Here is a 129,567-nt window from a genome sequence, read left to right as displayed (position 1 = left end):
AGATGTTTATTAGTTTTAGATAAGAAAACATCTATAATAGCTACATCATTCTGCCAAGTTCTAAAAAAAAAAAAAGAGCCAATGTGTTAACTTTTTTTGGTAATAATGTTTTGTTTTGTTATTCCTCACCCAAGGATATTTTTCCATTGGTTTTTAGGGAGAGTGGAAGAGAGAGGGGAAAAACAGAGAGAAATATTGATGTGAGAGAAACACATCGATTGGTTCCTCCTGCACACTCCCTGACCAGGGTCCTGGGTCAGCGATGAGCTTGATGTGCCCTTGACCAGAATTGAATCTGGGATCCTATGGTCTGCAGGACAACACTCTTATCCACTGTGCCAAACCTGCTAGGGCTGTAATAACTTTTAAGATAATCTTTTTTCCCCCCTACCAGACCTCCATGCCCCTTTGGAATTATAATTTAGAGGAAGGAAAACATATTAGCATTTTAATTTCATTTTATGTCTTTTGCTGAAAAAATGGATTAAGGTTCATTAGAACTCATTTAGCAACACCTTTATACCACTTGCCATCCACATGTCTTAAGTTAATAGGAAGAAGAGGTTTAGATATCTTGTTTGCCAACTTAGCTTGATTCCTCACTTTGTTCTATTATCACTTCTAGTATTTCCTTAGGTTTGGTTAAAATTAAGAGCAGGATGCTCCACTCTGCTAAAGCTCCCAATGCACCCCATGGTATCAGTAAGCTATTTCTCTCTTTTTTTTTCACTTCCAATTTTTTATTTTGAAAATTAAAAAAAACTTGAAAGTAAAGTACCATAAAATAATCATATATCTTTTTCTTGTACTCAACAATTGTTATTTTGTCATAATTTGTCTATATAAGCACACTTTTTATTTGAAAGTGGCATTGTACTTTACTCGTTACTCAGACAGCATGTAACGTAAAACATAAGGACATTTCCTACAGGGCCATAGTATCTTACCCAGGGATTTAACATTGATACACAATTGTTAAGTGCGGTGACTTTTAACCTTTTTCATTTCACAGCACACAAACTAAAATTCGGCACACCAAAAAAAGTTTTTTTTGCTGATCTGACCCCCAAAAAAAGATATTATTTTAATTTATTCACACCAGATGGCTTTTGTGTTAGCTGTTATTTTTTTCATTTGGCAACCTAAGGGAAAAGAAGTCAGTGACCCTGACTAAATAGTCAGATATTGCATGTTTTAAAAATTTCTTATGATACACCGGTTGGAAATCGTTGGGCTAATGTATCATACATATTCAATTGATTCTCAATTTCTTCCAAAATGTTCTTCAAAGTTCTTTTGTTTTTTTAATCCAGCATCCAGACCAATGGCATTCAGTTGTTATATATCTGTGGTCTTCTTTACTCTAGAGCAGTGTTTCTCAAACTTTTGACATATGTGTACCCCTTCTATAATTTTCATAATGCTAAGTACCCCTCATACTCATGAGAATGTAGAATTAGGCGCAGCTAAGCATGGTGCAGTGCATATCACCACCAAACTCCGGTGCAACCCGTACCCCCACCAAACTCTTCCCGTACTCCTGGAGGTATGCATACCACGCTTTGGGAAACACTGCTCTAGAGCAATCCCTCCCCCGCCTTTTTTTTTTTTTTTTTTTTAATGAAATTGACACTTGGAAAAAAGCAGGCCAGTTAGCTTGTAGAATTCTGTATTTCTCTTGTTTCTCATGAGTAGGTTCAAGATAAACATTTTGGCAGAAGACACCATAATTGCATATGGTATGTCTCATTCATTGCGTCATATCTCATTAGGAGGCACATAATATTGTCATATTTAATGCCAATACAAGTTTGTCACTTGGATTCTGTCAGATCTTTATATTTTAAAAATCAAAAACATCTTTTTTTAAAAAGCAAATAACTTGGGAGGAGATACTTGGAGACCATTTGGAGATCCTGTTCATGCAATGGTTTTATAGTGTTCATTGCAGAATCTATTATCTTATTGATTGCTGCAAATTTGAACTTTCCAAACCTAGTATTTCATCTGCATTATTAGCTGGCACTCTTTTACAAAGAAGCATTTTTCCTCCCTCTTATCCACTTTTTATTATTATTTTTAGTATCTTTGGGTTCATTGATTCTTTTTAAACATTCTATTTAAATTACTGGAATTCCAAATTTAGTCAGCAGGAACACCTTTAAGCTTAATTATGGTTATTTTGACTTGTGCCTAAAAGGCATAATACCGGGCCTTTTGCTATAGCGAGATATTTTTTGCCTGCCCCAGACTGGTATCTGGCTATTTCTTTAAGGGAAAGCCCACTTTCTTTTCTTGGGAAATCAAAATCTGGATGCTGGATACTGGGTATCATTGTTCCTAGGCCCTTTCAGGGAATGGAGCCAGGAAATGCATTGTTTACATGTCATGAGTTTCTTCACATACTTTATTTCAAATCTGACTTTCTCACCTTTCCCTGTTCCCTATCTGTATCTTCTCTGATGATGAGAACTTTGGTTTTGAACATCATCAGTAGATACTATTTGGTTGATTCTACAAGTTGTAAAATTATTTCAGAATGACTGTGTGAAGATCACTACCAACAATAAAGTTATTTAGTCCAAAATTTGTGATTCTTTTTATTCTTGAAACGTGTCATTAAGGGCGTGCAGGGTATTGGTTTAAAAAATATTTGAAGTAATTAATTTTGATCCTACTGTATGTTAAATTTCATAAACTGAGCTACTGTTTAACAATGAATGAGGTGAATATAGTAGGAGTAGCGAGGATAATTTAGTGATCTGGGAGTTAGAAATATTGGAACCATCTAAGATAGTATGATAAGATTCTGTCTGCATTTGATGGTGTTTGACTTCTCCCAGGCTCTCTAGCTACGACAGGAGCAAATTATACCACTTGTGGGTATGTGGCTTATTTTCCAATATAGTAGGGGGAAAATCTAGACAGTAATGTTTTAGGAACAAATTGTTTCACAGTGCAGGCTGCATTATGCTAAGAATTTAAAAGGTAATGTGTTTAGCTTTATTTAAAATATAAACATTTAAGGAAAGGTCAGCTTCGTAGCACAATGCCCCTCACATGGCAATTCTCCAGCCTCAGTGTCTGAACTCTGAGGTGCAAGCAGTCTTTGGTGGCAGCCTCCCCCTTACCTCTTCCTGTTGGTGTGAAGGATTACAATAAAAAACTGGTTTGCATTTGGTTATTTTGCAAAAGAGCATTGGCTCCCTGTCATCTGCCACCTTTCATGTTGGAGACTGGGTGAGCCACAACTGTCTAGACGGCAGTTCTGTGATTACATTAAATGTGTCAACACTTACATTTTACTAAAAGGTACCCCAAAAGTCAATATGTGGAATATACAGGAAGGCCTTCCTGGATTTTCACATCAGTATGTTTTTTTAAATGTATTTCTTATTGGTAGTATGAATATGTTTGTTATCATTCAAAGTATTTTAATATTTTCCTATCATCCGATTTTGACAATTGTAAAGCTTTTAGTGGAGTAATTGCTCCCATCTCCTGGGTGGTTAGTCCTTTTACTGTTATTACCCCACATGCTCATCCCACTCCCAACAGCAAACACATGCCAGTACTTCTCAAAACGTGTAGGCACATTGCATTGGCCCTATGATATCATGAGAAGGCACAAGACCAACAGTCAGGACACAAGGCTGTGATTTCCCGGATTCTTCCCCTGGTTGCATGGCTAGGAGGACAAGTGCCATACTTGATCTTTGTATAGGATGATACCACTACGTAGCAACTGTTGTATTTTAAATACTAGCGGCCTGATGGATGAAATTCGTGCAAGAGTAGGCCTTCCTTCCCCTGCTGCTGGCACCAGCTTCCCTCTGGCACCTGGTACTTGGGCTTCCCTCCGGGACCCGGGCCTCCCTCTGGCCACCAGCAGGCACCTGGGACCCGGGCTTCGTCCAGAAGGATGGAAAAACGGCCAAAGGACATCCGCTGTAATTAGCATATTACGCTTTTATTATATCGATAGATAGTATAACTATAAAGCAGATCTGCTTTAGTTTAGTAGCTGTGTCAGAATTCAACAGAAGATTCAGGCTAGAATTTTTAAAACTTGTTCAGTAATTCTGAGCCCTAGCTGACTTTGAGGAATCAAAGTAGCCAAGGATAAAAACTTTTAGTATGAAAATGTAGATTTGAAAAGAGATCAACATATTTTAATCCAAATTTCCACTGTTTTACCTTAACATAGCTTAATTATTTTTGGTATTTTAGTCCATTTCTAAATGAGGTAGTTCTAGGGTGGATTAATACTCCTTTCGTGGAAGGAGCATTTGCATGTTCACCTCACCTCAAGGGATTCTATCACAGTGTTCTGTTTGATAAAAGTCAATCTGCTTAAAAGCCCACCCCATCTGCTTTGTATCTGTAAAGAAAATGAAATTGGTATAGTGGAGGACTTGGAATACCCCTGTTCACTTTATGGTTATTTCTCTAAAGATATGGTTTCCTTGATATAGTTCTATGCATTTATTATCTAAATAGCTTTAAATAGACTTAATAAAATGTTTTCCAAATGTGTTTGCAGTGTACTTTTTCCTAAAAGTATTTGCTGACAGAGAATCTCTGATCTTGCGTGTTGACTGAAACAAAATTGAGTCCAAAGTTGGTATTTTTCCTGGGTCAGCAAAATGTTTCCAGGCCCAAAGTTACTTTCAGACTTTGATCATCAGCCTGCTTATAGGTTGGTAGCCAAGCAGAAAATGTTCTGAAGCATTCTATACATGCACAATTTGTCCCCATCCCCATCAAAACATTTTGAGAATTACATATCATTTGCATCCAAAATGGAGAAATAGGAGTAACATTATGTGTATGCTTTGGAGACATTTTTTGTTTGGTGTGAGTTTTACACACATTAACTTGCTCTATGACAGAATTTTGGACATAATGCAGTTTTCTCTCACCTCCAAAAAACAACACACCCATCATTCTATACATTCTTTTGTATATGTTGTTCTTTGTGCATGTAATAAATAACTTGTTCCAGCCTGGCCGGCCTGCCCAATGGTTGAGTGTCGACCTATGAACCAGGAGGTTAAAAGAACTTGTTCCAAATCAGACATACCTGTATATGGACAATTTTCAGTGAGCACCATTAAATGGATTAAGTAGAAAGCAGAAGAGCCTAACACTGAAAATGGAGAATGCAGATTTGAAAAAAGTTAGGTATGTGAAAATTTTTCAATAAAATATAAAAATTAAGTTGTTTGGAACCAAGATGGCAGCATAGGGTAGACACCTGAATGCAGCCTGCCACAACAAATTTGAATTTAGAACTGGAAAATGGGAAACATTGCCTTGAAGCGCCAGATGGCTGGCTGAGAGGAGGCTCTACATCTGGGAAGGAGAGAGAAGGCACGCTGAACCTCAGGAACTGTGAAGATGAGATGAACAGCGCGTGAAAAGGCAGCCGCAGACTTCGCTGCTGGCTTGCTTGCGGAGCGCGGAGAGGGTGGGCCGAGTTCGCTACTGGCTTACTCCCTGAGTGCAGAGGGCAGGCAGCTAATGCGTGGCTAGCTTTCTTGTTCGGGAGAAAAACAGAGCCACCCTAGTGCTCTGATAGACGGCCCCAGACAGGAAGAGGCCAGACTGTCAGGCAGTGGGCAGAGATCTCTCGGAAGAGTGTGAAGCCTGCGGCCATTACTGCAGGACTCAGAAACCAGACCCTCGTAAGGAGGGGCTGACCAAAGTTTGTACCACCCCAAGACTCCACCCCATCCAAGTGGAGCACAGAAGCCCTTCCAGTGGATAGCTTTCTCCTTCACTGAGGAATAGGACTCTCCTAGAGAGGGACAGATAGGAATCTAAAGCTTGTCTGCACCTATAACAAAGAGGTGCGTGCGCCTGCAATGTTGCAGGATTCACCAAGGCTTGTCTGTGCCACCCCAAGACTCCACCCCATCCAAATGGAATACAGAAACCCTCTTAGCTGAGACACTTCTGATCCTCATAGCCAATTGGCTTAGAGATCAATGCTTCCCAGTGATATCAACAACAAACAAGGCTTAACAAGTCTACACACACAGCTCACTAAGGGCTACACCAAGACTGTCCTCCTCAGGTAACTGGGAGGCTGACCCACTGAACCATATAGGACACCTTAGCACACAAAGCCACCCTACCAACTCAGGGAAGCTGTGAAAATGCCGAGACAAAGAAACAGATCACAAACAAAAGAAATGGAGGACAAGAAGGGACTGGATATAGAGTTCAAAACCACACATAAGGTTTTTCAAGAATTTCCTAGAAAAGGCCGATAAAGTAAACGAGACCTATGAGGATATGAAAAGGAATCAACTAGAAATAAAGAATACATTGTCTGAAATAAAAATATACAAAGTCCTAAAAACAGAATGGAAGATCGCAAGAATCAAGTCAAAGATTTGGAACACAAAGAGCCAGAGGACACTCCTCCATAGAAGCAAGAAGATAAGAGAATCCAGAAAGTTGAAGATAATGTAAGAAACCTCTGGGACAATTTCAAACGAACCAACATCGGAATTATGGGGGTCCCAGAAGAGAGCAAGATATTGAAAACATACTGGAAGAAATAGTGACAGAAAACTTCCCCCACCTGGGGAAAGAAATAGACTTACAAGTCCAGGAAGCACACAGAACTCCAAAGAAAAGGAATCCAAGGAGGACCACACCAAGACACATCATAATTAAAATTCCAAGAGCAAAAGACAAAGAGAATATTAAAAGCAGCAAGAGAAAAGCAGGTAGTTACCTATAAAGGACCACCCATTTGATTATCAGCTGATTTCTCAACAGAAACCATGCAGGCCAGACGGGAATGGTAAGAAATATTCAAGGTGATGAATAGCAAGAACCTACAGCCAAAAATACTCTACCCAGCAAAGCTATCACTCAGAATCGAAGGCCAGATAAAGAGCTTCACAAATAAAAAAAAGCTAAAGGAGTTCATCATCGCCAAACCAGAATTATATGAATTGCCGAAGGGGGTTCTTTAGGAAGAAGAATAATATAAAGATAAAAATTATGATCAACAAACAAGTAACTATCAACAAGTGAAACTAAAAGCCAAGGGAATTAAAAAACCTGATGAACAATATTAACTGTGAATATAATAAAATCAAAGGTATGGAAGGGGAGTGGACTGATGATTTTCAGGGAAAAGGGGAGTGCGGGGTGCGAGAAGAGCCTGAACAAAAACTGTGCACCTATGAATGAGGACAATGAGGGGTGGGGAAAGGGCAGAGGGTGGGGTGGGAACCTGGTGGAGGGATGCAATGGTGGGGGGTGGGGGTGGAAAGAGGAACATTTGTAATAATCTGAACAATAAAATTTATTTTAAAAAAAAGCTGTTTAAGGTCCTAAGTATTGTAATATTTTAGTTCCTTAAAAATACATTTTACTAGTTTTCATGAAATATACAGTGGAAGTTATAGCCATATATGCCTGGTGCATGAAGTTCATGTCCCTCAGCCTGGCCTGTACCCTCTCCAATCTGAGACCCCTCAGAGGATAACCAGCAATTGGATGTCCCTCTCACAATCCAAAAATGCTGGTTCCTAATTGCTTGCCTGCTTGCCTGATTGTCCCTAACTGCTCCCCTGCTGGCTTGATTGCCCCTCTCTCTGCTTCAGCTCTACATCTGGGACCCAGGATTCCCTCCTTCAGCTGACCATAGGCACTGGGATCCGGGCTTCCCTCCCTCTGGTCAGCCATAGGTGCCCAGGCCAGCTGCAGTTACAGGGAATGGTGGGCTGGTGGCTGTCTGGGCTGCAGGCGCAAGTGCTGGTGCCCAGGATCATGGGGGGGTGGCTTCTCTCTCCTGGGCCACAGCCAGCCACAGGAACTGGTGCCTGGGACTGTGGGGTGGGCGGCTTCTCCATCTACCAGGCTGTAGCCAGCCGCAGGTGCTGGTGCCTGGACCACAGGTGGATGGCTTCTCCATCTTCCCTGGGATGCAGTGTGGGCGACATCTCTGACTGGCTGCAGCCTGGGATCAGGGGGCAGGCGGCTTCTTCCAGGCCGCACCCAGCCTCAGGCGCTGGGGCCTGGTTTCTCTGTCTCCCCCAGGACATGGGGCAGGTGGATGTGAGGCCTCTGCTGCTGGTTGCAGCCTGGGATCTCGGGGCAGGTGGCTTCTTTGTCTCCCTGGCTTCAGCCAGCCTCAGGTGCTGGCACCCAACTTCTCTGACCGGAGCAGTTCCTGCTGCTGCCACCATGATTTCAGGTTAATTTGCATACCCACTCTGATTAGCTAGTAGCGTAGCGGAGTGATGATAATTTGCATGTTTCTCTTTTATTAGTGTAGATTATATACCTTTTGTCCAAGATACTTTTAAAAAATTTCCAACATTTCTAAGGTGGCAGAATCCTAATTTTGGACAACCAGGATAGATTTGCTGACATGCATATAGTGAATGGTTTTTAGTCCTGTGCTGAATCTATATTTTCCTCCAAAAACTTTGGTTCAGCAACATACATGACATTCTAGATGCCACCCAAGAGGTTGTATTAAAAGGATCTGAATAAGGAATACTTTATACCTATAGTCCCATGAACCAGGAATCCTTATAGTAGAAAATTGGAAATAAAAACTTTTAAAAAGAATTATTAGCTCTCCAATAGTACCCTATGTGCCCATTTTGTTATTGCAACTGCCCATGGCAATGTCATGCTTTGTCCTGGAAGGTTGGGCTAAACCAAACCGGATTAAACAATTTTCTACTGCAGGGGTAGAAGCTAGTTTTAATTTCCCCAAGATAATAAATATTTCAGGATCACTTGGGTCCCTACTGTCTCTCCAGCCCTCTGGCTCAATGAGAGGTAGGTTACACTGTCTAGGCCTTCACATGCACAAAGATCTAAAAAGAAGAACCCAGACCATACCTCTACTTTTCCACTTTTCCACTAAATTTGCTCAATCAGAAACACAACCTTTTGGGAGCAATTAATCCACATCAATCAAAAGTATGTCATGCATTGATATATCCTTTGGTTAGATTGGAACCATGGGTTGTTGTTTAATACTTTTTAAATTATATGCAACTTGGAAACCAAAAGAATGTGATTTTATTGCCTTGGTCTAACACTGAACTTATACCTCAGGGGTATACCTTGGCATATCCATAAACCCTCTGTCTCAGTCTGCAGCTTTAACTTTTCATTCATTGTATGTTTAGGCTGTAATTTTGTGCTTAATCTCTGTTGTGTATGAAGTTCTCATTCATTCATTACAATATCATGCAACAATCCTATATTACAATATCATGCAACAATCCTATATAATAAAAGTAATAAAAGTAATATGCAAATTGACCGCCACTCTAACAAGATGGCCACCCCCATGTGGACACAATATGGTCACCACAAGATGGCCAGCAGTGGAGGGCAGCTGTGGGTGATCAGGCCAGCAGGGGAGGACAGTTGGGGAGGACCAGGCCTGCAAGGGAGGGCAGTTGGGGGGGGGTGACCAGTCATCCCCGACTGCCCCCACTGCTGGCTGGATTCCCCACAACTGCCCTCCCCTGCCAGCCTGGTCACCCCTAATTGCCCTCCCCTGCTGGCTGGGCCCACCCTCCCCCAACTGCCCTCCCCTGTAGGTTGATCATCCACAACTGCCCTCCCTGCTGGCCATCTTGTGGTGACCATATTGTGTCCACATGGGGGTGGCCATCTTGAGTTGGAGTGATGGTCAATTTGCATATTACTTTTATTATATAGGATTGTAATTAATGAGAACTTCACATACAACAGAGATTAAGCACAAAATTACAGCCTAGTCATACAATGAATGAAAAGTTAAAGCTGCAGAATGAGACAGTATCAAGTTTAAAACATGCACAATACTGAAGAGAGGGTTTACCCCTGAGGTATAAGTTCAGTGTTAGACCAAGGCAATAAAATCACATTCTTTTGGTTTCCAAGTTGCATATAAGAGTTATGTTTACATTATACTGTAATCTATTAAGTACAATAGCATTATGTCTGAAAACACACACAATGTACATAATTAGAAGCATTGCTGAAAAATAACCACCATCTGAGCCTTCAGTGAATTGTAATCATTTTGCTGGTGGAGGGTCTTGCCTCACTGATGCCCACTGACTGACCAGGGTGGTGGTTGCTGAAGGTTGGGGTGGCTGTGGCAATTTCTTATAAGAACTGTGAAGCTTGACACATTGATGGACTCTTCCTTTCATAAATTCTCTATAGTACTGGATGCTGTTTGATGACATTTTACCTATAAAACTTCTTTCAAAATTGGAGCCAATCCTCTCAGTTCCTGCTGCTGCTTTATCAACTAGGCTTATGTAATATTCTAATTAATTTGTGGACATTTCAACAATATTCATAGCATCTTTGCCAGTAGTAGATGCCATCTTAAGACCACTTTCTTTGCTTATTCCTAGAAAGTAACTTATCTATTAGTTTTATCATGTGAGATTGCAATAATTGTCACATCTTCCAGTTCTCTTGCTAGTTCCACCACATCTGCAGTTACTTCCTCCAATGAAGTCTTCAACCCTCAAAGTCATCCATGAGGGTTGGAACCAACTTCTTCCAAACTCTTGTTTATGTTGCTATTTTGACCTCTTCACATGAGTCACGGGTGATCTTAATGGCATTTAGAGTGATGAATCTTTTCTAGGTTTTCAATGTACTTTGCCTAGATCCATTAGAGTAGGGGTGTCGAACTCAATCAGAGAATGGGCCAAAATCTAAAATCCAGCCTAAATCGCGGGCCGAATGGTTTACTGAACAGTCATAAACTGTCATTGTGATGGAAACGCAGCGGAGTGCAGTGATGACAGCGTGGTGCGGGCCACATTGCAAGGCCTGGCGGGACGGATTTGGCCCGCGGGCCTTGTGTTCGACACATGTGCATTAGAGGAATCACTATCTGAAATATTGTGAGAATTACCAAAATGTGACCTGAAGTGAGCAAACGCTGCTGATAGACTTGGTCGACACAGGGTTGCCACACAAACCTGTTTATAAAAAAAAAAAAAAAATGGAACCCATATCTGAGCAGCACAAGTGAGGTATAGCAGGTCCTTGAATAACCTAATTTTCTTCAACTTGATTTTGTTGTAATGTTGATGAGAAAGAAACAATTAATTCCCAGTTGAGACCACTGTCTGTGTGGAGTTGGTACTTTCTCCCCATGTCTGCGTCGGTGTGCAGGTGAGGTGAATGGCATGTTCACATTGTCCCAGTCCGAGTGCATGTACGTGTGAGTGTGGCAATTTCTTATAAGAACTGTGAAGCTTGACACATTGATGGACTCTTCCTGAGATGGGGGGGAGCTTGCTGTCCAGGGTGGGGGTCCCTCCTTGAGCCCTAAGCTGCAGAGATGCTATAGCCACCCATGACCCTGAACTGGGTTGGAGGAACATTATTATCTGATTTTTTTTTAAAAAATATATATTTTATTGATTTTGTACAGAGAAGAAGGAAGAGATAGAGAGTTAGAAACATCGATGAGAGAGAGTCATCAATCAGCTGCCTCTTGCACACCCCCTACTGGGGATGTGCCCGCAACCAAGGTACATGCCCTTGACCGGAATTGAACCCGGGACCCTTCAGTCCCCAAGCCGACGCTCTATCTATTGAGCCAAACCAGTCTTGGCTGATTTGTTTTTTATTAATCTTTCTTCAATGCATGTTTAGCTCACATTTATTTCAATGTTGAATCTTTAGTTTGGTGATGTTTTTGTGACCAGAAATATGCGGTAGGAACTTTGCTGTTGTTTCTATCAGTTAGCTTATGGGAAAGCTGGTTTGGTAATGTGTCCTTGTGCTTAAAGTTGCAGTTGTCAAGAGCCTATTGACATTAAGCAAGGACTTACTGTATACCCAGGGTAGTACAACACATAATGGGCAAGAGAGTGATAGACATCGAATTCTAGATGCTGCTTCCTCTGGAAGGGCAAGTGTCTGGCCAGATGTGAAGATCTGATCAAATAAGTGCCCAGAACTTGGACGTTCAGTACATAAATACCTAATTTTTAAAATATTGAAATAGTTTATAGCGCTAAGAACACACACACACACCCCTACTTAAGTACAGTAGTTTCAATGATGAGTTTCAGTGCTCATTGTGAGCTAGATAACATGCTAGGAACTGTGGATATGTAAGTTTGAACAAGGCACAGCTCCTGCCCTCAAGAAGATAACTAACAAAGGCCTTCTTGGGTTCTGATTAACTTTGTCACTGTGGCCAAGGAAATCTGTTCTTCAGGAAGTGGGCCTGAGACTCTTAAAAGTTAAGCCAAAGTTACTGAGCCAGCAGCAGACAAGGTTCATAAACTCACTATTGGCCTGCTTCCTCTATCTTTCCTTTAAAGAATAAAGATAGTGGGAAAAGAACCATGAACATAAATTTAGCATAGAACAGAGATAAACACTTATACAGAAATTACTTTTATTTTGTTAAAAAATTCCTTAATGAGCTAGTAATTATTCACAAGGATCATCCAGAAAACAGATTTATGACACTATTAGCCTTCCACTTGATTAGAGATATTAATTATACAGAAAACATTATTACATAGAGTAGGTTACCCAAAATCTAAGGGGCTGTGGACTTGTAAGAGCTTCTCCCAGCCTGCCTGGCTGCTCCAATCAGCTCACATGACTCAGTTCTAAGGATGGACATACTTTCTTTGTATTTAAAACTTCACAACAGTCCGGATGCTGTAAGAAAAACAATACATGTAGGTTTTGAATGGTATCTTTTCTTTTAAGAAGATTAAATTAATATATTTATCCTTTTTCCTCCATAAACTTCACATCACTCCTACATTCCATAATATACAACTAAAGGGACAGCTTACCTCTCCCCCGCATGCAGCAGTTCAAAGGCTTTGTTAATTTCACCAAAAGACAGATTGTGGGTCACAAATTCATCAACTTTTATCTTTTTGGACATATATTCAGACACCAACTTTGGGACACTTTCTACACTCTTCCATCCTAAAAGAAATCATACATTATTAATTTTTTTTTCAGCAAGTTTCTACAGTATGCTTATTACGTTGTGGGTTAAATAAAGACATTTAAGAGAATAAATGTTTTCATTACAGAGGAAGGAAAAACATCAAAATCAGCATAGAGAAAGAATTTAATGAACATCATTAATTAAGGAAAAAGTAAATGCCTTTCTAGTTCATTCCTCTTTCTATATTGATTTACTAAAATGTCATTAAGTTTCAATTGAGACTGTTAGACTACCCAGGATAGAACTCTGTAAGTCTTAGAATAAGCTTATTTTTTAAGTCCACAATAGCAGATTTCCATAATAATTAAATGCAAGGAAAAAAAATATTGATGTGCTACATGGCTCTTTGGTGTTAAATCAACAATGAATAGGGATAGCAACTCAGAATAGAAAACTGTGAAACTGAAAGCAACGTAGAAAATTAGATGCTTTAACTTTTCACTTGGTATTGAAAGAAGCAATAAATCAAAGCAGCCTTCCTACTTTTTAAAGCACAGATGGGTTGGATCATATTTCAAATCTCTTTTGAGCTTTTCCCCCCAAATCTCCCTCATTATATTCTCTACTAATTATTTTTCCCCCTACAAACTGAGACTTTTTCTTTCTCTTTTAAAACTGAGACATCTACAACTCTAGACCAAAACATCTATTTACATCTGTGGGTCATATTTTAGGACAGCGGTCACCAACCAGTGGTTTCAGAAGTCTGGCGACCGCTGTTTTAGGAACACCATTGGGCCCCAAATGCTCTTGCTTATTTCCCAATCAGCACTGTACTAGGATGAGGTTCAGTGAGAGGTTCCTACCACCTGTCCTGGCTCAGTCACCCAGGCTTAGAAGGCCTTTCAAATTCAGCTATGGATGCCAGAAACCGATCATTGTCACTAATAGAGAAATGTGAAAAGATAATCCAGAAATGTGAAAAGGGAATCCAGAAGGCTAGTCAACCTTAATTGCTCTGAATGGTCGGAGCTAATTACTCATTGTTTAGTTGAGACTTCATATGTAACTTCTTGCCGGTTGTCTATCATTGGAATTTCCTGCCTAAAATATATGGGTGTATCTGATAACCTTAATAAAAGGAATACCAAAGCCAGAGCAGTGGTAGTCCTCCCCCTAGAGGTGGACTCCCGCCTGGCCCCCCAATTTCCCAAATTAATTCTTTTCTAACCTCTCTCCCTCTCTCCATTTTGAGTGTGGCTTCTCCAGAACTTGAACCCCTGAACAGGAACCCTGAACCACGTGGGACGTGGAAGGGGTTCACACATATGGATCCTGAGAGGATGCCTCTGAGTTGCATGCGTAGCTTTAAGTCTGTTCTAAGATCCTCAAGTTCAGCATATTTCCAGGAAAGGAGAGTTCAGTCAGTGTGACATTTCTATAGCAAATTCTGTAGTATAAAGATGGAAAACTTTGGCCAAATTCTTCCTTTTAGCATATTTCCTGAATCTTTTCTTCTGACTTTTAAAAAAGCAGGCATAACACAAGGTAGAGGATGTTAACAGATACACAGATTATGCAAAACTCATGCTATATGATCTTATTCCTAAGAGGATTGTAAGAATATATTTCTTAAAAAGCCTGTTAACACTTAGGCAACCCTAACCAGTTAACTGCCATGCATCCAAAATGGAAACCATCCTTGCATCTTTAGACGCTTATGATGTACAAAGGGTTAACAACCATACACTTTTTAGAATCATACCTGGGAAAAATAACCCGTCTGGCAGCTTTTTAATTTTGTTATAGGGTTTTGTCTAATTTAACATTTTCCATTTAAGATTTAGTATTAGTTATGCTGAAATCAGTCCTCTTCAACCAGAGGTATGATTGACCACTGCACCCTCCAGAAAAATGAGCAAAATATGCCTGGAACTTATTAACTCCATAACATGACACAGTATGGATGACTGTCGTTTGCCTGCCCTACCCCAATGATGGCCTCATTAAGAGAATGTTAATTTCCTTCTTTTACTGAGTAAAATGTGGTTTTGAGCTTCATGAGAAAATACTGATTGCATGTGAAACTTTTCTATTAAGATAACTTTGTATATAACAACTCAGTATGAAAAGAAGCCCATGAAAATTGTTAAACCAAGAAAATTGGCCTGGAATTAAAACTCTGCAAATAGAAACGAGAGAGGAAACGTGCCATCCCATCCAACAATCACCTCCGAAGGCGGTGCCCTTCCACGTGCGTCCTGTGACGAGCTGGAAGGGCCGAGTGGCGATCTCTTCACCGGCACCAGCGACTCCCACCACCACGCTGACGCCCCAGCCTTTGTGGCAGGCCTCCAGCGCGGCTCTCTGCGGGCAGAGATGAACCAAATCACAGAAGTCAGTGCATTCTGCCGAGAATATCTGCTTCCCCAAAAACGCTGGGGGAGAGAGTGGTTTCACAAAGCTTTCCAAAAAATGGCAGCAAAATGGTCAAGTGGAATGCTTAGTGCATTTAATCTTATTGAACAATTTTACTTTCTTTAAGAAACTTACTAAGTTGGCTAAGTAGTGACACAAATGGGATGGATTTAAAGCTTTTACTTACTGTCCATTTTTAAAAGTAAATACCAACTCAAAATTCTAAAGACTTTAATAAAAGAAGTATGCAGAGAAGTAATTCTGATACTTTTGCTGAATGCCTACTTTGTATCAAAGTAGAGGCTTTACTGTCTGCCCTACCCCAATGATGGCCTCATTAAGAGAATGTTAATTTCCTTCTTTTACTGAGTAAAATGTATTTTACACAAGAGGAAACTGAGATTTAGAGACGTCATTGTTCAGGGTCACTGATTTAGCATGCGGGTGTTTATCTACTTTCACGCATGCTCTCTACAAAGGCACTATTCTGCCTCTTTACTTAAGCAGACATACTCTAAGATTCAGCATACATGGAAGGCAAAGAAAGATTTTTCTTCATCCTTCCGAGTCACTCATGTAATTTCCCATTTGTAGTTCAAATCATTATTTTTCCTTTCTTCTACTAGAATAATTCTTACTGAGACTTCTCCTTTATAAAAATAAAACAACTTTAAATCTTAAGAAAACTGCATTAAAAAAGCAGTTACAGCCCAGCGAGCATGGCTCAATGGTTGAGCACTGACTTATGAACCAGGTCACGATTTGATTCCTGGATGGGGCACATGCCCATTCGGGGGTGGCAGCAGGCAGTTGATCAATGATTCTCATAATTGATGTTTCTATCTCTCCCTTCCCCTTCCTCTCTGAAATAAGTAAAAATATATATTTTTCATAAAAGCAGCTAGTGAAAGAGAAAAGAGAGAGAGAGAGGGAGAGAGAGAAGGAGAAAAGAGAGAGAGAAATGAAGCCAACCAAGCATACTCACCATGACTTTCACATTACCAATACACTCAAAGGAATAGTCTACTCCCCCATCAGTCATCTCAACGAGCACTTCCTGGATGGGTTTACTGAAGTCCTGGGGGCTGATACATTCACAGGCTCCAAACTCCTTGGCCCTTGCAAATTTATTTTTATTGATATCCACACCAATGATCCGGGATGCACCAGCTACCTTGCAGCCCATGATAACCGCCAATCCAACTCCTCCAAGGCCAAAGATGGCACAAGTAGAGCCAGGCTCCACCTAACAGAAAGACAGCCTGTGAGGCACTGCTTCCACAAGAGTCAAGAAAGTCACTAGGTTTTTTACAGATCGGACCAATTTAATTATTTCAGCTTTGTTGTATCAAATTAGAAGGTGGAAGCTAAAAGCCAGGCCAACACTTACCTTGGCAGTGTTCACAGCAGCACCGTAGCCAGTGGAAATGCCACAACCCAGGAGGCAGACTTTATCCAAAGGTGCTGAAGGATCAATTTTAGCAACAGAGATGTCAGCCACAACTGTGTATTCAGAGAACGTACTGGTTCCCATGTAATGTAAAATTTTCTTTCCTTTGCAAGTAAATCTGCTAGTGCCATCTGGCATTAATCCTTTCCCTTGAGTGACTCTAAAAAAAACAGAAAAGGAAAAAGGCAGGATAGAATTAGGTTCCCTAAAACCTATAAGAAAAAGAATTATTAAAAAAACAACAACTAATAAATAGTTAGAAAAGTGTGCTAAGACAAAAAGTCCAATTCCTAATGTATGTATTAATCAGTTATCTTTCAACAATAGAGAAACTTGTAAGAGATTTATAATCTCATATGTTTTTCAACGTTCAGTATTTTTTTGGATCTTACTGTCAGAGTATTGAAATAATTTTTAACAGGTACAACTTATGGATCAGATAAAATTATTTTAAAATTCCATCATAACACTGTGAGCAAATGTAACTTCATAAAGCATAAAGCTAAACCCAGCATTTACACAAAGACCACATGCAATGAATAATCCATTCGGCTAAGGAAAACAGATGGCCAAACTGGCTAATTTAGACCTTTTAGCAGGCCTTTTCAGAAGTGTAACAATCCTCAAGGATTCAAGTTACTTTCTCTCTTCACTTAGTTTTCTGCCCATATAGTTGGTTACAATAATGGGGCTGGGGTGGGAGAGCAAACTTACAAAGGCAACTGATATAATACATGTTAGTAAAAATTAGTTTAGATATTCTAAATTTATAGGTGATATAGTGTCTCATTTAGGAGGATGAGCCCTAAAGTCAGGGACATACCTTGGTCTCAAATCCTGTGTAATGTTGGGCAAGTTAACCTATACTGGACTTTCAGTTTTCTCTCTAGAAAATACAGAGAACAGCCCTAACTGGTTTGGCTCAGTGGATAGAGCATCGGCCTGCAGACTGAAGGGTCCCAGGTTCAATTCCAGTCAAGGGTATATATACCTTGGTCTTGGTTGTGGGCACATTCCCAGTAGAGAGTGTACAGGAGGCAGCTGATTGATGTTTCTCTCTCATAGATGTTTCTAACTATTCCTCTCCCTTCCTCTCTGTAAAAATCAATAACATATATTTAAAAAAAAAAGAAAACACAGAGAATAAATCTTTCTCATAGAAAAAAAGAAAAGAAAAATATCAAATGAGATGTTATGTAACGCATTAGCAGAGTGCTTAATAAATATGTTATTTGTTAATAAAAATAAACACTATAATTTTTAAAGCAGGGTAGTAAGAAGCTAGGGAAGCAGAATATGGGAATCTGAGAGAAGATAATTAAACAAGGCAAAACAATCTGAGTTATTTACAGCCAGCTAATGAATCACAAGGTTTTACCTTCCCTAACCAAGGGCACTTAGGAGTAAATTGTTTACACCAAGCATGTCAAACTTGCAGCAAGTCTGACATGCTTGGTTTACACACTCCAGACTGCCTTGGGGAAGCCTGGCCTCATCCCAGTCCCTCGTTGATGAAATAGTTTTAAAATTAAACTAACCAGAAAATTATCCCTGATCCCTCCATACGCACATTTTGATGAATCAACATATTGAAGGACACACTGGGAAAGCTAATGAGTATTCTGTTAAGACCCTCCTCTGAAACCTCCACTTGGATTTCCACTGCCTCAAAACAAAGAAGCAACAGTGCACTCTCACTATAGCATGCCTGTGCCTTGCATCTCTGCTTTTTCTAACCCACAAGAGTTGCAACCAGGGGAGCAGCGGGCAGTGGCATTTCATCTTGGGCTTACCCCTGAACCTGCCTCCAAGGCTCCCTTTTCTCTGACTTTCCAGTGAGCTAACAGCAGCCCCTCCCTGGCTCACTTCTTTTCCTGGGACTTCTATTTCTCAGAGAGCCAAAGCCGCTCTGCCTACTCTCTCTCCTGTTGCTTCTTCTACCTTTAACTCTTCCCTTTTTTCACTGTCACCAGTTTTAATTAATGTAATCTCAAAATCACCTGGAATCCTTTCATGAAATCTTTCCTGCCTGAAGAACTCACATGCTACCAGCCGGCTCAAGGCAGACCCGCTCTGGGCCCAGACCCCACCAGGTAACAGTTTGATGTACACTCTTAGACAAACCCTTTGGGATACATATGAATAAACAAATACATAGATGAAGAGAAATAGATTGCCTTTGGATTCAAGAGTAAATACAAGTTCTTTGAGAGAAAAATAAAAATATTACCAGAAACAAAGAGCAAAAAGATACTAACCTTATCTTCTGGCAAAGGTTTGTTTTAGGATTTAGACAGAATTTGCATTCTCCACATTGAGGGATGTAAAGTGGGATGACAGTATCACCTGGAAAATGAATGCAAAGACATTATCCTGGATACGTGGCATCTATTCCTAATGAATGTATCAGCCCCTGCAAATGCCTATTCCTGTTAGCTCATTCGGCTTTGAAAGCTAAGCTCTTTAAGGCTTAGAACTTCACCTACATAACATCATTTAGACGAAGCCTGACTACAAAAAATACAAGTTTCAAAATTTCAACTAAAGGAAACTTTTAAAAACAAGAACTGGAGAACAAGGAGTCATGTGCCTCAAACTACTGACTCACTGATGAATCTTTAAAATTTCTTGTTTAGAAACTGACTTCCGAAATGTTTTTAACAGTTTCAGATGAACAGCAGTCTGCAAACTCAGAGGAAAAAAACCCATCAAATATGGGGTGGGCAAAAGTAGTTTTACAGTTGTGACTATGGGAAACATAGAGTTTAGTCTTGTATTATTATTTATTAGTTATTGTATTATTTTCCATACAAACAACTGCAACCTACTTTTGCCCACCCTCCATTTATGCTTCCTGGGTGAGGAATAAAATCAATCTTCACAACTTTCTTAGATGATAATTTGTTCATAAGTAAACAATGGGTAGCTGATCAGAAATGTTATTTCCCTATGGAGGTGTAAAATAAGTGGTTCAAATGCCCTCTTACCTGCTTTTAGCTTAGTAACTCCTACGCCAACACTTTCCACAATTCCAGCACCTTCGTGCCCTAAGATCACTGGAAAACTGCCTTCAGGATCAGCCCCACTCAGGGTGTAGGCATCAGTGTGGCACACTGCAGTGGCAATAATCTATCAGGATATTCGAATAAAGAGCATTTCAGTGTGTGTGCATGCAACTCAGAGTGAGGCATCAAAGGAAAGGCCCTTTTATTTTAATATATTCCACTTGTTCCACTTGTTCCAAAATACTTTTCTTTCACACTTTAACCTCTCTAAAACCAGTATATGCTTACAAATAGATGACATCTTAACAACTAGAATTGGCAGGCTTTTCTTCGTAGTACATTATAGTGTATTTATATTCAATAACAGATGGCACATCTATTCTCCTTTTCAGTGCATATTAGCAAGACAAAGCAAATAAGGTGAAGAGGAAGAGCATCTGTGTGCGAAGCCATTTCACCGCTGGGCTCTTCAGGCCTGTTGGGAAATGGTATTTCTACAAAGCTATGGATTATTTCTGAAATATGCCAGCCTGCTTGGTCTGCACTAAAACTCAGCTTTTAGTGGAACCAACTCCCTTTTAGCACACAAACAAATTTGTTTAAGTAAGTCCTTTATCCCTATCTCTTTTAATAATGTTATATTTCCAAACTACCAAAAAACACAAAGAGAAAGTCTTAGAATGTACTTACACTCCTCTGCTTCTCGCTTACATACCCACTTACAATGTAACATTATTTGCTATTTATTGGCAGTCCCAGGAAAGGCAGCTGAACTCAGTGTACCCCAAACAATACATTCAGGACAAAACATTTTCTTTTTCAGGGGCAAAATCACAATCAGGTTAGTTTCTGAATTTAACTACTAAAATATTTCAGATTTCTGGGTTTGGGTTGAAAAGGATCTTGAAAAGTTATTTGTGCTTCTTGACCTGATATGTGGGATCCCTGGGAGCATGAGTCAATATGTGTTTATGTGCTGTGTGTTTGGAAGTAGGACCAGGAACATTTACTCCAGTTTATAGCAAAAAAAAAAAAAAAAAAAAAAAAAGCTGATTTTTTTAGGATGTTAGTTTTATTTAATGATCACTATTTTATTTTTTAAAAATATTTTTATTGATTTTTTTTTTTTTTTTTTTTTTTTTTAGAGGGAGAGGAAGAGAGAAACACTGATGTGAAAGTCTAATATCGATCACACTCCCTACTGGGGATCAAGCTGGAAACCTGGGCATGTACCCTGATTGGGAATTGAACTGGTGACCTCCTGTGCATGGGATGATGCCCAACCAACCAAGCCACGTGGGCCAGGGCAAAGGTCACTACCTTAAACCATTAATTTTACATCAAAACAAAGAGAAGAATGCTAAGAACACCCAGCTGGTGGCTTTGTGAACTATGCCTTTCTCCTGGGATAGCTTCATTAAGCACTGGAATAATAAATGCATCCCTTGAACTCGGGCCCTGTCTGCAAGGGTCAGTATTTAAAGCTCTCTAATCAAGATGACTTTACTTGGTTGTTGCTTCAGTTGATCAGGAGCCTCTTCCCAAATCTTATTTGAAGTTTCACCTAACAAAACTAAAGGCCACTTCTTTTTCTTTTGTTTCTAATGTGTCACCATACATTTTAAGTTATGGGGTCAGCAGAAAGGGGAACATCTGGCAAAGTCACCTTAAACTTAGGCTACAGAAATAAACTGCAGTCATCCAGTGACCCCTGGAGCAGGCTGCTCAGCCCACCATCAAAACTACAAGATGGGAGGAGTGCAAAGGAGGATCAAATAAGAGGAGGATGTTGTGATTCTGTGGTTGGAAGACTACCAATACCTGTTCTCAACACTCTCCTTTGGGATTTATCCTTTGCAGCACTCAGGAGTATTAATCTATCCAGAGACCTAATTGTAAGTCATCTTTTCCACTGCCTTAGATGTAACATTACCTTAATTCGAACTTCATGAGCCTTTGGCGGTGCCACCTCTACCTCCTCAATGGAGAGAGGCTTCCCGGCCTCCCAGGCAACAGCTGCCTTGCACTTGATCACCTGAAATAGGGAAAAAAAAAAGAGCAAGTTGTTTATTCACCTGAATGAATAATGAACTGTTTATTAGTTAATTTAGATATTGATGAATGCTAATCTTAGGAAGTACTAGTATATCAAAGATTCACAAAGAAACATGCAATGCCCTAGCCGGTTTGGCTCAGTGAATAGAGCATTGGCCTTTGGACTGAAGGGTCCTGGGTTCGATTCCCGGGGTCAGGGCACATGCCTGGGTGGCGGACTCGATCCCTGGTAGGGGGTGTGCAGGAGGCAGCTGATAAATGACTATCTCTCATCATTGATGTTTCTATCTCTCCCTCCCTCTCCCTTCCTCTCTGAAATCAATAAAAATATATTAATAAAAGAAAAAGAAACATGTACTTCTAAGTGATACAGAGAATTGTTCTGTTTTTTAGATTTTGTATAAGTAAGTAATATTCATTAAAATATTTAACTTAGATGACCTTTGGTCAGATATAAAAGCCTCTTCTGGTTGAAAAGTTTTATTCACGGAATACTTACTGATATTCTACAGAAGCAGGCTAAGAATACAGGTCTAAGAGAATCTGATTCAGTAGGTCTGGCATAGGACCCAAGGAATCTGAATGTTTAACACGTACGGTGACATTCTTTTGTTCAGGTTGGTGTAACACTGCTGTAATACAAAACCATAGGATGGGAAGGAATGTACCAGTAAGGAGTACCAGAATGGGGGAAATTTAGAAAACCATTCCTATCACCCTGGTGTGACTCAGCTGGTTGGAGCACTGTCCTGTACACCAAAAGGTGGCAGGTTGATTCCCCATCAGGGCACACATCCAGGTGGTTCTACCATTGAGCAACACCAGCCGGTCAGGCTATTCCTATCCATTTTAAAAGTACTATCCAGTACATTATTCACTTGCCACCTGTGGCTACTGAGCACTTGAAAAGTGGCCAGTCTGAACTGAGTTAAGCTGTAAGATTTTGAAGACTTAGTACAAAAAAAATACTTCAATAATATTTTAAAAACAGTGATTACATGCTGAGATAGTATTTTCAATATGTTGGATAAAATATGAACATGATTTTAATGTTTTTTGATATGACTAATAGAAAAGTTAAAATTACATACTATGCCAATTGTATTATATTTCTATAGCATAATGTTGCCCTAGAGATTCCAGTACACCCTTCCGTTACCGGAGAATCAGATGTAACAGGGAAGATTTCGATCAGTTACATAATGGTTATGAAACAAGTTGGCAGGATAAAGGTTGAAAGCCACTGGGTTTATAGGAGACAGACTGGAAAGTCAATAATTACAAAAAGTGTGATTTAAAGGGAGAGGCACAAAGGGCTACAGAATTAAAAAAGTGGAGAGTGTGCCGAAACTGGTTTGGCTCAGTGGATAGAGCGCCGGCCTGCGGACTAAGGGGTCCCAGGTTCGATTCCGGTCAAGGGCATGTACCTTGGTTGCGGGAACATCCCCAGTAAAGGGTGTGTATGAGGCAGCTGGTAGATGTTTCTCCCTCATCGATGTTTCTAGCTCTCTGTCCCTCTCCTTTCCTCTCTGTAAAAAATTAATAAAATAACTTTGGCAGTGAGTTTGAGAACCATCACTTTTAACCGGGATACTGAGGAGAAGAGTTACAAATGGTGATAAAACACCTACAATCCGGGTAATTGTGAAGGGTGAATGAGAATGAATATGAAGTTCCTAATACAGTCTTTGGCACAGGGTAGCTTGGCAAAAATAATTTAGTAGTTATTAGTAGCAGTGAAACTGGAGGGGAGAGGAGAGTTAAACTGTATATAGAGACTAGAGGCCCCATGCATGTGCAAGGGGCTTGGCACCCCCCCCCCCCCCCCCCGCCTCCTGCCCCCCCCTAACACTGGTCGATCTGGAAGGTCGTCCTGGAAGGTAGTTCAGCAGTCTGTTCTAATTAACATATTAGCTCTTTATTATACAGGATTATATAGGGCACATGTGTCAAACACAAGGCCCTCGGGCCAAATCCGTCCCGCCAGGCCTTGCAATGTGGCCCGCACCGCGCTGTCATCACTGCACTCCGCTGCGTTTCCATCACAATGACAGTTTATGACTGTTCAGTAAACCATTCGGCCCGCGATTTAGGCTGGATTTTAGATTTTGGCCCCTTCTCTGATTGAGTTCGACACCCCTAATATAGGATGAAACTTGTGTAAGTTGGTGAGGTGATAAATTTTGCTTTTAAAGTTAAAATGTAGATATTAAATCTGATGGTAAAAAAAAAAAAAATAAATAAATCCAGACACTGCACTGGAATCCTTTTCACCTCCATGTACCCTAAACCTCAAAGGTCAAATTCAGAATAGTATCAATGAAGTCATATTGTACACTAGAGATGTGAAGCAACAAGAATAGCTCATCCATAAGTTTTATTCTACCCCTACCCCCGCCACTTTTGAAGAATGTTTTAGAGGAGTTTCAACTCTTCCTTTCAGTGACACTTCTAATCGAAACAAAGCCCCACTCTAAATCACGGGCAACTGCCTCACTTCAACACCTGAACTGTAATAGGAATTATAATTTTGCACCTGCAAGTATGATCCTGGGCAAGTCACAGTAAGTCCTGGATAGGCTCTGCAACTTAAGGCAAAGCGACGTTTTAGGAATCTAATCCTACCTTATGCTAATTAATACAAAGCAGAGTGAAGCTCCTACGGCATCTGATCACCTTTACGAACGAAATAACCGTGAACAAAAGAACATGCTGTACCCTTTGCACAGGCAAGGCGTGGCCCGTGAGCCATTTCACCGGGATGTAAACCGACCACCCTGGTCCCCCTCCCCCCCGTTCTCCGCGCTCCAGCTGCCCAGAAGCGCAAAACCCTCCCGAGTGAGGAGGCGAAACAAAGCTTCCTTCCCGCTGAACCGTCCCTCCGAGGCCCCGTTCCGGCTCCGGTGCCCAGCGGCCCGGTTCCAGGCGACGCTCCCCGTCCCCGGCATCCCCGGACTCGGGCCCGCGGCAGGCCCTACGCTACCTGGTTCGCCATGCCCTCGGGAGCCGGTCAGCGCGCGTGGGCATCCGGGGCGGGCCAAGCAGTCGGGATGTGGGCGGGGCGTGTGCCGGACGCGTGGGGCGTGGCGAGGCGTGGGTGGGGCTTGCGCGGTACAGCTGGGACGTAGGTGGGGCGCGTGCCGGACGCAGGGGGCGGGGCGGGGCGGGACGTGGGTGGGGCTTGCGTTCAGCGTAGTCCCGCCTCCTCCGGTGCCGGGGGGCGGGGCGGGGCGTGGGGCGGGGGTTGCGGCGCCGGGCGCACTCTGGCGGTAACGGGAGGTCTTGCCCCGGAGGCCGGCAGGGTGTGGGCGAAGCTGGGTTAGCGGCGGTGTCCTGGCTGTGCTCACGCCTGACCGCAAACCGGTCTGTGCCAGGAAGGGGTTTCCTCGTGTAACTGTAGCCGAGGCAGCGCAGATCAGTCTCACAAGGGAGAGAGGTGGAAGGTGAGGGGCCAGGAGTTTCACCGGAGGCACGTGAGGAACCGGGAGAGTCTGGTGCTCCCGGTACTTCGTGTGCGCTGCTATGTGTTGAGGATGCAAGATGAGTAAGATAAAGCCCTTCAAGATTCTCCAGCGAGAGGGGAAACTGAGCGGGAGAATGAGAAAAGGGACACCAAGAACGGGGGAACCCATTCAGGGAAACGTCCTAGGCTCCTATTCCAGCTGCCCCGGACATAAAATATATTTTTAAAAATTATAGACAGGAATTACTAGTAGATTTGTACATCCTATGAGAAGGATAAAATTGTTATAAAGTGAAAGTAGAGACTCTCAGTCCCTTTAGAGACTTTGCTAGTGTGGACTATATTGGAAATAACCTGACGAGGCCGGAGGCAGGTATTTTACAAATACACCTTACAAAATGAGCAGCATAGCAGCTTCAAATACAGAAGTGTGGGAGAACCTCAAACGCCAGGTATCGTTTGGAAGCAAGCTCTTTGTTAAATTCTTGACCTACCTTTCTCCATTTCAGCTAGCAGAAGACAGGAAACAATGAGAGACAGTGCTAACTTTTACTTAATTCTGACTCCTAAGAAAATAGGTCAGTATATTTTGAACTGACAGACTTATTAGGTGAAAGTGTGACCTGTCATTTTGGACTTTCTAACAGGCAAGAAAGTGTACAGTTGTCATAGTTAAGCAGATTTCAATAAAGTTGAAGCATATTTCTTAGTGCTCACAAGAAAGATAAATACTGAGCGAATTGAAGGGAGGAATTCATAAAGCCATAAATGTCTGCTACGTTTTGAAGGGAACTTCCCCTCCCCCTAGCTCTAGTAGGCATTGTTTGAGTACATACTTCCTTAGGGAGGCAAAGATAGCCCTTGCTGTAGCCCCCATGAATTGGAGCAGAAAACTGTCTGAACTGAAGAAAGCCCCGATGGGTTGAACAGGAGGGAGCCAGAAGTGGTTGGTACTAATTCTGTTCAATACAGAGGTTCCAAAGCTACCCATCAAATCCTTTCTCTCTCATACCCTTGGCATACAGAGAAGGTGGCCATCTAATTTGCAGCTGCAGATCCAAATTGTGTTGTGCAGTTTTTTTCCTGTTACTTTTTCAAAATAAACACATATTATAGAATTGGGAGTCAGAGACTCCCAATGATCCTCCAATTCACTTCTATAATCCTAAAGAAGTGAATTGTCCTTGTATTTTTTGTAGCCAATAACATATTGTGAGTTATCCATTCTTTTTAAAAAAAATATATATTTTATTGATTTTGTACAGAGAGGAAGGGAGAGAGATAGAGAGCTAGAAACATCGATGAGAGAGAGTCATCGATCAGCTGCCTCTTGCACACCCCCTACTGAGGATATGCCCGCAACCAAGGTACATGCCCTTGACCGGAATGGAACCCAGGACCTTTCAGTCCCCAAGCCGACACTCTATCCACTGAGCCAAACCGGTTTCGGCATGAGTTATCCATTCTTGTAAATAACCTAAGCATATCTTTTCCTAACAGGGACCCTGGAACCTCTGGAAAACCTGACAGGATGGAGAAGAGCAAGGTATTATTCCATGATTAAATTTAACAGGAAATTCAAAGATGACTTTTCATACTGCCTCAGTTTTGCCTAAAAATTCTAAGGCCAAGCAACATGGGTACCAAAATTGCCCCTACATTCTAAGGCCAGATACTGGATTACTTAATGTAGGACACAGAACCTTTCAACTGCCAGTATTAGCTCTTCTATTTGTAGGGGAGGGCAAAGGATTTGTGGCGAAGGGCAGAAATGGTCAGGAGGGAAGGTCTCTTTGGACAGAGTTGTCCACGTGTTGGATGTGCTCTTTCCACCTCCTGGTGAAGATGAGGGAAGCACTCCCCCTCATCCGAAGCCAAGAGAAGAAAACCACTCAAAAAGCTTCAGATCTTTTCTCTGGAAGCTGGAGGTCTCAAGGTCTGGTATCTGAAACAAAGAACTGTATGGCCAGAGGCACGCAGAACAGCCTGTCTGGGAATAGAATGAAGCAGAGCAGGGTTTAGTGGGGACAAGGACACAAGTGTATTTTCCATGGACCAAATGTGAACCCTGCACAGGGATACAGTTTTAGATAATCTTAAAGGGAGCTTTACCAAGAGATCTACCTGGAGAGGTAAGGTGACTGGTGAAAGCCCAGGGCTGAAGCCAGAGTCTTATTGCCCATTGTGGAAAGGATCATCCCAATAGAGAAATTGGAGGTAGGGGATTCCTAATGCGGCAGAGGGTTCTTCGTGAAACTTACAGAAATCCCCCAAATCACGAAGAACTCCAGTATTTCAAAGATGCTACACCCAAAGAACATCAATATCTGATTGCAACAGTACTGGTCATGTGAAGTGTAGTCTTTTTCTCTAAATTTCCTTTCCCTTCTAGGCTGGGCAATGGAAGGGGTATGAAGCAGTAGCTGGCAAAGAGTGGGAGAGATGGAGAACGGGAGGGAGAATAAGCAACACTGTCCTTCCTTCCTTCCTGCAGATTTAATTTCCTGGGGCAGCAATGGCAGCTATGCCAGCGGTGGTGTCCTATGCCCAGAGGTGGGATTGGTGGTTCAGTCTGCAGCATCTGAGGCCTGAGGGCCAGCAAAAAGGTGCCAAATCATTCGCTGCAAGGTTTAGACATAATAGCAAGCTGTTTATTTCTGAAAGTATTTTCTAGTCCTCCTGGTAACTCTATGAGCTACCCAATATCCTTTTAACACATTCTTTATTATTTTAAAGAATTAATTTAAACTAATTAGCAAGAATTGATTTCTATGACTACCAGGGGAATGGGTCAGTCTGGAATGAATTACCTGCCCTGGTTGAGGGTGAAAGCAGTGAACATTCAGTTGACTCCTAGCAGAGTATCTCCGGGCATTTAGGGGTGGAACAGTTAATAAAAAGTCAACTCTGATTTCCTGGCATGAAAATTACTGAAGGCAAAGTTTGGGGGACTACAAGGTTTTTCCACAAGCAGAGTATAAAGTGCATATTTCATTCAAAGCCTGTGGGGGTAGATGTTTGCTTCTAAAAGGGCTGGACAGTTAAATGAAAGAGAATGGTGAATTCTGCAGCTCAGTGATGCCCGCGCTCTAGTTCAGCTGCTCTGCCACCCTCTTGTCTTTCTCATCATAGTTGCAAGAGGGCACCTGAAGCTCCAGGCTGTCATATCCTTACATGACAACATGCAGAGACAAGAAGGAAGGGATCTTCTCATTATCCTCCTCCACGTTTTTTTTTGTTTTTTGTTTTTTTTTTAACTAAGAGGGAAATCACTCCCTCACTCCCTCTTCCTCAGGCAGACCCCCGCTAATGTCTCACTCACCAGAATGGAGTCAGATGTCAATCCCAAATCAGTCCCTAGCAAAGGGGAATGGGATTAGACTAATCATGGTGTGATTTATGGAGCTGAGGGAGAGTACCACCTACGCTGGGCTCATTATTGAGCATTACGTGGCTAAAATCGGAGTCTGTGTGTAAGGGAGAAGTGAGGACCAGCTAATGAGTAGGAAACCAGCACGGGCAACACCATCTCTGGGCAGCTTTCACTGGTGCATAGTGTGACCTAAAAAATCGGCTTTGAATAGAACCTAGAGCAAGAGAAGTCCACCTGGTCTCAATTGCTGTGAGAACTACTCTGATAATTTCCTTTTATGGGCTGGATGGTTTTTAAGTGTCCATGGCAGAATGTTCTATGGAGCCTGATGTAAGCTCCAATACTAGAATCATGGAAAACATAAAGTTTTAGAGCAAGCCATGCTCGCTTCATTCTTGGTTTTGATTAAAAATGTCTGGGCATGCCAGGCTCAGTTGTTTGAGTGTTGTCCCATGCACCAAAAAGTCACTGGTTCAATTTCAAGTTAGGGCACAAGCCCAGGTTGTGAGTTCAGTTCCTGGTCAGGGTACCTATCAGAGGCAACCGATTGATGTTTCTCTCTCTCTCTCTCTCTGTCTCTCTCTCTCTCTGTCTCTCTCTCTCTCTCTCTCTCTCTCTCTCTCTCAAATAAAAACACATTTTTAAGAAATGTCTGGGGATGACATACTAGATAATTATGCTATCAGAGTTTCTCACCATGAACTGGGTATTATTGGATCCACAGAATTATAAGGCTCGATATGCCCAGGAGGATAGCATTATCAAGTGGAAGTAATAGATGTGGAAGAAGATTCTGAAGGCACAGTAAATTCTTGAGCAATCGACTCATATTCCTACTGCACTTCCACCCTTCAGAGACATTTCCTATGATCCATTCGTAGAGGAGGAAGAGAATTTCAGATTGGTTTATAGAGCTCTACATAATATTCTAGCAGTTGTGCCCAGCTGGTGTGGCTTAATGGTTGAGCATCGGCCAATGAACCAAGAGGTTACAGTTCGATTCTTGGTCATGGGACATGCCTGGGTTGTGGGTTTAATCCCCAGTAGAGGGTGTGCAGGAGGCAGCTGTTTCTCTCTCATCAATATTTCTATCTCTCAATGCCTCTCCCTTCCTCTCTCTCTAAAAATCAATAAAAACATATTAAAAACCATATTCTGGCAGTTGGTGGGGGTAGACTTGAAAAATCCTGCCAGGGTACAGAACGTTAAGCATAACATCTCTTTGAACCCTCTTTGACAGGAATGAAATGCTCTGAAATATGGACCTACATTGATGAAGAGGCAGTAATTAGTGATTTGGTTAGGTGATAAGGGTCTTCAAAGGAATGAGGTTGTAACATTTGTTATAAGGAAGACTAGGAAAGATAATGGGGATGAAACTTTCAATAATAGGCACTGTGTGAGGAAATTTACGTTCCATGTGAATCTCACTAAAAGGTCTGATCCTGGAAGAGATTGTCAATCAGGTGAACAAGGTGACTGGCCTAGGGACTTTGCTCAGCAGCACCCCAAGGCCTCGCTTAGTGGTCTAATAATGTAGTGGCCATAGAGGTGAGGTTGGGCCCAAGAGCACACGTTCCTTACCAAGGCTGTCTTGGCTCTGCCGTGTTGAACACCCAGATTGATAGCAGCACCCACCCCTGGGTCCTCAATATGGTGCAGTACCTAAAGGGGACCAGATGGCAGCTCTGTGACTGATTATGTAAGTCCCCCTCATTATTCTCACTGGGGTGAATTCTTATTTGGGGTCTAGAATTATTTTCCCTATCTGTCATGCTTCCACTTGTATCATCATCCATGGATTTATTAATAGAAATGAAACACAGATTCAGATTCTCAGATTTAAAAAGTAATTATAGCAAAGGCATAGGCTTTTAATTATCCCATTATTATGGAACAGTTAATAATTCCACATGGGAGCATAGGAGAAAAGGAAAGTGCTAATGATTCTTTTATGATTTGTCAGTATAATTAAAAGACTGCTTAGGAATATAGAGATGTCATTTACAATATTATTGTCAGGTCAAAACCTTATCAATAAGGTAACCAGAATTGAAGATTCCTCTTGGCAGTTATTTTCACAGCACAGGCAACACTTCCTAAAGCATTTGGATCCTAAAAAGACCTTTTGGTTTTAAAAACAAGATAAACTGATGAACAAAATAGGTCCAGAGACATGGAGCATGTCACAGACTGATGAATTTCAGAGGGAAGGGGGAAGGGCTGAGAAGAGATTAACCAAAGAATTTATATGCATATTAGATGCACAAAATTTGTGCAAGAGTAGGCCTTCGCAGCCATGGCTGCTGCCTCGAACCCTCACAGCCTTGGAGGCTGCCTCAATCCCTCTCTTGCAGCCACTGTGGCTGCCTCAGTCCCACAGCTGCAGCCCCAGCTTCATCCAGAAGGCGGTTCAGATGGCCATTCAGTTAATTTGCATATTTCACTTTTATTATTATAGACTAGTGGCCCGGTGTATGAAATTTGTGCACATTAAAAGGAAATTAATTAGAGGAAATATTTTAATATTGCTATTTCCCCTTTCTCTACAATAGAAGTGTCAGAGTTGAAAAAATTAGTAAAATGTATATGAAAATACTATCTAATAAAAGAGTAATATGCAAATTGACTGTCACTCACAACACACAAGATGGCTGCCCCCCATGTGGACACAAGATGTCACCACAAGATGGCCAGCAGGGGAGGGCAGTTGGGAGGGACCAGGCCTGTAAGGGAGGGCAGTTGTGGGCAATCAGGCCAGCAGGGGAGGGCAGATAGGGGTGACCAGGCCTGCAGGAGAGGGCAGATAGGAGTGACCAGGTTGTCAGAGGAGGGAAGTTGGGGGAAATCAGGCTGGCAGGGAAGCAGTTAGGCATTAATCAGGCTGGCAGTGGAGTGGTTAGGGAGTGATCAGGCTGGCAGGCAGAAGTAGTTAGGGGCAATCAGGAAGGTAGGCAGGCGAGCAGTTGGGAGCCAGCAGTCCTGGATTGTGAGAGGGATCCCAGATTGGAGAGGGTGCAGGCTGGGCTGAGGGACACACCGCCCCATGCATGAATCTCATGCACTGGCCCTCTAGTAATATATAAATTTGTTAACAAATAATCACAACATGATATAACAACAACAAAGACATGATATGATATAAAAACAACAAAAACATGATATAAAAACAATACTGATTGATAAATTGATTAAACTTATTTTAATATCTCCCTATATACCACATTAAGAGTAAAAATACTTTCAGAGTGCTTGACTAATTTTCCTTATAATAAAGTATTTACAACTTTAACATCACACACTCTTCAAACTTAAGAGAAAGCAACATATAACACTATGTGGGAAAACCAGTTCAAGTAGGAATATTCCTACTCTGTCTAGAATTTACCCTTGTGATTTATTATTTAAAACATATATTTTATTAATTTTTTATAGAGAGGAAGGAAAAGGAATAGAGTCATAAACATAGATGCAAGAGAAACATTGACCAGCTGCCTCCTGCACACTTCCTACTGGATATGTACGCACAACCAAGGTACTTGCCCTTGACCAGAATCAAACCTGGGACCATTCAGTCTATAGGCTGATGCTCTATCTGAGCCAAACTGGCTAGGGTGGAACATTCTTTAAAAACATTTTTTAAAAAATTGATTTCAAAGAGGAAGGGAAAGGGAGATAGAAACACCAATGATGAGAGAGAATCATTGATTTGGCTACCTCCTGCATGTGCCATACTGGGGATTGAGCCCACAATCTGGGGATGTGCCCTGACTGGGAATTTGAACTGTGCCCTCCTGGTTCACAGATCGACATTCAACTACTGAGCTATGCTGGCTGGGTGGGAACATTGTTATTAAATCAGGTTTTTAAAAGTAGGTTATGATATAGAATTTTATTTCTCTTTTTATAGCTGCAAGAAGGGACATGTCTTTCATGTCTGTCTCAGACTCAGTTAATTATTAAGACTTTCATTTTTAAGGTCAGGTTCCACAGTTCATTAGCTATAATATAAGCAGCCCTTTAGAACAAAATTTTATTGGCAGAAATGGAGAAAGGGATAAAAATGTTTAATAACAATAAAGTAAAGAGGATATAATTTTTCTTTCATATTATTAAATGCCTTATTTTCTTATAATTTCCATTTCAAAAGACCTTGAAATTTCAGAGAAGACCAATGGTTTATTCTTGATTTAAAGTGGTAGAATAGGAGCATTCTGGATTAATAGCATTCCAGACAGGAAATATTTAGGTATTTTATACATCTCAATATTTGTCAACAATGAAGTTAGCTGACTAAAGAATTTATAAATATATAAATACTAGAGGCTCGGTGCATGAAAATTCATGTACGGGGGTGGGGGTGGGGTGGAGTCCCTCAGCCTGTCCTGCCCCCTCTCATAGTCTGGGAGCCTTCAGAGGACCAGGAATAAATTGATACCTGCGAGGAGGAGGGGGGGAGAGGAGCGGGCCTAATGCACAGTCTGGCCTCCCTCTGTAGGAGGTGACCGGGCCGATCAGGGGAAGGCACTGCCTCCATCACTCCACTGCTGCTGCCACTGCCAGCCCTCGCAGCAGCCACGGCTGCCAGCCCTCCTCTGCCCTCACAGCTGCTGCGGCTTTGCCCAGAAGGACCTCCGGAAGACATCTGGTCTATCAGATCAATTAGCATATTACCCTTTTATTAGTGTAGATTAGGGGTGACGAACTCAATCAGAGAAGGGGCCAAAATCTAAAATCCAGCCTAAATCGCGGGCCGAATGGTTTACTGAACAGTCATAAACTGTCATTGTGATGGAAACGCAGCGGAGTGCAGTGATGACAGCGCGGTGTGGGCCACATTGCAAGGCCTGGCGGGACGGATTTGGCCCGCGGGCCTTGTGTTTGACACATGTGGTGTAGATAGTCTACATTTTCTGGGCTATAATTCTGTATAGGTATATTTCTCAGACTGCATATGAAATATTGAGTTTAAGTATACTTAGAATTAAGTTACCTAGGAATAAACTTAACTAAAGAGGTAAAATACCTATATGTGGAAAACTATAGGACACTGAAAAAAGAGATAAAGGAAGACATAAACAGATGGAAGAACAAACCATGTTCATGGATTGAAAGAATCAACATCATTAGAATGTCTATACCACCCAAAGCAATCTATAGATTCAATGCACTCCCCATTAAAATACCAATGGCATATTTTGCAGACCTAGAACAAACTTTCCAAAAGTTCATCTGGAATAAAAAAAGACTCTGAATAGCTGCAGCAATCCTGAGAAAGAAGAACAAAATAGATGGAATCTCAATATCAGATATCAAGCTGTATTACAAATTCACTTTTCTCAAAACAGCCTGGTACTGGCACAAGAACTGACATAGAATAGAATAGAGAACCCAGAAATCCACCCAAGCCACTATGCTCAATTAATATTTGACAAAGGAGGCATGAACATATGATGGAATCAAGAGTCTCTTCAATAAATTGTGTTGGGTAAATTAAACAGATACATGCAAAAAAATGAAATTAGATCACCAACTTACATCATACACAAAAATAAACTCAAAATGGATAAAGGACTTAAACATAAGACGGGAAACCATAAAAATACTAGAGGAATCCATAGGCAGCAAAATCTCAGACATATGCCGAAACAATTTCTTCACTGATTCTGCTCCTAAGGCAATGGAAACTAAAGAGAAAAAGAACAAATGAGACTACATCAAAATAAAACACAAAAGAAACCATCTTCTGTACAGCAAAAGAAACCATCAACAAAACAACAAGAAAGCCCACTGCATGGGAGAACATATTTGCCAACTTTATCACCAATAAGGGCTTAATCTCCAACATCTACAGAGAACTCATACAACTTAACAAAAGGAAGATAAACAACCCAATCAAAAAATGGGCACTGGACCTAAATAGATACTTTTCAAAAGAAGACAGAAAGAAGACCAAGAGGCATATGGAAATATGCTCAAAATCACAATTCATCCGAGAGATGCAAATCAAAACAATAATGAGGTACCATCTCACACCTGTCAGAATGGCTATCATCAACAAATCAACAAACGACAAGTGCAAGAATGCTGAGGAAAAAGTATACTTAGAAATATTTCATTAGGAATAAACAAGACAGGTGGTGGGGAAAAGGGGACAAGCCTGCTGTCCTCACTTATCTGAGGGACTGTGCTTACTCTGTGATGCTCCAGAGAACAGATGAAGGGGGGACCCTTTAACCATTAGGAAAAAATTGACCTGTGAAGTTGTTTAATCCATGGCTGACTGATTACCTGTCCTATTTGAAAAAAAAAAAAAAGATTTATTTATTGAATTTGGGATTGGAAACCATCCATCTTTATTAACCCAACATTTTATTTTAAAAAGTTTCACAGTTTCAAAATTTGAAAAATCAGGACAATGAACACCTCTATGTTCTTCACCAGATGTATCAATTAAAATTTTTTGTCACATTTACTCTCTCTCTTTCACACACACACACACACACACACACACACACACACACACACTTTTGATGAGCTGTATGAAAGGAAGTTCAAATTTCATAAAATTCATCCTTAACTTCTTTAGCAATTATCTCCTAAGAACAGAGACATTTCCTAATTGTGACTATCCATCATAAAGATAATATTATTACATTTTATGAATCTTTAAGATTTTTCTGACTTGCTTATAAAAATATAAATAATGTCTGTTTTCTCTGTAACACAGGATTCATTCACTGAGATTAATTTGGCCTTGCCTACCTCATAAGTCTCATTGTTGGGATGCCTGCTATCTCCAGGGGACTCAAAGATTGTAAAAAATGTCCTTTCCCTCAAGAAGCAAAATAGTGCACATAAAGTACTTTTTAAAATATCAGTGCTCCAGCCATGAAGACAGAATAGAAACAGTCCAGAGATGGAAGACGCTGACAATGCCTTGCCATACTAGCAGTCAGTAGCTGTGTGTCCCTGAAGGATGCCCAGGACCAAACCAGAGACGGTCAGACCTGCATCACCACCATTTGTTCTGAAATACCGTGGCTAACATGTACACATAAGGAACTATTTGACATTGAAATTGGGACTCAAAAGAACTGTTGGCCCAGAGAGGAACTCACTACAGACTGATTCATTTGCCTCTCAGCATAACCATTATGGCTTGTCTCAGTTTCGGTTCTTATAAGGATATTTCTTGGTTCACATGATCTCACACATCTAGGGGAAATAATGAACAACATAAACTGATGAACAAAAACAGACCCAGAGACAGAGAAGCAGCGATCAGACTGTCAAACCTCAGAGGGAATGTAGGGGAGGGTGGGGGTAAGGAGGAGAGATCAACCAAAGGACCTGTGTACATGCATATAAGCCTAACCAGTAGTCATGGACAACAGGAGGGTGGGGGCATACGTGGGGAGGGGTTTGGGATGGGTATGAGGGATGAGGACAATTATGTGATACCATAATCAATAAATCAATAAAAAAAAAGCAAGATACTAAAAACAAAACAAAAAAAACAAAACCCAAAAGTCAACTATCTTACATAATAAAAGGCTAATATGCAAATCAACTAACGCTGGAATGACTAGTTGCTATGACACACACTGAGCACGAGGGGGCAGATGCTCAACACAGGCGCTGTCCCCTGGTGGTCAGTGCACTTCCACAGGGGGAGTGCCACTCAGCCAGAAGTCCTGAGCTGGGCTCATTGCTGGTGAGCACAGTGGCCATGGCAGGAGCCTCTCCCACCTTCGGGGCAGTGCTAAGGATGTCTGACTGAGAGCTTAGGCCCGTTCTGGGCCTTAGCTTCAGTTGGACATCCCCCGAGGGCTTCTGGACTGTGAGGGGGCACGAATGTTGTGCACTTAGGCCTCTAGTGATGTTAATAAAAGTTGTTACTCTTTCAGCATCACCATTATTGCTTGTCTCATTTTCACTTCTTATAAGTGTATTTCCAGTAGGACAAAATCTTACTCATCTAGGGGAAATGATGAACAACATAGACTGATGAACAAGAACAGTCTCAGAGACAAGGAGGCATGGATCAGACTGTTGGACCTCAGGGGGAGGGTGGCGATAAAAGGGAGAGATCCACTAAAGGACTTGTGTGCATACATATGAGCCTAATCAGTGGTCAAAGACAACAGGGGGGTGGGGGGGCTTGAATGGGAAGGGGTTGGGGATGAGAATGGGGGGATGAGGACAAATATGTGATACCTTAATCAATAAAGAAATTAAAAAAAAAAAGTTGTTACTCTCTCCCTGCATTCCTTTTTTCTAAGAAAATAGGATCTGAGATGGAAAAATGTTAAATAAAAAATCACCAGAGGGCGCTGTAGTAGCATTTAGAAAACAGTGACAGTCTAAGACAAGCATGCCAAACTCAAAGGCTAATGCAGGCCAAATAAATAAGATTTAAGTTTATGTGGGCCACAAAATAACAAAACCTTCAATTTTCATGGAAACATAGGTTTATTTCAATAGAGAAATGTTGAATACAAAGGGCTGAAATAAATAAGTAATCATTGACATAAAATAATAGAACATTTTATTTATTTTTAAATAAATCTTTATTTTTAGAATATTACAGTTGCTCCTCTCTCCCCCCATAGCTCCCCTCCACTCGGTTCCCACTCCTTAACCCTAGGCCTCCTCCCCCCCCCCCTCCCCCCGCCTCACTGTCCTCATCCATAGGTATATGATTTTTGTCCAGTCTCTTCCCACAACCTCCACACCTCTTTCCCCCCAGGATTGTCAGTCCACTCCCTTTCTATGCCCCTGATTCTATTATATTCACCAGTTTATTCTGTTCATCAGATTTTTTATTCACTTGATTTTTAGATTCACTTGTTGATAGATATGTATTTGTTGTTCATAATTTTTATCTTTACTTTTTTCTTCTTTTTCTTCTTCTTCCTCCTCTTCCTCTTCTTAAAGAATACCTTTCAGCATTTCATATAATACTGGTTTGGCAGTGATGAACTCCTTTAGCTTTTTCTTGTCTGTGAAGCTCTTTATCTGACCTTCAATTCTTAATGATAGCTTTCCTGGGTAGAGTAATTTTGGTTGTAGGTTCTTGCTATTCATTACTTTGAATATTTATTGCCACTCCCTTCTGGCCTGCATAGTTTCTGTTGAGAAATCAGCTGACAGTCATATGGGTGCTCCCTTTAAGTAACTAACTGTTTTTCTCTTGCTGCTTTTAATATTCTCTCTTTGTCTTTTGCTCTTGGCATTTTAATTATGATGTGTCTTGGTGTGGCCCTCTTTGGATTCCTTTTGTTTGGGGTTCTGTGCATTTCCTGGACTTATCAGTCTATTTCTTTCACCAGGTAGGGAAAGTTTTCTGTCTTTATTTCTTTCAATAGGCCTTCGATATCCTGCTCTCTCTCTTCTTCGGGCTCCCTCATAATTCGGATGTTGGTATGCTTGAAGTTGTCCCAGAGGCTCCTTACACTATCTTCATATTTTTGGATTCTTTTTGCTTTTTGCTTTTCCGATTTGGTATTTTTTGCTTCTTTGTATTTCAAATCTTTGACTTGATTCTTAAGATCCTCTAGTCTGCTCTTGGATCTCTGTATATTATTCTTTATTTCAGTCAGTGTATGCTTGATTTCTAGTTGGTCCTTTTTCATATCCTCGAGGATCTCACTAAATTTATCAGCCTTTTCTAGAAAATTCTTGAAAAACCTTATAACCGTGATTTTGAACTCTATATCCTCCATTTCTTTATCTGTGACCTGTTTCTTTGTCTTCGTATTTCGGCTGCTTCCCTGTGTTAATAGAGTGGTTTTGTGTGCTAGGTGTCCTATAGGGCCCAGTGGCTCAGCCTCCCCAGTTACCTGAGGTGGATACTCTTGGTGCACCCCTTTGTGGGCTGTGTGCACAGTCTTCTTGTAGTTAATCCTTGATTGTTGTTGGTATCACTGGGAGGAATTGACTTCCAGGCCAATTGTCTGTGAGGATCAGCTGTGTCTATGATGGGAGAACCTCTGTGATTGCAAGACTTGCTTAGTGATTAGTTCAGCAGGGGAGCAGTTAGAGGCATCAGATCAGCAGGCAGAGGCAGTTAGGGTCGATCAAGCAGGCAGGCAGGAAAGCAGTTAGGAGCCAGTGGTCCTGGATTGCGAGAGGGATGTCCAACTGCTGGTTTAGGCTTGATCCTGCAGTCAGATATCCCCTGAGGGATCCTGGATTGGAGAGGGTCCAGGCTGGAATGAGGCCCCCCGCTTCCCTGACTGTGCACAGATTTTGTGCACCAGGCCTCTAGTAGATATATAAAAGCCTACTGGCCAACCGGGTGTTATTTATGACACACACTGACCACCAGGGGGCAGGTGTTCAACACAGGAGGGGAAACCATAGACAAGGAAATATGGAACAGACTGATGAATCTCTGAGGTAAAGGGGGAGGGGGAAGGTGGGAAGAGATTAACCAAAGATCTTACATGCATACTAGAGGCCCAGTACACCGATATGTGCACCAGTGGGGTCCCTTGGCCTGGCCTGCACCCTCTCAGAATTCAGGATCACTCGGGTGATTTCGGACAGCTGGTTTTGGCCCAATCCCCGCAGGCCAATCCAAGGGATCCCACTGGTGCACAGATGGGCCTCTAGTGATGTAATAATTATTAAAAATGAAAAAAAGCAATTATCTAATAAAGATGGAAATTTGAGAGATTGTTTTTACTTTTAAAAAATCTTGAATATCATATTATTTATTTATATAGCTTCTAATATCTTACTACTTGTGATAATAGTTAACAGAGGTAAAGTGGGGCTAATACAAATAAATGAACAGATGTTAAAAAGAAACGTACTTAGCAGTTTATTAAAGAAGAGCAGTTTATTGGAACTCTGAAATTACATAATAGTATTACATATATGTGATATATATTTTAAAGATATTTGCACCTTTTGTATATATACATGTGATTCTTTTTCTAGTAAAATTTTTTATTATGGAAAATGTGAAACATATTCAAAAGTAGAACAGTGTACTGAGATCCCATATATGTATCAACCAACCTAAAATATTGTGAATGTGTAGCTAGTCTAGTTTTCTTATTATCCCTTTATTCTTTATTACCATTTCTCCAGAACTAATTTTAAACAAATTTATTAATAAACACATCAGTTATAGTTATTTAACACAGTAACTATTACTGTATTTTACTAAAAATGCTATAATCTTTATAGCTATTTGATCTTGAGATGTTAACTATAAATGTTTATTTAAATTCATGGTGATCTTATCAGATTATAAATTAACCAGATTATCAGGTTCAGATTCAGGCAGATAGTCTTCCAAATTGTTTCTGGCTTCTTCAGAAGGTCAGGACTGTTCGAATGCTGTTAATAATTACATTAAAAAAAATCAGCACAATATTCATGAAAAATTTATCTAAAACTCACAAATAATTTTTGTTTTACTCATTTTAGGACTTGATTTAATCTTTCTTTATAGACACACAATTTGGTAAGTCTAATTTCCTTTATCTTGTTATCCTTTCTTATTCCTGGCACTAAATGAAACTTTATACAATATATTGATGCCAATAAGCTGGGAGACAATTGGGGACCTCACTTGACTCTGGTGAGGATTTGGCTGCCTAGTGGTGCTGTGGAGAAACAGAGCATGCTGTGTTGTTGTAACCTTTAGTCTTGGAATAATCCTAGCTACAGGATTATTCCAAGACTAAAGGTTACAACAACACAGCATGCTCTGTTTCTCCACAGCACCACTGTGGAGAAACAGAGCATTTATTCTAGGGCAAATTGGGCATAAAAAAGAGGTGGTTGGTGTGGTGGGATGCTACTTTCTGAGAACTGAAATATTCTAACTTCTGAATTAGTTCTTCCACATGTACTAGCAAAATCGGGGGTAAGCCTTAAGGACGGGGAATTCCTTATCTTGGATCTTACTGCTGGAGCTGTGGGCTGCCATGCATAAATGCTTTATTCACTCAGGGACTGGAAGAGCCAACTCTCTATGGGGGGAGAGGCTCTTTGTCCTTTCCTCACCATGAGTGGGGGTCACTGCATGTTAATAGGCCAATGATGTTATATCCCAGCTCCCCTCTCCCATTTCCTTGCATCTATGCAGCTGGCATGCCAAGAGCACCTGTCCTCCATGTGTTTCCTGTTCCCATGTGGTAAGCACACCTGGGAAGGACCACCCCGTGTCTTCTCTGTTGCCACCTTTCCACCTGTGTGGGCAGTCAGGTGGTCTCTTAGTGGCCAGAGGGAGAGTAGGAGGCCTCATGTAAGTGTTTCCCAGAGGCCTTTGTTCTACCAGTGACTACCAGGCCTGTTTTTAGAATATGGGAGACTTGACCAGTTATTACTAGAGCCACGCAACATTTTGCATTTGGCTGCCACGTAGCATTCCTGGTTGGGTTTGTTCTATGACTGGCAACCCATGGTTAGTGGTGGGGGAGTTATGAGCACCAGGTTCCAAGGCCCCAAACCCAACCAATTCCTCATTTGAGGAATACAGGGATTTTGAGAATGTGCAAGTTATTGGGAGGGCTTTTACACTAAGTTACTTAGCATAGCTTAAAAATAATGTTTATCTCTTTTATTTTTATTGAATATCTTTTTGATATGTTGTAGCTAACATGTTTAAAATTAGGGAGTTCATGTCAGTTAGTAGGGACATTTTCTCAGATTTTTACACTGTGAAGTATCCTGTGTCCGCACACCATGGACCTGTTTTCTTCTTTTGTGACATTGCTTCTCTGTTTCAAACTCCTGTCATTTAAATTTAGTTTTTTTTCCTCTCCCTCACCCTCCTTTTGTAATGTCCCTTTTTTTTTCTTTACTCCTTTGTCCTGCATCTCCTCTGTGCAACACTGTTCCTGGTGTCTTGCCCTTTGTTGCTATTGATCAGGCCTATGCGGTCATTTTAACAAAAATCATTGATCTCAGTCTTATTCACTCCCAATTGCTAAGGATCCCCCAGTTGCGACATTTCTATAAATCAGTTCTCAGGATTCATGGCAAGGGAGCTCACTACAGCTAAAATTGTAGGTCGGATGTCTCTTATAGGAGACCTCTGACAAAGCAAGAGCATGAGAGAGTTGGACATCCTTTAAGTACCTGATACCTGCCACTGACCACTCACATCTCTATGGTTTTCACCCGATTCTGAGAAAGAAGGGCCTCAGGGTGCACTCTGTCAAACATAACAGAACCAGGCTATGTTGTACCAGAGGGACCTGATGTTATAGTATAGAAACCTCTCTTTCTAGGGAGCAGCCCCAACTAAGTTAATGATCGTCTGTGAAAGAAAAAACATATATCAATTTATGCCACTCTCTATGTTGGAACAGTGTATGGCAGTGTACATTATGGAAACAGAGTAGGAAGGTAAGTAATGTTGGGGTTTCCCCCTCAAATAGCCACTTTTTCATCACCTCTAGTATGTCTGATGATATGAAAAATGTCAGAAATGAAACTGATTACTTTTAAATTCCAAAGAAAAATAGAGTTATCATAAAGGTTTTTCAAACCCCTTACCCATCTGTTTGGTAATTTACCTTTTTCCTTGGTGCATTAGGTCAAATGCCTCATTGATTTTGTCAAGAGGCAGGGTATGGGTCACCAGTGCATCCAGGTTGAATTTCTTATTCTTGTAATCAGTAACCAGCTTTGGGATTGAATCTATTCCTTTGTAACCTGTAATTTGATCAACAGTCCTAATAAAGATATAGAACTTGACATGAACAAGTAATTTAATCATTGTTTGTTGAATGAATGAAATTATTTGGTCAAATTGGCTTCCTCCAAATAGATTAAACTCCTGCTCATATTTAGTTTTTTCTATACTTTTATCTACCTTAAAATTTTTCTTCATAGGAAAAATTTCAGGTTATTTTTTATTTCTGCATAAGAAATTATCTCTGTTTGGTCCAACTTTGACTTTTGTTTCTCTCTGTTGGTTTATTTTAATGCAAATTGAACTTCTCTTTGCAAGTTGTAGTATTCCTACTATACAAACTGTTTACTTTCAAGTAATTAATGAAATATCTTTCCTATAGGTTTTAGATGTATTCTAGGCACTTAGTATTTAAACAAATTATTTTTATTTCAATTTGAGTACTATTTTGGAGAAAATTAACAGAAAAAACACACACTGACCACCAAATGATGTTCCATTGATAGTACGGCCCATTATTAGCTCTATTGGAGTAATAGTCAATCCTTTATCACCAACGGCTACTCCAATGAGAGTACATGATCCCCAACCTACTGTTGTGCAGTCCAGGGCTGCTTTCTGGAAGGTTAAACAAAAAAGACCAACTGAGTAAGTAGAAAGGTAGACCATGTCATCAGTGTTCATATGTACTGGGTTTCAGGGAAAATTTATACACTCTGCATATGAAATAAAGAGAGTCAAGACCATGAGGTCATAGTGTTGTAGATTGACAATTGAGGCTTTGCTTCAGATAGAACATTCAATAAAATTTTGAGCTTTTAAAAAAAGGATATTAGGCCCAGCTTGCATGGCTCAGTGGTTGAGCATTGACTTATGAACCAGGAGGTCAGGGTTCAATTTCCAGTCAGGTCACATGCCCAAGTTGCAGGCTTTATCCCCAATGGAGGTGTGTGCAGGAGGCAGCTGATCAATGATTCTTTCTATCATCATTGATGCTTCTATTTCTCTCTCCTGCTCCTTTCTTCTCTGAAATCAATACAAATATATTAAAAAATTAAAAAGGATATTAGAATGAAACAGAATATATTATTCCATGTTGTTTAACATTATAATTATACCAAATCTATAACATATATCATTGTATACTAAGACAAATACACATCCATGAAATTAAGAATGGTCCATAGAACATATTCTAAATTCAAATGAACCTGCTTTTGACTATTTACCAAAGGTGTATTGTAAAAAGTTTGCAATTTTGTGGACATAGAATAAAAATCTTTAGTCATAAGAAGAGGGTGATTATTCACTAGAGTCTGGAATAAGGTACATACTGTAAAGTTAGTGGATCTTAATGTAGGATAAATGAAAAGAAAAGCCATTTATAACAGAGGGAAAAATAGTTAAAATACCACTGGCTGCTACTCATGAAACATTTCATCTATTTCCCTACACTTTTTAAAGCTCTCTGTAGGACTTATGTGACCATTCTGTCCAATGGGCTTTGGGCAGAAATGAAGTGTCATTTCTTCGCCTAAACAGAAAAGCCAGTGTGCAACCTGCCAGGTGTCTCTCCTCCGCTGTAACAACCAAGAGGACCTCATGTTGAGATTGTCAAGTCACAAATTTGAACTTCCTTGATGGGTGACTCACAACATGGAAAACAGCGGCTTGGAGGAGTTGCACTGATCTTTGCATGAGAGAAAGAGAGAACATCGTTATCTTAGCTTATTGCAAGTTTGAGATGAGGATAAAACTCCCAAGGATTGAAAATGTAAATGAAAAGTTAAAGAAAGTTTCAGAAAGACATAAACTGTGGATGGTCATTCCACTTAGACACCCAATGGTAACTAGAGAAACAGTTAAATGTTTTGAGACTAGTATTACAGAAGAGAAATGTAAACTTTGTGTGATATCTTTTGCCACAGTCAGGGGGCAACTTGATTCTGATCTGTTGGAGCAGTTCCAATAGGAAGTAAGTTCTTTTTCATCCCTGATCATTATATGAAAGAAGGAATTTGAAGAACAGTAAATTCTCTCCATCTTCTCTCTCTGTGTGTGTCTTACTACCGTGTTTCCCCGAAAATAAGACATCCTCCGAAAATAAGACCTAGCACATGGAAAGATAAGACATCCCCTGAAAATAAGACCTAGCGCAACTTTGGGAGAAAAAAATTAATATAAGACACTGTCTTATTTTCGGGGAAACAGGGTAATGATAGAAGATACAACCATTTATAACCTTAATATGTTTTGTAATTTTCATTTGATTATGTGCTTACTTATTGTTTCAAGAATTTGTAACATTTCTGAATAGAAACTTTTCTCCCTTTTACAATTTTTATACGGTAAAACCATGTTTGTTTTCAACATAGATTCATGTTGAGGGGAAAAGAACACTAGGTACTACTGGTCACCTTAAGGCAACTTCTTACATTGATTTCTGTTTTATAAAAAAATGTTTTTCCTATTGCTTTTTCTACATTTCTGAAGTTTGCTCCAAAAAAGAATTAACCTCTAAAATGATGACTTAGTTCAATGGACATTGTACGCAAGTTCAGGGTTTTATTTATTATCCTCTGATAACTTTTGATCAGAATTATTTTGAATTCTCAAAGTCTTATAAATTGTCAATCATTGCAGCTTTCTAATTGTTCTGTTCTGTTGGCTGCTTAAGAACATGAGAAGTCATTGAAATCTGGTTCATAGCCATTACTGAAATCTCTACAACTCTGAAATTCAACTTGCCCCAAAAGTTACAGAAACTTTTGGTGAAAGGATAGCTAGCTAGCTCATCTTTTTGTGATTAAACAAATGATATCTTTTAAAAATTTGGGCTCTCTAGTGTAGTTCTACTCCATAAGTTAAAATACATTTCTTGGTATAATCAGTTAATAAAAGAGCCTGCCAAATTTCACGACAGTGGTTCTCAGCTTGAGAAACTGGTAAAATATATTGGTACCTGGGCCTCCAGCTCATGAGACTAAGGTGTGGTCATTCACTGGTACTAACAAACAACTCCCAGGCACTTATAAAGTAGCGAGTGTTGAGAATATCTGTACTCTGAAAATAAGGTAAACAGGCTGAATGTCAATGTTTGTAAACATCGACATTGCAAGCTGCAAGTGCCAAGGACCATTAAAAAGCAGGGCCTGACAAAGAAGAGCAGTGCAGGACAAGGAGCTGTCAATGTATGAATCTTCAGAAAGAGCTAACTTTTACCTAACAATCCCCTTTCAAACAGCTCTGTTATTACAATGAAACCATTCTGGGAGTGGTGGCCTGCTCCTCTCAGCAGCTCTTGCCTCTCTCCTCTTCTGGGGAACTCACCAGTCAGGTGAGAAGCAGGGGAAGAACCTGCAAAGCCAGCTCCTGGTGGAGGCATGGACTTTTATTATGGTTCCTTCCCTAGAGGAGGGTGTTAGGAGCCAGGCTGAGTGAAGGGGTAACAAGATCCTGGCAAGCCATCTTGTCCATCTGTTGCCACATGTGCGGGTGGCTCTGCCCACTCTCAGGAGAATGGGATAGACAGAGGTAGCTTCTCAGGCCCTGCAAGTCAGGGAGCCCGACCTGAGAGGAGAGGAAAACTGAATGATTAAAAATTGTAGTGTTTGCAAAGAAAATATTTACTTTTAATTTTGCAGCATGTGTGCATTAAATATATTAAACATGTTAAATATGTACTTTGGACCTAATTTTGCAGCTGATTTTTGAGGGCTGGCAGACAGAACTGGATTGTGTGTAGGTTGCTGGCCTCTCCCTGCTCTGCTTTTTGATGGGAGTGGATACCTCAGGCTGTTAGGGTGACACCAGCCACATTCTCTTTCTCCTCCTTTAAGTCTGCCTTTCCTGTTCTCATTGTTTTGCTCACTTCTTGCAGACACAATTCCTTAAAAATTTTCACTTCCAAGTTTTCTCTGAATTTCATGTAGAAGAATAAACAAATAAAAATGACATAATAAATCTGTAATATTTATCAATAGACTAAATATCAATTATAACACATTACATAATATCCAATATATTATTAATAAACATTGCTTATTGTATAAACACTAGAGGCCCAGTGCATGAGATTCATGCATGGGGGTGGGGAGGTGTGTCCCTCAGCCCAGCCTGCACTCTCTCCAATCTGGGATTCCTTTCACAATCTAGGACTGCTGGCTCCCAACTGTTTGCCTGCCTGCCTTCCTGATTGCCCCTAACCACTTCTTCCTGCCAATCTGATCACCCCCTAAGCATGCCCATGCCAGCCTGAGTGAAGTCTAACTGCTCCCCTGCCAGCCTGTTTGCCCTCAACTTCCCTCCTCTGCTGGCCTGATCACCCCTAACTACCCTCCCCTGGAGGGTTGATCGCTCCCAACTGCCCTCCCCTGCAGCTCTGGTCCCTCTTAATTGCCTTCCCTTGCAGGCCTGGTCCCTCTTAACTACCCTCCCCTGATGGCCATCTTGTGGTGGCTATCTTGTGACCACACGAGGGTAGCCATCTTGTGTGTTGGAGTGATAGTCAATCTGCATATTACTTTTTTATTAGATAGGATAGAGGCCTGGTGCATGGGTGGGGGCCGGCTGGTTTGCCCTGAAGGCTGTTCCAGATCAGGGTGGGGGTTCCCTTGGGGCGTGGGGTGGCCTGGGTGAGGGGTGTGTGGTGGTTTACAGGCCAGCCACGGCCCCCGAGGACCCAAGCGGAGGCCCTGGAATCTGGAATTTATTTATCTTCTACAATTGAAACTTTGTAGCCTGGAGCAGAGCCAAGCCTCCTGCTCGCTCCATGGTGGTAGCCATTTCTGTTGGAATTTATGTATCTTCTATAATTGAAACTTTGTAGCCTGGAGTGAAGGCCTGGGCCAACCAGGGCTGCAGTAACTTAGCTTCCTCCATCACTTGGGGCAACCCTAGCCTCCTGCTCTTCCAGCTCAGTGGCTGTGGCCATTTCTGTAGGAATTTATTTACCTTCTATAATTTAAACTTTGTACCCTTGATTGGAGGCCTGGGCTCGGCAGGATGTGTGGAAAACTTGGCTTCCTCCATTGCCAGGGAAACCCAAGCCTCCCTCCTGCTCTCTGTGGCTGTAGCCATCTTGGAGGGGGTTAATTTGCATACTCTCTCTGATTGGCTGGTGGGCGTGGCTGGTGGGTGTGGCTTGTAGGTGGTTAATTTGCAGTTACCTTTTATTAGATAGGATAATTTATATATATACAAATATATCAATATTGACTATTAAGTGAATAAATATATTAATATATAAATACTGTCAATGTTTATTAATGTTAATAATATTATTTATTATATACTATTATAAAAAACATACATACCATGGCTTCAGATCCACCTGCACAGTCAAGTGCAAAATCCACACCCCCACCGGTCATTTCAATGATGACCTCCTGGACGGGTTTTTGTAGCTCTCTAGGATTGAGGCAGTCAGTGGCTCCAAGGGCTTTGGCCTTTGCAAACTTCTCACTGTTGATATCAACAGCTATGATTCTGGCAGCTCCTGCTACTTTACAACACATTAAAGCAGAAAGGCCAACACCTCCCAGGCCAAAGATGGCACAAGTAGAACCTGGGGTAACCTGCAGGCAGGAAAATCATAAGTTAACTTAAAGCAGCTGGTTCCTCCTTCTTTAAAGATACAGAGGGAGGTGGGGGCAGGAACATATGAAGGACTTCCTGTCATAAGACTAAGGGATTTAGCCACTTGGGGAAATTTACCAATGTAAAAATGAATGAATCACTTTCTGAACTTTGAGAATCATTTGAGGGTCATTAGGGTCATCAGTTTATAAGGAACAAACCCAAGTGGAAATAATTTCCTTGTTTTCATTTCCCCTTTAGTGGTATCAGAACAAAACCTGAAAGCTCACAGACTGTAAAGGGCTTATTGTTTGCCCTTTTAAATAGATCGCAAGTAATGTGATGTTTATATTTCTAATAGGCCTTATTTGGTTGTGTTGATGTTACAGTTTTGATGACCACTAATATTTCTCTAAATGTGAGTTAACTCAGTCATCCGAATTATTAAATTATTTAAATGGAATGAGATCCAAATTCCTTGCATGGCATTGAAAGATTTTTATTATCTGACCCCTGTTGCCTTCTGATTTCATCTCCATGATATTTTCAGTACTATGGCCACAACAAACTGTCTCACTTTCTTTTTTTCATGTCTTAGTTCATGCTGTTCCTTCAGCCTGCTGTACTTTTCACCTTATTTCATTTTAAGGTATAAAGTTTAACCTATATTTAGTATGATCTATATATTTTTTTAAATTATATTTTTTATTGATTTTGTACAGAGAGGGAGAAAGATAGAGAGTTAGAAACATCAATGAGAGAGAGTCATCGATCAACTGCCTCTTGCACACCCCCTACTGGGGATATGCTCGCAACCAAGGTACATGCCTTTGACCGGAATCGAACCCGGGACCCTTCAGTCCCCAAGCCGACGCTCTATCCATTGAGCCAACCGGTTTCGGCGATCTATATTTTTGGTCTGACTTAACACTCTCCCCATTATATATTAATTTCAGAGGGGAAGGGAGATGGAGAGACAGATAGAAACATCAATGATGAGAAGAATCATTGATTGACTGCCTTCTGCACACCCCCCACTGGGAATTGAGCCCGCATCCCCGGGCATGTGCTCTTGATCAGAATTAAACCTGGGACCCTTCGGTCCACAGTCTGATGCTCTATCCACTGAGCCAAACCAGGTAGGGCCACAAAATATTTTTTGATTCTTTAATCAGAAGGTAGTGACAATTGGAATATGTTCCTCTATAAAGTGAGATAGTGGCAAAAAGTCCCCCAAAGATCCTGCACCAAGAGATGCTTACTATGTCTATTTTCTCATGATGATGGGAAACTGTTAGCATAAACAAAAGAGAAAGAAGAAAATCTGCCTATGAGATGCACTGGAAACAAAATTACTAAGAGAAGTGGCATCTCTCACTTTATGAATGATATTGGATATTAGTATAATAGCTTTTGCTATTCAGGGGAAATAAAAATATATTTGTAGTATTCAGAATATTGTTTTATTTAGAGTCTGTACTATTTATTATAATATTGTAGCATATGTTTAGTTTATTTCCAAGTATATACCTCCAGAGACTGTGTTAAAAAGCTCGCCTGTAAGTCTCATGGAAAGTAGAAAAGCATTCTCCCCATTGCACAATGTTGTACTCAGTAGTTGGATTCTCAGGCCAGCTCACAGCAGTGTATAAATTGAATACACTGCGCTGATTGTGTTATATAAGCAGACCCCTGAGAGTAAAAGTGCTTTTGATTGCAGAACTGGGGCAGTCACTATAAAATGCCCTCTCCCCATTTGATTTTCTCTCTGCAGGCAACACTGTTACAGGGTATTTTCATATTTCCAAAGATATCCATGAAATGTAATTAATCTTGCTATAAATGATATTAGCACATTAAAACAAATCAGCGTTCTGACTATGCTGTTGAAGATCCCCAATAATTATACCGAGCAGTTGCATCACTTTTCTTCCTAGAATTAAATTAAACTTTAGTAAGGGTCTCACCTCTTATCTAGAAATACTGATATTTCACGTCCCTTTGTCCTGTGAGTTATGTTCCTTCTTTGAGCACCTCCTGAGGAGGTTTAGTAGTTCCTCAACAGCGGGAAGAACATGTCCTGGGAATTTAGATAAACTTTGACTACACTTAAAAGTAAACTGTAGCTGAATATCTAGTGTTAATATTCCTGAAGAGAGATTACAGTAGTAGAAGGTGAGAGTCTGCATGGAGTCCAGAAAAGGAGATGTGTGTAGCTCAAAGAGCAATAATTTCTCCCTGAGAATCCAATGCCATCTATAGGAGAATATGCCTTGACTGCCAAAGTCACCTGGGCTGTTAACTCCACCCAACTATCACCTTTCTCCTCTAGGAGCCTGCATATTATAGTTTGGCTTCTCATAAAACTTTTAATTTTTATTAATGAGTGAGTGAATGAATGAATAAGTGACGTTTCAGAGGGAGGCCAAGAGTACCATCCTTGTGTGCATCAGGGAGAAAGTAGGCGTGGCCATGTGGAAGGTGGGTGGGGTCTCTGCAGTTTCTATTGTCTCTTGACTGGGTCTGCTGTCCCAGGATGAGGATTCATATTTAGGGGACATATTTAAGTAGGCTGTATTTAAATTAGGGATGACCTACAATATAACATACTAGTATAGGGAAAGAAATTGACATGAATTGGGTGCGAACTATAGCCACCCACTGGGCCAGATGTCTTACCTATGCAATACGATTTAGTTTTCCCACAGTAATTAGTAATATACAAAATATTGTTATGCAGAAGTAGAAGTAAAGAGGTTAAATAGCTTGCCTAAAACCACAGGGATGATAAACACAGAGCCAGGGTTTGAAGGTAATTCTAGCTGCTTTATCACACTGTCTCCTAATAATTTCTGTTTTATAGAACCTGGTGATTAACCATTTTACCTTGGCAGTGTTGATGGCAGCTCCATAGCCAGTTGAAAATCCACATCCAAGCAGACAGACTCTCTCTAAATTTGCATCATCATCTATTTTGGCCAGATTAGTATCTGATACGACAGTGTACTGAGAGAAAGTACTGGTCCCCATGAAATGGTAAATTGGTTTTCCTTTACAGGTAAACCTGCTGGTTTTGTCTTCCATTAGTTCTTGCTGAACAACAGGACTTTTGGATTGACTAGAGATTTTAAAAAAGATACAAAAAAGAGAAAGTTAATGTATCTCTGAATACTCCCTTGAAATAAAAGTTAGGTATTATCTATTACTTATGACACACTTTTATGATATAAAGAAATTGAGAAATGACTTGGGACTTTTTGCTTAAATATAAAATAAATTTTGTATTTATATCTTTATAAGTAACACATAATTTTTATATATTATATATAATATACTATAATATATAGTAAATATATAATATAAGTAATATATAAAGTATTATATAAATAATATCTGTAATCTAGTGTATAATAAAATAGACATAATAGGAGTCATCTAATTATAATAATGATATAACAATAAACTCTTTATTGAATATTTTTTCTTGTGCCAGAAACTCTTTTAAGGGCTGTACATATATTGATTCTTTTTTTATTTATTTAAATAAAAATTTAAAAATATGGAATGCTTTATGAATTTGTGTGTCATTCTTGTGCAGGGCTATGCTAATTTTCTCTGTATTGTTCCAACTTTAGTATATTTGCTGCTGAAGTGAACACTATGTATGGATTCTTTAAAAATTATAATGAAAAAAATTATTATGAAAAATTCAAACAAATATAAAAGTAGAAAAAATAGCAGAATGATCCTCCATGTAAGCATCTCTTAGCTTCAGCAATTAGCAAGTCATGGTTGATCTAGTGTCATTTATTACCCACCTCCTCCCTCAACACCACACACCTACCCTCTCTCCATGGTGGACTACCTTGAAGAAATCCCAAACATCACTATTTCATTGTAAATATTTCAGCATGTATCTTTAAAAGATAAAGATTGTTATAACTCCATGCATGGCATCTAGATGATATGTTTCTTGTATCCCTTTTAATGGACAGATTCTCATTCCCTCCCCCCCCCCCCTTTTTTTCTTGTAGTTTAATCTTTCTCATTCTGGATTTTTCTGATTACATTGCTGTGATCTGATTTAACATATTTTTCCATCCCAAAATTTCCTCTTGTTTCTTTTATCTAAATGCTTGTTCTGATTTGGGTTTTAAATTTTTGTAGGAGTACTTCAAAGGTGGTGTGTGTTTTCATTTGGAGCACATACCTTATCTGTCTTTTTGTGATGTCAGAAAGAATTGGTGGTCATTGTCTGAATTTGTTATTTCATTAAAGGTTTACAAAAGGATCTATTCTTTGAATAACTGCAACAACCATGTGAAACAGGCAGTATTGCTATCCCCATCTCACAGATGAGGAAATTGAGGCATTGTAATGGCACCATGGCTAGTGTCAGTTAGCATTAAGGACAGATAAACCTTTCTATAGTATCAGGAAAGTAAAGAATAAAGTGATTAAAATTTTTGGACTCTGCAGCTAATGGCCCAGATTCAAAATTTAGTCCTAGGACATACCTATGTGGCATTGGAATAAATTACTGCACCTCATTGCGTTCCCCTCTCCTCTTCTGTAGTGGTAGCTACTATTCTGAATCTGGCATTAATCATTCCAGTGATGTATTATACCTTTACTAATATACATGTAACCATAAACAATATATGATATTATTTTTGTGTGTGATGCCTTGCTAAATATTTCTGACAGCAACTTGCTTCTTTTTAAAAAAATAATATTTTCTTAATTTTTTACAGAGAGAAAGGGAGAAGAATAGAGTTAGAAACATCAATGAGAGAGAAACAGCGATCAGCTACCTACTGCACACTCCCTAATGGGTATGTGCCCACAACCAAGGTACATGCCCTTGAACAGAATTGAACCTGGGACCCTTGAGTCCTCAGGTCAATGCTCATCAACTGAGCCAAACTGGTTAGGGCAGCAACTTGATTCTTTCTCTTAACATTATTTGTGTGAGATTACAGTGGCCCCTCCGCTTCCCTTATCCCTGTGGGATATGTTCCAAGACCTCCAGTGGACACCTGAAACCTTGGATAGTACCAAACCATATATATGTAGTTTTCGTCCCCAAATGTACAGTATACCTTTTCAGTTAAAGGAAGTACTTCACCAAATCCCTTTGGCATATCAGAATCACCAGCAAAGCTACTGTTACACTTTGGGGCCATTATTAAGTAAAATAAGGGTAAACTGAACGGAGGCACAGAGATATTATGGTAGTGGATCTAGTAACCAAAATGATTACTAAGTGACTAACGAACTGGGGGCATATGAGCTGCGCAAAGAGATGACTCACTTTACGGATGGGATGGGGTAGGATGAAATCCCACTACTGAGAATGGCATGCAGTGTCAAACTATGAATTGTTTATTTCTGGAATTTTCCATTTAATATTTTCAGATCTCAGTTTGCCATGGGAAACTGAAACCTTGGAAAGTGAAACTATAGATAAGGGGGAATACTGTATTCTATGCTGATACATATAGATCAAGTTTAGCCATTTTTGTAGTTAAGTAGTATTCTGTTATTGCATAGAAATTTATTAATCCAGTGATTTTGAACCATTATGCTGTGGTAGACTGGTGTACTGCAAGGACTTTTAAAACCTGCAACACCTGACTATTTAGTCAGGGGCACTGACCTTTTTTCCCTTAGATTGTTGAATAAAAAAAAAAAAATGGCAACAGCCAGCACAACAATAACTGACTGGTGTGACTGAATCAGAATTATATATATTTATAATATAATAATTCTTTATTATTGAAAATATTAAACATGTTCTCCCCCCTCCCCCCTGAAAAGTATACCTATACATTTTTTTTTCAGGTTGGCACAAATATATAATTTTGGTGTGCTGCAGAATTGTAGTTATTAGTTTATGTGTGCCATGAGATGAAAAAGGTTGAAAATTGCACTGATCATCTATTCTCTTATTGAAGGACATTTGTGCTCTTTCAATTGTTGCTGTAATGTACAATGTTGATATGAACATCCTAGCATATGTCTCCCTGGGTGATTTTGCAACAGTTCCTTGTACACACCTGAATAGAATTGTTGACTCTCAATTCTAATTGTTGATTCTCAATTTAAAACCCAAATCAGATCAAACATTCAGATAAAAGAAACTAGAAAAAATTTGGGGATGGAAAACCATGTTAAACCAGATTACAGTAATGTAATCAGAAAAATCCAGAATGAGGAAAATCAAACTCTAAGAAAAAAGCCTCCTAATGCGCATGTCTTCAACTTCATTTAGGTTTTGCCAATGTACTGCTCAAAATATTTGTACCAACTTATACTCTCAGTAATAGTGTGTAGAGCTTACCTGAGCTTTGCACAGAAATTTGTGAGTGGACTCAAACAGAACTTGCATTTTTTACATTGAGGCATGTAGAGAGGAATTACTTTGTCACCTAGAAAGAAAGGCCATATGTTGGATGCCTATAAACGTTACTTGTAAATGTTACCTATAAATAATTTGTACCAGATGAATCAGTGGAAAACACCATTCCTTATGGTATATATTTTATGTTCAGCAGAGTGTAGATGGCAAAACAGTTTATTACTCTATTACATTGCTGACTTCCCCCTGTATTACCTATACTTTTTCATTTTTCCCTGCTGGGCACTCAAGTAACAAGTCTGTATTGATACCATCAGGTGAACAGTCTTACCTAAGACTCTGCTCCTTGTAGCTCTCTACATCATGACTATTATCTATTACATTTTATATGAGGAATAGGACATCCTCAAATAAAAGGAGAGGTGTACAGTGATAGGTTAGATATAGAGTCAATGGCACACAATCATTGTGTTTCACTATTTGTTTTACTCCAAATAAAGCAGAAAACTAATTTTATAAAGAATTCAAGTTCCATATTTTCTACATTTTATTCACTTTTAAATGGCGTCTATCCTTTGATAACCAAGGTCCAATAATAATTAACACTTAGTAGGTGCCAGATACCATTCTAACTGCTTACTTACTAGTATACTGTCCCATCTAATTCTCAGAACAACCCTTTGAGAAGGTAGTTTTATTGTCCACTTTGGAAAGATAAATCTGAGTCACTGAAAAGTGACTTAACTGGCTAAGGTCACAGAGCCAGCAGGTGGCAGAGTTGGGACTACATTGATCAGACCCGCTCAAGGATGCAAAACTATCAGGAGCAGCTGGTTTTTATGATCTTGTTTGGAATGGAAAGATCCATACCTCAAGGTTTGGAGCATCCTAATTAAAGGAAGGAAGTCTGACAAGTGAGGATTACAGAGCCCTTATTCCAGTATTTGGTGGAATATCTGTTATGAAATATGCAGTAAATAATTTCAGTCATTGGCATTTTCATTTTTATTTTTCAAACTTCCAGAAAGACTAACTTAGGCTAACATTGGCATATGTGTAATATTTCTCACTTAAGCTACCCATAGAATGAGCTACCTCATTCTTTAAATTCTTTATAATATTAAATTAGTTTTTTTGCTTTATTTAGGGGAGGTTGTAAGTTGTCATTTGTGTGTCCATGGAAGCGTCAGTTTAATCTAACTTTGTAGCTTAGCTTTATAGCACAGTTTCCTAGTGCCATATATAATAATAAAAATGTAATATCCTAATTAGATGAGAGGTCTTCTGAATGATCTTCCGGTTGCAGCCAGCTGGCAACAGAGGGAAACCCGGGTCCCAGGTGCCAGAGGGAAGCCGGTGCTGACAGCCGGGGGAAGGAAGGCCTACTCTTGCACAAATTTCATCCATCAGGCCTCTAGTATGTAAATGAAGTGACCATATCCCAAAATTTTACCAGACAATTCTGATTCAAGTATTCTGTCTCATTGTTAGACTGTGATAGATTGGGTTCTCACTTTTGCTTTGGAAAAGATGGTCCCTTATGTAAACATAGATCAATATAGCATGCAAAGCCAGGAATCTATCAGGAATTATCCCCGAAATATCCTGACATTCCCACTTACTGGATTGAGAAAATAAAATACCTGGTTTGCAGTTGGTCACTCCTGGCCCAACACTCTCCACAATACCTGCCCCCTCATGGCCAAGGATCACTGGGAAAAAAGCCTCCGTAAATTCAGGATGGAGAACATGGGCATCAGTATGGCACAAGGCAGTGGCGATCATCTACAAAGCAACCAGATACTTGAGTTGTTTCTGTAATTATATCATTGGGGTTGTTAAGTGGATAATTTTAGGCTAATTTTAATGTTACCAGGAGACTTTACACCACTCTTAGAGCTCAAAAAAGAAATAACACTTTGGGAAAAAATATCAAACAAAAATATATTAGGATAGCTTGCCCACTGTGGCTCAGCAGAGTGGCAATCTGTAAACCAAGAGATCAGGGTCAACTCCCAGTCAGGGCACATGCCCTGGGTGCAGGTTGGAGTTCCCCAATAGGGGGCGTGCAGGCGGCAGCGATCCATGATTCTCTCTCATCATTGAAGTTTCTCCCTCTCCCTTCCTCTCTCTGAAATCAATAATATATATTAGGATGTATTCATTTCCTTTATACCTTACTTTTCTGCCTTTTACTGTTATTAGAAAATCATAAAAAGAGATAAAATTGGCAGTTACTGTCTCCAGGAAAGGAGAAATCAAAGGCAATAGGAAAAATTTAAACAAAGCCTAATAGGTAGAGGAGTGGAGAGAACAAAGGTTTCAAGGACTTGTTCAAATTTTGTTGAAATGACATGAAATAAAAGAGAGGAAATTAAAATTTTATAGTTAACAGTGAGAGGTCAAGTAAAAGGTTGTCTAAATTAATTACTGCTGTATCTATATTCTTCTTCAAGATTCTGCTCATGAGGGTATCCCATTCATTCTCATGTATAAGCCCTTTGCGTGGTGGTTGGAGGGAAAACATAGCCTGGACAGCCAGCTCTGGGGAAATGGAGAGGTGACCCCAACTTGCCATCGATGATCTGTCCACTCATTGTGGGCTCTTCTCCCTGCTCACCCACTGCCTTCCCTTCATCTGCACCCAAGACCTGTGCTGCCTCGGGCAGCTCTTCAGGTTTTCCTCTCATTTAAATTTTCCCCCCCAAAAAAACTCTCTCTCCCTCCCTCTCTCTCTCTCTCTCTCTCTCTCTCTCTCTCTCTCTCTCAATATTTGGCAAGAGGAATACAAAATGAAAACATAACTAATTGTAATCCAATGGGAATTTCTTAATCTGGTTCTTCAGGTTAATGATTAACGTTAAGGTGCTTTAGTTAAATTTTAAGCCCTTTATTAATGACTACTGATAAATAATTAATGATTTACCCCTCCTGGAGATAAGGCCTGTTTGTATCTGGACCTAAAGACACAATCATCCACACTGAGAACGACAGACAGTGCTTCCCAGTCACATCACACAGGTTTGACCTGACAGAGCCAAGTCTGCACCAAATCAGTGCCTAGTGTATCCTGCCCAGGGAGAGTCCCCACTCACCTGGATTCGAACTTCATGTGCCTTGGGGGGAGCTACCTCCACCTCTTCTATGCAGAGGGGCTTGTTTGCTTCCCAGGCGATGGCTGCTTTGCATTTAATAACCTGGGAGAGAGAGAGGGACAGAGTGAGAGAAGAAGAGAGAGAAGGGAGAGTTTGGGGTGGACGATGGGAGGAAGGGAGACAGAAAGAGAGAATATTATGGGGGAAAATTAAAAAGCATGCTGAGCCGAAACCAGTTTGGCTCAGTGGTAGAGTGTCGGTCTGTGGAGGTCCCAGGTTCAATTCCGGTCAGGGGCATGTACGTTGGTTGCAGGCACATCCCCGGTAGGGGGTGTGCAAGAGGCAGCTGGTCGATGTTTCTCTCTCATCGATGTTTCTAGCTCTCTATCTCTCTCCCTTCCTCTCTGTGAAAAATCAATAAAATATATATTTTTAAAAAAGCATGCTGATACCATAACTTGTGGCTGGATATTTTATATAATTATATTATTTTATAGAAAAGGGGATTAATGAAAATAAGAAACCATGATCTACATTATAATCATTGCACTTTTTTGAAAAAAAGAGTAGTTTATTGATTTTTAAGAGAGGGAGAGAATCATAGATCTGAGAGTGATCAACTGCCTTTCACAGGCTCCTCTTCAGAAATAAAAAAGGCCACCCTTTGTGCACAGATGTCGCCCAGCCACCTGAGCAACACTGGCCTAGGTGCCCTTTTAATTTTGGAAAAGAATAAGTGCATTAAAGGTTACCTTATTATAATGCCTATATTTCTAGGGTTTGGCCAATAAAGTATTTGTTGACTGAAGGATTTATTATTAGCTCTGAATTACATGAGTCCACATTGCTAGAATATAGATGTGTTTTTACTTGTTTGCTACTCATGGTAGCAAATAACTTCCCTTGGACCAGAAGTTATTGATATCACCAGGGAACTTGTTAGAGCTATGAGCCCTGTCTCAAATCCCCTAGTTAAGAATCATCATTTGAACAAGGTCTAGGTGACTCATAGGCACATAAAGGTTTTAGAAGAGAGGGTTAAATAATTAGTAAAATTATCAGTAGAATATAAATTAAATAAAAGATTGGACTCTGGCCGAAACCGGTTTGGCTCGGTGGATAAAGTGTTGGCCTGTGAACTGAAGGGTCCCCTGTTTGATTCCGGTTGGAGGCATGTGCGTTGGTTGTGGGCAAGTCCCCTGTGGGGTGTGTGCAGGAGGCAGCTGATCGGTGGTTCTCTCTCATCGATGTTTCTAACTCTCTATCCCTCTCTCTTCTTCTCTGTAAAAAAATTAATAAAATATATTTTTTAAAAAGTCTTAAAAAAAAGATTGGATTATGTAAGAATTTGGGTAAAAATGTATAAAAAGAAATTAAGTAATATTTTATAAGTTAATTTTATCAATTAAGCAGTATTCTATAATTAAATTTTAATTTATCCTCTTAACATTATATTTTTAGTTTTAAATATAAATAACATTGAAAAAACAAAAAGATAAAAACCTATAATTCTATATTCTACTGCTTCTATATCTGCTTTTGATGTGTTTTTTCCCAGTCTGACAACATGAATACATATATTTTTTATCATTTTTATGCAGTTTTGAATTATATTTTAAAATATCATTAATCTTATTTACAAATGCAATATATAGTAATCATGGGAAGTTTCAAAATACAAATAAGAAGAAAAGAAATAAAATCCACCTGTAATTTTATGAGGTAAATCCATTGAGTGAATACCAAATGGGAATTTATTATATGTGATATTTTTAATCTACTTATTAATATACTATAAATATTTTCTATATTGTTCTCTAACACTACTTTTAACAAATGCAAATTCTATTTTATGGTTAGAGCATAGTTAACCAAATTTCTCTCTCATTTTTAGCCATTATAAGTAATATTTAATTTAATACCCTTGTAGTAAGCATTATGGCAAATCCACAATAATTTTCTTAGAGTAAATTTCTAGCATGAAGGGAGTACTTTTGATAAACTTTAAATGGATTCCTTCCTGAGATTAGCTGAAATGGAAGCTTTTTAGCCAAAATATACAAATAAAGAAGAATTGAACAAAGAAACAGTACAAGTACATTTACTTACTTTGCCCTTGGTGCCCATTTTTCTTTGGGAAACTCGCCTAGGAAATTTCTCTTTAAGAAGTTCTTCCACTTCTATCCAGGATGCTCTCTCTGTAACCTGGATTGAACTGCCATTGAATAAATACGATCCCTGCTCTTTTATTCTCCAATCACTTTCCTTTTTCGTTGCTATGCATCTCTGCCCATATTTCATCATGTCATTTGTGCTGTCGTATTTCAGCTGCAAACAGCCTTTGCTCTCAGCCATTATTTGGAGAAGATTTTTTTTTTTTTTTACTTTTTTACTTTTATTGCAACATATAATTTGATAGGTAAAAGTTTATTACATATACATTTGAGTTAACACAAAATTATAAAGGACATTTCCACTGCTCCAGAATCCTTCCTGTTCCCATCATTTCCCTTCACCATCCTAATAATTATTTCCTTGCATTTTTATGACTTATAATCCTCTATAAGTAGTGTATAGTTTCACTTAAAAACTTTATACGGATGAAATCTGAGTGTATGTATGCTTTCATGTCTTTTCTCTCAACTTTATGTTTGTCTGACCCAAATTGCTTGTAGCTATTTATTTTCATTATCAAATTGCTTGTAGCTATTTTTTTTTTCTTCTTGTGATGAATCAATGGTTGCATTGAAAAATTTCCTTAAGGAAAATTCAGGAATAATATGCAAACAGTACCCACTATTCAGGTGATGCCAACAGTTAAAATAGAAACACTTTTATTCCTGTTGGTAAAAAGCCAGTCCCTTTCAATTGTGTTGCAGCCTGGGGAGCCCTTTTCATCACTGTTGAGGAGCTGCTCCTATGGCCCTCTGGATGTGTGAGCTCATCATCCACCTCCCGATGGTTCTGGGTCTCTGGGTCTCTGACTGTGCTCAGCAGAGTAGTCCCTGGATGCTGGTAGGCAATTATCTGGTGCCCCATCTGACCTTATGTGGCTGTGACCACTGGTGCTATGGGCCAGAGCTCCTCTGGAATCACACTTGCTTGGCTGTTGGTGAGAAATGAAGTGTCCCAGGAAGTTTATTAAATATTCTACAATAAAATAGTGAAAGTCTGGAAGATATGCTTAATCATTATAATAAATTTATTCATGTCTTATCGTTTTTTTCTTACTTTTTGCTTTACATACTCTGAGGCTTGCTATTATTGCATGAAAGTGTTTTTTTTGTGGTATTATTTTAAAACACTTAATGTATTTAGCATCTTATTCTGTCAGCATGTTTTATTTTAATGGTCCTATAGTATTCCACTATATCTTCCAGACTTTAAGTAATATTTAATTGTAGAATAATTAAGTTTTTCTATTATACTTTTTGGAAGTATAGTTATATTCTGGTTCCACTTTCTCACTCTCACATTCTTACTTCATTTTCAACTCTGTCTTTTAATTAAAACTGTTTTCTTGAAACTTGTTAGTGGCCTCATTTAAAAAAGATCACCCTTAGAAATTCCTTTGTAGCACTGGCCCATGTAGCTCAGTTGGTTGGAGTGTCATCCGGTAGACCAAAAGTTGGAGGGTTCAATTCCCAAACAGGACACATATCCAAGTTGTAGATTTATCCCTGTTCTGGCAATGTGTTTGAGGCAACCTTCCCTCCCTCCCTTTCTCTCTCTTAAAATCAATAAAATTTTTCTTCATACCGCTACCTGCGCTTCCCAAGGCATCTGAGCCAGCCCTGACTGTTTGTGCACGGGGATCCCACCAGCCGTGCCTCCCAAGCACCGGAGCCAGCACTGACTGTCAGGCATGCATCTGCCCATGGCTCTCACCAGCTGCACCTCCCGGGCACCTGAGCCAGCTCTTACTATTGGCATCCATGGCTCCTGCTGGCCACCTCTCTCAGGCACCCCAGCTGGCCCTATCAAAAGCTACATCTCCTAGGCACCTGAGCTGGCCCCTGACTCATGGTGCTTATTGGGTTCCTGCTGACCTGTTGCAAGGCCTCCCAATAACCTAGCCTGTCCTTGACTGTCAGGGTGCACTAAACTCCCATCAAGCCCACCGCACAGCTCAGGCCCCACACAACTTGGCCATTGGACCCTTCAGGGACAGAAAAAATGGGGAGACAAAAAAGCAACCCCTCCCCAAATTAACTAAATGAAACAGAGGCATGCGATATGTCAGAATAATGGCCAGCCTAGCTAATAAAAGTAATATGCAAATTGACCATCACTCCAACACACAAGATGGCTATTTCCATGTGGTCAAAGATGGCTGTCACAAGATGACTGGCAGGGGAAGGTAGTTGTGGGTGATCAGGTCAGCAGGAGAGGGCAGTTGGGGGTGAACAGGCCTTCAGGGGAGGGCAGTTGGGAGGGACCAGGCCTGCAGGGGAAAGCAGTTGGGAGGGACCAGGCCTGCAGGGGAGGGAAGTTGGGGTTGATTAGGCTAGCTGAGGAGGGAAGTTAGGGGTAACCAGGCTGGCAGAGGAGGGCAGTTGGGGTGATCAGGCCTGCAGGGGAGGTCAGTTGAGGGCGATCATGCCTGCAGGGGAGGGCAGTTGGGAGGGACCAGGCCTGCAGGGGAGGGCAGTTGGGGGTGATCAAGACTGTAGGGGAGGGCAGTTAGGGGCAATTGGTATGGCAAGGGAGCAGTTAGGCATTGATCAGGCTGGCAGGGGACTGGTTAAGGGGTGATTAGGCTGGCAGGAAAAAGCAGTTAGGGGCAATCAGGCAGGCAGTCAAGCAAGCAGTTGGGAGCCAACAGTCCTGGATTGTGAGAAGGATCCCAGATTGGAGAGAGTGAAGGCTAGGCTGAGGGACACCCTCACCCCTGTGCACGAATTTCGTGCACTGGGCCTCTAGTACAGTTTATAAACTTGATGGACAAGAAAATCAACAACCTATATAAGAATCAAGAAGAAATCAAAAGTGATAAAGCTACAATAAAACACATGATAGAAGGATTCAACAGTAGGCTAAGAGAAGCAGAGGACTGAATTAGTGAGCTAGAAGATATGGTGTACAGAAACAAGCCCAATCTGAACAGCAACTGGAGAAAAAAATTAGCATGAGGAGAGCCTAAGGGTGCTTTGGGACAATATGAAATGAAGTAACATACATATAATAGGGGTGCCAGAAGGACAAGAAGAGCAGCAAGGATTAGAGAACCTATTTGAAGAAATAATGACAGAAAACTTCCCTGATATGGGGAAGACAAAGGTAATACAAGCACAGAGAGTCCCAAATAAGTTGAATCCCAAAAGACCCCCCACTCCAAGACATGTCCTAATTACAATGGCAAACATTAATGACAAAGAATCTTAGGGGCTGTAAGAGAAACACAGAAAGTTACATACAGAAGATCTATTAGATTATCAAATGATTTCTCAACATAAACACTTCAGGCCAGAAGGGAACAGAATGAAATATACAAAGTAATGCAAAGCAAGGGACTGAATCCAACAATACTCTTTCCAGCAAAGCTATCAATCAAAATTGAAGGGGAAATCAGGAGCTTCACAGACACATAAAAGGGGGAAGAAGGAACACATACACAAAAAAATAAAAATGGCTACAAACAATTACCTATCAATAATAACTTTAAATGTAAATGGACTATATGCTTCAATCAGAAGACATCAAGTGGCTGAATTGATAAGAAAACATGACCTATATATATGCTATTTACAAGAGACCCACATCAGAATCTTGTTCTCTTGATTCACACAGACTGAAAGTAAAGGGCTGGAAAAATATCTTTCAGGCAGATGGAAATAAAAAAAAGCAAGCTGGTGTAACAATACTTCTATCTGACAAAATAGACCTTAAAGTGAAGGCCATAACAGGAGATAAAGAAGGCCTCTTCATAATACTAAAGCGATAAATACAACAAGAGGATATAACTCTTGTAAATACTTATGCACCCAAGGCAGGAGCACCCAAATACAAAACAAACAAACAAACAAAACTTCCAGAAGAAATCAAGGGAGAGATTGTCAACAATACAATCATAATGGGGGACTTTAATACTCCACTGACATCAATGGGTAAATCCTCTAGACAAACATCAGCAAAGAAACAGCATTCATAAATGACTTACTAGATCAGATGGACTTAATTGACATCTTCAGAACAGGTCACCCCAAAGCTATAGAATATACATTCTTCTCAAGGGACATTTTCAAAGACAGACCACATATTGAGTCACAGACAAAGTCTATCCAAATTCAAGAAGATTGAAATCATATTAAACATATTCTCAGACCACAATGGCATAATATTAGGAATAAACTACAATACTATATAATAAAAAGATAATATGTAAATTGACTGAACTGCAGAACAACCAGTCACTATGATGCACACTGACCATCAGAGGGCAGATGCTCAATGCAGGAGCTGCCCCCAGCCCACATGCCCTGATCACCCGATGGGTACCTGCTGGCAAACCTCTCGATCCCTTTTCCTGGCTGACAGGCTCTGATCACTCTATGGAGAACAGGAAACTGGGGGTGGATGGCAGCCAGTGTGGGCAGTGCTAGGCCAAGGCTGCCACCCTGCCAGTCGCACCACAGAGAATGACCTGTGGGTGGGGGCGGGGCCAGCAAGTGGGTGGAAATGATCAACCTCTTGGTTTCTCCCTCTGACTGGCAGGCTCTGATTGCCCGATGGCAAACTACTAGAATTTGGTAATGAAGCAGGATACAAAGTTAACACCTGAAATCTATGTGTGTTTTTTTTAAATACACCAATAATGAACTCACAGAAAGAGAAACAAACAAAAAAATCCCATTTACCATTGAACAAAAAAATATTAAGATACTTAGGAATAAATTTAACCAAGGAGGTAAAAGACCTTTACTCAGAAAATTACAGGACGCTGTAAAAAGAGCTAGAGGAAGACATAAGCAAATGGAAGAATATACCACATTCATGGATTGGTAGAATCAACATCATTAAAATGTCCATACTACCCAAAAGAATCTATAGATTCAATGCAATCCCCATTAAAACACCAATGGCATACTTCAAATATCTAGAACAAACTCTCCAAAAATTCATCTGGAACAAAATAAGACCCTGAATAGCTGCAGTAATTCTGAGAAAGAACAAAGTTGGAGGGATCACAATCCCAGATATCAAACTATACAAGAAAGTCACTGTTCTCGAAACTGCCTGCTACTGGCACAAGAACAGACATATAGACCAATGGAACTGAACAGAGAACCAGAAATTGACCCAAGCCTTTATGCTTAGTTAATATTTAACAAAGAAGGCAAGACAGTCTCTTCAATAAATGATGTTGGGAAAATTGGACAGATACATGCAAAAAAAAAAAAAAAAAGAAAGAAAGAAAGAAAGAAACTAGACCACCAACTTACACCGTACACAAAAATAAAATAAAAATGGATAAAAGACTTAAAAGTAAGATGGGAAATCATAAAAATCTTAGAAGAACCATAGGCAGCAAAATAGCAGACATTTGTCATAGCAATATTTTTATCACACAACTCCTGGGGCAATGGAAACTAAGGAGAAAATAAACAAATGGGACTGCATCAAAATAGAAAGATTCTGCACAGCAAAAGAAACCATAAACAAAACAACAAGAAGGCCCACTGCATGGGAGAACATATTTGCCAATGTTATCTCTGATAAGGGTTTAATCTCCAAAATTTATAGGGAACTCATACAACTTAAAAAAAAGGAAAGATAAATAATCCAATTGAAAAATGGGCAAAGGACGTAAATACACATTTCATAAGAGGACATACAGAAGACCCGGAGACATATGAAAACATGCTCAAAGTCATGAATTATCTGAGAGATGCAAATCAAAACAACAATGAGGTACCATCTCACACCAGTCAGAATGACTATCAAAAACAAATGACTAGTGCTGGAGAGGATGTGGAGAAAAAGGAACTCCCATGCACTGCAGACTCCTTTCTTGGGCTCCTCCTTTTTGATTCTGGCACTTCCTTTTTTTCCTTCTCTTTCTGAAACCTGCATTGACTTTGCGATCTATGTTGTTTACAAGCTCTGTGTATTCTACCTGTCACGTGCCTTTCATTTCCTTCTTTCTATTTTATCATTACAGTGTAGTAATTCTTATTACTTCTTGCTTGCACTATCATAATAGCTCTCCTTCTGATGTTCCTATTTTCAGAGCTCCCTCTGCCAGTTCATGTTTCAAAATGGTTCTAGGATTTCCTTTCAGGCTTCCCAGTTAATGTTCTTGCCTCAACTAAAAATCCATCTTTCTCAAAATGCACTCCTGCCTCTATGCTTTCATTCAAACTGTTTGCTTGATTGAAACACCTGTTGCAATCTGTGCCCACTGAATCCTAACTTATGCTTAAAGCCCCTCTTTAGGCACCTATCTTGCCTTTTTCAGTCCTTCTCTTCAGATAAGATTTTTTCCCTCCTTAAATCCCATAGCACTCATTATATTTGTACCCCTCTCACTGCTCACACATAGATAGACCTCCTAAAGCAACAATTACTCTGTTTCATGCTCTATGTTCTTGTGTCCCTTTTGCACACCTCCCCCAAAGCCTCCTTAACTGTAAAGGTTGCATTTTACTTAGTTTCAAGTCCTGCAGAATGTACTTCCAAATCCTAAAAATTATTAGGTGCTTATTACTGCCGATTTAATTGAATCTTTACCTTGGAAATACCATAGCCGTTAACACACTTTTCTGAATGCTTGGTGTTGACCTTCTTCTGGTGATTGGTAGGCCCATTTATGAAACTCAAATTAGAATTCAGAGTTTAGACAATTCAGTTGGCTATTGGGAAATCAAAAGAATGAATGTGATTTCCTCTCTCTCTCTCTCTCTCTCTCTCTCTCTCTCTCTCTCTGACACTCCCTGTTTCTGTCTCTCTCTCTGAAAGAGCAAGAAAGAGAGAGAAAAGTTAATGACTTAAAGACAAAACAACCTCTCCCACGAAGAGACATGGATGAATATTGGCATTTTCTACTTTTATAATATTTATGTTCTATGTATGTTTGTTTTATGTGTGTATTAATTGTCACATGGTTATCTTTGTTAGTTCATAGGTTGTATAAGGGTGCTATGTCAATATCATTGGTTCAACTGCTTAGTATTAATTGGATTTTTTGTGTTCAAGATTTTAGATCAAATTGTTATATTGACAATGTTTGTCTTAAACATCACAGAGAGGATTGGGTGATATGATATTTATAAGTCAGTGAAAATATATTACTGCTAGTAGAAAAAAGATATGTCTACTTTGGTGGATATCACCTTACACAGAGAGCCATTTAAAGTACACTTTACTTAGTATTGCAAAACCTATAGAATTACATGAGGTTTCAGATCCAAGTTGAGTTGGCTTTAGACAGATATTTAACTATGAATATATTGGAGTACATTATGGAATCTAAAAGCAAGGGTCAGATCGATCTTAGGAAGGAACTGGACCTGGACACTAGACCTCCACCAGAATTCCATTTTTCTTCTTCATTCCCCTTGCTGAAGACTGGCTTTGTTTCAGTCTTTGTTCATGTGGTTAAAATTATTTTCCCAGGTTGACTATTTCTCCAGGTCACATATTCCTGGACCAGACTCTTAGGAAGGAACAGAATCAACATACTTTCTTTGGTCTAGATTCCAAATTCCCAGGAGTTTTGTGATCACACCTGGCCCATCAATGAAGAGGACTCTTAGGAGCTTATAAAATTAAGAAATAAACAGGTCCCAGTGAGGAGATGAGCTTAATAGACAATCTCACAGATATTCATTCTACTGAGTTGACTTATGCAAATTGCTTAAGAAATTTTAATTCCTGTATTTATATGTGGACAAGATTTCTCTTTATATCACAAAGTCAATGACATTTTCTTGTGTAGGAGGATAGTCAAACTAGTGCTCCATGGGTTCTGTTGTTTGCTAACATTCTCTTTTCATTTTGTCAATATATTGTAATTAGCTGCTATTTTATTTTCATTTACATAATATACTAGAGGCCCAGTGCACAAAATTTGTGTACTGGGTGTGTTTCCCTCAGTCTAGCCTGCACCCTTCCCAATCTGGGAACCCCTCAGGGGATGTCCAACTGCCAGTTTAGCAGGATCAGGCCTAAACCAGCAGATGGACAACCCTCTCACAATCTGGGACTGCTGGCTCCTAACCACTCATCTGCCTGGCTGCCTGATTGCCCCTAACCACTGTGCCTGTCAGCCTGATCACCCCTAACCACTCTCCTGCTGGCCTGATTGATAACTAACTGTCCCCCTGCCGGCCTGATCTTCCCTTCCCAACTCCCAACTGCCTTCTCCTGCCAGCCCAATCACCCTCAGCTGTCCTCTTCTTTAGGCCTAGTCACCCCCAACTGCCCTCCCCTGCAGGCCTGATTCCCCCCCAACTACCTCCTCTGCAGGCCTGGTCCTGCCCAACTGTCCTTCCCTGAAGGCCTGGTTGCCCCTAACTGCCTTCCCCTGCTGACCATCTTGTGACAATGTGGGGTGGCCATCTTGTGATGATGTGGGGGCGACCATCTTGTGGTGGCCATCTTGTGACAATGTGGGGGCAGATGTCTTGTCACATGATGGTGTGAGGGTCAATTTGCATATCACCTCTTCATTGTATAGGATGTTCATTGTAGAATACTGGGAAATGTACATAAGCAAGAAGAAAATAATGTAACCCACAATTTATCACTCAAAGATGAATACAATTTATACTTTGGTCTTTATCATTCCAGACGTCTTAATGCACATTATAAATGTTCACAGACACACTTATTTTTTCTTAAAAAATTAGATGTTACTACAAATGCTATTTAATACAATTTCTTTTCTTTTTTTTTAAAATTCTTTTTAAAATTTGTTTTATTTATTTATTTTTTATTTTATTGATTTCAGAGAGGAAGGGAGAGGGAGAGAGAGATAGAAACATCAGTGATGAGAGAATCAACGATCAGCTGCCTCCTGTACTGGGGATCAAGCTTATAAACCCAGATATGTGCCCTTGAACAGAATCGAACCCTTCAGTCTGCAGGCCAAAGCTCTATCCACTGAACCAAAGCAGTTAGGGCTTTTCTTAAATTCTTTACTGTTTAAAAGTATTACATACCGTATTTTTCGGACCATAAGATGCACTTTTTTCCCCCCAGAAGTGGGGGGAAAACGTCCCTGCGTCTTATGGTCCAAATATAGCCTACACATATACTTTAAAAAAAAAAAAAGTTTTTTTACTTGCCCGGCTCTGTGTGGTCTCTGTGTGCTTGCCCGGCTCTAAAATGGTTCTAAATGCTGCTGTTTACTTTACAGGGTTGATTACATGTGTTTATGACTGTGATGTTGGGTTTTAATGCACATAAAATATTTTAGGACAGTATTTGTTTCAGAATCTTTTTTTCTTCATTTCCCTTCTCTAAAAACTGGTGCATCTTATGGTCCGGAGTGTCTTATGGTCCGAAAAATACGGTATGTCTTTTTTTTTTTTTCCTGATTGACCTCTCCCTGGCCACTCTCAACCCCCAGCACATGTCCTTACCCACTACTGTGTGTGTCTATGGGTTAGGCTTATATGCATACAAGTCCTTTGGTTGATCTCTTATCACCACCACCTCCCTGTTTTCTCTTTGAGGTTTGACAGTCTGCTTGATGCTTCTATGCCTCTGGATCTATTTTTGTTCATCAGTTTATGTTGTTCATTATATTCCACATATGAGTGCAATCATGTGATATTTATCTTTTTCCAACTGGCTTATTTCGCTTAGCATAATGCTCTCTAGGTCCATTCATGCTGTTACAAATGGAAAGAGTTCTTTCTTTTTTTATAGTAGTATAGTGTTCTATTATGTAAATGTACTACCATTTAAAAAAATATGTATTTTATTGATTTTTTACAGAGAGGAAGAGAGAGGGACAGAGAGTTAGAAACATCGATGAGAGAGAATCATCGATCAGCTGCCTCTTGCACACTCCCCACCGGGGATGTGCCCGCAACCAAGGTACATGCCCTTGACAGGATTCGAACTCGGGACCTTTCAGTCCCCAGGCCGACGCTCTATCCACTGAGCCAAACCAGTCTCAGCTGTACCACAATTTTTAAATCTACTTATCTGCTGATGGACACTTAGGCTGTTTCCAAATCTTAGCTATGGTAAATTGTGCTGCTATGAACATAAGGGTGCATATATCCTTTCTGATTAATGTTTCTGCTTCATTGGAATATATTCCTAGAAATGGGATTACTGGGTCAAATGGAAGTTCCATTTAAAAATTTTATTTATTTATTTATTTATTTATTTATTCATTAATTTATATATTTTATTGAATTTTACAGAGAGAAAGGGAGAGGGGTGGAGAGCTAGAAACATTGATGAGAGGGAAATATCAACCAACTGCCTCCTGTACACCCCCTACCAGGGATGTGCCCACAACCAAGGTACAGGCCCTTGACTGGAATCAAACCAGGGATCTTTCAGTCTACAGGTGGATGCTCTATCCACTGAGCCAAACCTGTCTCAGCATTTTTTAAATTTTTGATTAAATGCCATATTGTTCTCCACAGTGGCTGCACCCGTCTGCATCAGGGTTCCTTTTTCTCTGCATCCTCTCCAGCATTTGTTGTTTATTGATTTGTTGATGATAGCCATTCTAACAGGTGTGAGATGATACCCCATTGTCGTTTTAATTTGCATCTCTCAGATGATTAGTGACTTTGACCAATTTTTTTAAACATGTCTCTTAGCCTTCTCTATGTCCTCTTTAGAAAAGTGTCTATTTAGGTCTTTGCCCATTTTTTGAATGGATTGTTTATCTTCCTTCATTTTTTTAATCAAAATATTTATAGAGGGGTTAATAAAATGTGAATGAACAATACCTCTGGAGAATCAAAGGGAAAGCGCTTGTCCTAATTTCCTGAAACTGCAGGTCTGTATCTGTCTGCCCTTGTGTCCACCTAAAATATTTATCGAGGTAATTACAAACACCCAGACAAACTCCACCTCACTCCTGGAGCTAGTTTCCTTTTAAAAACCATCCTGCCAAATCTACAGTACATGGTTTGGACTTCTGGAGAAATTCCCACTGTTCCAGTTGAAGCTTCACCAGAGTTTTAAGATGAGGGCAGCAGAGTCTAATATCAAACTATATTTAATTTGTGGGATAGCAGTAGGACAATTTGTGGGGTTGAGGCTTTCGGGTGCCAGATCTAGGGTGGGTCTAGGTCCAGGTCCTCTATGTTGGTTCTCCTGGATGACATTTCTGCTAGTTTGAACACTAATCACATCTTTGTGGTGTGTGTGTGTGTGTGTGTGTGTGTGTGTGTGTGTGTGTGTGTGTGTTTTAAGCCTTTGGACTGATTTTGTCATGTGTATACAACATACAACTATATTTCAAAGATAAACAGAAATGAGAATTTGTGGCCTAACATTATATTGAGGAGAGAAAAAGAGGACACGATTTCTAGCTTCATAATTAGCATAAGGCCACCAGCCAGCCTCCACTGTCTTTACACTGAGTGGAGTTCTCCTTTGGGCCAGGTCAGAGTAGTAATGATAGTCATTTGACCCTTCAGTGGCAGTACTCGAGTTTCTAGGAAGTCTTTGATGTGTCTGTGCAAATTTAAGAACTCCATTAAATTTCTAGCCAAAGGAACTTTGTCCTCACAGTCTCCAGTGAGGAAAAGAAAAGGGAAGCCTTATTCTGATTGATCAATTGGTTTTATTGGAGCAGTTTGTTTCTGTTTTAATTCTGGTTAGCTATCTATTATTAACTAGAGGCCAGGTGTACAAAATTTGTGCACATGTGTGTGTGTGTGTGTGTGTGTGTGTGTGTGTGTGTATGTGTGTGTGTGTGTATATACCTCAGACCAGCCTGCACCTTCTCCAATCTGGGACACCTCAAGGATTGTCTGACTTCCCGTTTAGGACCGATCTCATTGTACAATGGGGATTTCTCCAGAATTGTGAGAGGCAGTCGGGACCTAGCCTCTCACAAATCCATGATGGCTAGGTCCCAACTGCTTGCCTGCCTGCCTGATTTCCCCTAACTGCTTCTGCCTGCCAGCCTGATCACCCCCTAACCACTCACCTGCCAGCCTGGTGGATGCATAACTGCTCCCCTGCTGGCCTGATTGCCCCTAACTGCCCTTCCCAGCAGGGCTGATCACCCCCAAATGCCCTCCCCTGCTGGTCTGATCACCCACAACTGCCCTTTCCTGCTGGCCATCTTATGGCAGCCATCTTGTGTCCATATGGGGGCAGCCATCTTTGACCACATGGGGGAGACCATCTTGTGTGTTGGAGTGATGGCCAATTTACATATTACTCTTTTATTAGATAGGACTAGAGGCCCTGGCCTCCACCGCATCAGGCCCCCCGCAGCCCATAGCCACAAGATGGTGGCACCCAGAACCCTCAGCCCAGCCTGCCCCTTCTCACAGTCTGGGAGCCCTCAGGGGCGGAAGGCAACCAGACAATCAGGGGAAGGTGACGCCTCCATCACACCTCTGCTGTCAATGCCTGCAGCACAAGCCTCAGGCAGCCCTATTTACCTGAGCCTCAGGTGGTCCTAGTTGGTTGGGCACTGATATCCGAGGCTTGCCTGCACCTTGGGCTGGCTCTGGGCATCTGGGGGGCTGAGGGTGGGTCCAACTACACTGTGCACCTGACCTCCCTCCTCCCCAAGGCTGGGCTGAAAGAACTGGGAGGCTCTGGCAGGGCTGAGGGGACTGGGTGCCACCACCTTGTGGCTATGGGCTGGGGGAGGCCTGATGCGACTGAGGCCAGACATGGCGGGGATCTCCCTTTTCAGCATCCCGCATGGAAAGAGAGATGATCGAACTGGTTCTAAGTGGAGGCAGCCAGGGATTGAGAAATAATAGAAATAAAGAGAGAAGACACAGAGATAGATTTTAAACTGGGAACTGGGTGGGCTGCCATACTATCTGCTGGAGAGGCAGGAAGACAATGATGATGACTCTTTCCAGCACATTTATTTTATACCCCCAATACCAGGAAGTAACACCAACTTATTTGCATTCTTAAGTAGGCCCTAGCATGCCTGGATTTACATATCTAGTCCCCCCCCTGCCGACACCTGGGCTGATATGAAGGCCAAGCTGACAACATGTCTGCCATCTTGGGGAAACATGTTCCCAAGGCATGGCTCTGCCTATGCCTTGAGTTCAGCTGACGATAATTAAGGAAAATGCCCATGTGTCTTCCCAGGCAGCTTTTGACAATGGGCGTTGCCATCTTTGTGAGGATCAATTTCATATTCCCTCTTTATTAGATAGGATTAATATAAAACTGTTTGGTTTCCTCATTTAATGGGAAGAAACCAACCGATGAGGGTGCCTAGTGAATATCAGGGACTTTGTACACTTATTGATTCAGTTCTCACTACAACCCCGTGAGGTAGATATCATGTTTCCTATTAATAAATAGGGTACATAACTGCCTTACTTGATATTATTCAGTTCTTAGCTAGGGGAGCAGGGATTTAATTGGAAGTTTGTTTGATTATAAATTCATGTTTTTTTTTTTTTTTTTTTTTTTCAGTTCAGCTGCTGGTCTGGAACATTTTAGGTTGTTTGATAAAATTTGGGCTCTATAGCTTTTCTTCTTTTACCATTTCCTGTAAATTGAATTTGCCTTCTAGGATACTATTCTTTTCCTTTTTATTTCTGTAAAGGTAATAAGTACTACATGGAATTGCTACTCTAAGTGTTAGATAGAAAAAAAGAATTTTTTCATCTTTACATGAGTATTTAAGATAACAATTCATAATATTGTATAATTATTTTAACATTGGGACCCTAGGCATATATAACTCTGAATTTTCAGATTTTAGTGTAGACATCTCTGATTGAAGGTACCCCTCCCTAAATCTCTTAGATGGGGTTAGGGCCCCTTGTGGTACACTCTCAAAGCCTTCTATACTTTTCTTTCACATAACTTTAAAAATATTTATGTTTATTGTTGAGGTTATTACATATGACATTCATTTCCCCCCTTTACTCCTTCCACTCAATTCCCACCCTACCCTAGGTCTTCTATTACCTGTGTCCAGGGATTAAGCATATACACATATAAGTTTTTCGATTATTCTCTGCCCTCTCTTCCTCTTTTACCCTTCCCTCTGATATTAATCAGTCTGTGCTATGCATCCATGCCACTGGGCCTATTTTGTTTGTTCATTAGTTTCTACATATAAGTGAGCTCATGAGATATTTGACTGGCTTAATTTAATTATTTATTAATTATTTGCTTGCATAATACTCTCCAGGTCCCTTCATGCTGTCTCAAAGGGTGAGATATCCATTTTTTATTTTTTTTACAACTGCATTATATTTTATTTTGTAGATGTATCAGTTATTTTTTTTTAATTATTTATTTATTTATTAATCTCCTGATGGGCACTTAGGACGTTTCAAGAGCTTAGCTATTGTAAATAACACTGCTATGAACATAGTGGTACATATATTCTTTCTGGTTGGTGTTTTGGGAATCTTAGGATATATTTCTAGAAGTGGGGTCATTGAGTCAAATAGCAGTTCAATTTTTAATTTTTTGAGGAAATTCCATACTGTTTTTCACAGTGGCTGTACCAGTCTGCATTCCTACCAGCAATGTACTAGGGTTCCCTTTTTTCCACATCCTTGCCAGTACTTGTTGTTTGTTGATTTATTGATGGTAGCCATTCTGACAGGTGTGAGGTGGTTCTTCATTGTTGTTTTAATTTGAATCTCTCTGATGATTAATGACTTTGAGCACTTTTCCATATGTCTTTTGGCCATCTGTATGTCCTCTTTGGAGAAGTGTTTATTTAAGTTTTTTCCTAAGTATATTAAATTTTTATTGTTGTTGCAATGGTAAATTTTTATTGTTGTTGCAATGGGATTGTTTTTAGTTTCTCTCTCAGAGAGATCATTATTGGTGTATAAAAATGTCATTTCTTTCTGGATATTAAATTTGTATTCTGCTACTTTGCCAAATTAATTTAATAAATCTAGTAATTTTTTGGTGGAATCTTTAGGGTTGTCTAGGTACAATATCATGCCATCTGAGAATATGACAGAGAATGAGAGAGAGAGAGAGAGAGAGAGAGAGAGAGAGAGAGAGAGAGAGAAACACTGTCAAAGAAGGGAATCAGAAAGGCATGGGCATGCTCCAGAGTGAGGGAACCATGCAGGTCCTTCCTCTGAAGGGTTGTTTTTCTGGAGACTTCAGGGAAATATTCATCAGCTTTCCAGGTATTCCCCTCAGGGTCCTATTCTCCACTGATTGGTCAGTGTCAGGGCAGGAGGTCATTAGTCAATGCTAAGCCCTGCCTGGCCTTGCTGCTTTTCTGGGCCTAGAGCTGAAATACAGCTGAGGCCTAGGTATTTTCTCTAGTTGAATCAACTCTGTCTCTGTGGTCAACAGACTGGAGGCTTTGTTCCTAAGGTTATTTGAGGTGGGCCAGAACCCCATTGTTCTTAAGGCTTAAGGCTTAATGCTTAAGGCAGTAATTGTGTAAGGGCTTGTATGGAAGTCCTATGAGGTTATTCTTTTGCCTTTGGTTCTTCTAAGGGGGTGTACTCATGACCAGTGATATGCCAGGGGAGGAAAGGTCAGCGGAGGGTCTGAACCACATGACCAGTGATATGAAAGGTCAGGGGATCTAACCCACAAGACCAGTGATATGCTATGGGAGGAAAGGTCAACCTGGGGTGGGGGTCCCAGCCCAGTTTTACCTGTTGCTAGGCAACTGGAGCTATCTGCCTTGGTGACAGATACCTGGCCTTTTGTTCTACTCTGCTCATGTTAGTCTAACTGCCTAGTATATCACCACCCTCCTCAGCCAAAGTTTCAGGGAAGTTTATATTCTCTCAGAGGTCAATATGTGGTAAACATTTTTTAATAAAAGTGGTGGGTTTCAGAAATTATGCTAAACTAAGTACTAGTCTTCGTTACTCTGACCCAAATGACTGTATATCCTATTCTTAAACTGTTCATGTCGCATCTCTGAGTGTCATAGTTTGAACATCTTCATTTTGTTTTTTCTTTGAGTCTTATTGTCTGTTAAATCTTGTAGCTAAAAAATTTGTTACATTACTTTATTGTAAGTACATTGCTTTTTTCACTTTTAGTTGCCTATAGAGAATAGATTACTTAGTGCAAATTACAGATCATTAAACTTTGTAAAGCTCTAAACATTATATGTTGTAATAATTATCAAAGATGAAAAGGGCTATTATCTAATAAAGATGGAAATTTGAGAGTATAGGTGTGTTTATCTTCATTACACATTACTTATATAACTTCTAATATCCTACTACTGTGATTATAGTTTACAGAGGTAAAGTGGGGCTAAATGAAAAGAAATGAACAGATGTTAAAAAGGAAATTATTTAGCAGCTCATTAAAGAAGAGTAGCTCGTAGTTTATTGGAACTCAGAAATTATATAATAGCACTACATATGTGTAAATATGTAAGGTTTGAGGCACAGAAAACTGATCACCAAGACATGTTAAAGTAAAGTTTATTCCCCAGTAATGAGCGGGACTCATTACGGAAGTAGAGAAATCAGAATTCAAGGAGTGGGGCGGGGTAAGGACCCAGCCCGGCTGCCACCTGGACATGGAGGGAAGCAGCACGTGGGCTGGTCTGGAAGTCTTTTCAGGGGAGGAACAGGAGAGGGTTGGACCCAGGGCGGAACAGGAAGGGGCACTTTGGCACACGCTGATTGGTGGTTCAATGTCTTGGGGATGTCTGTGGCAGATGCCAGTAATGTCATAACTCCGCCCACCAGTTGCGGGGGAGGGAGAATCTCACATTCCAGACTCTTTGATATATTATATTAAAAAAAACTGAGAGCCTCGGCAGGGGTTCAGGGGCTTTGTCACCATCCACATTGCAGATGCTTGCATCAGCTCTGGGCTTCCCCACTGCCTCGACCTAACAATATATACATTTAGAGGCCTGTTGCAGGAAGATTCCTGCAATAGGGCTTCCTGCTGTGGTCGCTGCCCCGCCTCCTTCCCTCCCTTCTCCCCCACCCCACTTGCTTGCTTCTCTGCAGCTTCGCTCCCTTCTACAGCGCTCGGCTTCTTTCTACACTGTCTTCAGTCTTCACTCTGACCTGGATATGCAAATTTACTGTCATCTCGGTTTGGTTAATTTGCAATCTTGCCCTGTTTAGCTGGTGGGCTTGGCTTGTGGGCATAGCGAAGGTATGATCAATTTGCATGTTTCTCTTTTATTAGATAGGATATTTAAAAAATATATTTATTTTTTGTACATATGTACATGGTTTATTTCTAGTAAAATAAAGATGAAGGGAGAGGGAGAGAGATTAATAGTGAGAGAGAATCATTGATTGGCTGTCTTCTGAGTGCCCCCCACTGGGGATCGAGCCTGCAACCTGGCATGTGCCCTTGACCAGAATCGAATCCGGTACCCTTCAGGCCACAGGCCGATGCTCTATCCACTGAGTCAAACCAGCTAGGGCTCTAGTAATTAAAAAAAAAATAATTCATTATTGATTAAGTTGTTACATATGTGTCCTTATTCCCCCATTACCACCCCCGATCCCCTCCACTCATGCCCTCACCCCCCTATTGTCTGTGTCCATTGGTTAGGTTTATATGCATGCATGCAAGTTCTTTGGTTGATTTCTCCCCTTTACCCCCACTCTCCCCTACCTTCCCTCTGAGGTTTGATGGTCTGATCGATGTTTCTCTGTCTCTGGATCTGTTTTTGCTCACCAGTTTATGTTTTTTTTTTTATAGAAAATTTTAAACATATACAAAAGTAGAGCAGTGTATTGAAACCCCATATATGTATTACCCAAACTAAAATATTGTGAACATATAGCCAATTTAGTTTTTTTATTACCCCTTTATTCCTCATTCCCACTTACCCAAAATTATTTATATTTTTGCCAAACATCATATGATTCTATTCATAAACACATTAGTTTTCATAGTTATTTAACACAAGAAATATTAATGTGTTTTAGTAGAAATGCTGTAATCTTTATAGCTATTTGATGTTGAGATATTAACTGTAAATATTTGTTTAAATTTCTGTTGATCTTTGGTTCATCATATCAGGTTATAAATTAACCAGATGGGTTCAGATTCAGTCAGATAGTCTTCCAAATTGTTCCTGGCTTCTTCAGAAGGTCAGAACTGTTCGAATGCTGTTAATAATTATATTAAAAATTAGTATAACTTTTATGATAATTTTAACCAAAAGTCACAAATAATTTTTGTTTTTTCCTTTCGGGGATTTGATTTAATCTTTCTTTATAAACACAATTTGGTAAGCCTAATTTTTTAAAATCTTATTATCCTCCTTTATTCCTGGTACTATAAAACTTTATATATGATGCCAATAAGCTGGGAGAGAATTGGGGACCTCACTTGTTCCTGGTTGAGGACTTGGCTGCCTAGTGATACTATGGAGAGGCAGAGTATGCCGTGTTGTAGTGATGTTTTAGTCATGGAATAGCCCCTGCTCTTGGCTCTCCGGTAGCTGAGGGCAAATTAGGCATTAAAAGGAGGTGGTTGGTGTGTTGGGATGCTACTTTCTGAGAACTCAAATATTCTAACTTCTGAATTAGTCCTTCCACATAAACTAGCAAAATGGGGGGTAAGCCTTAAGGACAGGGAATTCCTTATCTTGGATCTTACTGCTGGAGCTGTGGGCTGCCATGCATAAATGCTTTATTCACTCAGGGACTGGAAGAGCCACCTCTCTGTGGGGGGAGAGGCTCTGTGTCCTTTCCTCACCATGAGTCGGGGTCCCTGCACGTTAATAGGCCAATGATGTTATATCCCAGCTTCCCTCTCCCATTTCCTTGCATCTATGCAGCTGGCATGCCAAGAGCACCTGTCCTCCATGTGTTTCCTGTTCCCATGTGGTAAGCACACCTGGGAAGGTCCACCCCGTGTCTTCTCTGTTGCCACCTTTCCACCTGTGTGGGCAGTCAGGTGGTCTCTTAGTGGCCAGAGGGAGAGTAGGAGGCCTCATGTAAGTGTTTCCCAGAGGCCTTTGTTCTACCAGTGACTACCAGGCCTGTTTTTAGAATATGGGAGACTTGACCAGTTATTACTAAAGCCATGCAACATTTTGCATTTGGCTGCCACGTAGCATTCCTGGTTGGGTTTGTTCTATGATTGAGAACCCATGGTTAATGGTGGGGGAGTTATGAGCACCAGGTTCCAAGGCCCCAAACCCAACCAATTCCTCATTTGAGGAATATAGGGACTTAGACCTTGTGCAAGGTGTTTCAGGGCTTTTACACTAAGTTACTTAGCATACAACCATCAACCCTTCAATTCAGGCTGATGCTCTATCCACTGAGCCTAGCCAGAGAAGGCTATTTCTTTGATTTTTGTTCAGCTCCTTTTTGATATGTTGTAGCTAACATGTTTAAAATTAGGGGGTTCATGTCAGTCAGTAGGAACATTTTCTCAGATTTTTACACTGTGAAGTATCCTGTGTCCTCCCACCATGGACCTATTTTCTTCTTTTGTGACATTGCTTCTCTGCTTCAAACCCATGCCAGTTAACTCTAGGTCCCCCATCCCCTTTTGTAATGTCCTCTCTTTTCTTTGCTCTTTTGTCCTGCATCTCCTCTGTGCAACACTGTTCCTGGTGTCTTGCCCTTTGTTGCTATTGATCAGGCCTATGCTTGATCATTTTAATTAAAATCATTGATCTCAGTCTTATTCACTCCCAATTGCTAAGGATCCCCCAGTTGCGACATTTCTATAAATCAGTTCTCAGGGTTTATGGCAAGGGAGCTCACTACAGCTAAAATTGTAGGTCGGATGTCTCTTATAGGAGACCTCTGACAAAGCAAGAGCATGAGAGAGTTGGACATCCTTTAAGTATCTGATACCTGCCACTGACCACTCACATCTTTATGGTTTTCACCCGATTCTGAGAAAGAAGGGCCTCAGGGTGCACTCTGTCAAACATAACAGAACCAGGCTATGTTGTACCAGAGGGACCTGATGTTATAGTATAGAAACCTCTCTTTCTAGGGAGCAGCCCCAACTAAGTTAATGATCGTCTGTGAAAGGAAAAACATATATCAATTTATGCCACTCTCTATGTTGGGACAGTGTATGGCAGTGTACATTATGGAAACAGAGTAGGAAGATAGGTAATGTTGGGGTCCTCCCTCCCCCAATGGCCACTATTTCATCTTTTAAGCACTTCTAGTATGTCTGGTGATGTGGAAGATGTCAGAAAAGAAACAGATTATATTTAAACATCAAATAAAAATAAAGTCATCATGAAAGTTTGTCAAACCACTTACTCATCTGTTTGGTAATTTACCTTTTTCCTTGGTGCATTAGGTCAAATGCCTCATTGATTTTTTCAAAAGGCAGGGTATGGGTCACCAGTGCATCCAGGTTGAATTTCTTATTCTTGTAATCAGTAACCAGCTTTGGGATTGAATCTCTACCTTTGCAACCTTTAATTTGGCCAAAAGTTCAAATAAAGATGTGGTGGTTAACATGAAGAAGTAGATTAACCATTGTTTGTCGAATGAATGAAATTATTTGATTAGATTGGCTTCCTCCAAATAGATTAAACCCCATATTTAATTTTTCTATACTTTTATTTACTTTAAGTTTTTCTTCATAGCAGAAATTCAAGATTAATTGTATTTCTGCGTAAGTAATTATCTCTATTTGGTCCAAATTTGACTTTTGTTTTGGTTGGTTTATTTTAATGCAAATTGAACTTCTATTTGCAAGTTGTGGTAATCCTACTATACAAACTGTTTACTTTCAAGCAATTAATAGAATAGCTTTTATGTAGTCTTAGATGTATTCTAAGCACTCAGTATTTAAATAGGTTATGTTTCTTTCCTTTTAATAATTTTCAGTGTAACAATTTGAGTATTAATATAGAGAAAATTAGCAGGAAAAAATGATAGCACTGACCACCAAATAATGTTCCATTGATAGTACTGCCCATTATTAGCTCTATTGGAGAAATAGTCAATCCTTTATCACCAATGGCTACTCCAATGAGAGTACACGTTCCCCAGCCTACTGTTGTGCAGTCCAGGGCTGCTTTCTGGCAGGTTAAACAAAAAAGACCAGCTGGATAAGTAGAAAGGTAGACCATGCCATCAGTGTGCGTATGAACTGGGTTTCAGGGAAACTTTATACACTCTGCGTAAGAAATAAAGGGAGCCAAGCTCATGAGGTCATAGTGTTATAGATTGACAATTGAGGCCTTGCTTCAGATAGAACATTCCATAAAATGTTGAGCTTCATAAAAAAAAAAAAAAGATATTATAAAAAGAATATATTATTTCATCTTGTTTAATATTATAATTACTGGTATGCTGAACCTAGAATGTATATCATTGTCCATAAAAAATACACACATGAAGTTAGGAAAGATCTGTAAAAGGTATTATAAACTCAAATAGTCAAAATTTTGACTATTTACCAAGTGTGTATTGTAAAAAGGTTGCAATTTCAGGGGCATAGAATAAAAATCTTTAAAATCACGAGAAGAGGGTGATTATTCACTAGAGCCTGGGATGAGGCATATACGGCAAACTTAGTGCATTTCAAGGTGGGATAAATGAAAAGAAAAGCCATTTAAAATAGAGGGCAAAACAGTTAAAATTACACTAGCTGCTTCTCATGAAACATTTTATCTGCCTCTCCATTTTTTTAAGCTCTTTGCAGTTAGGTGGTCTTATGTGACCAGTTTTGGCCAATGAATGGACTTTGGGCAGAAGTGAAGTGTCATTTCTTGGCCAAAACAGAAAAGCTAGTGTGGAACCTGCCAGCTGTCCCTTCTCCTACTGCTACAACCAGAGGGACCTCATGTTGAGATTGTGAAGCCACAAATTTGAACTTCCTTGATGGGTAACTCACCATATAGAAAACAGTGACAGTGGGCGTGGGGGGAGTTGCATTGATCTTTTCATGAGAGGAAAAAAAGAATACTGTTATTTTATCCTACTGCAAGTTTGGGATGAAGATAAAATTCCTAAGCATTAAAAATGTAAATAAGTTTAAGAAAGCTATAAATTGTGGATAGCCATTCCACTTAGAAGCCCAATGGTAAATAGATAAACAGCTAAAATGTTTTGAGACAAGCATTATTCTATATAATAAAAGCCTAATATGCTAAGTGTCCGGTCATCTGCTTGGCCATTCAACCAACCAAAGGTAATGACATGCTAAGGCTTCTCAAGCACTTGCTATGTTGGCCCTGACTACCAGGGGGCAGAGGCTCCAGCTGGTAGGTTAACTTGCTGCTGGGGTCCAGCCTATCAGGACTGAGCGAGAAGGGCCAGACATGCCTTGCAGCCCTCCTAAGGTCCCTCCCTGGTCAGCCAACCTTTTGCTTTCCTCCTCAGACCCAATCCTGCACTGGTGGGGTTCCTTGGCCTGGCCTGTGCCCCCTGGCAATCCAGGCTGCAAGTCCCCCAAGTGCACAAATTGCATGCACTGGGCCTATAGTAGAAGAGAAATGTAAACTTTGTGCCATATCTGTTGCCATAGCCAGGGGGCAACTTTATTTTTTACCTTTTGGGGCAGTTTTTACTTTTTCAGAAGTTCCAATAGGAAATACAGTTCTTTTTCATCCCTGATCATTATATGAAAGGAGGAATTTGAAGTACAGTAAATTCTCTCCATCTTCTCTCTCTCTCTCCATCTGTCTTACTAGTGACAGAAGACACAATGACCTAGAACTTTAAGAATATGTTTTGAAATTTTTATCTGATTATGTGCTTATTTATTGTTTTGAGAATTGGTAATATTTCTAAATAGAAACTTATGCTTTTTGCATTTTTTATATGGCAGTTTTATTTTTGTTTATATATACAACATAGATTCATGTTGAGGGAAAAAGAGCACAAAGTACTACTGGTCATCTTAAGATAGCTGCTTACATTGACTTCTGTTTTTTAATTTTTTTAATTTTTATGTTTTTTTCTATTGCTTTTCTTACATTTCTGAAGTTTGCTCCAAGCAAGAATTTAACCTCCATAAAGATGACCTAGTTCAATGGGTATTATGTGCAAGTTCAGAGTTTTATTTAGTATCCTCTAATAACTTCTAATCAGAATTATTTTGAATTCTCAGTATCTTATATAATTGTCAATTATTTTAACTTATATATCTTATATAATTGTCAATTATTTTAAGTTTCTAATTCTGTTTAGTTCTTTATGCTGCTTTAGGGCATGAAAAGTCATTGAAATCAGTTTCATAGCCATTAGTGGAATCTCTATTACAACCTAGAAATTTTTGCAATTAAATAATTGACACGTTTTAAAATTTGGTGTAATTCTATTCCATAATTTAAAATACATTTCTTGGTATAATAAATCAGGTAATAAAAGAACCTGCCAAGTTTCAGGTCAGTGTTTCTCAGCTTGAGAAACTTATAAAAAAATATTGGTTCCGGGGCCTCCATCTGGTACTAACAAACAACAACTCCCAGGCACTTGTAAAGCAGCGAGTGTTGAGAATATCTGTACTCTGAAAATAAGGTGAACAGGCTGAATGTCAATGTTTGTAAACAGTTTGAGCTTTGGAAAGAGTAGGAATGGATGTGGCACATTGCAAGCTCCAAGTGCCAAGGACCATTAAAAAGCAGGGCCTGACACAGAGAGCAGTGCAGGACAAGGAGCTGTCAATGTATGAATCTTCAGGAAGAGCTACATTTACCTAACAATCCCCTTTCAAACAGCTCTGTTATTACAATGAAACCATTCTTGGAGGGGTGGCTTGCTCCTCTCAGCAGCTCTTGCCTCTCTCTCCTCTTCTGGGGAACTCACCAGTCAGGTGAGAAGCAGGGGAAGAACCTGCAAAGGCAGCTCCTGGTGGAGGCATGGACTTTTATTATGGTTCCTTCCATAGAGGAGGGTGTTAGGAGCCAGGCTGAGTGAAGGGGTAACAAGATCCTGGCAAGCCATCTTGTCCATCTGTTGCCACATGTGCGGGTGGCTCTGCCCACTCTCAGGAGAATGGGATAGACAGAGGTAGCTTCTCAGGCCCTGCAAGTCAGGGAGCCCGACCTGAGAGGAGAGGAAAACTGAATGATTAAAAATTGTAGTGTTTGCAAAGAAAATATGTACCGTACTTTTAATTTTGCAGCATGTGTGCATTGAATATATTAAACATGTTAAATATTTACTTTGGACCTAATTTTGCAGCCGATTTTTGAGGACTGGCAGACAGAACTGGATTGTGTGTAGGCTGCTGGCCTCTCCCTGCTCTGCTTTTTGATGGGAGTGGATACCTCAGGCTGTTAGGGTGACACCAGCCACATTCTCTTCCTCCTCCTTTAAGTCTGCCTTTCCTGTTCTCATTGTTTTGCTCACTTCTTGCAGGCACAATTCCTTAAAAATTTTCACTTATAAGTTTCCTCTGAATTTCATGTGGAAGAATAAACAAATAATAATAACATAATAAATCTGTAATATTTATCAATAGACTAAATATTAATTATAACACACTACATTATATCCAATATATTATTAATAAACATTGCTTATTATCCTATCTAATAAAAGGCTAATATGCAAATTAACCATCACTCCACAACAAAAATGATGGCACACATAGCCATAAGATGGCGGCACCCCTTCCTCTCAGCCTCACCAGAGTCCCCCAGTCTTGAGGAGGGCTGCCACTGAGAGCCTGCAGAGTAAGCAGCCTGGCAGCATGCTGCCCAGAGACACTCCTGACTCTTTATACAAAACAAAAACAAGTCCACTCCCCACAGAGTGAACCCTACACACAAACCTGCAGCCTGAGGTCTCAGCCTGGGAGGGGCCCACACGATCACTGAATGAGCCCCTCCCAGCGGTGGCAGCCTGGGCTGGGGTCTCAGCCTGGGAGGGGTGGAAGGGGTGTGCACCCCCAGGCGTGATCTCCTCCGGGCAGCCTGGGGTCTCAACCACTGAGTCACACCAGTCAGGCAGATATGGAGGAATCTTAAATGTTTCTTTCTTTTTTTTTTTTTTTAAATATATATTTCATTCATTTTTTTTACAGAGAGGAAGGGGAAGGAATAGAGAACTAGAAACATCTATGAGAGAGAAACATTGATCAGCTGCCTCCTGCACACTCCTCACTGGGTATGTGCCCCAACCACGGTACATGACCTTAATTGGAATTGAACCTGGGACCCTTGAGTCTGCAGGCTGATGCTCTATCCACTGAGCCAAACCAGTTAGGATTGTCCAATATGTTAAAGAAAAAAACCCTCTCTGATAAAGAGGGAATATGCAGGGGAGGGCATTTGGGGGTGATCGGGTTGTCAGAGGAGGGCAGTTGGGGACATTTGAGCTGGCAGAGGAGTAGTTAGGCATCGATCAGACTGGCAGGGAAGTGGTTAGGGGGTGATTAGACTGGCAGGCAGAAGCGTTTAGGGGCAATCAGGCAGGCAGGCAAACAGTTGGGACCCAGCAGACCTGAATTGTGAAAGGGATGTTCGATTGCCTGTTTAGGCCCAATCCCTGTCGGTTGGCAGTCGGACATCCCCCAAGGGGTCCCAGATTGAAGAGGGTGCAGGTTGGGCTGAGGGACACCCCCCAGCCCAGTGCACAAATTTTGTGCACTGGGCTTCTAGTATTAACATAATTTATATATATACAAATATGTGAATATTGACTATGAAGTGACTAACTATATTAATATATACATACAGTCAATGTTTATTAATGTTAATAAATATTACTTATGTACTATTATAAAAAATATACATACCATGACTTCAGATCCACCTGCACAATCAAGTGCAAAATCCACACCCCCACCAGTCATTTCAATGATGACCTCCTGGACGGGTTTTTGTAGCTCTCTAGGATTGAGGCAGTCAGTGGCTCCAAGGGCTTTGGCCTTTGTAAACTTCTCACTGTTGATATCAACAGCTATGATTCTGGCAGCTCCTGCTACTTTACAACCCATTAAAGCAGAAAGGCCGACACCTCCCAGGCCAAAGATGGCACAAGTAGAACCTGGGGTAACCTGCAGGCAGGAAAATCATAAGTTAAAGCAGCTGGTCCCCCCTTCTTTAAAGATACAGAGGGAGGTGGGGGCAGGAACATATGAAGGACTTCCTGTCATAAGACTAAGGGATTTAGCCACTTGGGGAAATTTACCAATGTAAAAATGAATGAATCACTTTCTGAACTTTGAGAATCATTTGAGGGTCATTAGGGTCATCAGTTTATAAGGAACAAGCCCAAGTGGAAATAATTTCCTTGTTTTCATTTCCCCTTTAGTGGTATCAGAACAAAACCTGAAAGCTCACACACTGTAAAGGGTTTATTGCTTCCCTTTTAAATAGACCCACCCCCCCTCGGTCAATGGTGTCCCGCTTTACCAATGTTAAAATCTGGTCACCTTAGGTATATCTGACTGACAGCTTAGGCCTGCTTCCCCTGGGGAGCAGGCCTAAGCCTGCAGTTGGACATCCTTAAACCACTGCTGCTGCGATTGCCAGCTGAATGATGCTCCTCCTGTGGGTGTGCACTGACCACGAGGGGGCAGCTCCTGTGTGGTCAGTGTGCATCATAGTGACCAGTCGTTCCACTGTTTGGTTGATTTGCATATTAGCCTTTTATTATATAGGATTACTGATACTTCCCTTTCCTTTACTTGGTCCTATCAGATTTATTTTTCTTCTTTGAGCATCTCCTGAATTGGTTTAGTTGTTCCTCAACAGTGGGAATAACATGGGAATTTAGATAAGCTATGACTAGATTTAAAAGTAAACTGTAGCTGAATCTCTAGTGTTAATATTCCTGAAAAAAGATCATAGTAGTAGAAGGCGAGCATCTGTATGGAGTCCAGAAAAGGGGATGTGTTTAACCACAAGAGCAATAATTCTTCCTTGAGAGGCCAGTGCCATCTACAGGAGAATGTGCTTTGACTGCCAAGGTCACATAAGCTGTTAACATTACCCAACTAACACCCTTCTCCCAGGAGCCTTTGTATTGTAGCTTGTCTTTATATATATATATATATATATATATATATATATATATATATATATATTTGATTTTTTATAGAGAGGAAGAGAGAGGGATAAAGAGCCAGAAGCATCAATGAGAGAGAATCATCAATCAGCTGCCTCTTGCATCCCCACCCCCACCCCCCCCCACTGAGGATATGCCCGCAATCAAGGTACATGCCCTTGACCGGAATCGAACCTGGGACCTTTCAGTCCGCAGGCCAACGCTTTATCCACTGAGCCAAACCGGTTTCGGCGAACACTTTTAATTTTTATTAATAAGTGAATGAATGAATGAACAAATGATATTTTATTTTATTTTATTTATATATTTTTATTGATTTTTCGCAGAGATGAGGGGAGAGAGATAGAGAGCCAGAAACATCGATGAGAGAGATACATCGACCAGCTGCCTCCTGCACCCCCCCCACCGGGGACGTGCCCACAACCAAGGTACATGCCCTTGACCGGAATCAAACCTGGGACCTTTCAGTCTGCAGGCCGACACTCTATCCACTGAGCCAAACCGGTTTCGGCAAACAAATGATATTTTAGAGGGAGGCAATATACTGATGGCCAAGATTAGCATCCCTGTGTGCTTGGCCAATATAATTCTCAATGAAAAGTCAGACCTTGATATTCCGGTTACTAAATCATCTTATTTTCATTAGGATGACTTTGCTTTCTTGAAACCCAACAACTCTCATCAATCTGATAAAAAGAAATTTTTGTTGGAAAACTGAGGGCAGAATTTCACCAAGATGCTTTAAGGATTGTATATGAACCTAGTTTTGTTCATTCATTCACTGAAAGATTGTCACATCCCTACTGTGTGACATGCACAGGGTTAGGCTCCAGAAACATCACAATGAACAAGAGAGAGTTCTTGCCTTCAAGGAGCAAATAGTTTCATAGGAAAAAGAAGTAATGGGAAATTCCTCCATAGGGTGATAAGTAGACTGGAATAAACATGGGTACTTTGGGGAAAACTGCGAGGGGCACCTAATTCATGCCCAAAGGACTGGAGTAGTTTTCCAACAGGACGTGGCAAATACGAAAAGCCAGCCAGAAGAGGTGGAGGGAGCTGCTCTCCAGGCAATGTTGATGGGAACAAGGTGTGCAAAGCCCAGAGGCCATAGTGACTGGAGGCAAGGCTGGGCAGGGAAAAGGAGGGAGAACCACTGCAGTGTACTTAAGGAAAAGAGGAATAATGGAAAGGGGATGAAATAGTCATATGTGCTGTTTAGAAAGACCAATTTTAGTTGCAATTTGGAGTCAAAGGATGAACTCTGATGTTAAAGAGATTTAAGTTAGGAGATTGTCTGAGGGATACTGACATCTCTCTAGTCTCTTGAGTTAAACAGCTTTGAAAAGCTTATAAATTCTAACACGGGACTCAGGGACATATTTTTCCACCATTAGAGCTGCCATCTGAGAACCTGCACTGGAAACACAAAAGGATAGGGTGAGAAGCAGAGATGAATTACTACAGTTTAGGGAGGAATCTGTTCCCTCAGGGAGAAAGTAGGCATGGCCACGAGGGGGTGGGTGGGGTCTCTGCAGTTTCTATTGTCTCTTGACTGGGTCTGCTGTCCCAGGATGAGGATTCATATTTAGGGGACATATTTACAGGCTGTATTTAAATTAGGGATGACCTACAATATAACATACTATTATAGGGAAAGAAATCGACATGAATTGGTGCCAACTGTATTCCAGCTACTGGGCCAAATGTCTTACCTATGCAATACAATTTAGTTTTCCCACAGTAATTAGTAATATACAGAATATTGTTATACAGAAGTAGAAGTAAAGAGGTTAAATAGCTTGCCTAAAACCACAGGGATGATAAACACAGAGCCAGGGTTTGAAGATAATTCTAGCTGCTTTACCATGCTGCCTCCTGATAATTTCTGTTTTATAGAACCTGGTGATTAACCATTTTACCTTGGCAGTGTTGATGGCAGCTCCATAGCCAGTTGAAAATCCACATCCAAGCACACAGACTCTCTCTAAATTGGCATCATCATCTATTTTGGCCAGATTAGTATCTGATACGACAGTGTACTGAGAGAAGGTACTGGTCCCTAGGAAATGGTAAACTGGTTTTCCTTTGCAGGTAAACCTGCTGGTTTTGTCTTCCATTAGTTCTTGCTGAATAATAGGATCTTTGAATTGACTAGAGATTTAAAAAAAAATACAAAAAAGAGAAAGTAAATGGATCACTGATTACTTTCCTAAAAAATAATAAGGCATTTTGTATTAGTTATAACAATTTTAAGATATGAAAAATTGAGAAAATCACTGGGAACTTTTACACATATATATACAAACAAACACATACACACATATGCCATATATATATATATTCCCCCAAAATGTATACATACTTTAACAATTGATAACTCATGTAATTTTCACTCCTTTTCAGGTTTAACTAATTTGGAATAATGGGTGAAGCCAGACTAAGCTTTGAACAAAGAAAACTTATTCTAAAGTGCTACTAGACTTTTTTTAATGGGGATAAATAAAAGGTAAAGTTTATGGTACAAAACTAACAACAGTAAATGAATTGAGGGCATACAAATACTGACAAAATGATTCTTGATGTTTGCAATTCTTGATGATTGCTTTGCATCAGCAGTGTCTGGACCAGTATGTTCATCAGTTTGAAAATAGGCATTGACAAAAAAAAAATTAATTTCTGTAGATTCTTTTAAATTTTGCAAATAAACTGTATGATAATAAACAATGACTTTATAATCATTCAAAGTTTGTATAAATTTTTGTCATTATATATAATATAAAAACATAATTTTAATATATTTATTGTATATAATATATGATGACATAGTAAATATGCAATATAAATAGTACATAAAATATAATATGTATAATACATAATATAATCCTATCTAACAAATGGTAATATGCAAATTAACCATCACTCCATCACAAAGATGGTGGTGCCCATAGCCACAAGATGGCAGTGTCCAGTCCTCTCAGCCCCGCCTGAGTCCCCCAGTCCTGTGTGTGGGGCAGCTGCTGAGAGAGGGCATCATGAATGGCCTTAAAATTGTTATAACTAATACAAATAACTAATATAACTATATAACTAATATAACTAATACATCTGCATGGTGATGAGGCAAGCCTTCCGTGCCCGGTCCTGGATGGGCCTCTGGGCTGTAGAGAACCTCTGGGCAGTGGGTGCACGGATTTGTGCACAGGGCTACTAGTGTGATATAACAGACATAATAGTCAGGGGTCATCTAAAGATCATAATGATAACAATAAACTTAAAATTTTTATTTATTTTTTAATCTTTATTATTGAGAGTATTACAAATGTCTCCCTCTTTCCCCACTTGTCCCCCACCACTGGGTTCCCACCCTGCCTCCAGGCTTTTACCATGGCTATTATCTCTGTTCATGGTCAATGAATATATGCATATATGCATATAAATTCTTTGATTAATTTCTTACCTCCCCCCAACCCATTCCCTCTGGGAATTGTCAGTCTGTTCTCTGATTCCATGTTACTGGTTCTATTTTATTTATCAGTTTATTGTATTCATTAGATTCCACATGTAAGTGAGATCCTGTAATACTTGTTTTTCTCTATCTGGCTTATTTCACTTAGCATAATACTCTCCAGGTCCCTGGATACTGTGTGAAAGGGTCAGAGATCTATTTATTTATTTATTTATTTATTTATTTATTTATTTATTACAGCTGCATATTATTTTATTGTATAAATGTACCACAGCTTTTTTATCCACTGATGGGCACTGGGTTATTTCCAGATCTTAGCTACTGTAAATAATGCTGCTATGAATATAGGGGTACCTATATTCCTTCTGATTGGTGTTTTGGGATTCTTAATCCCTTAGACATGGGATCCCTGGGTCAAGTGGCAGTTCCATTTTTAATTTTTTTTGGAAAACTCCACACTGTTTTCCATAGTGACTGTACCAGTCTGCATTCCTACCAGCAGTGTATAGGGTTTCCTTTTCTCCACATCCTCGACAGCACTTATTTGTTGATTTGTTGATGTTAACCATTCTGGCAGATGTGAGGTTCTATCTCATTGTCGTTATAATTTGCATCTCTCTAATGATTAGTGATGCTGAGCATTTTTTTCAGATGTCTTTTGGCCGTTTGTATGCCTTGTTTGGAAAAGTGTGCATTTGGATCTTCTTCCCATTTTTTAATTGGGTTGTCTTTTGTTGAGTTATATGAGTACATTATATATTTTGGGAATTAACCCCTTAGCCAATGTATCATTGGCAAATATAGTCTCCCATACAGTGTGTTCCCTTTGCATTTTGAATCTAGTTTCTTTTGCTGTGCAGAAGCTTTTTAGTTTGATGTAGTCCCGTTTGTTTATTTTTTCCTTTGTTTCTCTGGCCTTAGGCAAGGTATCGGTGAAAATTCATTTGTGCACTGTTTGCTGTAATAAGCAATGTTGATATGAACATTCTAGCACATGTCTCCCTGGGTGATTTTGCAACAGTTCCTTGTACACACCTGAGTAGAATTGTTGGGTAGAAATATGCATGTCTTCAACTTCATTTTTGTTTTGCCAATGTACTGCCCAAAATATTGGTACCAACTTATAGTCTTACAAACAGTGTGCGGAGCTTACCTGAGCTTTGCACAAAAATTTGTGAGTGGACTTAGACAGAACTTGCATTTTTTACATTGAGGCATGTAGAGAGGAATCACTTTGTCACCTAGAAAGAAAGGCCATATGTTGGATGCCTATAAACGTTACTTGTAAATGTTACCTATAAATAATTTCTACCAGATGAATCAGTGGAAAACACCATTCCTTACAGTATTCATTTTATGTTCAGCATAGTATAGGTGGCAAAACATTTTGTTACTCTAAAACAGTGGTTCTCAACCTTTCTAACGCTGTGACCCTTTAATATAGTTCCTCATGTTGTGGTAACCCCCAACCATAACATTATTTTTGTTGCTACTTCATAACTGTAATTTTGCTACTGTTAATGAATCATAATGTAGATATTTATTAAACTGTAATTTTGCTATTGTTAATGAGTCATAATGTAGATATTTATGAAGTAGCAAAGAAAATAATTTTATGGTTGGGGTCACCACAACATGAGGAACTGTATTAAAGGGTCGTGGCATTAGATAGGCTGAGAATCACTGCTTTAAAAGATTGCTAATTTCCCCAAGTATTACCTATATTCTTCCCCCGAAGCCCTGCCTCCTGCTGGGCACTCAAGCAACAAGTCTATATTGATACCATCAGGTGAAGAGTCCTACCTGAGACTCTGCTATCTTTGTAGCTATATCATAACTGTTATATACTACATTTCTAAACCTCCATGTGGAATAGGACATCCTCATATAACAGGAGAGGTGGACAGTGACGGACTAGATATGGAGAGTATATGTTAAACCATCACTACTGTGTTTCACCATTTGTTTTACTGTTAAGTTTCACATCTTCTACTTTTCATTCAATTTTGATTTTAAAATGGCTTCTATCCTCTGACTAGGGGCCCGGTGCATGAAATTTGTGCACTGGGTGTGTGTGTTGGGGAGTCCCTCAGCCCAACCTGCCCCCTTTCACATACTGGGAGCCCTCAGGGGATGTCCTACTGACATTAGTCCTCTAGTATGTAAAGGAAATGAGCATATTTCCCAGATTTTACCAGACAATTCTGACTCAAGTATTCTGTCTCATTGTTAGACTGTGATAGATTGGGTTCTCACTTTTGCTTTGGAAAAGATGGTCCCTTATGTAAACATAGATCAATATAGCATGCAGAGCCAGGAATCTATCAGGAATTATCCCTGAAATATCCTGACATTCCCACTTACTGGATTGAGAAAATAAAATACCTGGTTTGCAGTTGGTCACTCCTGGCCCAACACTCTCCACAATACCTGCCCCCTCATGGCCAAGGATCACTGGGAACAGAGCCTTTGCAAATGCAGGATGGAGAACATGGGCATCAGAATGGCACAGAGCAGTGGCGATCATCTACAAAGCAACCAGATACTTGAGTTGTTTCTGTAATTATATCATTGGGGTTGTTAAGTGGGTAATTTTAGGATAATTTCACTGTCATCCTGAAACTTTACAGCACTTTTAGAACTCAATAAATACATAATGCTTAAAAAACACACACCAAGTTAAGATATGTTAGCATCTATTCTTTTCCTCTTATACCCTAGTTTTTTGGCTTTTGCTATCATTGGAAAATCATAAAGAGAGAAAATTGGCAGTTACTGTCTCCAGGAGAGGAGAAATCAAAGGCAATAGGAAAAATTTAAACAAAGTCTAATAGGCAGAGGAAAGTCTAATGGGGAGAGGAGTGGAGAGAACACAGGTTTCAAGGCCTTGTTCAAATTTTGTTGAAATGACATGAAATAAAATAGAGGAAATTAAAATTTTATAGTTAACAGTGAGAGGTCAAGTAAAAGGTTGTCTAAATTAATTACTGCTGTATCTATATTCTTCTTCAAGATTCTGCTCATGAGGGTATCCCATTCATGCTCATGTATAAGCCCTTCCCGTGGTGGTTGGAGGAAAAACATAACCTGGGCAGCCAGCTCTGGGGAAGTGGAGAGGTGACCCCAACTTGCCATCGATGATCTGTCCACTCATCGTGGGCTCTTCTCCCTGCTCACCCACTGCCTTCCCTTCATCTGCACCCAAGACCTGTGCTGCCTCGGGCAGCTCTTCAGGTTTTCCTTTCCCTTATTTTGAACCAAATTATCTTTCTTCCTTTTAATAACACTTTCCAATAATTGGCAAGAGGAAAACAAAAAGAAAACATAGCTAATGGGGATTTTCTTAATCTGATTCTTAAGGTTAATGATTAATGTTAAGGTGCTTTAGTTAAATTTTAAGCCCTTTATTAATGACTACTGATAAATAATTAATGATTTACCCCTTCTGGAGATAAGGCCTGTTTGTATCTGAACCTAAAGACACAATCACCTACACTGAAAACAGCCGCGCTTCCCAGTCACATCCCACAGGTTTGACCTGACAGAGCCAAGTCTGCACCAAGTCAGTGCCTACTGTGCCCTGCCCAGGGAGAGTCCCCACTCACCTGGATTCGAACTTCATGTGCCTTGGGGGGAGCTACCTCCACCTCTTCTATGCAGAGGGGCTTGTTTGCTTCCCAGGCGATGGCTGCTTTGCATTTAATAACCTGGGAGAGAGAGAGGGCCAGAGTGAGAGAAGAGGAGAGAGAAGGGAGAGTTTGGGGTGGAGGATGGGAGGAAGGGAGACAGAGAGAATATTATGTGGGGAAATGAAAAAGCATGTTGATACCATAACTTGTGGCTGGATGTTTTATATAATTATATTATTTTATAGAAAAGGGATTAATGAAAATAAGAAACCATGATCTACATTAGAATCATCGCATTCTATTTTTTTTCTAAAAGAGTAGTTTATTGATTATTTAGAGCACATGTGTCAAACACAAGGCCCGCGGGCCAAATCCGTCCCGCCAGGCCTTGCAATGTGGCCCGCACCGCGCTGTCATCACTGCACTCCGCTGCGTTTCCATCACAATGACAGTTTATGACTGTTCAGTAAACCATTCGGCCCGAGATTTAGGCTGGATTTTAGATTTTGGCCCCTTCTCTGATTGAGTTCGACACCCCTAATTTAGAGAGAGGAAGGGAGAGAATCATAGATCTGAGAGTGATCAATTGCCTTCCACAGGCTCCTCTTCAGGAATCAAACAGGCAACACTTTGGTGCAAGGGATAACGCCCAACCACAGGAGCCCCACTGGCCAGGGTGCCCTGTTAATGTTTTGAGAAAAACAGGTGCATTAAAGTTTACCTTAATATAATGCCTTGATCTTTCCCCCCTTCAGTAGCAAAGGGAATAAATTTATAGGGTTTGGCCAATAAGTATTTGTTGACGGATGGATTTATTGTCAGCTCTGAATTACCTGAGTTCCTTATTGCTAGATTACAGGTGTGATTTTACATGTTTGTTACTCATGGTATGATCCCCGCTAGGATCAGAAGTTATTGACAACACCAGGGAACTTGTTAGAGCTACAAACCCTGTCCCAAATTCCCTTAATCAAAATCTGCATTTGAACAAGATCCAAGTGGTTCATATGCACATAAAAGTTTGATAAGTGAGGTTTAAATAATTAGTAAGTTTGTCAGTAGAATAAATAAAAATTTTAAAAAAATTGGTCACTGCAAAAATTTTGGGTAAAAATGTATAAAAGAAATTAAATAGTATTATATAAACTTATTTTATAAATTAAGCAAGATTCTATAATTAAAATTTTATTTAGCCTCTTAAAACATTTTAATTGAATTCTGAGAGGATAGGAGAGGGAGAGAGACATAGAAATATCAATACTGAGAGAGAATCATTGATTGTCTGCCTCGTGCATTCCTCCTAGGGATTGAGCCTGCTACTGGGCATTTGACCTGATGAGGTTTGGAACTGTGACCTCTTGGTTTATAGGTCAACACTCAGCCAGTGAGCCACAACAGCTGGGCTTGCCTCTTTTTAAAAAATATATTTTATTGATTTTTTACAGAGATGAAGAGAGAGGGATAGAGAGTTGTTAAAAACATCGATGATAGAGAAATATGGATTAGCTGCCTCTTGCACACCTCATACTGGGATGTGCCCGCAACCAATGTACATGCCCTTGACCCGAATCGAACCTGGGACCTTTCAGTCCGCAGCCTGATGCTCTATCCACTGAGCCAAACCGGTTTCGGCCGAACCTGGGACCTTTTAGTCCACAGGCCAACGCTCTATCCACTGAGCCAAACTGGTTCCAGCTGGGCTTCCCTCTTAATATTATATATTTTAGTTTTAAATATAAGCAATATTGAAAGAAAGTAGAAAGAAACAAACATATATTTTTCCATTCTAATACTTCTATTTTTTCTTTTGATGTAATTTTCCTAGTTTTTGACAACATGAATACATATTTTTGACAGTTATGTAATTTTGAATTATTTTAAAAAATATCACTAGTATTATTTACAGGTACAATATATATTTATTATAGGAAGTTTCAAAATACAAACAAGAAGAAAAAATAAAATCCACCTGCAATTTTGTGAGATAAATCCTTTGAATTATCCCCCCAAATGGGATCTTATTGTATGTGATACTTTTAATCTACTTTTTCTACTTATTAATATATTAATATTATTTTCCATATTGTTCTCTAACACTACTTTTAACAAATGCAAATTCTATTTTATGGTTAGAGTACAGTTACCCAAATCTCTCTCTTCTTTTGACAATTATAAATATTTAATTTGACACCCTGCTGTAAGCATTATGGCCAGTCTACAATAATTTTATAAGTAAATTTCTAGCATGAAGGGGTACTTTGGGTCAACTTTAAATGAATGCATTCAGAGGTTACCTTAAATGGAAGCAAAAGTATACAAATAAAGAAGATCTGAACAAAGAAATAGTAGAAGTACATTTACTTACTTTGCCCGTGGTGCCCATTTTTCTTTGGGAAACTCGCCTTGGAAGCTCGTTTCTGATTTAAGACGTGCTTTCACATCTGTCCCGATGTTCTCTCTGTATCCTGGATTGAACTGCCATTGAATAAATGCCATCCCTGCTCTTTTATTCTCCAATCACTTTCCTTTTTTTATATCTATTTATCTCTGCTCATATTTCATCATGTCCTTTGTACTATCGTATTTCAGCTGCAAACAGCCTTTGCTCCCAGACATTATTTGGAGATTTTTGTTTACTTTTTTCTCTTTTATTGAAAAATATAATTTTTTAAAATTACTTTATTGATTAAGGTATCACATATTTGTCCTCATTCCCCCCCCCCCCCATTCCCATCCCAAACCCTTTCCCACGCATGGAAAATATAATTTGATAGGTAAAAGTTTATTACACATACAGATGAGTTAACACAAAATTATAAAGGACATTTCCACTGCTCCAGAATCCTTCCTGTACCCACCCTTTTAATGTACCACCTTAATTATTTCCTTGCACTTCTTTGTAATTTATGCTTCTCTGTAAGTATTGTTTAGCTTTACTTATTAAAAACTTTATATGAATGAAATCTAAGTGTATGTATGTCTTCTCTCAATTCCATGTTTTTTGAGAAACCCCCCACATTGCATGTAGTTGTTTATTCTATTATCATTTATTTTTCTTTCTTTTTTCTTTCTTATGATGAATTAAGGGTTGCATAAAAAAGTTTTCTTAAGGAAAATTCAGGACTAATATGCAAACAGTACCCACTATTATGCCAAGCAGAGGTTTCGGGTCTCTGGTTGTGCTCAGCAGAGTAGTCCCTGGATGCCTGTAGGCAAGTACCTGGTGCCCCGTCTGAGCTTATGGAGCCGTGGCCGCTGGCGCTGTGGGCCAAAGCTCCCCTGGAACTCTTGCTGGGCTGTTGGTGGGAAATGGAGTGTCCCACAGAGGCTGTTAAATATTTTGAGAAGGTGTGGAAGTACTGTATCTTCAACTTTGATAGAGAAGGCCAGAGTGTTTTTACAATATGGCTTTGCTTACCAGCAAGGGTGTATCAGTGTTTTCATTGGGCCACAACCGTGCCTATGCTTGGAATTGCTGGACTTTATAATTTCTGATAATCAGTGGGCGTGGAGTGATAAATAATTGCTTTTAATTTGTAGTTCTGTGATCATTAATGAGAATAAGCACCAGTGGTGTACTGGAGCCAGCTCATACTGATTTTTGGTCTGCTTATTCTATTTTTAAAAATATATATATTTTATTGTTTTTTCTTACAGAGAGGAAAGGAGAGAGATAGAGAGCTAGAAATGTCGATGAGAGAAACATAGACCAGCTGCCTCTTGCACACCCCCTACTGGGGATATGCCTGCAACCAATGTACATGCCCTTGACCAGAATCAAACCTGGGACCTTTCAGTCCGCAGACTGAGGCTCTACCGCTGAGCCAAACCGGTTTTGGCTGGTCTGCTTATTCTATTAACTAAGATATTTAAAAATAATTACTATAAGTTTGTTCATATAGTCACTGAAGCTATTTTTTTCCCATTGATTTTTAGAGAGAGTGGAAGGAGGAAGGTAGAGACATCAATGTGAGAGAGACACATCGATTGGTTGCCTCCTTAATTCACCCCATCTGAGTCCGGACACCAAACCTGCAAACCTAGGTCCGTGCCCTTGACTCTGAATCAAACCCATGACCCATTTTGGGTGCTGGCCAAAGCTCTAATCACAGAGCCACACCAGCCAGGGCCTTTTCCAACTTTTTGCTTTGCATACTTTGAGGCTTGCTATTAGTTCATGCAAGTGTTCCTTGTATGTATTTTTAAAAGTTTGACAATGTATTTTGCCTTCTCTGTCAGCGTGTTTTTCTTTGTACCATTTTTTTTAATCCCATAATATTCCACTATCTCATCCATACTTTAAGTAATATTTTATTGTAGAATAATTAAAATTTTCTAGTATACTATTTGGAAGTATATTTAAAGTCTTTGCTTCCACTTTCTTACCCCCCCATTTCATTTCTTAACTTCTTTTTCATTCCTATCTTTTAATTAAAACTGTTTTCTAGCAAATTGTTAGTGGCTTCGTTTATAACAAAGGATTTTAAAAAAATTTCTCTGTAACATTTAATTTTTCTAGCCTTTTTTATATTTTCATGAATTCTTTCCCTTCGTGGCCAGCAGCGACAGTGCATGGGTATACAATGATGTGTGTAGTCGCCTGAACTCGTGTAATATTTTTGGCCATGTATCAACAGAAAGGAGGAAAAGTCTGCATTTGTGACTGGATCACAGATGTTTGCAATGCGCTACAACTTAAAGAGACATTCGAAGCAGCTTAAAGAAGTGGGCTTTCTTGGGGCAGGATGCAGGTGCTGTTGAGAGCAAAAGATTTTCGGTCAGACTCAGACCCTCCAAGACCTGAAGACTTCTCCAAGTTCTTAGTGTTAGTAAGGTTATTCGCAGGGCAGGGCAGGGGCATGCTGAGCTGCCCTCAGGGAACAGAGGTGCAGAGCAGAGCAGAGTTGGCATCTGGCTCAGACTTGGGGAGATGGAGAAGGAGAGTGCCACTCCCTTGTTGGCAGAGGCATTCCCCATAGGGCATGCCCTATGCTGAGCCCTCAGTTTTTGTCAAAATACTCTTTGTGATGACTAGAGAGGAGGCAGCCAGCAGTGGCAGCCCGCTGGGACCTAGGCCCTTCTCTGATTCTAATGTAGATAGCAGGTTGAATAAAATCAACATACAAGTCATTTTCTATTCCAAAGCAGGAGGGTGAAGGGCCCCAGAGACAACTGTGCTTGAACAAAGTGTTGAGAATAAACAGCACACCAGATGCAGAAACAAATGACTACTTGGCACTGAAGTTAATCATTTTTCCTTGCTTAGTTGTCCATTGTTTCGTTAGGACTCGAAGAGTTCTGCCAGAGGCTAAGGGTTGAACCCACTGCAGGAGAGCCCTCTCCCACTGGGATCACAGTTTGGAAGACAAAGAACACGTTTGATAGCGCCTATCCCCTCTGTTTGTAGCAGGCAGGGACCCTGAAGGAAAGGCAGGCTGCCCACCTCATGAGGCTGCTTCTCAGTGTGAGAATCGGAGTCTCTTGAGAGCCTTTTGATACACGTGGCAGCTGTGTCTGCAGAGATAGGCTGGGGATGTAGCTCACCTTCCTGGCTGATCTTAACTCACGAGGCGACTGGACGAGGTACAAACGTGACATCTCATCTCCTGGTTTCCCGAGGTCTGTCGAGGTCTGCTGGTCCACGGGACTCCTGTCTGATCTAGTGGCTTCAGACCTCGGGGAGCCTAAACCGCAGCAGAAGAAACCTTAACTAGGAAGGGAGCTCTGGTGTGTGTTTTGGAGAAGAGGGTTTGAAAGAGACTCTATATCTAGGGAATAGGGCAGAAGCCATATCCCATGAGGGCTCAATCTTAACTCAGGTTCTAGGAGAATTAGGAAGGAGTAGGGCAGAGAAGTGGGTAGAGAGGGATTGGGTGCCACAAATCCCTGCTGGACCTTGTCTTTATCTCATCTCCTTCTTGAAGGAAAGAAACAATGATACTCATTGGTAATAATGACACACTATCTCCTCTTTCCTTGGTGAGTGGAATAGAAGCCAGTTTTATTGTTTAATACCATAGCTGCCTCCTAGGGTGCATGGATCCTGGTAATTAATGACTCTCCTTTTCTTTCAAGCCCCTTTTTCTTTCTGCTGAATTTTAGATGGCTTGGCTAGGAAGCCAGGTGACACAAACTGCTGAGAGCTAAATTGTCTTGGTCAAATAAAAAAGAACTTAAAGTTCCTTTGGCAATCCATGAGAGAAGAGGTGAGTGACATAGAAGCATAAGTGATGGTTTGAGGCTGGGTTATATAAGGTGAAATGCCAGTAGAAGTATCTCTGAGATGAGTAATACTAAGAATGAAGGACTTAGTGTTTAACTGGGATATATTTAAGTTAATGTAATCAAGTCCCCTTCCCCCCCAATCAGCTGGCTTTAACCTGAATGTACAATAAACTCATGATTGGTAAATTTTATTTCTTTGGTGTGAAATGAGTGGAGTTTCATGGGGATGAGAGACATAGTGTGCAAAGAATCAGGGGCCCAGAGGTAAAGGCAACTATGAAAATGGGAGTATCTTGGGGTGACTGTTTGAAGGTTTTGGAATTAGGTGATTCAAATCAACCCTACACTAGCTCTAACAGGGAGCTGTTCCTGGGTGAGACTGGATGACAAAGGATCAATTTTGATGAGGTGGTGAGAGCAGAAGTCAGATATTAGCCCACTACGGAATGAATCAGAGGCAAGACCTGTGTGGATAATCCTTTTAAGTCATGGAAGTTATACAGGATGCAATTTAGTTGGTGAAAATATGCCACGGATCTTGTGTTCATTACATTGTCCTTAAAGTAACATGACACAGCGGATACTGAAAAAGAAAAAAAAAAGAAAGAAAAAATTAAGTTGAAACAGTTCCAAAGCAACATGTGTGTTTGTGATTTCACATTTTCACTTTGTAGTCCATGTTATGTGAAAAATGGAGATATTAAATCAGTGGTGAGATTTTTCAAAATGACACCCAGCTCCGAGGGTGAGGAACACGTAAGCAGGTCTGTGCCCTGTGGGGAAGGCCAGTGTCTAGGTGGTGGCTGGAGTTCTGTTTGTGGGCCAAAGATAGGTGTCAGAATTTGGAATTCGAGGGGTAATTCCCCCCTTTTGAAATAGAACAATCATGGCCTCTTCATAAATTATGAGCTAAAATTTTCTGAGCCAAACTCATTGGTTAGTGTGTCATATAAAAAATGCCAAACTGGAAATAAAATACGAATGGTGAGGGTAGATGAGCACTTAAATATTTCAAGAATTGCATTGATAGACTGGGAGTAAATTAAAGAGGGAGAGGAGGTGCTTTATAGATTCCTGAAACCACCTTCGCTTGTCTGCATGTGGTTCACCAGCCACGACTTTTCTTCCCCGCCTCCGACCCCCACCCCCACTTCTTGCCCCAAACACTTGGACATTAGGGGAGGAACTTGCCATTTTCCGGTTTTCATGAATTTAACGGCTTCATTGACTTTATCAAGGCTCATAGTATGGGTAATCAGTGGATCTAGATTAAACTTCTTTGCCATATAATCTGAAACCAGTTTAGAGACGTTCTCTCTGCTTTTCCAGCCTGGAAATACAACAGATTAACAAGAGATTTTATTCATGAGACTCACTCTACACAAAGGGCCTGGTGAACTGCTGGAGGTGTTGGCTTTGACTGAGGAAATCTAAGGATTTCCCATTAACTTGTCTCAGTCACCAGGAGAATGCCTGTCCCAAACATATACCCTGTGTAGAGGGCTGTTCTCCTGAAAGTCTTGAGACCTCTGGTGCTATAGAGAACTTACTAAAAGCCAGCGGCCTGTGGTCCTTATCTCAGATGTTTTGGTGTCAGGTGGCACTGTCTGGGAGCTGGGAACCCACATCTAATGTACAGGGTGTCCCCAAAAAGTGTTTCCACACTCTAAGTGCTGATGGCTCAATTTTGAAAAGGAAGTGTATTTTAATAAACACTGCCTTTCTAATTATTCAAACTGTATGAATACATTTTTTTGGGGGGATAGCCTATACAACAACAACCATAAAAAAAAAAAAAAAAAAAAAAAAGGAAAAAAGAAAAAAGAAAAGGCCAAAATATTGGGAACTATGAAAGAAAGCAAATCAAAGGTCAGGAATAGGATATTTCATGTGTGGTTTTGGTCTGCAGTTTCACGAAAGAGCCAAATATCTTAAGGAAAGAGAAGAATTTCCACATGGCAGTGATCTCACTGGCAGTTTTTGGAACAAAGAATGTGTATACAGCAAGATCAGAATGAAATGTTTTCTCTGGAAGTAAGAATTGCACAGGGAAAGGTGGGGTCTCCAAGGGAACAGAAACTTAGCATTGTATTTTCTGTTTTCATAATTTTTAAGAAATACTATTTCTATATTTAGGACTGCTAAGTGACATGCCAACAAGTTACCACACAGAGAGGTGGTCTGCCTGTTTCTGGAAGGGGAAAGTGAGGTGTAACTGTGCAAGGAGGCAAGTGTCCTCAGCAGCTCATCCTTTGATAGGGTCTTGGCAGTTACGTGCTTTTCTTGGTTCAGCCTGTGCCACATTCTTCAGTCTTCCCATCTGTTCTCAAAATTATCCAACACTATTCCAAGGAATGTATTTTGCATTTAAATTGGTTTCTGATGTATATAATCAATAATTCCAGTGTGCTGCATGTCATGGCATGAAGGGCTAGTGTATTTTTCTATTTGTTTTTCTATTTGTTTTTCAAAAACTGAGATATCACTGACATAACATTGTATTAGTTTTCAGTGTACAATATAATGATTTGATGTATATAGATATTGAAAAATGATTACTATTAAACCAATTTAGTTAACATTCATCACCACACATAGTTAACACTTTTTTTTTCTTGTAATGATAGCTTTTAAGATCTACTGTCTTTGTTTATATGTTTTGCTTGGTGATTGGATAAAGCATTTTCATATCTACATAAGGAACACTTTCACTTGTGCTCCCTCCCCCCCCCCCCCCCCCGCCCCTTCTTTCAACCAAACAATCCAAAGAGGAAGGCCCCAGGAACACAGTCTAGGCTAGGCAGTGTTTCTTGACAGTAGCACTAAAGGCAGCAAGAATGGCACAGGGAATTGTCAAGGGATTTTGCATTAACTTGTCTCAGTCATCAGGAGAATGCCTGATGGCATTTTGGGTGGGAAAAGTCTTCCGAATGTAAATTGCAGGAAGTTTAAGCAGGCCTGTTCAACACCCATTAAATGATGCCCTTAATTGAAAACTATTGAACCAGAGAAAGGAATTAACTTAATGATGATTACCTGAATGTTTAAGTGGCCAGTGTCATAGTTTTTTTTTTTTTTTTTGTGAGGATTATTTAAAATATTGGTGATGTTGGAGATCCAAGATGGCTGCGCCCAGGTGAACACCTAGCCGCAGCCGCACACAACAATTTCAATAAAATACAACTAAAATATAAAACGGATATTGCCCAGATCTACAGGAAGGTTGACTGACTGGAAATTCTACAGTGAGAAGCAAGGAAAAAACCAGAAGGAGGTGCGGAGGAGCTGGAAAAGCCCAAGGTACGGAGACGCGGTGCTCGGAGCGGAGACGCAGCGCGGAGAAGACGGACCCAGAGAGGGGGGGGGAGGCGGAGTGCCTGGTGGGCATTCCCTAGCGGAAAGGAGATAAAACTCAGACTGTGCTGGGCCCGGGACTGCTCTGAACCCCAGTTCTAAGCCAGACCCCCGGGACTCAGGCTCAGCCATAGGGAGCCGGGCTGTAAGGCGGAACCCCGGGGAGAGGCGAAAGGAGGTCCCGGCGGCGGGCACACTGCGCGCAGAGAAGGGATGGTCGGCTCTGCCGCGGGATTGCCCTGGCTGGAAGGAGACTGGGGCTCCAGACTGCTCTGAACGCCACCTCCAACTCCACTTCCAACTGAACTGAACCCCAATACTGGGCTCATTGTGGGAGAGCATAGACTGTTTGGCAGCAGGTGAAAATCGAGGGCACCTTTCTCTCAGAGGCACTGGCAGCAGCGAGCACTGAAGGACCCGCATAGGGCGGGGCTGACGGAAGCCAAAGCTGCAGGCTCCACCCTGAAACCCCGTCCCATCTGTAACTGCGAAATGCGACAACAAAATAGATCACAAACGAAAGAAATGGAGGACAAAAAGCGTCTGGATATAGAGTTCAAATCTACACTTATAAGGTTTTTCAAGAATTTCCTAGAAAAGATGGATAAGACCTATGAAGATATGAAAAGAGATCAACTAGAATTAATAAGGAGTCATCAAGAAATGATAAGGGATCAACAAGAAATAAAGAATACATTGTCTGAAATAAAAAATATTTTACAGAGTCCTAAAACAGAAGGGAAGATCGCAAGAATCAAGTAAAAGATTTGGAACATAAAGAGCCAGAAAACACTCCTCCACAGAAGCTAGAAGGCAAGAGAATCCAGAAAATTGAAGATAATGTAAGAAACCTCTGGGACAACTTCAAGCAAACCAACATCAGAATTATGGGAGTCCCAGAAGATGAGAGAGAGCAAGATATCGAAAACATACTGAAAGAAATAGTGACAGAAAACTTCCCCCACCTGGTGAAAGAATTAGACTTACAAGTCCAGGAAGCACACAGAACTCCAAACAAAAGGAATCCAAAGAGGATCACCCCAAGACACATCATAATTAAAATTCCAAGAGCAAAAGACAAAGAGAGAATATTAAAAGAAGCAAGAGCAAAGAAGGTAGTTACCTATAAAGGAGCACCTATACGATTGTCAGCTGACTTCTCAACAGAAACCATGCAGGCCAGACGGGAATGGCAAGAAATATTCAAGGTGATGAATAGTAAGAACCTACAGCCAAAGATAATCTATCCAGCAAAGCTATCACTCAGAATCGAGGGTCAGATAAAGAGCTTCACTAATAAAAAAAAGCTAAAGGAGTTCATCAACACCAAACCAGAATTATATGAACTGCTGAAGGGGGTTCTTTCAGAAGAGAAAGTAAACAAAGATAAAAATTATGAACAACAAATACGTAACTATCAACAAGTGAATCTAAAAACCAAGGAAATTAAAAAAAAATCTGATGAACAATAGTAACTGTTGAATATAATAGAATCAGAGGTATGGAAGGGGAGTGAACTGACGATTCTTGGGGAAAAGGGGAGAGGGGGGCGTGGGAAGAGACTGAACATAAACTGTGCACCTATGGATGAGGACAATGGGGAGTGGGGAAAGGGCAGAGGGTGGGGTGGGAACCTGGTGGAGGAGAGCAATGGTGGGGGGAAAAAGGAACATTTGTAATAATATGAACAATAAAAACTTATTAAAATAAATAAATAAATAAATAAAAATATTGGTGATGTTATTTTATGAGTTAGCTGAGTGTATGTTTTTGTAATCAGCAGTTATTTTCTGTAAACACAATAGAGGGAAATAACAGTGTGTTCATCCAATGATCCCAAATGGAGGAACTGGAAGTACAATCTAAACTTGGATTTTTGCCTTTTCTCTGGTTCTGTCATTTATCTACTAATCATTTTTGCAAATGAACAGGGTAAGACTCCTTATATCTGTAAGACTACCCTACCATAGCTAATTTGGAGACCACAGCTAGCTCACTAGTCCAAATAATGCAGATGGCTCCTAATTCTCATCTCTTTTGCCCAAGAATTCAGATTGCCCAAAAATCTCTGGCTAAATATATATTTTGTTAAATATCAGATTACTTGTTTAGAAGCACAGGTCTTAAACAGACTTATTTAATTTAGCTTCCTTATTCTTTTTCATAAAAAACTCCTAAAATCTATAAAATTTTAAAATAATATAAAAATCAAAGTACTTGATGATTTTTTTCTTTCTCAAAAAATAAATATCATTTACTTGTTATCAGTAGTATTTCTTTTTAGTTGTAAATCTATTATGTTTAATATAGTTTGAGTTGGTATAATGACAACTCAGTTGTTTCATATAAGATTTACATTGTTGAACAATGATCATTAATGGTTCAATATACTCTCCAAAGAATGCCAGTTGGCAGGTATAGAACTCTATTGAAGTATGGTTATTGATCACAAAATTGCTTTTCCTTTTCAATTTAGAATTTGTATTAAACTTTGGACATTGACTTCTTTACTAATCAATTAAAAAATATATTTTATTGAGTTTTTACAGAAAGGAAGAGAGAGGGATAGAGAGTTAGAAATATCAATGAGAGAGAATCATCGATCAGCTGCCTCTTGCACACCCCCTACTGGGGATGTGCCCACAACCAAGGTACATGCCCTTGACTGGAATTGAACCCGGGACCTTTCAGTCCACAGGCTGATGCTCTAACCACTGAGCCAAACCAGTTTCAGCCACTAATCAATTTTTTAAAGTCTCTTCTCTCTCTTTGTGAGAAAAAGCTTACCAAGAGGCAACTGTAGCCAAAACTGGTTTGGCTCAATGGATAGAGCGTCGGCTTGGGGACTGAAAGGTCCCAGGTTTGATTCCGGTCAAGGGCATGTACCTTGGTTGCGGGCATATCCCCGGTAGGGGGTGTGCAAGAGGTAACTGATCGATGACTCTCTCTCATCAATGTTTCTAACTCTCTATCTCTCTCCCTTCCTTTCTGTACAAAATCAATAAAAATATATTTTAAAAAAAGAGGCAACTGTAGATATCCAATATTCCTCTCCCTATATTGGATATTTGTGTTGAAACAAAAACTGTGGTGTAAAGCTCTTGTTTTATGTGCCTTCTCAAACATTTATGATACATTTATATATTATGCTATCTCCAAACCCCCATACATCTCCTCTCTTTTTTGCTTCATCCATACCTCCAAAAACAGATCCCTTCAAAGAACGTCCTGAGAAGAACAAGTAGCCATTGATGTTGAGCTGGACACCATAATCCAAGAGCCCCACAATCACGCAGACTCCATGGCTCTCATGGCAGGAGGCCAGGGCAGCTGCCTGTTGGAAAGCAATGCAAGACAATGCAGGGGTTAAAAGATGTACTTCAGAGGTAGGGACTTAAGTCTAAATCTCTGCTTGACTGCTGAATGGTCGATGACATTCTTGTATGGCTCTCTATCCTCATTTGAAATAACATTTTTTTCTTATAAGGATATGCTGAAACATAAATAAGACATTGTGCCAGGTATATATAGTACTTGACATTTTAGATTAAACAGATAGAAATTTAAAAATTAAAATAATATCTATGGTAGTAATACTACTATCACTACTACTACTACTGCTACTACTCATTTTATTAAGAACCATTATTGATACTGATGGTTAGAGTTGACATCTTCTTTTCAACAAAAAAAGAGTACAGTTGGATATTGGTATTACATCATGTATTAGCAAAGCGATAAACTAATGTTCCCATTAGTTGTTTTGAAAGGCTATTTCTCAGAACCTGATGGTCTGTGGGAAAGACTGTGAGAGAGGAGATTTATGTGTAGTGAGGAGTGAAAAGGCTTTGAAGGCTGAAGAAAGGACCCAGGCTAGAAGAGGCAGTTCTTGAGTTTCCATTCTTCTGATGGAGCTGTACAACCCAATCTTTACATTGTTCCTACAAATCTTCCAGGAAAGCAAGTCTCAACTTGCAAAATAACTTCTTCTCCATTCATATTCTCTGATATCAACCACATTTAGCCAGAAAAACAACATCTCTTTTCTTTATTTTTGAAATGAGTCTATTTAACCAAGATTGGTAAATATTTTCCTTGGAAGCTTATCTCAGATCTAACCTGAAAGACTTTGTTATGAGAGCAAAGCTCACATTGCTTTATAGGATCATTAATCCAATATTTTCCTTATCCTGCCTAAGTGTTCTGGCTTAGACATTAAGTTACTGGGCTTCTCCGTTGAGAATTCATAACAAGGCCTTTCTGTTCTGCTTATTGGAGGTTGTCTGCTTATTTGAAGGGAATGGTATGATTCCCTTCATGCCATTGAGAAGAGAGAGGAGAAAAACACAGTATGGGAGTTCTGGGTAATGAATAGATTTGTAGGAGTGGATAGAGGGTATCAGGTGGGATGTCATGAGTGCAGGAAAATCAAATAGAGGAATGTGGAAGAAGTTTTATAAGTTTTGTTCAAGTAAAATCTAAGGTGATGATTGGTAGAAATTTGGTAATTTTCATTCGTGAGGATTACATACCACCATTTCTGGATTTCCGATGACCTCAAAGCAAAATTCCACACCAGCACCTGTCATTTCAACTAAAACATCTTGGATGGGTTTCTTGAAGTCCTGTGGGCTGATGCACTCAGTGGCACCCACTTGCTTTGCCTTCTCAAATTTGTCTTTATTGATGTCCACCCCAATGATCCTGGCCGCGCCAGCCGCTTTACAGCCCATGACAACAGACAGGCCGACTCCTCCAAGGCCAAACACCGCACAGGTGGAGCCTGGGGTCACCTGAGCACGTAAAAGCATAAAACAAAAGCAATGAGGACACGCATATTCACTCAGTTGGAAAGATCAAGCCTGTATATACTTTTTTTTGGAGATGTAGCAAAGGATATTTTAAAATAATACATATTATAACTAAAGTTGTAATTTCTCAAGGTATTTCTAAATATGGGATACTTTTTTTTTTTTTTTTTTGCCAACGAACAAAAAATAAACTGCAGATAGAACATTTCAACCAAGGAATTAGCATGGATAGAAGCAGTTGAATGAACTTTCTTTGATCCGTAAGACTTATTTGGCTCAGTATTTGCTTAATTTAGGATATTTTGAGTTCTTTAAAACAATCTTCAAATTCCTACAACCCTTTCTTTCTCTTTTCTTGTGAATATCTGTAAACTTCCCATTACTTACAACGTCAATGGCTTATGAAGGCAAAAGCTTATTTCTTATTGGGTCCCAAATGAGGCTAATTTAAGTTGAATCCCTTCCATCCTATCTCTTTGTATGGTATTAGGACTAATAAAAATTGGGGGGAAAAAGAACTAAAATTCAACAGCCAATTAAACAGTGGAGCTGGGCAGGATTGGATGTTCCGAAACAGAAGTACAACAGTAACCCACTCAGTCAGAGTGGGGTTGCCTGACCAATCTGTCTTATACAGTAACACCCCTTTCATCAGTTGATCCTTCTCCTCTTCTGTTCTTTTCACGAGCATGGATCACCACCGGATGCATTATACAACAGAATAGAAACTTGGTGAGTTTTGATAGCTGCTAAATCTCTACACCTGCAACAGTGAATGACTCCATAGATGGTTGTTGAATGAAAAAAAGAATGAACTGGGATATGGAAGACACATAGCGATTTTGTGACTGTGTTATGTTTAATGCCAGTAATTCCTGATGTTTCCACTTGTGAATGGCAACCACACATAATTTGGCATTTTCTACTGACTAAGAGGGCATGGGAAAGATGTTGATGAGGGTATGGGATGACTAGACAGATTGTAAAGAACTCAGGGATGTTTTGAGGCAGGTTTGTGATTCTTCCTCAGGTTGAATGATCAGATATGGCCCAGATGCACGAGGCTGATCTACCTCATATACTAAGAGTTCCAATCATAATGGGTATAAGTGTTTCTCACCTTGGCAGTATTGATTGCAGCACCATACCCAGTGGAAAATCCACAGCTAATGAGGCATACTTTCTCCAGAGGAGCCATTGCATCGACCTTGGCAACTGAGATTTCTCTTATCACCGTGTATTCAGAGAAGGTGCTCGTATTGGCAAAGTGATATATTGTTTTTCCCTTGCAGGTAAATCTACTGGTACCATCAGTCATCAGGCTGGTATGCGACTGTCTTTAATAAACAAAAAAAATATTTTAAAAATATTTTGAATTAGCAAGCTTATATTCCTTCCAAGGACATTGAATTAATTTTTCAAAAACAAAATAAAAACTTACTTGAGTTGTATACAATAGTTGTCTTCAGAATTAAGGCATGAGGCACACTCTCCACACTGTGGTAGAAAGAGTGTGATAACTTTATCACCTAAGAGAACAAAGTCATTTAATAAGATGTTTTCTTTTATAGTAAAGAGATAGCTGTTTCTCAAAATGGAAACAGCAAGGCACCCAAGAAGAATATGAGTCCTGAGAGCAATCTCCACATTCAAGTGTGGAGAATATGAAATACTTACAAGAAGGGTCCCCTTTGGCATCTGGGTCCCCCTGGGCTCATTGGCCAAATCTCTAGGAGCTGGCCCCCAGCTTGTCTCCTTTGTAATTTATCCTGACGTTTCAAATGTTAGCCATTAAACCAAATCTTGTCTTTAATTTTCCACATGAACTTCTGGTGTCAGGAATTGGATTTGATTGGATTTGTCAACATGGATACCACATGTTCACAAAGTACGCTTCTGGATCCAGAAAAAGGGATTGTCTATATGCTGTGCTATGTATTTTACATTGGTTCTGTCTCCTTGGCCATGGAGACAAAGGTAAGTAAATTTCTCTAGTAATATTCAACATTTAAGGAGAAGATCAGAATAACTTGCTTAAGATGGACGTTCTGACTGCCCCAGTGTCTATCACTGTAAACTAGAGTAATTTATTTTATATTTTTAGTTAAAGACCTTTGTAGGACGTAGATTTTTTTTTTGTTTTGTTTATTTTTTAGTCTTTTGAAAGTAAGAACTTAAACTGCACAAATGTGAAGCTTAGCCCCAGTCTCCAGTTCCCTTTCCCCCACCCTAGAGACAATTACTCTTCTCAGGCTCCATGGTATTTTTGGAGATATAACCCCTTTAAAAAGGCAAAGGCTAGCATGTTATTTACCCTGAGGTAGGCCTTGATTTTTGTTTTTCTTTATTAATCTTCACCTGAGGACATTTTTCCATTGATTTATAGAGATAATGGAAGGGAGCAAGGGAGTGATGAGGAAGGAAAGACAGAGACAGAGAGAGAGAGAGAGAGAGAGAGAGAGAGAGAGAGAGAGAGAGAGAGAGAGAGAGAGAGAGAGATGAGAGATGAGAGATGAGAGAGACCCATAGATTGGTTGCCTCCTGCACATTCCCCAACCAGTGCCAAGGATGGATTCCTTGACTGAGAATCAAACCAACACCAGCCAGGTCTAAGTCTTGTTTTTGTATTTAACAATATAACTGGGAGATTTCTCATTTTAGTACATATAGCACTCTATCATTTTGTGTAATAGTTATGTGGAACTTTGTTGTATAGATATATCATAATTGATTTAACTGGTCTCTTAAACATTTAGGTTATTTCCTGCCTTAACTTTGTGTGTGTGTGTGTGTGTGTGTGTGTGTTTTCCCAACATGATAAATAACAATGCAATAAGTATTTTGTGCACATCTGGGCTATGGTAGGCAGAATTTCCAAAATAGTCCTCTAAAGATATCCTGTTCCAATCCCCAGAAACTGAACATGTTGTTATCATGTCTGTGAATATGTTATATAGAAAGAGGAACTTTGAAAATGTATTTAATTGACACGAAAATAGGGAGTGTCCTGGAATCTTTAGGCAGACCCAGTAATCACATGAGCCCTTGAAAGGACAGCAGAGGAAAGCAGGAGAGAAAGACAAAGTAATTCAAAGCACTGGAAGGATTTGATGTGCTATTGTTGCTTTGAGGCAAATGGGTGAAGGGGCCACATAGGAAGGGATGTGAGCAGCTTTAAAAAGCTGAGGGTCACTGGTCAGTCCTACAACCTCAAGGAACTGGTTCTCCAGAGTCTCCAGATAAGAATCCAGCCGTCCAAAGCCTTGATTTCTATCTTGTGGGACCCTAAGCAGAGAACCCAGTCAAACCCACATAGACTTCTGACATATAGAAACGGACATGGTAAATTTGTTTTGTTTTAAGCTGCTAACTTCGCAGAGATTTTTTTTTCAATCAGCAATAGAAAGCTACGACATGGGTATATATCTGTGGACAACTTTCTAGAATTGGAAGTATTGGGTGCAAATTAGGTGCATATAAATGATGTTACATATTGCCAAATTTAAAGTTATATAAACTTACTTATCAAATAATAAGCTACAAAGAAGTTGGTTGCCTACACTCTTATCAATCTTATATATTATCAAACTTTTAAATCTTTTCTAATCTGGGTAAACAATGTTTTACCATTGTATTTAAAAATTGTATTTATTTAATATGTCTATATTTTCCTCTCCATACTAGATTGTGTATTTCCTTTGCCCATTATACCCATTATACTGCTGGGCTGTTGTTTTTGTTTTTTTAATTGCTTTTAAAGAATTCTTTATATAATAAAGAAATTTGCCCATTTTTAAAATTTGTTTATTGATTTGGGGAGGGCATTTTTATTTTTTAATCCTTACCAGAGGATATGTTTTTATTGATTTTTAAAGAGAGAGGAAGGAAGAGAGAGTGAAACATCGATATGAGAGAAAAACATTGATCAGTTTGTTCCTGTACACACCTTGACCAAGGATCGAACCTGAAACCTAGGTATGTGCCCTAACTGGAAATTGACCCTGAAACCTTTTGATGTATGGGATGACGTTCTAACCAACTGAGCCACCCCCAGTTGTAATTTTTATAAATGGAATTTAAAAAACTTTTTATGTTGTCAACTTTATATATTATTTACATCATTTCTCTCTCTCTGTGTGTGTTTCTGATTAAACTTTCTTCTCTGAAATAATACAATGTTCTTTTAGTTTTTTTTCACATTTAATTCTAGGATTCATAGAGCATTATTTTTTAAATATAAAAAATGCAGTAGCAATGCAATGTCCCCCTTCCCCCAAAGCCTCTCAAGTTGTTTCAATGTCATTTATTGAATAATCATGTTTTTCTCCTCATATTTAAAAGCCAGACCTAATCCTGAATTTTATTCCTATGTATATATTTGATCCCGTTCTGGGCTCCTTCTCTATTTGGTTCCACTGTTCGACTATTTATCATATGTTTCATTTAAATAAACTATTCATCAGTGCACTTCTTTTTGTCTCATTTATACTTTCAGGTTCTGTTTCAGTGCATTTTAGTTCTTGTCCTTATTAATATCAAGATATAAATGCAAAGGATATATACATATATTTTTTATAACATAACTAGAGGCGTAGTGCATGAAATTTGTGCACAGGGCAGGGGTGAAATACCTCAGCCCAGCCTGCACCCTTTCTAGTCTGGAACCCCTAGGGGGATATCTGACTGCCACTTTAGGTTGCAATCCTGGACTGCTGGCTCCTAACCCCTCATCTGCCTGCCTACCTGATCACCCCTAACAGCTTCTGTCATGACCCCTCACTCAGAATCCAGGCTTCCCTTCTCCAGCCAGCTGCAGGAACCAGAGACCCAGGCTTCCCTCCCTCTGACTGGCCAACAGACACCTGGGACCCCAGCAGGCTACAGGCACAGTCATCTGGGACCGAGGTGGGTGGCATGGGTCACAGCCACAGGTGCCTGGGACCTTGGGCAGGCAGCTTCTTCAGGCCCATCTTTGTCAGGAAGGGCGTCCAGAAGACATTAGCATATTACCTTTTTTATTAGTATAGATTATTATTATTTTTTAAAATATATTTTATTGATTTTTTACAGAGAGGAAGACAGAGGGATAGAGAGTTAGAAACATCGATGAGAGAGAAACATCGATCAGCTGCCTCTTGCACACCCCCCCCCCCCCACACACACACTGGGGATGTGCCTGCAACCAAGGCACATGCCCTCGACCGGAATCGAACCCGGGATCCTTTAGTCTGCAGGCCGACACTCTATCCACTGAGCCAAACTGGTCTCAGCTATAGATTATTTTTTTTTTTCTAACAAACAGTCAACATTTCTCCTTTTATGTCACTTGATCTCATATTTTCCTTATGTAAGTTCCAAGTTGTTTCTATTTCCTAACTCCAGGGACCTGCCAGCTCATACCTGCTTTCACGGTGCTCACTCCTTCTCCCACACTCTCAACGATTCCAGCCCCTTCATGGCCCAAAATGATGGGATACTGCATTTGATTCTCCAACATTTTAATCTCGGTACCACAGAGCCCTGTAGCCGTGATCTGTATGGAAGGCAAAGAGTAATATAATTTTCTCTGTCTCAGATAAGGTATTTTAGAATTGTTAATGTTTTAAATCTTTTTTTGTAGGTTGATATGCTGCATATTTCTTAGTTTTATTTCTAATAACTTTATTGTGTTAATAATTTGTTTAAAGCAATGCAATATTTTTTTATTAGGTAATTTCAGAATCAAAATGATGATTTTAAAACTTACTGGGGAGGTCAGAATGGGTTCAGGAGGGACAGTTGTAAAGCCACAGTGTGACATCAAATATCTTACTGTGTCCTTCATCGGAGCTTGCGGGTGGAGGTGTGGGGGAGGAGAAAGCCCAATGATAGAAATGAAGGAATTGGAACACAGGAAGGAAAAAAAAAATACTATCTTCTATTATAGTTGTGTTATTGATACAATTTATAATCCCACTTTTTGCTGTAAATTAGCCAGACAGTTTAAAACGGAAGCACTCTGGAGTGGTGGTCTAGAAAGGCCGAAATCCTGGCTATGCCCTTCTTAGCTGTGTGACCTGGGATACATTATTCTTCATGAGTGTCAGTTTCTTTATCTCTAAATTGGTGTGAGGAGGGTCACACACACACACACACACACACACACACACACACACCCCAAGAATTGAAATCTATTGAGATTTGCTCATGTAAAAGGGGGATTATTGGAAGAATACTGTAAAATTGCTTACAATCCAACTGGAAGTACAGTTAGGCCTCACGGATCTAGAATCCAGCAAGCAGACTTAAGATCTACACTCTGATTCAACATGTGCATACCATTTTCTGAAGACAGGCTTTTTCTTATTTCTCATGCTTATATATATGGTAAAAGATGACAATCGGTCCCGAGTCCTCCCAGCCTCTTCAGTGCCTACCATCTCCTGCTTTACTCGGTTTCTGTATCTTGTTCAAATTCATGGGTGAGAAAATTCACATTTGTAGCTTGTCAAATAATGGTTGTATACATTTGGGTCCGGGTCTAAACCTGGCTGTGTAAGTGGTGACCCTGTGGGTAGGAGTGAGTGGGCCAGGGGGCCTCCTGTGCACCTGCATGGATGCAGGCCTGAGAAGACTCTGAGAAGGGGTATGGATTGCACAGGTGACAAAGAAAAGGACTGCCTTATTACAAACAGTACTTAGTCATCATATTAAAATTAAATAATGACAACGAAGTCAGGTGGACAATGCTCTGGTCTGGTGGCCCCTGGAGGAAATGTAAAGACTCTCATGACCAGACTGTACCCCAAACTGATTAAATCACAAATTCTGAATGTCTGGGTTGGGACCCAGTTATCAGCATTTTTTAAAGCTCTCGGTGCTTCCAAATATGTAATCAAAGTTGAGGAAAGTTGTTGACACCTGTGTTCTTGCTTTACTTAGCTCTGTGATCAGTCATTACACCTCAGTGGATTAAAATCTTTTCATCTATAAAATAACAGGTATTCCTAACCTGACCTCCCAGGGGTTAGACTTGATTTATCTATAATCAAACACATTTTTTCATATGTCAGATTTCAAGATAACTTAAACATCATGAAGAATGTCATAAACAAATATGAAAGTACAGATTAAAATCTGGTCAGTGGTCGAAACTTCCTTTAAGTAGTATACTGCAGCTGTGAATAAATATCCTTTGGGCAATTAGCCTATGCTATACCTCCTTGTCCTTTTCTCTGGCTGGACTTAAAGACAGACGGAAATGTTTAATGAAAGAAACAGAAGACAATGTAGTTTTCTTCCTGATTTTAACATTGTGAAAATAATACATAACTTGCAGTGAACAGCTCTGATTTTTGGTGTGGACATGTGTATTTTTTCTTTTTACCTTTATGCGAACTTCCTTTGCCTTTGGTGGGGCCACTTCTACCTCCTCAATGGAAAATGGTGCACCAGCCTTCCAGAGTACGGCTGCTCTGCATTTGATCACCTGGGAAAGAGAACATGGGGCAGAAAGGGAAACGCTTTAGGCTTGGGAGATGGATTCTATAGTAATGATTATTAGAAGGTTTAGTCCAGGTCTTCCACAATCAACCAAAAAAAAAAAAAAAAAAAAAAAGTCATTGCTTAAATATATTCTGTGTGTAGCCTCTTGGATCTTAGTCCAACTTTTCTTATACTATTGGTCTCTTCATTCAAATTAGTTTTGCAATACTAATTATATTTACGAAGTGCTACACAATCAAGAGGGTAGATGCCATACTTTTGATCTTGAAGTTGTCCAGTGTTTGTCTCAGGGTAGGAATGGCATTGCAGTGTGGGAGTTGTTTGTGATCCTAGGTGTGGGAGAGAAGGAGAGAAACAGTTTTGGAGTGGAGGGGTGTGCTATGGAGCAGATAATGGAGAACATCTAGTTGTGGCAATTCATCAAATGGTGATGGTCATAGGCAGTTTGAGGTTGGAGAGGTTGTTGGTGGCAAAGAAGTTCTTTTTCCGATTTCAGCCCACCACTGTTCTCACTATAAATCCTCTTCCTATGTGTTCTCACCTATTTTTGTAGATTCTACCACCATCTTTATGTAGATGACTTTGACAGCTTGTATTTATGGACAGACATCTTTAAGCTCTAGACTCATTTATTCACCTGCTATTTGAATGTCCTCAGGTATCTTAAACTCAACATGTTAAAATATGAACACATAATTATTTCTTTCTCTTTTTCCCACCCCTTGCTGTCAGTGGTGGACATTACTTACAATCTGCTCTGCCCTCTGCATTTTCTATTTCACTGTGTGGCCATGTAACCTATTCACTCACCCAAGAAAGAAACCTGGGAAGTAGCCCTAATTTTTATCTCTTCACCTCTATCATCTAAAACTTTCTGGAATCTGTCCCCTCTTCTCCATTTCTGCTGCTAATGTGTGGTTCAGGACTTTATCTTGCCTTTTACCTGGCTTTGGTTCATCACCTTCAAATCCATCCTCTATATCATTGCCATTTGAACTATAATAATTTCCTACCTAAAATATTATGGCTACCGATAGTTTATCAGGATCTGTTGACATGATATATAAGACTCTCCATGAGTTTCTCCTTATCCATCTCTCCAGCCTTATTTCTGGTCACATTCTTCCTCTGACTTTACCCTCCTGGCACAAAAAATATTTTGGAAATGCTAAGCGTCCCCTTCTGAGGAAAGTCTAGCCAGCTTAGGAACACTTCCTCTCCCTCTCTTGCCAGCCTTGCACACGCTCTTTGTTTTTAGTGGTAAAAGGCAGTTCATTTTTAGAGGATAATTTTTTTTTTACCTGTCTTCCCCTGCTGGTTTAACAAAGCAGAGTATTATTGTAAGGTAGTGGTGCTGAAGGTGTAGTCCCAGACCAGCAGCATCAATATTTGCAAATTATTGGGTCCTACCCCCAAACTTACTGACTTAATTATTCTGGGGGTGGGGGTGGGGAGGCAGAATGGAGAGGAAGGTGAGGTACCAGCAACAAGTTCTCCAGAGTGTTGCTCTAGAAAACACTTGTGCACTCTTATAATTATCCTATATAATAAAAGGCTAATATGCAAATCAACTAAATGGCTGAATGGTCAGTTGCTATGACGTGCACTGACAACCCAGGGCAGATAGATGCTCAACACACGGGCTGCCTGGGGTGGTCAGTGCGCTCCCACAGGGGGATCACAGATCAGCTAGAAGTGAGGAGCGGGTTTAAGCTGTCAGTCGGACATCCCCTGAGGGCTCCCGAACTATGAGAGGGCACAGCACCCGCCCCCCAGTACAAAAATTTTGTGCACTGGGCCTCTAGGTCTTTTATAATTACTCTGTGTCTCCATAAGATCTGTGTCTTCAAATCTGGAAAATTCATATAGGGCTTGATATATTACTTATGGAAGGACTGAAAACACCAGGGAAAGGCAAAACACACAGGGAGTAAAAGCAAAGGGAAAGGAGGAGAGGAACTAAGACTAAGACAGTCTCTCACCTTTAGGAATATAGAGACTAGTTGGGTGTTGAGGTGTTGTTAAACAGACAAGCACACAAATGGACGCAATTGTGACATGACATAAAGAAAGCTGTACTTACTTTCCCTGTAGTACTCATGCTGACTTTCTTCACGGTCTTCTTGCCACAAATGAGTATGTTGGGAAAGGGAGATTCTGGTTACAACTTTCACTGTGGAAAGTCCAAGAGTACACAGGTTGATTAAGAGGCTGGGTCCTGTGTTTTTGTGTAATCTTGTCATTGATATGCCTGAAACTCAGATTGTCCCATTTCTTATCAGAAACAGATTTAGCTCAGTGAAAGTGAACAAAAAGTGAAGTTGTGCAAAACATTTTCTCTTTCAATAATATATAATTAGTATTGCAAAACTAATTAGAATACAAAACTAGTAAAACAAGAATAATTGGGTTGGTGTTTGAGAGGCTTCATACAGCATATATTTAAGCAGTGATTTAAAAAAAATTCTGGACTAAACCTTCTAATAATCATTAATGTTAATATGTTGAGTTTTAAATTTGGTCTTTTAAATGTATAAGTTTAAAATTTCTGACAGTTGGTTAACAGTTTTGTGAGTTCTTCTATTCCTTGACCTTCTTTCTGTCTAATTCTTCTTTAAAAATTTCAAAAGGGATATTAAAGCCTTTAACGAAAAATATGCATTTGTCTATTTTTTTCTTTTAGTCCCATCAGATTTTGCCCCAGAAATTTGCAGTCCTGGTGCATACACACTTAGGACTGTCATCTCTTTTAGGTAGATTTCCCTTTTATCATTATACAGGGTAGTGCAAAAGTAGGTTTACAGTTGTTCATATGGAAAATAATGTAAATAATAAATAATAATAATACAAGAATAAGCTCTGTGTTTTGCATATTCACAACTATAAACCTACCATTGCCCCACCCTTTATAATGTTCCTCTTTGTCTCTGATAACTTTATTTTCTCTGCAGTACACTTTTCCTGAGATTTATATAGCCACTCCTGCTTTCACAGATATATGCAAATATTACCACAATTAAAATACTATGTTAGTGTCTGGAAGGTAGTGGGGTTACTCAAATATTAACTCTTACACCCCTTTCCAGGGTTACCATCCTCCTAATAGGACCTGAAATAGCGAACCAGCTGGCATCTATTGTAATGGATTATGGATCTATTCTCATTAACTGGTGCCCATGCCTTTCAGGCTGATAAATATTTTGAATATTACATCTGCCTGTCATCTTCCCTTTGTAGAATCTGGTCAGTTATAGTGCCAGACATTATAAATTAATAAATTATAAATTAATAAATTATTATAAATTAATAAATTAGTATTTAGTTTATCAAATTTTCATGAGTGTGATTCATGTGAATCAGCCTTCAGGATCTATGCAATCTTAGGCATACTCATAAAATTTAATTCTTGAACTTGCAAAGCCTAGACATTTCTAGACCCAAGACAACCTCACCATATTACAGAACCCCATGTAGCTGGGATTCAGCATTCTCCTGGATCTGCTCGCTAACCACCTAAAGATAATGTAACACACCTGGAGCGGCCGGGTGGGGCAGTGCGCCCGGAGACGCTTTCTTGGCTCAGGGAGATGGGAGAAACGGCTGAGAAGTTACACTGTGGTGGTTTTTACACAGTTAAGTTTGTTTGTCTCTCATCTTCCTCTCTTTCACTTTCCTCACCTCTCCTTACAAACATGCCTGCGTTTCAAGGTTAACGCTATATGACTGTTTCAGAAGACAGACCCAGGACCCTGCACTTTACCTGCTGAGATATGGGGACCCAGCTTGGCTTCCCATTTTAGCAGCAGACACAGCAGTGCAGGGAGCAAAGGAGGGAATTCACAGTGACCTCCCTGATCAGTTCTTATGTTCCCGTCTAAGATGACAGTAAGGCTTTTCTGGCCTCCCAGCAAGGCAGGGGTTTGCCCTGGACTCTTACCTGCAGGTGGTTCTGCCCTTTTAATGATAAGCAGCTCAAAAGCTTCGTACGTTAACCCATTTAATATTGGAAAATTCTTCTTTAGACCGAGACCAAACAGTCTTAAGAGTTTCTTTCACTCAAGTTTCTATTTCTGTAGAAACACAGGGCGGTTCTTCCCCCTCCCACACCGGCCCAGAGGAAACTCCCTTCTTCCCAAAGGCTTTTGCAGAACAGATGGCAGCCAGGCTGTGGGGGCTGGGATGGTGTGGGCGCCATGAGAGCCTCACAGGCCTGCCTGGAGCCACCCTCTGCAGCCTCTTCTGGAGCTGGCGTCCTGGAGCCCTGCCCCATGTTTATGGAGAAACCTGAGGGAGCCCGGGAATAGATGCCAACAGAGAACACATGGTGAAGTAGCCGCGCCCGCAGAGCCTCCGGAGCTGCCTGCCTTGTTCCCGGGCTCTGCCTCCAGCTCCTCGCAGGCCCCTCTGGCCGCTGTGCTGCCTGTGGCCGAGCTGCCCCGCCAGGCCCAGCGCCGCTCCGCTCTGCGGGGAAGCCTGGCCGGCCCTGTGCCCCTGCCCATTCCCTCTCTGCCAGCCAGACTCCCGGCGCACGGACTTCTCCTTCTCCGTGGGCTTTCCCAAAGAGCAGCCATGAAGGGAACTGACAGCTGGGGTTTGTGTTTGTGGGGTTTGTGTTTGCCCAGATTGCTGGCCTCCCTGATGGACACTCTCCCCGCCCCCACTCAGTGGGAGACTGTGCCATAGGGAGAGCAGGAGGAGCGGAGGCGAACCCCCCACCCCCTTAGGGAATGTGGGCATCTTTCTGGGCAGGGGCTCAGGAGAGCGTTTTCTGAGCTCCCAGCACACCCACCCACAGCTCTGGGAGCTGGCACCGCGTCCTGGAGAGGATGAGCCCAATCCTGCTGCTGAGCGCACAGCTGCACAGACCCCGCCCGCCTCTTCCCAGCAGGGCCATCCTCGCGTGGCTGGCAGAGTCCAGGGTCAAAGGCGGGCCCCAGCCTGCCAGGCCCTGAGCCGCCTGTGGGAGAGAAAACGTGAACAAAGGCCAGGATAAAGCCTCACCCCAATGCTTGGCGTTGGCTCTTGGTGATTCCAGGTGACTAGCAGTTGCTGCTCCTGTTGTTATTGCCTGGCCATTTCTGCTATTAAGAATGATTCAGCAATAAACTAGGTCCTTTCCCTGAACACAGGCCCGTTTCTTACTGGCTCCGTCTTGAAGTTGTCCTCATTGTCGTTTTCTGAGTATGTGACCATGTAATGAGCACTTCCACACACATGACCTCCCTCAGGCACAGCAAGCCTGAAAGCAGGTGCTTCCTGGCCTGGAAGCTCAGAGCACTGAGTGTGAGGCCACAGCACTGACAGTCCCGGTGGAGCAGCATTTCACCCAGTTCTCCTGACCACAGGGACCCTGTCCTCCTCCCTGCTGTCCTCTGAGCCTGGTGTGCAGAGGCCTGGTCAGTGACCAGGACAGAGCTGTCACTGAGGTGGAGGGTCAGGGCTGTGAGAGGAAGGCTGAGCTCGGGAGCGGACAGGTCCTCGTGGACCACACACACTCAGGGACACAGGGTGACAGTCCCCATGGCCTGGGACTCTCCTGGTTTAGCACCCACTTCCTGGGCCCTGGGACCCCTTGGACCTGGGCAAACACAGTGTGGATCAGACTGTGCCCTTGGCTGCACCGGAACTTCTGGAGGCACCTGAGGCAGGAGAGTCTTAGCCCCAAGCTTTGAGGGGAGGTCCTGGGTCTGCACAGCTAATTTCTGCAAAAACAGTTATTTTCTGAGCCTGGACTCCAGGCCATTTTGTCCCAAGTGGCTACATTTTAAATATTTTCAAAAATCTGAACCTTTGGTTGCCAGTGGGAGCCCAGTTAATTAATAATAACCCTGTTTGCTACTGATTATGATCCAGGCAGTGTAGGAAGTGCTGTAGGACTCTGACCACAGACCCCCAGGACAGGCGTGTAACGCATTGATTGTTATTCCCATTTATCCAGTAGGTAGCCAAGGCCCTGCATATTCCAGCGAGGCCCCAGGTCCTGAGTGGGTGTGTCTGCCACCGGAGCCCTCACTCCTGTGCTCCCTTCCCAAAGCTCTTCCTGTGCATTCTGTCCGGGCACATGAGCGTTCCTGGGAGTTTGGAGATTCGCACGTGTCTTCGGTGGCTCCTGGAGTGGCGCCAGGCTCACAGCGTTGAGGAGATTCAGGATCCTGAGTGGTGGCCCTGAATTTCATAGAAACACCGTGGGAAGGTTTGCAAGACGCTCAGCTGGCAACTCCCCCAAACCTAAAATTAGGGCTGATGTGCTGTGTGATCCAACAAGACCGTGAACTTCTTTAGCTCAACTGTTTTTTAATAGGTTACCTTCCACGGTGCAGCTCTTGACATTTTATCATCCAATTAGCTCTCCTGGAGAAGGGATTAGGACCATAAAGCTTACACTGATGTTAAACCTCACTCAATACCACTATTTTCTGTAAAATGTGTTTTAGATTAATGTGCCATAAGGTTGTGCTAGGGCCTCAAGAGGGAGGGAGTTTACCAAATGAATATTTTGTATTTGTGCTGGCATGTCCCAGGCTGGTGCTCTTTTGCCTTTGTTCATATGTAAACAACTTTCTGTTGCTGAGATAAAGTTTGGTTTCTTTGGTTTGGAGGCTGAGCCTCAGAATACTTTTGTGTCCAAACCTGCTGCACTTTGTCTGAAGATGCCTGGAAGGCGGGCCTGGTTCCTCAGCCTTTGCAGCTAAAAAATGGCTCACACTCAAGCCTGACTGACTGGTGGGGCTTTTACCTGGTGGATCTAACTTGACTACAGGGCTAATCCTAATGGCTGATTTTGCATTAGGCAAAAATATGTTATATTGGACCTACACTATATTACATTGATATTTAGCACAGTTCACCTCATCATTCCTTTATTTACATACTAGAGGCCCGGTACCCAAAATTCATGCACTCCCAGGATCCCTCAGCCTGGTCTGCACCCTTTCACAGTCTGGGAGCCCTCGGAGGATGTCTGACTGATGGCTTAGGCCCGCTCCCCATAGGCAGTCAGAGGTCCTTAGTGCTGCCGTGGAGAGGCCCCTACCACCGCCCCTGTGCTGGCCATGGCTTCTGGCTGAGTGGCATTCCCCCTGTGGGAGCAAACTGACCAACAGAGGGCAGCTCCTGTGTTGAGCATCTGCACCATGGTGGTCAGTGTGAATCATAACGACCTGTCATTCTGCAGTTAGGTTGATTTGCATATTAGCCTTTTATTATATAGGAAGGATTTGTTTGCACATATTGGTTACTTGTTTCTCTTTATAAATAGTGTTATGTTGACCTCTAATTTATATTAAGATTTTTCTTTTTTTTTTAAATTGTTTTAGTATGTTTCTTTTTTTTCTCTAATTATGCTAAATGAAATAAGATTTTTCTGAATTTAGCATTTTATTAAAGTAGATTTTAAAACAAGATTATAAGGGTGAAAGGTTCAAAATATTCTTAAGTAGGATACAGAGTTTTGGCTATTCAAGATGAATAAGTTCTGGAAATCAAATATATAGCATGGTGGTTATAATGAACAATATTGTATTGTATAATTAAGATATGCTAAGAGGATAAACCTTCAATTAAATCTCAACCCACTCACACACACAACCACCCTTACACACACACTATAGTAACTATGTAGAGGTGATGGATATGTTGTTTAACTTGATTGTGGTGATCCTTTGACAATATATACATATATCAGAACATCAAGTTATATTCCTTGAATATGAATAATTTTTATATCTCAAAGATATTTCAATAAATTTGCTAAAAATGTGACTATTTGCAAGAATAAAAGAAAACATTTTTAAGTATCCTTATATACACTGCAAATTACTTTTCAAAAGTGTTGACATAAATAACATTGCCTATTTTACCACCCCTTTGACACTACTGTGTCTTTAAGTATAAGTCATTACCAACTTTAAATAGAGAATTATGTAATTGTTTTCATTAAAGGCCTTTTTATAATGGAGGAGAACAAACACTTCACAGTGTATTGATGAACTTGGCTTTTTCTCCTTATCCTTTTCATGTCTCTGGATGTGAGTATGGTGCATAGGAGGACAGAAGTAGTAGGAGTGGACATCGTCATACTTTCCCTAGAAATTTAATTAAGCATTGTATGTATAAAAAATGCTTATAAAGGTTTAAATTAGTTAAATTTGGAAGATTTAGTTACTGTTTTTCAATACACAAAATTTTCATATTTAGAAGTTTTCTTTCTGACTTTTTCCTATCATGCTTACGCCTAAAACTTTCTTCCTGCTCCAGATAGTGATATTTATGTCATTATTGATTAATACAATGGTTTGATTTTAAAAACAAATCTCAACTATTACTCCAGTTGGAATTTGTGTGGAATTGTGGTGTGCGATTCTAATTTCAACAGTGGGCCAAATTGCACTGTGTCACATAATATTTTCCTTACAGAGGCTTAGGATGAATGTTAATTTGAGTCACTGATGGCTTTCAGCCACCCATCTGTTTCTAGAATATTATTTTTCATGTTTAATCTCTGTGCGAGAGAGCCATGTAACCATATAAAGGAGCCATGCAGGAGTGTTGCATTATTTGACAAGTAAAATGAATTGTAACTTATTTGGCATCTGAACAAAATAATTACAATGTTTTATAGGATTCCTAAGCAGTTTTGGGGGTGGGAAGATAGAGATCTTCTCTCTTTCTCTCTCTCTCAGAATTTGATAATCTCAGCAAAACAATTTCCTTGAATGACTACAGTAAAACCATTTGAACCTCAACTTCCTCTTCTGTAAGATGAGAAGCTTTAACTTGTCCAACTATCAAGACCTATGAGATACAAACACTGAGCTCGATGCCAAAAAAGGGATACACAGATGGAAGTCCCAAATTGAGTCACTCAAGAACTCACAGTCTATAGACTTCGTGATGTTCATGGCTCCTTTCAACTCAGCATGCTCATTTTAATTTCTTCCCTATTGCTACCTGATTATACAGCACTTAAATACCGGCTTAAATTGTTGCAGAAAAATCAAATAAAATTCGCTTTCATAAATTTGCCATTGTGGATAAGTAATACAGAGATGACAGTTTTGTTCGTTTGAAACTGTAGCACCAGAACCTAATTTAGTGAAATATTATGTGACCACAAGCAAAATCAGCCAAGGGCCGGAAAGGTTGTAGCTCAGGTCTAGTCCAGCCCTGCTGTGTGACCGTGGAGCAATCATTTGGGCTACACTTTCTCATATAGCAAACGTGGTGCACACATGATGATCTCCAAGGATTACAATTCTAGTTTTTTAATGAATATCATCCTGGGCAAATTAGAATATTATATGATATCTTCTGTCCATATTTTTATTATTTGGGGAATCTGTATTTGTGAAGACATAATTAGAACTCATTGTCATTCTCACCAGTTTCTTAGGTTATTAAATGCAAAGCAGCTGTGCTATGGGAACTGAATAAAGCATTTTTCATTGAGGAAATAGAAGTTGTCCCACTAAAGGCTAAAGAAATTCATATCAAGGTAACGAGCCTTTGAGCGGATAAGCCTAAAATTTTATCACACCTATATTGTTGTGAGATTGGATTCTTAAATAAGATGTTTCCTAAATTTTGTATATTAATTCTCTTATGGGCTCTTGTTTATTGTTAAGAATCTTGTCATATTGGATATGAAATTAATGACTTAATTACCCACTTAATTCAGTAACACGAATTGAGAATGGTCTTTAGCACTTTGTAAACATTCTTTTTTGGGTTCAATTGTAAATATCGATATTTTTAAAAACCCTTGTTACAAATTAACTTGAATTTAGTTTAAAAATTGTCTGATTGCATGTGCAAGCTGATTAGATTAGGAAAGAAGGGAACTTGAAGAGCTCATTTCAATGATTAACTTTCAGAATCATCATTACATAATTAGGTGGACCTGGAACAACATCAAGATGCAGGAGGCTATTGTCCAGTATATTAATACTGCAGAAAAGATGCCTTATAATAATACTACTTAAAGATAATTATAAAATTGCAGCTAGAATCACATTACAATATGTATACTAATGTCCAGTTCAATAAAGTAGAATTGTAAGTCTTTAAGTCTCTTTTACTTAGCAATGACTCAATTTAACAAAAAAGTTTTTTATTTGCTACAACTGTACTAACATTACTATTTATCTTTATCTATACTAATAGAAGGGCAATATGAAAATTGGTCACAATGCCCTCACAGTAACAACTGACCAGCAGGCTGCGTGGGGTGACCAGGTCGACAGGGGGGTTAGCAAAATCAGCAAAGGGCTGGAAAGGTTGTAGCTCAGATCTGTGGGGGCAGTGAGGGGTGACCAGGCTGGCAAGAGGGGCAGTTGGGGGCAACCAGGCTGGCAGGGGGAACAGTTTGGGGCAACCAGGCTAATGGAGGGGAGGAGTTGGGGGCAACCAGGCCAGTGAGAGGCAGTTGGGGGTGACCAGGCTGGCAGGGGTAGGCAGTTAGGGGTGACCAGGCCAGCAGGGGGCAGTTAGGGGTGATCAGGCAGGCAGACAGGCAGGTGAGTAATTAGGAGATAGCAGTCATGAGAGGGATGTCCAACTGCTGGTTTGGCCCCTTCCCCGGGATTGGGCTGAAACCGGCAGAATCACCCGAGGTGTCTCGGATTAGAGAGGGTACAGGCTGGGCTGAGGGGACCCCTCCCCTATGCATGAATTTTGTGCACTGGGCCTCCAGTCTATATATAATATACTAAAAATTCCTAATGAAGTTTGAATATTTTACAAAATGTTTTATGGTGTTATCTTTTGTTTGAAGAGTCGATTTCATTTTGTTATTGAACATTTATTGGCATTGGATGAAATATTGAGGTACCTGAAGAAAAAAAAAACACACCCAAAATACTTTATAAGAAAAACAAGCAAGCTATTCATGGCAGAAATGGGGCTTTCAATAGAAGGATGTAATATAGCTTGGGTAGTCCTGCCTGGGTAGATTGCAAAATATCCAGGTAATTGCGAGCCATTTTGCACAATAAATATTTCCCAATGAAAAGTGGCTTGAACCCAGTGGTAAAAGTTTTTCCTTTCATCACCTTGTTGATCTAGGCTTAATCTAGGCTTGGGGGAGGGGAAAAGAAACTGAAATGCGTGAAAAAATATATGGAATTCCTTTGTTAAATAACTTTATCATCGGCTAAGTTTAATTGGTAACCCTCAAAGCACTTATAAACTGTCACACTTTATAAAAATGTATGAATATATATATATATATATATATATATATATATATATATATATATATATATAACATATATTCAATCTTTACCTCAGAACCACTTCTAGACATTTAGACATTTCTCTCATTTATTAGCAATGTCTTTTGAATGGAACCTAGGAACTAATTAGCCCATGGCTACCAGACTGAGGACATGCATAGAGGAGGTCAGGCAATGCTTGTAGAAATAGTCCCTAAAAGGGAAACAGCTAATCATTGCCTGGTATCTCCTCTCCTTGCTTAGGAGACTGCTAATATGAAGTCTGTCTTCAACCAAGCACATTTTTTTCATTTTCAAAAAAGTCCTGCTCTACTACTTTGCCCTAAGAACATTTGGCATTTTGACCTTACACATACAGATGAACTCTCCAAATAAGGGAAATATAACCCTTGTATGCTCCATAGGTAACTCAAACTAACATAACCGAACTGAACCCTTCATTGCCTACAAAGCTGGTCTGCCTCCTGGGTTCTCCTTTTTAGTTTGTGGGTGTCCCCCACACCCCCCATCCACTCAAACTGGAAAGCTGAGCATCACCCTGGATGCCTCCCTCTACACGAATCTCCAGATCTAATGAATCATCAAGGCCTCTTGGTTTTCCCTCCTAAATATGAATAAATTAATTCCCTCTCCCTCTTCCCTGCTAGCATCTTCTCCCCTGGCCTGTTCCCTCATCTCCTGCCCTGATTTTGCAAAAATCATCTAGCACATGTCCCTGCCTATTGTAGCATGTCTTGGACTGGCTCATCCAAATCCTCAAAGCCCATCCACGAGATTGCCCAAATTCACTGCTCTTTATTTCTGTTATTTAAAATGCAGTAAAGCCCTTTGAGAGCAAAGTAGAAAGCAGAACCGACTTCCTGGTATCCCATTCTCTCACCTCAGGCCTCAGAGCTGGACACCTCACGATGCCAGCATGGACAGCATGTGTAGGGTAGACAGGGCATGCCCTGTGTGCCATGGACCAGCTCTGCCTGGGCCCCTGCTCAGGTGGGAGTGAGAGACATGGGCCAGCCCTGAAAGGGTGGATTCCTGCCGAGCACAGGTGCACTCTGTGGCCAGGGGTCAGGTCTTGTTGCTGTGGCCTTCTCCTTTTTCCGACCAGAGCAGGACTCTTTTTTTATTGTCCCCTTTCCTTTAAGAAGAATGGGGTTTGTCTCTCGCTGCCTTGTTTACCCTGAAAACCCAGACAGGACTCAGGATCTAAATACCATGGACTTACTAGTAACTACTTCAACGTTCATTGGAGACAAGCTTTGTGACACCCGGAGGCTCATGACATTCCTCTTATTTTATTTATTTATTTATTTATTTATTTATTTATTTAAAAATATATTTTATTGATTTTGTATAGAGAGGAAGGGAGAGAGATAGAGAGTTAGAAACATCGATGAGAGAGAGTCATCGATCAGCTGCCTCTTGCACATCCCCTACTGGGGACATGTCCGCAACCAAGGTACATGCCCCTTGACCGGAATCGAACCCGGGTCCCTTCAGTCCCCAAGCCGACGCTCTATCCATTGAGCCAAACCGGTTTCGGCCGACATTCCTCTTATTTAGATTTTCTGAGTAAAAAAAAATTTTTTTAAATCCTCATCTGAGGATATTTTTCCCCCCATTGCTTTTTAGAGAGAGTGAAAGAGAGAGACAGACATTGACGTGAGAAACATCGTCTGGTTACCCTCTAGCACATGCCCCAGCCGTACGATTGCCCAGCCACCAGATGGGCGGGGGACTGAACCTGCAGTCGGGGTACGTGCCCTTCACCAGGAGTCAAACCCACGACCTTTCGGTGCTCAGGCAGAGGCCCTAACCATGAGCAAAATCAGCCAGGGCCTGAGTTTTTAAATTTAAATTTAAGTTTACTCACCAAAAATTGTCTGGGTGACTTTGTTTCCCCCCCTTTTTGTAGGGGGTGGGGTGGGGTGGGGGGGAGGGGGGTTTCCAATACTTAAAGAGAAGTTTTGTTATCTTATTAACTTTATCCAAGGAAATTACAAGAGAATTTTGGGAAATTCCATGTCCTCCACTGTTATTCGATTCCCCTCAGACTTATACCCTCACAGACTCATCTTGAAGGCAAATCTGTTCATGTCACTCAATTTAAAAATCATTCAAAGGCACACTGGCTTGGTAACACTATTATCTTGCCTTTCCCCTGCACCCACCATTCTGGGGTCTCGTTTTCTTCCTTGCTTTCTCTTTTGCTGTTCCTCTCCCTGAATATTCTCCCATCATGTCCCCTTGTCTTAGCAAATCCATGCCTATCCTTTAGGTTTCAGTCTGACTCCCCAGAAGATTACTTGTCTGACCTCAGTGCCCTCTGCTCTCTCAGTACCCTGGCATCATGCTGCCAGTGTGTGCGGCAGATTACACTGTAGTATTCTGCATATGTGTTTGTTCCTTCATGAGTCAGGTCATCTATCTCCAGCTGTCAGAGTGTCTGTCAAGAGTAGATGTCCAATAGTGTTTCTGAAATAAATGCATGAATGACAGGCTCTTGATCTAGGAGGACTGGTTTCCTCTTCAGGACTTAGAAAGGGCAGCAGGTGGCAGTGGCTAGCTAGGCCAATGCGCTATGAGCCAGTTCACAGCTAAGGCAGCAGGAGAGTGAGTAATAACAGCTGCCTGCAGCATGCGCCTTGGGACACTTTTCCCGCTGCTTGTTTGTGAAGAGTTGAGGAAAATGAAGCCATAACTGCAATTTTTGTGCTTGAGGGAGACAACTAACCCTGCAGTGTGGAGCCAGCTGTGCATCTTACTAAGGGCACCCCCCCACCCCACTTTTGTCATGCTCGACCCAGAACTGCTTTAGGAAGGAGAGAAAATGTAGAGGAAATGCTCTCTTACTCAGTATGTAAACCAACCTCTAGCTGACAACCCACTCCATGGAC

The 129,567-nt window shown here is 40.4% G+C and overlaps 4 protein-coding genes and 1 non-coding gene across 8 annotated transcripts; all 5 read right to left on the bottom strand.

The window, feature by feature from the left end:
* Positions 1–12,401: 12,401 nt before the first annotated feature.
* LOC118703748 (alcohol dehydrogenase class-3) lies at positions 12,402–24,972 on the bottom strand. Of its 4 annotated transcripts, none has more exons than XR_004983129.2 (9): positions 24,846–24,972; positions 21,741–21,842; positions 19,790–19,931; positions 19,061–19,148; positions 16,743–16,962; positions 16,338–16,598; positions 15,166–15,372; positions 12,831–12,969; positions 12,402–12,690 (listed from the first exon to the last, which is right to left on the bottom strand). XR_004983129.2 is itself a non-coding variant. In XM_036410883.2 (9 exons), the coding sequence occupies exons 1-9, from the start codon at positions 24,855–24,857 to the stop codon at positions 12,666–12,668; spliced, it is 1,125 nt and encodes a 374-aa protein (XP_036266776.1). In that variant the 5' UTR covers positions 24,858–24,972; the 3' UTR covers positions 12,402–12,665. The 4 variants fall into 4 exon arrangements, 3 of the variants coding, with proteins under 3 accessions (XP_036266776.1, XP_036266783.1, XP_036266798.1); XM_036410883.2 differs by having other exon boundaries at positions 15,166–15,301; XM_036410890.2 differs by lacking the exon at positions 12,831–12,969.
* Positions 24,973–39,505: 14,533 nt separating this feature from the next.
* Positions 39,506–59,650, bottom strand: LOC118703735 (all-trans-retinol dehydrogenase [NAD(+)] ADH4). Its single transcript, XM_036410841.2, has 9 exons — positions 59,504–59,650; positions 57,395–57,496; positions 55,943–56,084; positions 54,282–54,369; positions 50,825–51,056; positions 47,677–47,937; positions 42,844–42,979; positions 42,243–42,381; positions 39,506–40,053 (listed from the first exon to the last, which is right to left on the bottom strand). The coding sequence occupies exons 1-9, from the start codon at positions 59,519–59,521 to the stop codon at positions 40,029–40,031; spliced, it is 1,143 nt and encodes a 380-aa protein (XP_036266734.1). The 5' UTR covers positions 59,522–59,650; the 3' UTR covers positions 39,506–40,028.
* LOC118709955 lies at positions 51,492–51,597 on the bottom strand. Its single transcript, XR_004985214.1, has one exon. It is a non-coding gene; the product is annotated as a U6 spliceosomal RNA (small nuclear RNA).
* A 17,645-nt stretch (positions 59,651–77,295) lies between the features above and the next one.
* Positions 77,296–96,082, bottom strand: LOC118721620 (all-trans-retinol dehydrogenase [NAD(+)] ADH4-like). The gene is made up of 9 exons (XM_036442825.2): positions 95,933–96,082; positions 93,544–93,645; positions 92,324–92,465; positions 91,092–91,179; positions 88,392–88,623; positions 85,196–85,456; positions 80,390–80,525; positions 79,776–79,914; positions 77,296–77,625 (listed from the first exon to the last, which is right to left on the bottom strand). The coding sequence occupies exons 1-9, from the start codon at positions 95,948–95,950 to the stop codon at positions 77,601–77,603; spliced, it is 1,143 nt and encodes a 380-aa protein (XP_036298718.2). The 5' UTR covers positions 95,951–96,082; the 3' UTR covers positions 77,296–77,600.
* A 2,197-nt stretch (positions 96,083–98,279) lies between these two features.
* LOC118703718 (alcohol dehydrogenase 6) lies at positions 98,280–117,662 on the bottom strand. Its single transcript, XM_036410819.2, has 9 exons — positions 117,526–117,662; positions 115,324–115,425; positions 113,358–113,490; positions 109,399–109,486; positions 109,078–109,294; positions 107,679–107,939; positions 106,345–106,480; positions 100,984–101,122; positions 98,280–100,375 (listed from the first exon to the last, which is right to left on the bottom strand). Exons 1-9 carry the CDS (start codon positions 117,541–117,543, stop codon positions 100,351–100,353), a joined length of 1,119 nt encoding a protein of 372 aa, XP_036266712.1. The 5' UTR covers positions 117,544–117,662; the 3' UTR covers positions 98,280–100,350.
* Positions 117,663–129,567: the final 11,905 nt, after the last annotated feature.

The sequence above is a fragment of the Pipistrellus kuhlii genome, unplaced genomic scaffold (assembly GCF_014108245.1).
Source record: "Pipistrellus kuhlii isolate mPipKuh1 unplaced genomic scaffold, mPipKuh1.p scaffold_m20_p_1, whole genome shotgun sequence".
Classification (NCBI taxonomy): Eukaryota; Metazoa; Chordata; class Mammalia; order Chiroptera; family Vespertilionidae; genus Pipistrellus; species Pipistrellus kuhlii.
Note: the sequence above shows the minus strand (reverse complement) of the source record. Positions and strands in the feature narration are given on the sequence as shown.

Coding starts and splice junctions, on each gene's coding strand:
- LOC118703748 (XM_036410883.2), bottom strand. Junction 15,302..16,337: donor TTGGTAATGTGAAAGTCATG/GTGAGTATGCTT, acceptor CTCTGCCCGCAG/AGAGCCGCGCTGGAGGCCTG. Junction 12,970..15,165: donor GAAGGGCACCGCCTTCGGAG/GTGATTGTTGGA, acceptor GATTTCTTTTAG/GATGGAAGAGTGTAGAAAGT.
- LOC118703735 (XM_036410841.2), bottom strand. Junction 54,370..55,942: donor AGTGACCAACTGCAAACCAG/GTATTTTATTTT, acceptor CTTTCTTTCTAG/GTGACAAAGTAATTCCTCTC. Junction 42,382..42,843: donor CAATGGAACATCATTTGGTG/GTCAGTGTGTGT, acceptor ATCAAATTACAG/GTTACAAAGGAATAGATTCA.
- LOC118721620 (XM_036442825.2), bottom strand. Junction 92,466..93,543: donor CACATGAAGTTCGAATCCAG/GTGAGTGGGGAC, acceptor GTTGCTTTGTAG/ATGATCGCCACTGCTCTGTG. Junction 79,915..80,389: donor CAATGGAACATTATTTGGTG/GTCAGTGCTATC, acceptor GCCAAATTAAAG/GTTGCAAAGGTAGAGATTCA.
- LOC118703718 (XM_036410819.2), bottom strand. Junction 113,491..115,323: donor CAAAGGAAGTTCGCATAAAG/GTAAAAAGAAAA, acceptor CCTTCCATACAG/ATCACGGCTACAGGGCTCTG. Junction 101,123..106,344: donor GAAGGGATCTGTTTTTGGAG/GTATGGATGAAG, acceptor TTGTATTTCCAG/GCTGGAAAAGCAGAGAGAAC.